Source organism: Oreochromis aureus, linkage group 3 (assembly GCF_013358895.1).
Source record: "Oreochromis aureus strain Israel breed Guangdong linkage group 3, ZZ_aureus, whole genome shotgun sequence".
Classification (NCBI taxonomy): domain Eukaryota; kingdom Metazoa; phylum Chordata; class Actinopteri; order Cichliformes; family Cichlidae; genus Oreochromis; species Oreochromis aureus.
Genome location: NC_052944.1, coordinates 51,142,315 through 51,286,493, shown reverse-complemented (window position 1 = coordinate 51,286,493; position 144,179 = coordinate 51,142,315). Strand labels below are relative to the sequence as shown.

Sequence of the window (144,179 nt, the reverse complement as noted above, 5' to 3'; positions counted from 1 at the left end):
TAGTATTTCTGTCAAATTATAGCATTTTGCTATGTTGTACTGTTTCTCTAAATCATAGTATTTCTGTAATGTTTAAGAATGTTTGGCTAAATATATTCTTTCTGTTATCTTATACTATTTCTCCTAAATTCTTGTATTTTTGAGAAGTTATCGTGTTTCTGGTAAGTTACAATATTTTTGCTAAGTTCTGCTATGCTATTGTATTTCTGCCAAGTATTATGTTTCCTCTAAGATATTGCAGTTCTGCTAAGTTACTACATTTGAGCAAAGTTCCTTTGCTTCTGCAAAGTTTTTACAATTTCTGCAACTTTTCAGCTTTTTCAGCTAGTTTCAGCAGAAAGCTTCAGCTTTAAAGCATCCACACTGCATTTTCGCAGGAAATGCAAATTTTCTAGTTATTCTTCAAGTTGCTTCTTTATTATTATTATTATTCGACGTTTTTCAGCGTAGAACTACTTCCACAATTTTTGTGCTATTTTCACCGTTCAAATTTTAAACTATTCTGCTATTTTTGCTCTTTCCGGCAATGACTTTTGGTATTTTCTGCTGTTATACTTTTTAAAATATTAAGCTTTTTTCCTTTAATTTGTCCCATTGAAATGAATGGGAAACTTCTGCAATTCTGCTAAAACTTGCTCGTTTTTGAAACTTAACTACTTTTTCATACTTTCACATAGAAACTCCATTTAAACTTTAAAATGTTCACAAATTATTGGGCTATTCATGAATGATTCAGCTTTTTCATATCTGTTACCATTTTCATCTTATCCCTCTTAAAGTTTTGAGTTGCAAAATTGTGATTTTTCACAAAATACATGCGTTGTTATGGTTGCTATGCAGTTGGTTCTAAGTGAGCCACTGTACCTTTGGCAATTTTCTCTTCATGTCCGAACAACTTCTTGCTACTCGCTCAATTTTCACTCAACCCACACAAATTATACATCAAAACGTAGGTATTTTTGCTGGCTTTCAGAAAATGTCACTATCATTGTTGTGGGAGTTATAGAATTTTGGCAAATCTCCTCAGACCAACACAAAGTCTCAAAAATCCCCATAGAAAGTCAATGGAGAGTTCGTTTAAAATCACCCTTGATTTCTGTAATGAGAGGCATTTTCGAATCGTCATATCTCCCCAACGAAGCGAAGTTAAGACATGAGGCTTGTGCCAATATATCTTCAGACACTCCTGATGCTCACAATTCAAGAATTGTTTTCTCATCTATTACCATTTGGCCATGAATTGGGTTTGTTTGAGGGTAGGAAATTCGTCCCTCGCTCAGATTTCTTCAGATTTCAAACTCTGGAAATGAGACACTTTTTCTCTCGTCATATCTTTTTGATAGATTTCCACAGAGACCTGAAAATTTCCATGATTGTTCACCAAAGCCTGCTGTCTCTTACGGTGAAAGAATGATATCGATACTCCAAATAGATTTAGAGTTAGAAAGCGTTGTTTGAGGACTAGTCAAGGCAGATTTTGCTTGCCTCTACTCAGTTATGGTGCATTAGAAGTCAAATATCGTCAATAATTCATATTTTAATGATAAATTGTCAACATTTTAAGATTCCCCATCTCTTCTGAACAAAACGGTGTAAGAATGACTGTTCTAGCCCCTACGGTTAGGAAATTATGGCCATTTGTTTGAGAGGAATCCTCACTATGAGAAATTCACTGCAGAAATCCTGTCTCTGTGCTCTGTGTGTGTAAAAACGTCTGCACCTGTTTTGGCGGGAAAAAGTACACAGCCTCTCTGATTGGTGGATTCAAATTTAGCAGCTCCCAGGCTGCTTGACTGAGCTAGAAACTTGATTTTCTCTGTGTGTGTGTGTGTGTGTGTGTGTGTGTGTGTGTGTGTGAGACAGAGAGAGAGAGAGAGAGGAGGGAGAGAGAGTTTTTATGGGAGCATCTTATTGTATGATTTAAATTCAATATATTTAGACTGGTTGACTGAATTTGATCCTGTGTGTGTCTCTCTGTGCTTGTGGGACTTTTTGCAGCTGTCCATTTTGCTTTTCCAATTTTTCTATTTAAGTTATTACTATTGTGCTAAGTCATAGCATTTGTGCTGCTTTTCAGTATTTGTGCTAAATACAGCATTTCTGCTAAATCATACTATTTCTGCTATTTTATAAGATTTGTGCTAAATACAGCATTTGTGCTAAATCATACTATTTCTGCTATTTTATAGGATTTGTACTTAATATAATATTTCTGCTTAATTATAGTATTTGTGCTAAAACATAGTATTTCTACTAAACGCAGTATTTCTGGGTAATCATAGTATTTCTATGTATTCCTGCCAGCTCCTCAGGAAGCCAATCCTCTGTGAGGACTGTAATTTTCAAATTGACATATCAAGTCATGCACGGCTTCCCAGCCAGCCAATCATATCTGAGTCCTGGCACATTCAAATTTGCATATTGGGACCTTCATGGTTTCCCAGCCAGCCAATCATATCTGAGTCCTGGCACATTTAAATTTGCATATTGTTGCCTTCATGGCTTCCCAGCCAGCCAATCATATCTGAGTCCTGGCACATTTAAATTTGCATATTGGGACCTTCATGGCTTCTAAGCCCACCAATCATCTATGTCATATATCTCTAATATTTCATATTTTTATTTTAAATGGTCAGCATTTCAAGATTCCCCTATGTCTTCTGAATAAAATGGTCTAAGAATGACTGTTTTAGCCCCTACGGTTAGAAATTTATGGCTGTTTGTTTGAGGGGAATTCTCACTATGAGAAATAGACTGCAAAAATCCTGTCTCTCTCTGTGCTGCATGTGTAAAGGCCTGAACTTAGTGCACCAGTTTTGGCGGGAAAAAGTACACAGCCTCTCTGATTGGTGGATTCAAATTTAGCAGCTCCCAGGCTGCTTGACTGACCTAGAAACTTGCTTGTCTCTCCCTATGTTGTGTGTGTGTGTGTGTGTGTGTGTGTGTGTGTGTGTGTGTGTGTGACAGAGAGAGAGAGAAAGGAGGGAGAGAGAGAGTTTTATGGGAGCATCTTATTATATGATTTAAATTCAATATATTTAGACTGGTTGACTGAATTTGATCCTGTGTGTGTCTCTCTGTGCATGTGTGTTTCCATATGTGTCCATATTTGTGATTGTGTCACTGTTATACTTTTTTTTGCTGATTTTTTTCATTTAACAATTACATTTGAGGGACCCTTAGCATGTTCAGGATTCTTTCAGCTGTCCATTTTGCTTTTCCAATTTTTCTATTTAAGTTATTACTATTGTGTTGAGTCATAGCATTTCTGCTGCTTTTCAGTATTTGTGCTAAATACAGCATTTCTGCAAAATCATACTATGTCTGCTATTTTATGAGATTTGTGCTAAATACAGCATTTCTGCTAAATCATACTCTTTCTGCTATTTCATAAGATTTGTGCTAAATATAGTGTTTCTGCTATTTCTGCCAAATTTAGTATTTTTGATTAATTAGGGTTTTTCACCAAATCATAGTATAGTTTTACTGCTTTTATAGGATTTTTAGAGGATATTTATATTGCTTAATATAGTATTTCTGCTTTTATAGGATTTGTGCTTAATATAGTTTTTCTAAAAATGTAGTATTTATGCTTAATCATACTATTTCTATATATTTCTGCCAGGTCCCCAGGCAGCTAATCCTCTGTGAGGACTGATACATACAAATACATATCAGGGCCTGCACGGCTTCCCAGCCAGCCAATCATATCTGGGGTCTGCCCTTTCTTCTCTTGTCATATCTCAGCGACAGATGTACAAAAGACAATGCAAATCACAGTCAAAGTACACGAAAGTACGCTGATTCACCCAGTACAAGAATTATGCTTCTAGTCCACCTAGTTTTTGAGTTACACGACGTTTTGTAACTGCAAAAACGGCGTTTTTCGCCTCTCACCATAATCTGATTCTGACTGCTCATCACCCTGTTTTCCAGGCACTCGCTCTCTTTCCCAGTGGCGCAGTTGGTAATGACACAGGTCTGCAACCCAAAGGTCATGGGTTCAATTACACCTTGGGCAACATGTGTTTTTTCCCTACAAATTATACACTATCACAGACCACTAATTCATATTCATCATTTATTACAATTCTGCAACCTTTTATGATTTTAGCAGCTTTTGTAATATGGACCTCAGATTCTTGTTAACACTCCATGGCACAAATACTGTTCCCTTTAGGCTCTGTGTGTGTGTGTGTGTGTGTGTGTGTGTGTGTGAGAGAGAGAGAGAGAGAGAGAGAGAGCGAGAGAGAGCCTTTTGATGGGAGCATCTTATTGTATGATTTAAATTCAATATATTTAGACTGGTTGACTCAATTTGGTCCTGTGTGTGTCTCTCTGTGCATGTGTGTTTCCATATGTGCCCATATTTGTGATTGTGTGACTGTTATATTTTTTGCTGATTTTTTTTTTTTTTCAATTAACAATTAGATTTGAGGGACCCTTAGCATGTTCAGGATTTTTCCAGCTGTCCATTTTGCTTTTCCAATTTTTCTATAAGTTATTACTGTTGTGCTAAGTCATAGCATTTCTGCTGCTTTTCAGTATTTGTGCTAAATACAGCATTTCTGCTAAATCATACTATTTCTGCTATTTTATGAGATTTGTGCCAAATACAGCATTTCTGCTAAATCATACTATTTGTGCTATTTCATAAGATTTGTACTAAATATAGTGTTTTTGCCAAATATAGTATTTCTGCTTAATTATAGTATTTCTGCCATTTTATAGTATTTGTGCTAAAACATAGTATTTCTACTAAATGTAGTATTTATGCTTAATCATACTATTTGTATATATTTCTGCCAGGTCCCCAGGCAGCTAATCTTCTGTGAGGACTGATACATATAAAATTTACATATCAGGGCCTGCACGGCTTCCCAGCCAGCCAATCATATCTGAGGTCTGCCCTTTCTTCTCTCGTCATATCTCAGCGACAGATGAACAAAGAGCAATGCAAATCACAGTCAAAGTACACGAAAGTACGCTGATTCACCGAGTACAAGAATTATGCTTCTAGTCCACCTAGTTTTTGAGTTACACGACGTTTTGTAACTGCAAAAACGGCGTTTATCGCCCTCACCGCAATCTAATTCTGACTGCTCATCACCCTGTTTTCCAGGCGCTCGCTCTCTTTCCCAGTGGCGCAGTTGGTAATGACACAGGTCTGCAACCCAAAGGTCGTGGGTTCAATTACACCTTGGGCAACATTGTTTTTTTTCCCTACAAATTAATACACTATCACAGACCACTAATTCATATTCATCATTTATTACAATTCTGCAAACTTTTATGATTTTAGCAGCTTTTGTAATATGGACCTCAGATTCTTGTTAACACTCCATGGCACAAATACTGTTCCCTTTAGGCTCTGTGTGTATGTGTGTGTGTATCAATATTTCTCCCATTTTAAAGTATTACTCCTCCATAATTGTATTTCTCTTAAATCAAAGTACTTTTACTACATCTTGGTACTTCTGCTCAATCATAGTATTTCTGCTAAATCATAGTATTTTGCCAAATTATGGTTTTTGTGCCAAATCATAACATTTGTTTTATGTTATAGTATTACTACTAAGTGGAGGAATTTCTGTCATGTTACAGTATATGTGCTGATTACAGTATTTCTGCTAAATCATAGTATTTCTACTATATTATATTTTTCTTTCTAAATATAGCATTTCTGCTATATAATTGTATTACTGCTATGTTATAATATTTGTGCTAAACCAGAGTATTTCTGCTGAAACATAGTATTTCTGCCGAATGATAGTATTTCTGTCAAATTACAGTATTTGTGCTAAAACATAGTATTTTTTTTTTAAAAATTTCAATATTAATAGTAAATTACAGTGTCTCTGGTAAATCGCAGCATTTCTGCTATGTTGTACTGTTTTTCTATATCATAGTATTTCTGTAATGTTTAAGAATGTTTGGCTAAATATATTCTTTCTGTTATCTTATACTATTTCTCCTAAATTCTTGTATTTTTGAGAAGTTATCGTGTTTCTGGTAAGTTACAATATTTCTGCTAAGTTCTGCTATGCTATTGTATTTCTGCCAAGTATTATGTTTCCTCTAAGATATTGCAGTTCTGCTAAGTTACTACATTTTAGCAAAGTTCCTTTGCTTCTGCAAAGTTTTTACAAATTCTGCAACTTTTCAGCTTTTTCTGCTAGTTTCAGCAGACAGCTTCAGCATTACAGCATCCACACTGCATTTTCGCAGGAAATGCAAATTTTTTTCTAGTTGTGTGGATGCTTTATGCATCCACACACTATTGAGTTCCTGTTTCTCTTTATTCTTTATTATTATTCTACTTTATTATTATTCTTCAAGTTGCTTCCGACGCGTTTTTTTTGCTGTTTAACTACTTCCACAATTTTCAGCCGATTTTCACCGTTCAAATTTTAAACTATTCTGCTATTTCTGCTAATTCCGGCAATGACTTTTGGTACTTTTTGCTCTTATACTTTTTAAAATATTAAGCTTTTTTCCTTTAATTTGTCCCATTGAAATGAATGGGAAACTTCCGCAATTCTGCTAAAACTTGCTTGTTTTTGAAACTTAACTACTTTTTTCCTACTTTCACGTAGAACAACCATTCAAACTTTAAAATGTTCACAAATTATTGGGCTATTCATTAATGATTCAGCTTTTTCATATCTGTTACCATTTTCATCTTATCCCTCTTTAAGTTTTGAGTTGCAAAATTGTGATTTTTCAGAAAATACATGTGTTGTTATGGTTGCTATGCACTTGGCTTCCAGTGTGCCACTGTAGGTTTCGCAGTCTTCTCTTCATGTCCGAACAACTTCTTGCTACTTGCTCAATTTTCACTCAACTTCCACAAATTATACATCAAAACGTAGGTATTTTTGCTGGCTTTCAGAAACTGTCACTATCATTGTTGTGAGATTTATAGAATTTTGTCAAATCTCCTCAGACCAACACAAAGTCTCAAAACTCCCCATAGAAAGTCAATGGAGAGTTCGTTTAAAATCACCGCTTGATTTCTGTAATGAGAGGCATTTTGAATCGTCATATCTCCCCAACGAAACAAAGTTAAGACATGAGGCTTGTGCCAATATATCTTCAGACACTCCTGACGCTCACAATTCAAGAATTTCTTTCTCACCTATTACCATTTGGCCATGAATTGGGTTTGTTTGAGGGTAGGAAATTTGTCCCTCGCACAGATTTCTTCAGATTTCAAACTCTGGAAATGAACCACTTTTTTCTCTCGTCATATCTTTTTAATGGATTTCCACAGAGACCTGAAAATTTCCAAGATTGTTCACCAAAGCCTGCTGTCTCTTACGGTGAAAAAATGATATTGATACTCCAAATAGATTTAGAGTTAGAAAGCGTTGTTTGAGGGCAAGTCAAGGCAGTTTTTGCTTTGCTCTACTCAGTTATGGTGCATTAGAAGTCGAATATCTTTAATAACTCATATTTTAATGATAAATTGTCAACACTTTAAGATTCCCCCATCTCTTCTGAACAAAACGGTGTAAGAATGACCGTTCTAGCCCCTACGGTTAGGAAATTATGGTCATTTGTTTGAGAGGAATCCTCACTATGAGAAATTCACTGCAGAAATCCTGTCTCTGTGCTCTGTGTGTGTAAAAACGGCTGCACCTGTTTTGGCGGGAAAAAGTACACAGCCTCTCTGATTGGTGGATTCAAATTTAGCAGCTCCCAGGCTGCTTGACTGACCTAGAAACTTGATTTTCTCTCCCTGTGTGTGTGTGTGTGTGTGTGTGTGTGTGTGTGTGTGTGTGTGTGTGTGTGTGTGTGTGTGTGTGTGTGTGTGCGTGAGACAGAGAGAGAGAGAGAGAGAGGGCGAGAGAGAGTTTTTATGGGAGCATCTTATTGTATGATTTAAATTCAATATATTTAGACTGGTTGACTGAATTTGATCCTGTGTGTGTCTCTCTGTGCTTGTGGGACTTTTGCAGCTGTCCATTTTGCTTTTCCAATTTTTCTATTTAAGTTATTACTATTGTGCTAAGTCATAGCATTTGTGCTGCTTTTCAGTATTTGTGCTAAATACAGCATTTCTGCTAAATCATACTATTTCTGCTATTTTATAAGATTTGTGCTAAATACAGCATTTCTGCTAAATCATACTATTTCTGCTATTTTATAGGATTTGTACTTAATATAATATTTCTGCTTAATTATAGTATTTGTGCTAAAACATAGTATTTCTACTAAACGCAGTATTTCTGGGTAGTCATAGTATTTCTATATATTCCTGCCAGCTCCTCAGGAAGCCACCTCTGTGAGGACTGTAATTTTCAAATTGACATATCAAGTCATGCACGGCTTCCCAGCCAGCCAATCATATCTGAGTCCTGGCACATTCAAATTTGCATATTGGGACCTTCATGGCTTCCCAGCCAGCCAATCATATCTGAGTCCTGGCACATTTAAATTTGCATATTGTTGCCTTCATGGCTTCCCAGCCAGCCAATCATATCTGAGTCCTGGCACATTTAAATTTGCATATTGGGACCTTCATGGCTTCTAAGCCCACCAATCATCTATGTCATATATCTCTAATATTTCATATTTTTATTTTAAATGGTCAGCATTTCAAGATTCCCCTATGTCTTCTGAATAAAATGGTCTAAGAATGACTGTTTTAGCCCCTACGGTTAAAAATTTATGGCTGTTTGTTTGAGGGGAATTCTCACTATGAGAAATAGACTGCAAAATCCTGTCTCTCTCTGTGCTGCATGTGTAAAGGCCTGAACTTAGTGCGCCAGTTTTGGGGGAAAAAGTACACAGCCTCTCTGATTGGTGGATTCAAATTTAGCAGCTCCCAGGCTGCTTGACTGACCTAGAAACTTGCTTGTCTCTCCTATGTGTGTGTGTGTGTGTGTGTGTGTGTGTGTGTGTGTGTGTGTGACAGAGAGAGAGAGAGAAAGAGGGCGAGACAGAGTTTTATGGGAGCATCTTATTGTATGATTTAAATTCAATATATTTAGACTGGTTGACTGAATTTGATCCTGTGTGTCTCTCTGTGCATGTGTGTTTCCATATGTTTCCATATTTCTGATTGTGTGACTGTTACACTTTTTTTTTGCTGAGCTGAGTTTTTTTTTCATTTAACAAGTACATTTGAAGGACCCTTAGCATGTTCAGCATTTTTTCAGCTGTCCATTTTGCTTTTCCAGTTTTTCTGTTTAAGTTATTACTATTGTGCTGAATCATACTATTTCTGCTATTTTATAAGATTTGTGCTAAATATAGTATTTCTACCCAGTATAGTATTTCTGATTAATTATAGTTTTTCTACCAAATCATATTACAGTATTTTTGCTTTTTATACCATTTTTATAGCATTTTATATTGCTTAATATAGTATTTCTGCTTTTTATAGGATTTGTGCTTAATACAGTATTTCTGCTAAATGTAGTATTTATTCTTAATCACACTATTACTATATATTTCTGCCAGCTTCCCAGCCAGCCAATCATATCTGAGGTCTGCAGTTTCTTCTCTCGTCATATCTCAGCGACGGATGTACAAAGAGTAATGAAAATCGCAGTCAAAGTACACCAAAGTCCGCTGATTCACCCAGTATAAGAATTATGCTCCTAGTCCACCTAGTTTTGGAGTTACACGACGTTTTGTAACTCCAAAAACGGCGCTCTTTGCCTCACACCGCGATCTAATTCTGACTGCTCATCACCCTGTTTCCCAAGTGCTCACTGTCTTTCCCAGTGGGGCAGCTGGTAATGACACAGGTCTGCAACCCAAAGGTCGTGGGTTCAACTCCACCTTGGACAACATGTTTTTTGCCCTACAAATTAATACACTATCACAGACCACTAATTCATATTCATCATTTATTACAATTCTCAAAACTTTTTACCAGCTTTTCTAATATGGACCTCACATTCTTCTTAACACTCCATGGCACAAATACTCTTCCCTTTAGGCTCTGTGAATGTGTGTGTGTATCAATATTTCTCCCATTTTAAAGTATTACTCCTCCATAATTGATTTCTCTTAAATCAAAGTACTTTTACTACATCTTAGTACTTCTGCTCAATCATAGTATTTCTGCTAAATCATGGTTTTTGTGCCAAGTCATCAGAATCATGTTTATTGGCCAAGTATATGTGCATACAAATACAAGGAATTTGGTTCCGGTAGATGGTGGCTCTCGAGCACAGCAATGTAAATCTCACACACACACACACACACACACACACACACACCACACACACACACGTATCTATATATACATTCCACATGCATACACATACATATACACAAAGCTGTGTAAACCAACTATAAATAACTAATCTAAACTTATATACATAAAATACAGAAATGAAATGAGGTGGAATGAATACTACAGAATGTACATAAGGTGCAGTTGCAGTCTGGCAGTGGGAGCAGTGTGACAGTTCAACTGTTTAGAAGGGAGATGGCGAGGGGAAAGAAACTGTTCCTGTGTCGGGTGGTCCTGGTCTGCAGGCTTCTGTACCGTCTGCCAGAGGGCAGCAGATCAAAAAGTCTGTGTCCAGGGTGTGAGGGGGTCTGTGATGATTTTCCCTGCCCGTTTCCTGGTTCTTGAGAGGTACAGATCCTGGATGGAGGGCAGGGGGCGCCGATGATCCTTTCTGCTGCCCGTACAGTCCGCTGCAGTCTGCACCTGTCCTGTTTAGTGGCTGCACCATACCAGACTGTGATGGAGGAGCACAGGACAGACTCAATGACTGCAGTGTAGAACTGGATCAGCAGCTCCTGAGGAAGACTGTACTTCCCCAGTTGTCTCAGGAAGTACATCCTCTGCTGGGTCTTTTTGAGGATGGAGTTGATGTTGGTCTCCCACTTCAGGTCCTGGGAGATGGTGGTACCCAGCAACTTGAAGATCTCCACAGTCGACACAGGGCTGTCTGATATGATGAGGGGGGCAGAGTTGAGGATGTCTCCTGAAGTCCACTGTCATCTCTACAGTTTTAAGAGTGTTCAGCTCCAGATTGTGCTGACTGCACCAGAGTACCAGCCGCTCAACTCATCATAACATTTGTGTTATGTTATAGTATTACTACTAAGTGGAGGAATTTCTGTCATGTTACAGTATATGTGCTGATTACAGTATTTCTGCCAAATATAGTATTTCTGATTAATTATAGTTTTCTACCAAATCATATTACAGTATTTTTGCTTTTATACCATTTTATAGGATTTTTATATTGCTTAATATAGTATTTCTGCTTTTTATAGGATTTGTGCTTAATACAGTATTTCTGCTAAATGTAGTATTTATGCTTAATCACACTATTACTATATATTTCTGCCAGCTTCCCAGCCAGCCAATCATATCTGAGGTCTGCCGTTTCTTCTCTCGTCATATCTCAGCGACGGATGTACAAAGAGTAATGAAAATCACAGTCAAAGTACACCAAAGTCCGCTGATTCACCCAGTATAAGAATTATGCTTCTAGTCCACCTAGTTTTGGAGTTACACGACGTTTTGTAACTCCAAAAAACAGCGCTCTTTGCCTCTCACCGCGATCTAATTCTGACTGCTCATCACCCCGTTTCCCAAGAGCTCACTGTCTTTCCCAGTGGGGCAGCTGGTAAGCAAATTATAGCCATTTGTTTGAGAGGAGTCCTCACTATGAAAAATAGACTGCACAAATCCTGTCTCTGTGTTGCGTGTGTGTAAAACAGGTGCACCTGTTTTGGCGGGAAAAAGTACATAGCCTTTCTGATTGGTGGATTCAAATTAAGCAGCTCCAGGCTTTTTGACCCACCTAGAAACATACAGGAAACACTGTATGTACAGCCCCTGTTTGTTCACTTGCTTCTGCTGTGTGTGTGTGTGTGTGTGTGTGTGTGTGTGTGTGTGTGTGTGTGTGTGTGTCTGTATGACAGAGAGAGAGAGAGAGAGAGAGCCTTTTTATGGGTGTATCTTATTGTGTGATTTAAAATCAATATATTTACACTGGTTGATTGAATTGGATCCTGTGTGTGTCTCTGTGCATGTTTGTTTCCATATATGGGGGCGATCGTGGCTCAAAAGTTGGGAGTTCGCCTTGTAATCGGGAGGTTACCGGTTCGAGGCCCGGCTCGGACAGTCTCGGTCGTTGTGTCTTTGGTGGTCAGAGGGCCCGGTGGCGCCAGTGTCCAGCAGCCTCGCCTCTGTCAGTGCGCCCCAGGGTGGCTGTGGCTACAACGTAGCTTGCCATCACCAGTGTGTGAATGGGTGAATGACTGGATATGTAAAGAGCTTTGGGGTCCTTAGGGACCATAAAAGCGCTATATAAATACAGGCCATTTACCATGTCCATATTTGTAATTGTGCAAGTTATTACTATTATGCTAATTTACAGTATTTCTGCTACTTTTCGGTGTTTGTGCTAAATACAGTATTTCTACTAAATCTTAGTATTATTGCTTAATCATATTATTTGAGCAAAATCATAGTATTTGAGCATATTCTTTCTATTTGTGCCATAGCATAATATATTTGCTGAATTACAGCATTTCTGCTATGTTGTAGTATTTGTCCTAAATCACAGTATTTGTGCAATGTTTAGGTATTTTTGTTTAAATAAAGTATCTATGTAATCTTGTACCATGTTTGCTAAAATCCTGTATTTCTGAAAAGTTATCTTGTTTCTGCTAAGTTACAATATTTATTCTAATTTCTGCTGCTAAGTTCTGCTATGTTATTGTATTTCTGCCAAGTATTATGTTTTCTTTACGTTATTGCAGTTCTGCTAAGTAATTACATTTTGCTAAGTTCTTATGCTTCTGCAAAGTTATTACAATTTTTGCAAAGGTTTTACAACTTCTGCAACTTTTCAGCTTTTTCAGCTAGTTTCAGCTGACAGCTTCAGCTTTACAGCATCCACACTGCATTTTCGCAGGAAATGCAAATTTTTCTAGTTGTGTGGATGCTGGAGGCATCCACACTATTGAGTTCCTGTTTCTCTTTATTCTTTATACTTTATTGTGTGGATGCTTTAAGCATCCACACTATTGAGTTCCTGTTTCTCTTTATTCTTTATTGTGTGGATGCTTTAAGCATCCACACTATTGAGTTCCTGTTTCTCTTTATTCTTTATTATTATTATTATTCTTCAAGTTGCTTCCGTACGTTTTTCGCCGTAGAACTACTTCCACAATTTTTGTGCTATTTTCACCGTTCAAATTTTAAACTATTCTGCTATTTTTGCTCTTTCCGGCAATGATTTTTGGTATTTTCTGCTGTTATACTTCTTAAAATATTAAGTTTTTTTCCTTTAATTTGTCCCATTGAAATGAATGGAAAACTTTCACAATTCTGCTAAAACTTGCTTGTTTTTGAAACTTAACTACTTTCTCATACTTTCGCCTAGAACAACCATTCAAACTTTAAAATGTTCAGAAATTATTGGGCTATGCATTAATGATTCAGCTTTTTCATATCTGTTACCATTTTCATCTTATCCCTCTTTAAGTTTTGAGTTGCAAAATTGTGATTTTTCACAAAATACATGCGTTGTTATGGTTGCTATGCAGTTGGTTCTAAGTGAGCCACTGTACCTTTTGGCAATTTTCTCTTCATGTCCGAACAACTTCTTGCTACTTGCTCAATTTTCACTCAACTTCCACAAATTATACATCAAAACGTAGGTATTTTTGCTGGCTTTCAGAAAATGTCGCCATCATGGTTGTGAGATTTATAGAATTTTGGCAAATCTCCTCAGACCAACACAAACTCTGAAAACTCTCCATAGAAAGTCAATGGAGAGTTTGTTCAAAATCATCGCGTGATTTCTGTAATGAGAGGCATTTTTGAATCGCCATATCTCCTTAACGAAGCAAAGTTAAGACATAAGGCTTGTCCCAGTATATCTTCAGACACTCCTGACGCCCACAATTCAAGAATTTCTTTCTCACCTATTACCGTTCTGAAATGAGTTAGACTTGTTTGAGGGTAGGAAATTCGTCCTTCGCTCAGATTTCTTCAGATTTCAAACTCTGGAAATGAGACACTTTTTTCTCTCGTCATATCTTTTTGATAGATTTCCACAGAGACCTGAAAATTTCCATGACTGTTCACCAAAGCCTGCTGTCTCTTACGGTGAAAGAATGATATCGATACTCCAAATAGATTTAGAGTTAGAAAGCGTTGTTTGAGGGCAAGTCAAGGCAGATTTTGCTTGCCTCTACTCAGTTATGGTGCATTAGAAGTCAAATATCGTCAATAATTCATATTTTAATGATAAATTGTCAACACTTTAAGATTCCCCATCTCTTCTGAACAAAACCGGTGTAAGAATGACTGTTCTAGCCCCTACGGTTAGGATATTATGGCCATTTGTTTGAGAGGAATCCTCACTATGAGAAATTCACTGCAGAAATCCTGTCTCTGTGCTCTGTGTAAAAACGGCTGCACCTGTTTTGGCGGGAAAAAGTACACAGCCTCTCTGATTGGTGGATTCAAATTCAGCAGCTCCCAGGCTGCTTGACTGAGCTAGAAACTTACTTCTCTCTCCCTGTGTGTGTGTGTGTGTGTGTGTGTGTGTGTGTGTGTGTGTGTGAGACAGAGAGAGAGAGAGAGAGAGGGCGAGAGAGAGTTTTTATTGGAGCATCTTATTGTATGATTTAAATTCAATATATTTAGACTGGTTGACTGAATTTGATCCTGTGTGTGTCTCTCTGTGCTTGTGGGACTTTTTGCAGCTGTTCATTTTGCTTTTCCAATTTTTCTATTTAAGTTATTACTATTGTGCTAAGTCATAGCATTTGTGCTGCTTTTCAGTATTTGTGCTAAATACAGCATTTCTGCTAAATCATACTATTTCTGCTATTTTATAAGATTTGTGCTAAATACAGCATTTGTGCTAAATCATACTATTTCTGCTATTTTATAGGATTTGTACTTAATATAATATTTCTGCTTAATTATAGTATTTGTGGTAAAACATAGTATTTCTACTAAACGCAGTATTTCTGGGTAATCATAGTATTTCTATGTATTCCTGCCAGCTCCTCAGGAAGCCAATCCTCTGTGAGGACTGTAATTTTCAAATTGACATATCAAGTCATGCACGGCTTCCCAGCCAGCCAATCATATCTGAGTCCTGGCACATTCAAATTTGCATATTGGGACCTTCATGGCTTCCCAGCCAGCCAATCATATCTGAGTCCTGGCACATTTAAATTTGCATATTGTTCCCTTCATGGCTTCCCAGCCAGCCAATCATATCTGAGTCGTGGCACATTTAAATTTGCATATTGGGACCTTCATGGCTTCTAAGCCCACCAATCATCTATATGTCATATCTCTCTAATATTTCATATTTTTATTTTCAATGGTCAGCATTTCAAGATTCCCCTATGTCTTCTGAATAAAATGGTCTAAGAATGACTGTTTTAGCCCCTACGGTTAGGAAATTATGGTCATTTGTTTGAGGGGAGTCGTCATTATGAGAAATAGACTGCAAAAGTACTGTGTCTCTCTGTGCTGCGTGCACCTGTTTTGGCGGGACAAAGTGCACAGGCTCTCTGATTGGTGGATTCAAATTCAGCAGCTCCCAGGCTGCTTGACTGAGCTAGAAACTTACTTCTCTCTCCCTGTGTGTGTGTGTGTGTGTGTGTGTGTGTGTGTGTGTGTGTGTGTGTGTGTGTGTGAGAGAGAGAGAGAGAGAGAGAGAGAGAGAGAAAGCCTTTTTATGGGATGATCTCATTGTAAGATTCAAATTCAATATATTTAGACTGGTTGACTGAATTGGATCTGGTGTGTGTGTGTGTGTGTGAGAGAGAGAGAGAGAGAGAGAGAGAAAGGGAGGGCGAGAGAGAGTTTTTATGGGAGCATCTTATTGTATGATTTTAATTCAATATATTTAGACTGGTTGACTGAATTTGGTCCTGTGTGTGTCTCTCTGTGCATGTGTTTCAATGTGTGTCCATATTTGTGATTGTGTGACTGTTATACTTTTTTTTGCTGATTTTCTTTTCATTTAACAATTACATTTGAGGGACCCTTAGCATGTTCAGGATTTTTTCAGCTGTCCATTTTGCTTTTCCAATTTTTCTATTTAAGTTATTACTATTGTGCTAAGTCATAGCATTTCTGCTGCTTTTCAGTGTTTGTGCTAAATACAGCATTTCTGCTATTTTATAAGATTTGTGCTAAATATAGTATTTCTGCCAAATATAGTATTTCTGTCAAATTACAGCATTTCTGCTATGTTGTACTGTTTCTCTAAATCATAGTATTTCTGTAATGTTTTAGAATGTTTGGCTAAATATATTCTTTCTGTTATCTTATACTATTTCTCCTAAATTCTTGTATTTTGAGAAGTTATCGTGTTTCTGGTAAGTTACAATATTTCTGCTAAGTTCTGCTATGCTATTGTATTTCTGCCAAGTATTATGTTTCCTCTAAGATATTGCAGTTCTGCTAAGTCACTACATTTTAGCAAAGTTCCTTTGCTTCTGCAAAGTTTTTACAATTTCTGCAACTTTTCAGCTTTTTCAGCTAGTTTCAGCAGAAAGCTTCAGCTTTAAAGCATCCACACTGCATTTTCGCAGGAAATGCAAATTTTCTAGTTATTATTATTATTCTTCAAGTTGCTTCCGTGACGCTTTTTAGCCGTGGATCTACTTCCACAATTTTCAGCCGATTTTCACCGTTCAAATTTTAAACTATTCTGCTATTTCTGCTAATTCCGGCAATGACTTTTGCTATTTTTGCTCTTATACTTTTTAAAATATTAAGCTTTTATGCTTTTTTTGTCCCATTGAAATGAATGGAAAACTTCCAAAATTCTGCTAAAACTTGCTTGTTTTTGAAACTTAACTACTTTCTCATACTTTCGCCTAGAACAACCATTCAAATTTTAAAATGTTCACAAATTATTGGGCTATTCATTAATGATTCAGCTTTTTCATATCTGTTACCGTTTTCATCTTATCCTCTTTAAGTTTTGAGTTGCAAAATTGTGATTTTTCACAAAATACATGCGTTGTTATGGTTGCTATGCAGTTGGTTCTAAGTGAGCCACTGTACCTTTGGCAATTTTCTCTTCATGTCCGAACAACTTCTTGCTACTTGCTCAATTTTCACTCAACTTCCACAAATTATACATCAAAACGTAGGTATTTTTGCTGGCTTTCAGAAAATGTCACTATCATGGTTGTGAGATTTATAGAATTTTGGCAAATCTCCTCAGACCAACACTAAGTCACAAAACTCTCCATAGAAAGTCAATGGAGAGTTTGTTCAAAATCACCGCTTGATTTCTGTAATGAGAGGCATTTTCGAATCGCCATATCTCCTTAACGAAGCTAAGTTAAGACATAAGGCTTGTCCCAGTATATCTTCAGACACTCCTGACGCTCACAATTCAAGAATTTCTTTCTCACCTATTACCGTTCTGAAATGAGTTAGACTTGTTTGAGGGTAGGAAATTCGTCCTTCGCTCAGATTTCTTCAGATTTCAAACTCTGAAATGAACCACTTTTTTCTCTCGTCATATCTTTTTAATGGATTTCCACAGAGACCTGAAAATTTCCATGATTGTTCACCAAAGCCTGCTGTCTCTTACGGTGAAAGAATGATATTGATACTCCAAATAGATTTAGAGTTAGAAAGCGTTGTTTGAGGGCAAGTCAAGGCAGTTTTTGCTTTGCTCTACTCAGTTATGGTGCATTAGAAGTCAAATATCTTTAATAATTCATATTTTAATGATAAATTGTCAACACTTTGAGATTCCCCATCTCTTCTGAACAAAACGGTGTAAGAATGACTGTTCTAGCCCCTACGGTTAGGAAATTATGGCCATTTGTTTGAGAGGAATCCTCACTATGAGAAATACACTGCAGAAATCCTGTCTCTGTGCTCTGTGTGTGTAAAACGGCTGCACCTGTTTTGGCGGGAAAAAGTACACAGCCTCTCTGATTGGTGGATTCAAATTTAGCAGCTCCCAGGCTGCTTGACTGACCTAGAAACTTGCTTGTCTCTCCTATATGTGTGTGTGTGTGTGTGTGTGTGTGTGTGTGTGTGTGTGTGTGACAGAGAGAGAGAAGGAGGGAGGCGAGAGAGTTTTTATGTGAGCATCTTATTATATGATTTAAATTCAATATATTTAGACTGGTTGACTGAATTTCATCCTGTGTGTGTCTCTCTGTGCATGTGTGTTTCCATATGTGTCCATATTTGTGATTGTGTCACTGTTATACTTTTTTTGCTGATTTTTTTTTCATTTAACAATTACATTTGAGGGACCCTTAGCATGTTCAGGATTCTTTCAGCTGTCCATTTTGCTTTTCCAATTTTTCTATTTAAGTTATTACTATTGTGTTGAGTCATAGCATTTCTGCTGCTTTTCAGTATTTGTGCTAAATACAGCATTTCTGCAAAATCATACTATGTCTGCTATTTTATGAGATTTGTGCTAAATACAGCATTTCTGCTAAATCATGCTCTTTCTGCTATTTCATAAGATTTGTGCTAAATATAGTGTTTCTGCTATTTCTGCCAAATTTAGTATTTTTGATTAATTAGGGTTTTTCTACCAAATCATAGTACAGTTTTACTGCTTTTTATAGGATTTTTAGAGGATATTTATATTGCTTAATATAGTATTTCTGCTTTTTATAGGATTTGTGCTTAATATAGTTTTCTAAAAAATGTAGTATTTATGCTTAATCATACTATTTGTATATATTTCTGCCAGGTCCCCAGGCAGCTAATCCTCTGTGAGGACTGATACATACAAATACATATCAGGGCCTGCACGGCTTCCCAGCCAGCCAATCATATCTGGGGTCTGCCCTTTCTTCTCTCTCGTCATATCTCAGCGACAGATGTACAAAGAGCAATGCAAATCACAGTCAAAGTACACGAAAGTACGCTGATTCACCCAGTACAAGAATTATGCTTCTAGTCCACCTAGTTTTTGAGTTACACGACATTTTGTAACTGCAAAAAACGGCGTTTTTCGCCTCTCACCGCAATCTGATTCTGACTGCTCATCACCCTGTTTTCCGGGTGCTCGCTCTCTTTCCCAGTGGCGCAGTTGGTAATGACACAGGTCTGCAACCCAAAGGTCATGGGTTCAATTACACCTTGGGCAACATGTGTTTTTTCCCTACAAATTAATACACTATCACAGACCACTAATTCATATTCATCATTTATTACAATTCTGCAACCTTTTATGATTTTAGCAGCTTTTGTAATATGGACCTCAGATTCTTGTTAACACTCCATGGCACAAATACTGTTCCGTTTAGGCTCTGTGTGTGTGTGTGTGTGTGTGTGTGTGTGTGTGTGTGTGAGAGAGAGAGAGAGAGAGAGAGCGAGCGAGAGAGAGCCTTTTGATGGGAGCATCTAATTATATCACTTAAATTCAACATATTTAGACTGGTTGACTGAATTTGGTCCTGTGTGTGTCTCTCTGTGCATGTGTGTTTCCATATGTGCCCATATTTGTGATTGTGTGACTGTTATACTTTTTTTGCTGATTTTTTTTTCAATTAACAATTAGATTTGAGGGACCCTTAGCATGTTCAGGATTTTTCCAGCTGTCCATTTTGCTTTTCCAATTTTTCTATAAGTTATTACTGTTGTGCTAAGTCATAGCATTTCTGCTGCTTTTCAGTATTTCTGCTAAATACAGCATTTCTGCTAAATCATACTATTTCTGCTATTTTATGAGATTTGTGCCAAATACAGCATTTCTGCTAAATCATACTATTTCTGCTATTTCATAAGATTTGTACTAAATATAGTGTTTCTGCCAAATATAGTATTTCTGCTTAATTATAGTATTTCTGCCATTTTATAGTATTTGTGCTAAAACATAGTATTTCTACTAAATGTAGTATTTATGCTTAATCATACTATTTGTATATATTTCTGCCAGGTCCCCAGGCAGCTAATCCTCTGTGAGGACTGATACATATAAAATTTACATATCAGGGCCTGCACGGCTTCCCAGCCAGCCAATAATATCTGAGGTCTGCCCTTTCTTCTCTCGTCATATCTCAGCGACAGATGTACAAAGAGCAATGAAAATCACAGTCAAAGTACACGAAAGTACGCTGATTCACCCAGTACAAGAATTATGCTTCTAGTCCACCTAGTTTTTGAGTTAAACGACGTTTTGTAACTGCAAAAACGGCGTTTTCACCTCTCACCGCAATCTGATTCTGACTGCTCATCACCCTGTTTTCCAGGCTCTCACTCTCTTTCCCAGTGGCGCAGTTGGTAATGACACAGGTCTGCAACCCAAAGGTCATGGGTTCAATTACACCTTGGGCAACGTGTTTTTTCCCTACAAATTAATACACTATCACAGACCACTAATTCATATTCATCATTTATTACAATTCTGCAAACTTTTATGATTTTAGCAGCTTTTGTAATATGGACCTCAGATTCTTGTTAACACTCCATGGCACAAATACTGTTCCCTTTAGGCTCTGTGTATGTGTGTGTGTATCAATATTTCTCCCATTTTAAAGTATTACTCCTCCATAATTGTATTTCTGTTAAATCAAAGTATTTTTACTACATCTTAGTACTTCTGCTCAATCATAGTATTTCTGCTAAATCATAGTATTTTGCCAAATTATGGCTTTTGTGCCAAATCATAACATTTGTTTTATGTTATAGTATTACTACTAAGTGGAGGAATTTCTGTCATGTTACAGTATATGTGCTGATTACAGTATTTCTGCTAAATCAGAATCAGAATCAGAATTGTGTTTATTGGCCAAGTATATGTGCAGACAAATACAAGGAATTTGGTTCCGGCAGATGGTGGCTATCAAGCACAGCAAATAAAACAAACACACACACACACACACACACACACACACACACACACACACACACACACACACACACACACACACACACACGCCTATATATACATTACACATGCATACACATACATACACAAAGCTGTGTAAACCAACTATAAATAACTAAACTTATGTACATAAAATACAGAAATGAAATGAGGTGGAATGAATACTACAGAATGTACATAAGGTGCAGTTGCAGTCTGGCAGTGGGGAGCAGTGTGACAGGTCAACTGTTTAGGAGGGAGATGACGAGGGAAAGAAACTGTTCCTGTGTCGGGTGGTCTTGCTTTGCAGGCTTCTGTATCGTCTGCCAGAGGGTAGCAGGTCAAAAAGTCTGTGTCCAGGGTGTGAGGGGTCTGTGATGATTTTCCCTGCCCGTTTCCTGGTTCTTGAGAGGTACAGATGCTGGATGGAGGGCAGGGGGCACCAATGATCCTTTCTGCTGCCCGTACAGTCCGCTGCAGTCTGCTCCTGTCCTGTTTAGTGGCTGTTTAGTATTTCTACTATATTATATTTTTCTTTCTAAATATAGCATTTCTACTATATAACTGTATTACTGCTATGCTATAATATTTGTGCTAAACCAGAGTATTTCTGCTGAAACATAGTATTTCTGCCGAATGATAGTATTTCTGTCAAATTACAGTATTTGTGCTAAAACATAGTATTTTTTAAAAAAATTCAATATTAATAGTAAATTACAGTGTCTCTGGTAAATCGCAGCATTTCTGCTATGTTGTACTGTTTTTCTAAATCATAGTATTTCTGTAATGTTTAAGAATGTTTGGCTAAATATATTCTTTCTGTTATCTTATACTATTTCTCCTAAATTCTTGTATTTTTGAGAAGTTATCATGTTTCTGGTAAGTTACAATATTTCTGCTAAGTTCTGCAATGCTATTGTATTTCTGCCAAGTATTATGTTTCCTCTGAGATATCGCAGTTCTGCTAAGTTATTACATTTTAGCAAAGTTCCTTGCTTCTGCAAAGTTTTTACAAATTCTGCAACTTTTCAGCTTTTTCTGCTAGTTTCAGCAGACAGCTTCAGCATTACAGCATCCACACTGCATTTTCGCAGGAAATGCAAATTTTTCTAGTTATTCTTCAAGTTGCTTCCGTACGTTTTTCGCCGTGGATCTACTTCCACAATTTTCAGCCGATTTTCACCGTTCAAATTTTAAACTATTCTGCTATTTCTGCTAATTCCGGCAATGACTTTTGGTATTTTATGCTATTATACTTTTTAAAATATTAAGCTTTTATGCAATTTTTGTCCCATTGAAATGAATGGAAAACTTCCAAAATTCTGCTAAAACATGCTTGTTTTTGAAACTTAACTACTTTTTCATACTTTCACATAGAAACTCCATTTAAACTTTAAAATGTTCACAAATTATTGGGCTATTCATGAATGATTCAGCTTTTTCATATCTGTTACCGTTTTCATCTTATCCCTCTTCAAGTTTTGAGTTTCATTTTGTGATTTTTCACAAAATACATGCGTTGTTATGGTTGCTATGCAGTTGGTTCTAAGTGAGCCACTGTACCTTTGGCAATTTTCTCTTCATGTCCGAACAACTTCTTGCTACTCGATCAATTTTCACTCAACCCACACAAATTATACATCAAAACGTAGGTATTTTTGCTGGCTTTCAGAAAATATCACTATCATGGTTGTGGGATTTATAGAACTTTGGCAAATCTCCTCAGACCAACACAAAGTCTCAAAAATCCCCATAGAAAGTCAATGGAGAGTTCGTTTAAAGTCACCGCTTGATTTCTCTAATGAGAGGCATATTCGAATCGTCATATCTCCTTAACGAAGCGAAGTTACGACATGAGGCTTGTCCCCGTATATCTTCAGACACTCCTGACGCTCACAATTCAAGAATTTTTTTTCTCACCTATTACCGTTCTGAAATGAGTTAGACTTGTTTGAGGGTAGGAAATTCGTCCTTCTCTCAGATTTCTTCAGATTTCAAACTCTGGAAATGAACCACTTTTTTTCTCTCGTCATAACTTTTAATGGATTTCCACAGAGACCTGAAAATTTCCATGATTGTTCACCAAAGCCTGCTGTCTCTTACGGTGAAAGAATGATATTGATACTCCAAATAGATTTAGAGTTAGAAAGCGTTGTTTGAGGGCAAGTCAAGGCAGTTTTTGCTTTGCTCTACTCAGTTATGGTGCATTAGAAGTCAAATATCTTTAATAATTCATATTTTAATGATAAATTGTCAACACTTTAAGATTCCCCATCTCTTCTGAACAAAGCGGTGTAAGAATGACTGTTCTAGCCCCTACGGTTAGGAAATTATGGCCATTTGTTTGAGAGGAATCCTCACTATGAGAAATTCACTGCAGAAATCCTGTCTCTGTGCTCTGTGTGTGTAAAAACGGCTGCACCAGTTTTGGCGGGAAAAAGTACACAGCCTCTCTGATTGGTGGATTCAAATTTAGCAGCTCCCAGGCTGCTTGACTGACCTAGAAACTTGATTTTCTCTCCTGTGTGTGTGTGTGTGTGTGTGTGTGTGTGTGTGTGAGAGAGAGAGAGAGAGAGAGAGAGAGAGAGAGAGAGAGAGAGAGTTTTATGGGAGCATCTTATTGTATGATTTAAATTCAATATATTTAGACTGGTTGACTGAATTTGATCCTGTGTGTGTCTCTCTGTGCTTGTGGGACTTTTGCAGCTGTCCATTTTGCTTTTCCAATTTTTCTATTTAAGTTATTACTATTGTGCTAAGTCATAGCATTTGTGCTGCTTTTCAGTATTTGTGCTAAATACAGCATTTCTGCTAAATCATACTATTTCTGCTATTTTATAAGATTTGTGCTAAATACAGCATTTGTGCTAAATCATACTATTTCTGCTATTTTATAGGATTTGTACTTAATATAATATTTCTGCTTAATTATAGTATTTCTGCCATTTTATAGTATTTGTGCTAAAACATAGTATTTCTACTAAATGCAGTATTTCTGGGTAATCATTGTATTTCTGTATATTTCTGCCAGCTCCCCAGGGAGTCAGTCCTAATATTCAAATTTACATATCAGGACCTGGACGGCTTCCCAGCCAGCCAATCATATCTGAGTCCTGGCACATTCAAATTTGCATATTGGGACCTTCATGGCTTCTCAGCCAGCCAATCATATCTGAGTCCTGGCACATTTAAATTTGCATATTGGGGCATTCATGGCTTCCCAGCCAGCCAATCATATCTGAGTCCTGGCACATTTAAATTTGCATATTGGGGCATTCATGGCTTCCCAGCCAGCCAATCATATCTGAGTCCTGGCACATTCAAATTTGCATATTGTTGCCTTCATGGCTTCCCAGCCAGCCAATCATATCTGAGTCCTGGCACATTCAAATTTGCATATTGGGACCTTCATGGCTTCTCAGCCAGCCAATCATATCTGAGTCCTGGCACATTCAAATTTGCATGTTGGGACCTTCGTGGCTTCTAAGCCCACCAATCATCTATGTCATATATCTCTAATATTTCATATTTTTATTTTAAATGGTCAGCATTTCAAGATTCCCCTATGTCTTCTGAATACAACGGTCTAAGAGTGACTGTTCTAGCCCCTACGGTTAGAAATTTATGGCTGTTTGTTTGAGGTGAATTCTCACTATGAGAAATAGACTGCAAAAATCCTGTCTCTCTCTGTGTTGCATGTGTAAAAGCCTGCACTTGGTGCACCAGTTTTGGCGGGAAAAAGCACACAGCCTCTCTGAATGGTGGATTCAAATTTAGCAGCTCCCAGGCTTGCAAGACTGACCTAGAAACATGCTGTTAACAGCCCCTGTTCACTTTGCTGCTGCTGCTGCTGCTGCTGCTGTGTGTGTGTGTGTGTGTGTGTGTGTGTGTGTGTGTGTGTGTGTGTGTGAGACAGAGAAAGAGAGAAAGAGAGGGAGAGAGAGTTTTTATGGGAGCATCTTATTGTATGATTTAAATTCAATATATTTAGACTGGTTGACTGAATTTGATCCTGTGTGTGTCTCTCTGTGCTTGTGGGACTTTTGCAGCTGTCCATTTTGCTTTTCCAATTTTTCTATTTAAGTTATTACTATTGTGCTAAGTCATAGCATTTGTGCTGCTTTTCAGTATTTGTGCTAAATACAGCATTTCTGCTAAATCATACTATTTCTGCTATTTTATAGGATTTGTACTTAATATAATATTTCTGCTTAATTATAGTATTTCTGCCATTTTATAGTATTTGTGCTAAAACATAGTATTTCTACTAAATGCAGTATTTCTGGGTAATCATTGTATTTCTATATATTTCTGCCAGCTCCCAGGAGTCAGTCCTAATATTCAAATTTACATATCAGGACCTGACGGCTTCCCAGCCAGCCAATCATATCTGAGTCCTGGCACATTCAAATTTGCATATTGGGACCTTCATGGCTTCTCAGCCAGCCAATCATATCTGAGTCCTGGCACATTTAAATTTGCATATTGTTGCCTTCATGGCTTCCCAGCCAGCCAATCATATCTGAGTCCTGGCACATTCAAATTGGTGCGAGAGAAGTAAGTTTCTAGCTCAGTCAAGCAGCCTGGGAGCTGCTAAATTTGAATCCACCAATCAGAGAGCCTGTGCACTTTTTCCCGCCAAAACAGGTGCACGCAGCACAGAGAGACACAGGATTTTTCCAGTCTATTTCTCATAATGACGACTCCCCTCAAACAAATGACCATAATTTCCTAACCGTAGGGGCTAGAACGGTCATTCTTACAACCGTTTTGTTCAGAAGAGATGGGGAATCTTAAAGTGTTGACAATTTATCATTAAAATATGAATTATTAAAGATATTTGACTTCTAATGCACCATTTTGGCGGGAAAAAGCACACAGCCCTCTGATTGGTGGATTCAAATTGAGAATCTCACAGCTGTTTGACTGACCTAGAAACATGCTGTTAACAGCCCCTGTTCACTTGCTGATGCTATGTGTGTGTGTGTGTGTGTGTGTGTGTGTGAGCCTGAGTGTGTGTGTGTGTGTGTGTGTGTGTGTGTGTGTGTGTGTGTGTGTGTGAGAGAGAGAGAGAGAGAGAAAGACACACACAAAGCCCTTTTTAGGGCAGCATCTCATTGTTGGATAAAAATATAATATATTCAGACTGGTTGACTGGCATTGACCCTGTGTGTGTGTCTCTCTCTGTACATTTGTGTATCCATATTTAATTTTGTGTGTATCTGTTGGCTGTTCTTATTTGTATTTCTAAATGTATTTTTATTTTATTTTTTCACAGGTGAACAAAAATTAGTTTTGAGCAAAATTAACCATGTTCCTTTTATTCAGCTTGTCATTTTACCTTCCAATATTTTCACTTAAGTTATTACTACTCTGCTCAATCATAGTATCTGTTCTAAATCATTGTTATTGAGCTATATTGTAAGATTTCTGGTAAATCATAGTATTTCTACTATATTATATTTTTCTTTCTAAATATATCATTTCTGCTATAGAGTAGTATTTCTGTAATGTTTAAGAATGTTTGGCTAAATATATTCTTTCTGTTATCTTATACTATTTCTCCGAAATTCTTGTATTTTTGGGAAGTTATCGTGTTTCTGGTAAGTTACAATATTTCTGCTAAGTTCTGCTATGCTATTGTATTTCTGCCAAGTATTATGTTTCCTCTAAGATATTGCAGTTCTGCTAAGTTACTACATTTTAGCAAAGTTCCTTTGCTTCTGCAAAGTTTTTACAATTTCTGCAACTTTTCAGCTTTTTCTGCTAGTTTCAGCAGACAGCTTCAGCATTACAGCATCCACACTGCATTTTCGCAGGAAATGCAAATTTTTCTAGTTATTGTGTGGATGCTTTATGCATCCACACTATTGAGTTCCTGTTTCTCTTTATTCTTTATTATTATTATTATTATTCTTCAAGTTGCTTCCAGACGTTTTTTTCGCCGTAGAACTACTTCCACAATTTTTGTGCTATTTTCACCGTTCAAATTTTAAACTATTCTGCTATTTTTGCTCTTTCCGCAATGACTTTTGGTATTTTCTGCTGTTATACTTTTTAAAATATTAAGCTTTTTCCTTTAATTTGTCCCATTGAAATGAATGGGAAACTTCCATAATTCTGCTAAATTTTGCTTGTTTTGAAACTTAACTACTTTTTTACTACTTTCACGTAGAACAACCATTCAAACTTCAAAATGTTCTCAAATTATTGGGCTATTCATGGATGATTCAGCTTTTTCATACCTGTTACCATTTTCATCTTATCCCTCTTCAAGTTTTGAGTTTCATCTTTGTGATTTTTCACAAAATACATGCGTTGTTATGGTTGCTATGCAGTTGGTTCTAAGTGAGCCACTGTACCTTTGGCAATTTTCTCTTCATGTCCGAACAACTTCTTGCTACTCGCTCAATTTCCACTCAACTTCCACAAATTATACATCAAAACGTAGGTATTTTTGCTGGCTTTCAGAAAATGTCACTATCATTGTTGTGGGATTTATAGAATTTTGGCAAATCTCCTCAGACCAACACAAAGTCTCAAAATCCCCATAGAAAGTCAATGGAGAGTTCGTTTAAAATCACCGCTTGATTTCTGTAATGAGAGGCATTTTCGAATCGTCATATCTCCCCAACGAAGCGAAGTTAAGACATGAGGCTTGTGCCAATATATCTTCAGACACTCCTGATGCTCACAATTCAAGAATTGTTTTCTCATCTATTACCATTTGGCCATGAATTGGGTTTGTTTGAGGGTAGGAAATTCGTCCCTCGCTCAGATTTCTTCAGATTTCAAACTCTGGAAATGGGACACTTTTTTCTCTCGTCATATCTTTTGATAGATTTCCACAGAGACCTGAAAATTTCCATGACTGTTCACCAAAGCCTGCTGTCTCTTACGGTGAAAGAATGATATCGATACTCCAAATAGATTTAGAGTTAGAAAGCGTTGTTTGAGGGCAAGTCAAGGCAGATTTTGCTTGCCTCTACTCAGTTATGGTGCATTAGAAGTCAAATATTGTCAATAATTCATATTTTAATGATAAATCGTTAACACTGGAAGATTCCCCATCTCTTCTGAACAAAACGGTGTAAGAATGACTGTTCTAGCCCCTACGGTTAGGAAATTATAGCCATTTGTTTGAGAGGAATCCTCACTATGAGAAATTCACTGCAGAAATCCTGTCTCTGTGCTCTGTGTGTGTAAAACGGCTGCACCTGTTTTGGCGGGAAAAACTACACAGCCTCTCTGATTGGTGGATTCAAATTTAGCAGCTCCCAGGCTGCTTGACTGACCTAGAAACTTGATTTTCTCTCCTGTGTGTGTGTGTGTGTGTGTGTATGTGTGTGTGTGTGTGTGTGTGTGTGTGTGAGAGAGAGAGAGAGATAGAGAGGGCGAGAGAGAGAGTTTTATGGGAGCATCTTATTGTATGATTTAAATTCAATATATTTGGACTGGTTGACTGAATTTGATCCTGTGTGTGTCCCTCTGTGCTTGTGGGACTTTTGCAGCTGTCCATTTTGCTTTTCCAATTTTTCTATTTAAGTTATTACTATTGTGCTAAGTCATAGCATTTGTGCTGCTTTTCAGTACTTGTGCTAAATACAGCATTTCTGCTAAATCATACTATTTCTGCTATTTTATAAGATTTGTGCTAAATACAGCATTTGTGCTAAATCATACTATTTCTGCTATTTTATAGGATTTGTACTTAATATAATATTTCTGCTTAATTATAGTATTTGTGCTAAAACATAGTATTTCTACTAAACGCAGTATTTCTGGGTAATCATAGTATTTCTATGTATTCCTGCCAGCTCCTCAGGAAGCCAATCCTCTGTGAGGACTGTAATTTTCAAATTGACATATCAAGTCATGCACGGCTTCCCAGCCAGCCAATCATATCTGAGTCCTGGCACATTCAAATTTGCATATTGGGACCTTCATGGCTTCCCAGCCAGCCAATCATATCTGAGTCCTGGCACATTTAAATTTGCATATTGTTGCCTTCATGGCTTCCCAGCCAGCCAATCATATCTGAGTCCTGGCACATTTAAATTTGCATATTGGGACCTTCATGGCTTCTAAGCCCACCAATCATCTATGTCATATATCTCTAATATTTCATATTTTTATTTTAAATGGTCAGCATTTCAAGATTCCCTATGTCTTCTGAATAAAATGGTCTAAGAATGACTGTTTTAGCCCCTACGGTTAGAAATTTATGGCTGTTTGTTTGAGGGGAATTCTCACTATGAGAAATAGACTGCAAAATCCTGTCTCTCTCTGTGCTGCATGTGTAAAGGCCTGCACTTAGTGCACCAGTTTTGGCGGAAAAAGTACACAGCCTCTCTGATTGGTGGATTCAAATTTAGCAGCTCCCAGGCTGCTTGACTGACCTAGAAACTTGATTTTCTCTCCTGTGTGTGTGTGTGTGTGTGTGTGTGTGTGTGTGTGTGAGACAGAGAGAGAGAGAGGCGAGAGAGAGTTTGTATGGGAGCATCTTATTGTATGATTTAAATTCAATATATTTAGACTGGTTGACTGAATTTGATCCTGTGTGTGTCTCTCTGTGCTTGTGGGACTTTTTTCAGCTGTCCATTCTGCTTTTCCAATTTTTCTATTTAAGTTATTACTATTGTGCTAAGTCATAGCATTTGTGCTGCTTTTCAATATTTGTGCTAAATACAGCATTTCTGCTAAATCATACTATTTCTGCTATTTTATAGGATTTGTACTTAATATAATATTTCTGCTTAATTATAGTATTTCTGCCATTTTATAGTATTTGTGCTAAAACATAGTATTTCTACTAAATGCAGTATTTCTGGGTAATCATTGTATTTCTATATATTTCTGCCAGGTCCCCAGGGAGTCAGTCCTCTGTAAGGAGTGTAATATTCAAATTTACCTATCAGGACCTGGGACGGCTTCCCAGCCAGCCAATCATATCTGAGTCCTGGCACATTCAAATTTGCATATTGGGACCTTCATGGCTTCCCAGCCAGCCAATCATATCTGGGTCCTGGCACATTTAAATTTGCATATTGGGACCTTCATTGCTTCTTAGCCCACCAATCATCTATGTCATATATCTCTAATATTTCATATTTTTATTTTAAATGGTCAACATTTCAAGATTCCCCATGTCTTCTGAACAAAACGGTCTCAGAATGACTGTTTTAGCCCCTATGGTTAGGTATTTATGGCTGTTTGTTTGAGGGGAGTCCTGACTATGAGAAATAGACTGCAAAAATCCTGTCTCTCTCTGTGCTGCATGTGTAAAAGCCTGCACTTGGTGCACCAGTTTTGGTGGGAAAAAGCACACAACCTCTCTGATTGGTGGATTCAAATTGAGAAGCTCACAGCTGTTTGACTGACCTAGAAACATGCTGTTAACAGCCCCTGTTCACTTGCTGCTGCTGCTGCTGCTGCTGTGTGTGTGTGTGTGTGTGTGTGTGTGTGTGTGTGTGTGAGAGAGAGAGAGAGAGAGAGAGAGAGAAAGAAAAGACACACACAAAGACCTTTTTAGGGCAGCATCTCATTGGTGGATAAAAATATAATATATTCAGACTGGTTGACTGGCATAGACCCTGTTTGTGTGTGTCTCTCACTGTACATTTGTGTATCCATATTTGATTTTCTGTGTATTTGGTGATTTGTGTATCCATATTTGATTTTGTGTATCTGTTGGCTTTTCTTATTTATTTTTTTTCTAAATGAATTTTTATTTTATTTTTTCACAGGTGAACAAAAATTAGTTTTGAGCGAACTTAACCATGTTTCTTTTTATTCAGCTTATCATTTTACCTTTCCAATATTTTCACTTAAGTTATTACTATTCTGCTCAATCATATTATCTGTTCTAAATCATTGTTATTAAGCTATATTGTAGGATTTCAGCTAAATCATAGTATTTCTACTATATTATATTTTCTTTCTAAATATAGCATTTCTGCTATAGAATAGTGTTTCTGCTATATTATAATATTTGTGCTAAACTGGAGTATTTTTGCTAAAACATAGTATTTATATAAAATTACAATATTCATAGTATATTACAGTGTCTCTGGTAAATCACAGCATTTCTGCTATGTTGTACTGTTTTTCTAAATCATAGTATTTCTGTAATGTTTAAGAATGTTTGGCTAAATATATTCTTTCTGTTATCTTATACTATTTCTCCGAAATTCTTGTATTTTTGAGAAGTTATCGTGTTTCTGGTAAGTTACAATATTTCTGCTAAGTTCTGCTATGCTATTGTATTTCTGCCAAGTATTATGTTTCCTCTAAGATATTGCAGTTCTGCTAAGTTACTACATTTTAGCAAAGTTCCTTTGCTTCTGCAAAGTTTTTACAATTTCTGCAACTTTTCAGCTTTTCAGCTAGTTTCAGCAGAAAGCTTCAGCTTTAAAGCATCCACACTGCATTTTCGCAGGAAATGCAAATTTTCTAGTTATTATTATTCTTCAAGTTGCTTCCGACGTTTTTTAGCCGTAGAACTACTTCCACAATTTTTGTGCTATTTTCACCGTTCAAATTTTAAACTATTCTGCTATTTTTGCTCTTTCCGGCAATGACTTTTGGTATTTTCTGCTCTTATACTTTTTAAAATATTACGTTTTTTTCCTTTAATTTGTCCCATTGAAATGAATGGGAAACTTCCATAATTCTGCTAAATTTTGCTTGTTTTTGAAACTTAACTACTTTTTACTACTTTCACGTAGAACAACCATTCAAACTTTAAAATGTTCTCAAATTATTGGGCTATGCATAGATGATTCAGCTTTTTCATATCTGTTACCGTTTTCATCTTATCCCTCTTCAAGTTTTGAGTTTCATCTTTGTGATTTTCACAAAATACATGCGTTGTTATGGTTGCTATGCAGTTGGTTCTAAGTGAGCCACTGTACCTTTGGCAATTTTCTCTGCATGTCCGAACAACTTCTTGCTACTCGCTCAATTTCCACTCAACCCACACAAATTATACATCAAAACGTAGGTATTTTTGCTGGCTTTCAGAAAATGTCACTATCATTGTTGTGGGATTTATAGAATTTTGGCAAATCTCCTCAGACCAACACAAAGTCTCAAAATCCCCATAGAAAGTCAATGGAGAGTTCGTTTAAAATCACCGCTTGATTTCTGTAATGAGAGGCATTTTCGAATCGTCATATCTCCCCAACGAAGCGAAGTTAAGACATGAGGCTTGTGCCAATATATCTTCAGACACTCCTGATGCTCACAATTCAAGAATTGTTTTCTCATCTATTACCATTTGGCCATGAATTGGGTTTGTTTGAGGGTAGGAAATTCGTCCCTCGCTCAGATTTCTTCAGATTTCAAACTCTGGAAATGAGACACGTTTTTCTCTCGTCATATCTTTTGATAGATTTCCACAGAGACCTGAAAATTTCCATGACTGTTCACCAAAGCCTGCTGTCTCTTACGGTGAAAGAATGATATCGATACTCCAAATAGATTTAGAGTTAGAAAGCGTTGTTTGAGGACTAGTCAAGGCAGATTTTGCTTGCCTCTACTCAGTTATGGTGCATTAGAAGTCAAATATCGTCAATAATTCATATTTTAATGATAAATTGTCAACATTTTAAGATTCCCCATCTCTTCTGAACAAAATGGTGTAAGAATGACTGTTCTAGCCCCTACGGTTAGGAAATTATGGCCATTTGTTTGAGAGGAATCCTCACTATGAGAAATTCACTGCAGAAATCCTGTCTCTGTGCTCTGTGTGTGTAAAAACGGCTGCACCTGTTTTGGCGGGAAAAAGTACACAGCCTCTCTGATTGGTGGATTCAAATTTAGCAGCTCCCAGGCTGCTTGACTGAGCTAGAAACTTGATTTTCTCTCCTGTGTGTGTGTGTGTGTGTGTGTGTGTGTGTGTGTGTGTGTGAGAGAGAGAGAGAGAGAGAGGAGGAGAGAGAGTTTTTATGGGAGCATCTTATTGTATGATTTAAATTCAATATATTTAGACTGGTTGACTGAATTTGATCCTGTGTGTGTCTCTCTGTGCTTGTGGGACTTTTGCAGCTGTCCATTTTGCTTTTCCAATTTTTCTATTTAAGTTATTACTATTGTGCTAAGTCATAGCATTTGTGCTGCTTTTCAGTATTTGTGCTAAATACAGCATTTCTGCTAAATCATACTATTTCTGCTATTTTATAAGATTTGTGCTAAATACAGCATTTGTGCTAAATCATACTATTTCTGCTATTTTATAGGATTTGTACTTAATATAATATTTCTGCTTAATTATAGTATTTGTGCTAAAACATAGTATTTCTACTAAACGCAGTATTTCTGGGTAATCATAGTATTTCTATGTATTCCTGCCAGCTCCTCAGGAAGCCAATCCTCTGTGAGGACTGTAATTTTCAAATTGACATATCAAGTCATGCACGGCTTCCCAGCCAGCCAATCATATCTGAGTCCTGGCACATTCAAATTTGCATATTGGGACCTTCATGGCTTCCCAGCCAGCCAATCATATCTGAGTCCTGGCACATTTAAATTTGCATATTGGGACATTCATGGCTTCTAAGCCCACCAATCATCTATGTCATATATCTCTAATATTTCATATTTTTATTTTAAATGGTCAGCATTTCAAGATTCCCCTATGTCTTCTGAATAAAATGGTCTAAGAATGACTGTTTTAGCCCCTATGGTTAGAAATTTATGGCTGTTTGTTTGAGGGGAATTCTCACTATGAGAAATAGACTGCAAAAATCCTGTCTCTCTCTGTGCTGCATGTGTAAAGGCCTGAACTTAGTGCACCAGTTTTGGCGGAAAAAGTACACAGCCTCTCTGATTGGTGGATTCAAATTTAGCAGCTCCCAGGCTGCTTGAATGACCTAGAGTTGTCCTCTCTCCTCTCTGTGTGTGTGTGTGTGTGTGTGTGTGTGTGTGTGTGTGTGTGAGAGAGAGAGAGAGAGAGAGAGGCGAGAGAGAGAGTTTTATGGGAGCATCTTATTGTATGATTTAAATTCAATATATTTAGACTGGTTGACTGAATTTGATCCTGTGTGTGTCTCTCTGTGCTTGTGGGACTTTTTGCAGCTGTCCATTTTGCTTTTCCAATTTTTCTATTTAAGTTATTACTATTGTGCTAAGTCATAGCATTTGTGCTGCTTTTCAGTATTTGTGCTAAATACAGCATTTCTGCTAAATCATACTATTTCTGCTATTTTATAAGATTTGTGCTAAATACAGCATTTGTGCTAAATCATACTATTTCTGCTATTTTATAGGATTTGTACTTAATATAATATTTCTGCTTAATTATAGTATTTGTGCTAAAACATAGTATTTCTACTAAATGCAGTATTTCTGGGTAATCATTGTGTTTCTAAATATTTCTGCCAGGTCTCCAGCAAGTCAATCCTCTGTGAGGACTGTAATTTTCAAATTTACATATCAGGGCATGCACGGCTTCCCAACCAACCAATCATATCTGAGGGCTGAGACATACAAATTTGTATATTGAGGCTTCCGTGGCTTCCCAGCCAGCTGAGGGCAAGTCAAAGTAGTTCATGCCTCACCTCTACTCAGTTATGGTGCATTACAAGTCAAATATCTTCGGTAATTCACATTTTAATGATAAATTGTCAACAGTTGAAGATTCCCCCATCTCTTTTGAACAAAACGGTGTAAGAATGACAGTTCTAGCCCTCATGGTTAGGAAATTATGGCCATTTGTTTGAGGGGAATCGTCACTATGAGAAATAAACTGCAAAAAGCCGGTCTCTCTTTGTGCTGCGTGTGTGCCTGTGTGTGTGTGTGTGTGTGTGTGTGTGTGTGTGTGTGTGTGGAGAGCATGTTTGCTGGTGGGAAAAAGTAAACAGACTCTCTGATTGGTGGATTCAAATTGAGCAGCAGATCCAGGCCGTTTGCCTGTCATAGATACAGCTGAAAATATAAAGATGAAAATAGATGAAGAAGCTGAGGTGCCACATTTAGCACTTCTCCTAAATATAGTATTTTTGCTAAATCATAGGATTTGTGTTATCTTATCCCCAGGGCAGCTGTGGCTACAACTGTAGCTTGCCTCCACCAATGTGTGAATGTGAGAGTGAATGAATAGTGGCATTGTAAAGCGCTTTGGGTGCTTTGGATTTATATAGCGCTTTTCAATCTATTATTATCTATGCAGAGTGACCAGCACCATGTTATAGGTCTGGTGAACTCCATCATCAGCTCATTGTGTTCAAGAGGAGACACTTCCTATGACTTCAGTCATTTTCACTTTTACCTAATTTTTGTGCTGTGTTTTCTTATGTGCTGGCTGAAACGTGTATCTCTCTCTCTCTGTTACTGTGTGTGTGTGTGTGTGTGTGTGTGTGTGTGTGTGTGTGTGTGTGTGTAAAAGCCACCCCTGCACTAATTACTGATAGTTGAGAACAAGTCTTTGTGTATTAACAGGTTTACACTCTATGAAACTGATTTTTCTTACAAATATGATTTTTACATTAACATGTGTAACTCTGTAACACAAAGTGTAGCTGTTAAGGCTATAGTTTAGATGGTTGTCTTTAAAACCTTCACTGAAGAGTCTTGTTGGAGACAGCCACAGCTTTACCTCACTGTAGCAGGGGTGAACAAGTGGTTGCAAGTCCATTTAGGTCAGAATTCATATGATTACAACCAATATGTATTAGAATAAAAGAAACAAATGTGCAATGAACATGTCAGGAGTCACTGTTAAAAAGTCTCATGGCAGTGGGGTTAAAGGACCTCCTGAACCTCTGATTCCTGCAGTGCAGTGAGGTGAGCCTCTGCAGCTCCTACTGTCCTGTGAGGATGATTAGGCAATCACCAACACCAGCTCCTTGGTGTTGGTTTTCAGAAGAAAACTGTTCTTATTTCTGCAGTCAGTTAAATAAATCTATCATAATACAGTACATTTTAACATAATGACCTTCTGTTTATTTATGTCTTTTAACCATTATTTCAAATTCAAAGAATCCTGTTTGAAACATTTATTAAACTTATAGAATTAAATTTCTGCTAGTTGTTTTTGTTGCAATAAAATCTAGCATATTAATATTTAAATGTACATATATTTTCACGTTTTCAATGCCAATTTTGTGTAATGGCAAAGTTTCCCACTACCCGTGAATGCCTCTTTTTTTACGTCTACGGCTGACTACTGAATCTCCGCCCACTCTCTGCCTGATCGCTGCCGGTAAGCGCTGCTTCTCTGGCTCTCTTCTCTGAAATAAATGTGTATAAGCTGTTTGAGTGATTTACCGAGTTGTTGTTAGTGACTTATAAAGCCAGTCGACGTATAAGTCATGTTAAAGTAACACAATGGCTGCTTTTTGAGTGAAACGTTGTAATTTTAGTATTTAAAAGGAGTGTTTGGTATGCTAGCCCTAACAACCTAAGCGCTAACGCCTAGCCTAGCTCCTGTAGGCCTAGTGTGAAATTCATATGGTTCATTTAATTGTTTAATACAGTTATTGTGTTGTATTTGGTTCATTCGGTGTGTTAGTGTTTCTGAGTCTCTTAGGGAATCTGAAGTTAGTTCTCCTCTTCACAAATCAGTCAGTTAAAACGGCCTCATTCTTTAGGTTATAAGGTAATGAGCCGCCATTTTAGAACCACTGATTAGCTGCTGAAGCAGCAGGGTCGACTTCAAAGGAGCCATTTTACGGCCTCTGACTGAAGGCCGGGAGAAAAAGAGTCACGTGCCTGTGCGGGTGTGTCTGTGTTGTGGGTTAATTAACAGAAGGAAGAGAGAGAATGAGGATAAAACACATAATATAAGAATAATAAAATTTCTTAACAAGAAGTTTTTTTTAATTAATCAATTTTAGTTTTTTAGTTAAATTTTAAGAAGTATTTAACAAACACTTGTTTGTGCAGGTTGGTTGGTTTTTAAGTAAAACCTACCTACACCTGCAGCTCTGTTTAACTTCTCACTTTGTGAAAAATTGATAACATATAAAAAAGGCCACCTTCAAATAAATAAAATGCAGCAGTGCACCATTAATATTAATATGATATGTAGATATTTAAAACAACAGCATATTAAATAAAACTAAATGACACTGTGTGCAGGTGATAATATTTTGGGGAAGAATTTGAATGCAGACCAACTCAAATGTTGAAGCCTACAAATATATCACCCAAGCTTTCATTTATGATTGTTCATGCTTTTAAATTGTGATGTCACAATTTGTATTTTTGTGCTTTGTCTTTTGTTACACAGAGTGAAAGAGATCTTTGGTTTTGCCTTTGCTGGTAAGTAAACAGTGATTGTAACTGAAGCAGTATGAACCTGGCATTGCGTAGCACGTTTGACGACTTGCATACAGTAGTTTGACTTTTTGTGATATGTTTCCATTTACTGATTGGCAAAAACACAGGATTTGTGACCTGTAGCAGCAAAGCCCCCACACAGGGCCTCTGACTGTCCCTGAAAATGTCCCTGAAGTTTAATAGCCCATTTATGTATGATTTAAATTTCTTATGGCTTATCAAATCCAAACATAGTTAAATGTCAGATGTCTTTATACGGTGGTTCATTTTCTCCTTATGTTTGTGGATTTAAGTAGCAGACAAAACAATTAAAGTGTTTTAGGAGAGTCAGTATAAGTGGTTGCTCAAACACTTAAGAGCTGCACAGGTATTGATTTATATTGTCTCTCAAATTCTGCTGATGTATTACATTAAAGTCAGAACACTGTAGAAGTATTTTGCCTCACTCGGTATAAGTAATAGCTTTAACAGTTAAGCAATAATAAAAACGAAGAGAACCAGAGGTGTGAGTGGACATTGTTAGGTACATTACAGCCAGTGTGTCCAATTGGTTTATTACTTATTTAGTGAATATAATGTGTTTTAAAATTAATTAGAAAGGTTGCCAGAAAGGTACACTGCAAAATTCATAAATATTCCTAGCAACGGGTACAATGAAAGGACTTTGTAGTGTAATATTTTAAGACATTTAATTTTAATTACAAAACATGGTGCACCTCTGCTATTGTAACATGTTAATATTTACATGTATTTTAAGATTTACATATTCATGTCAGACATGAGGTTTTCTGTTGCTTCTGATTTATATAATTACTTTGTATCTTACAAGTTTTGGTTTTCACACTTTATTAGCACTGACTTGTGGTAGAAAATGTTGAAGCCACAAAGCTTCTGTGTAGGAAATATTTGGTATATCCTGCACTTGTGCCAACAAATATTGGTGGATATTCTTTGCATTTCTGTAGTAATGAATGCTTTTATTACACATGCCATTTGAGACGCTGCAGTTCATTTATCTCCTCTTTACACTACAGTAAGCTCATAAAGCCTTAATTTATGTCTTAGTAAATTGGATTGTGTGTGAAGAGGCTCAACAGTCTGAATCATCAAACAGTGATCTGATGTATTGTTTCCTTTCTCTAGACTGCTGATCTGATCGTCTCAAGTCTGGTAAGTAAAGGTTTGTCTGAGGTGCAGTGCTGGGAAATGTTTCTCATTATAGGAGATTCAGTTTAGTGCTGTGAGTCAGCACAGCTCTTGGCAATCATCAAATCCTAGAAAAGTCTATGTAAACATTTCCAGACTTACAGATTCTCTCTCATCATCATACTACATTTTTAATTAGGCCCTAATGTCGGCCATGCTGATTTATTGTAGATTGAGGGGAGTGTGTATTAAACATGCCCCATATAATTTTGCATTTTGCCAAAAGTCATACTGAGTAAATTATTTTTTACTTTTATGTTAACGGCTCCCCAGACATTATGATATACTGTTGTACCAGGTAAGTACACACAGAAATGGGAATTTGAGACCTTTGGGCATTTAGGAACATGTGATGTGTCATAAGTTTGAGTTGAGTGCATGTGAAGTGTTTAAAGCAGGTGGTCTGAAACTGTCTGCTCTAACTTCATTGTGTGGGTTTAGCTTGACCATATTATGTTTACAGTAAGTTACTATAGCACCACATCTTGGTTTACAGACTCTGTTTGTTTTTATTGTGTTAATAGAATGAAAAAATGTCCTTAGAAATGTTCCATCATTATGTTAAACATTTTCATTCAGTTGAATCTAATAATGTACTGTACAACTCTTCAGTGTGTAATGATATACATGTTCTGTATTTTTCGGACTGTAAGGCGCACTAAATTATAAGGCACATTAAGTCAAACAAAACAGATAAGTCAAACTTTATTCAACTCATTTACAATAACTCTCAACATTGTTCAGTTGTAAGACATAAAATACAGAACAATTCACTCACTTTTCAGGATTTTGTATTGATGAATGTGGATTGATCAGTTTGAACTCTGCTTCATAAGCATGGCTCTCAACAGGTGCCAGGCCCTTATACACACACACACACACACACCATATTATGTTGAAGCACAGTACGAATTACTCTACGAGGGTGCTGACTATGGTAGCCATGCTCCGACAATACATCAAGCGGCACAGCTTTGTAGCTTACCAAAGTCTTACTAAAATATTTGACAGAATTTGGATCGCTGTGTACCACAGAAATCCAGTTTGAGGTCAGTAAGCATAACCAGAATCAATACACTAGGCACATTGTATATTTTTGAGAAAATGACAGGATTTTAGGTGTGCCATATACTCTGAAGAATATGGTAAATCCAAGCATATTGGAAACATGACTAATTCCAGTCCTTTTGTGTCTTACAGGTGACCTGCTGCAGAAAACCCTCTCCCTCTATCATTATCAAGCAATTCTGTCTATCCTATCACTCTCCCAACTCTATCTAATTTGACAGCCATTCTATCTTGTATCAATCTATCCCAACTGCTCTATCTAATTTGACAGCCATTCTATCTTGTATCAATCTATCCCAACTGCTCTATCTAATTTGACAGCCATTCTATCTTGTATCAATCTATCCCAAGCACTCTATCTCGTTTTCAGAAATCCCAGTTTTCAGAAATCCCAGTTTTCAGAAATCCCAGTCTTCAGAAATCCCAGTCTTCAGAAATCCCAGTTTTCAGAAATCCCAGTTTTGAAAAATCCAAGTTTTTGAAAATCCAAGTTTTGAAAAATCCAAGTTTTGAAAAATCCAAGTTTTGGCAATTGAAGTTACCAGAACTTTGTCAATCTGTATTCAGAATTCTGAGAGATCTCTGCTCTCACTGCTCCTCCTTTCCTGTCATTAAACTCTCTCTCCATTCATTTTGCTGGAAAATAACAATTAGAAAGTTGAATATACAGTAGTAGAATTGCAGTACAGTAGAACTTATAGTAGAAACTACTTATACAGCCCTACATTTGTAGTTTTAACTTGGCATTACACTTTGAAATAAACACTGATAGTTTGGCTTACAAGTGCAATTTGATAAATTATATAAACTTATATACACACTTTTTTGAGATATATTTGTAGTAAGATAATCTGGTTATTTTGTAATTCAGACTGTTATATTCACATAAATATTAAATTTGATTCAAATACATTTTTCAAGTCTGTTTCATTGGTTATAACATTTGACTACAAGTTTATACTAGTATTATTTAAGGACAAACCCTTTTTGTCACTCAGTGTAAGTGTTCAGTTACAGTTGTCATCTAGAGGCTGCCCTGAGGACCCAGACTTCCTGTTTCCTGACTGCTGCAGAACATCCAGCTGAAGAATCCCCATCGCCTGTCATCTGATCACCACACCATCACAGCTCATATTTGCTTTAAATTTTAAATATCTGAAAGATTTACACAGTCTACTTAAAAGTTAAGAGTTTTATTATAGCCTGTTGATTGATTGTTGAGATTTATTCTGCATATTACATTACAGAAGTATAGACCTATTTGTTATCCAGTCTGGTTAAAGAAAAATAGAAGTAATAATATACAGTTTTGAAAAAAGTTACAATAAAACAGACCAAAGTGTTTTCAAAGAACTTTAAATAACTTTTATATTGAGTTTGTATTTAAGTCAGCTTTTATATTAATTCTGATAAATCTCTGATTTTAATAGTCATTAAAGTCATTAGTTTTTCAGTGTTTACAAGTTGACTTTTGTTTACATTTGTGTATACATATAAGTTCCAGTTTGTACTTCAACAAAATGCCAAGAAAAGGTCAAAGGTCACAGTCCCAGAAGCTTAGATGGCAAAAGCAGCGAGAACAGGTAAATGTTTCTCAGACCGGTGAGCAGGTAAAGGTGTCCGTTACAACTATTCCCAGTCCAGAAGTGCAGAGCAGTGCTCAGACAGCCGCAGTGTCTTATGCAGATGTGGTAAAGAGAGGTGTTCGCTCAGCATGTGTGCCAGATGCTAAAGTACAGCAGGTAATCCAGACTGAAACCCAGGTAACTGTGCAAACGCAGTATGATGAGAAGCTCCAGGACCGTCTCATGTACAGGTTACAAACAGTGAAAGTCGTCCACGAGTGAGTAGCATCTGTGCGTCCCGAAGCCAGGCCTCTGCTAAGTATGGAAAGTACCGGAATCAGCAATGCATGGCGAACAGTTTGGTTTTCCTGTCATTCTTACACGAGGATGAATTCATTACGAGAGCAGATCTTAACCGTGTGTTGGACAAAGGCCATGCCATGCATTCAGATGCCAGAAAGAGGTTTGTGAACAGCGTGTTTCTAGCCTGCGATGAGCTTCCCTCAGTGGTCACCAGCCGCACACACAAGTATCAAGTGGACATGTCTCAGTTTGCTCTTTACGGCGCATTTGATGGTACAGATCATCTTCCGAGCCTTGAACAGGGACTACAGTGTTTGGTTTCAGCGGTTCGCTATGCTTTGCTAGTCATGGGAGGAAACGTCATTGCAGTTTGCAGGCTGACTTCAGGTGAATACGCATATTTTGACCCTCACTCACGTAAGTCTACAGGAATGCCATTGTCGCTAGCTGTAAGTGGTGGAACTGCAGTTATGTTAAAATTCACACGTCTTAACGACATGACTGACAGGATCAAACGCTTGTACCGAATGTTTAGCATCGCACCAACCTGCACTTATGAGCTACAACCTGTCGAGTTTCACAGTGAAAACGCTGCTGACCAAAGAGATGCTAATCAAACCACCGAATACAGACAAACCGCTGCAAGTGTTCCAGCTGTAGCTTTAAATGAACCTGTCCAAGAATTAAATTCCCAAACAACCACTGAGCAGACACGGAAAACTGTTACGGAGACTGTAATCACTGAAGTGACATCATCCAGAGTGGATTATTCAGATGAGACAGCTGCTACTGAAAACAACAATCATCCGTCTGATTATTTACAGAAAGAAACCTCTGCATCTTCTGTGAGAGAAACTCAGGTAATATCAGATGCTGTTCCTCAGAATGATTCAAACACTGTCTCCTGTTCAACTAAGACAATACAGGAACTGCCACATAAAATTTTGAAACGTAATAAACAGGAAGCACAAAAAATGAGGAGAAGGTCACTGGCCCAACAGAAATTACCACAAAGAAAGGAAAATCAGAAAAGGAAGGAAAGGAGATGTACAGTTGTGATGAAAGCTTTTAGGGCAAAGAAAAGAAATTCCAGTACAAAGTCTAATGATCCAGATCACAGACAGAAGAAGAGAGTGTACAAAAATAATCTGTATAAACTAAATGCTACATATAGAGAGAAACAGACAGAACATTTGAGAAAGATCTATAAAGAAAGAGATGATTTTAAGGAAAAACAGAAGGAGCAAATGAAAAGGCTGTATAGAGAAAGTGCTAAAATTAGAGAGAAAAAGGGGAACGTGTCATAAGGACATACAAAGACAATCCTATAATCCGAGAAAAGCAGAAAGAACATATAAGGAGAACATATAAAGAGTCTTCTATATTCGAGAAAAGCAGAAAGAACGTTTAAGGAGAACATATAGAGAGTCTTCTATATTCGAGAAAAGCAGAAAGAGCGTATAAGAAGAACATATAGAGAGTCTTCTATATTCGAGAAAAGCAGAAAGAACGTTTAAGAAGAACATATAGAGAGTCTTCTATATTCCGAGAAAAGCAGAAAGAACGTATAAGAAGAACATATGGAAGTTCTGTTGAATTCAGAGAGAAACATAAAGCCTGCATGAGGTCCTATGTATATAAACTATATCAAGAAAGTGAAGAATTTAAAAAGAAAAACTATCTTACAGCACTAAACGTTATGGAGAAGAGAGACAATTTCAGCAACAACACAAAGAGAATATGAGAGAACGAATGAGAGTAAAATATTGGAACGTTTTTTCTTTTAGACAGATGCATAATATCAGATGTGCAATGAATATAAAAAGAAAATATCGTCAGATGCATCGACCAGCTGAAAGTTTACAGTCTAATCCAGATAACAGTTTAATGAATGAGGCCATATCTCGTTTCAGATCAAACATTAAGTCAGCACCATCTTATGTTTGTACTGTTTGTCTAAAAGCTTCTTTTTCTAATCAGGTGAAAATCTGCAAAAGAAAATTACTCAAAACACCCAACTGTAGCTCAGCAGTGTCTAACTGGTAAATTTGTTCATATGTGTGATGAAGCATGTAATAATAACTGCAGCTTTCCTGTTGAGAGAAAAAGGAGTATATCTGTCACACGTGTCACAGTTCCCTCAAAAGTGGACGCATGCCAAGGCTTGCTGCTGTCAATGGTTTAGAACTGCAGGATATTCCAGCTGAACTGTGTGATCTCAACATTCTGGAGAGACATCTGATTGCCAAATGCATACCATTTGCTAAGATTATTCCTCTTCCAAAGGGCAGACAGAGACTCATACGTGGTAATGTGGTGTGTGTACCATCTGAGGTCCAACAAACAGTTGACTGTTTACCTAGGCTCAGGAACCAATCACAGATAATGAGGATCAAGCTGAAAAGACGACTGTGCTACAAAGGCCATCAGCTGTTCCAGACTGTCACCTGGTCTAAACTGATCCAAGCCCTGCGTAGCTCAAACAGATTCATCCACAGTACACAGATATTGTTATCAGAGATGATGCATTGCTTTGTGATCCCACGTTACCTGATGATGACAGCAGTGATGAAGCCAGCATGGCAAGTGATGATTATGATGAAGCAGATTTAATGGAAATTGACAACTATGAAAAGATGCCCTTTTGTGTGAAAGTGAGTCTGAAAGTGAACAAGATATTAATATGCAATCCTGTGATGAACAACCAGAAGAACAAAATCCAGAGGAACCAGAAAGTGATTTGAACAATGGAGGTTTTGCTCTAGAAAGTTGCCTGCAGCCTGTAGACATTTCAGAAGAGATTCTCTCTTTCACTGATAACACATATTGTGTGGCTCCTGCAGAAAGAAACAATCCTGTTAGCTTCTTCAGAACTCCTCATTTGGAAGCCATGGCATTTCCTGTGCAGTTTCCTACTGGTCAGAATACACTGGATGAAAAGAGACGTCTTAAACTCACACCAAGTGCTTACTTCAAGTCAAGGCTTTTCAACATTGATGCAAGATTTGCTAAAGATACAAATTACCTGTTTTCTCACAGTTTGTCACTGAAATACACCTGGCTAATTCCAGCATGACAATACAGCTAAGGAAAGGTAAAACTATGACCAAAGATGGACGCAAAATCACATCAGGAATGCTACAAAGTAAGACAGAAGTAGAGAAGCTGGTAAGAAATAAAGATGCAATCAGATTTATGCAGCCACTCAGAGGAACTCCAGCTTACTGGCAGAAAACTACCAAAGATCTATTCAGTATGGTCCGTCAAATAGGAACACCTCAGTTCTTTGTCACTTTCTCTGCTGCTGAGATGAGATGGCCTGAAGTGATTCAAGCAATAAAGAGACAGCAAGGTGAAGAGGTTGATTTGAAGCCCTGGACTGGTCAGAAAAGTGTGAAATTCTAAGATCAAATCCAGTAACCACCATGCGAATGTTTGATAAGCGTGTTGAGGCTTTGTTCAGAGATTTGCTTTTTCTCCTGCACAGCCCCTTGGTGAAATCATTGATTACTTTTACAGAGTTGAGTTCCAGCACAGAGGTAGTCCGCATATACACATGTTGCTGTGGATTCGAGAAAAGGTAGAAGTAGATGTGGATGATGACCAAACTGTCTGTGACTTTGTGGACAGATACATCTCAGCTCAACTCCTGATCCAGAAAAACAGCCTGAACTGCACAAAAAAAGTCGCTGAACTGCAAAAGCACAGCAAAAACCACACAAAGACATGCTTTAAGAGTGTGAACTCTGGTTGTAGATTTGGGTTTCCAAAACCACCAGCCACAAGAACAATGATTGTGAGACAGGATGAGGATTCAGACACTGAAGCTGCAAAAGCCAAGCTCAGACCTTTGTTGAACCTGCTGAAGGAACCTGAAGCTGCTTCCCTCACCATAGACCAGATTCTGTCACGATGCAACTTGACATTGAATGAGTATGAACAATGCCTCCAAGACATAAACAAGAAAACAGCTCTTATTCTGAAACGTGACCCAAATGAGTGTTGGATCAACAATTACAACCCAGACCTGCTTGAAGCCTGGAACTCTAATTTAGATGTCTCATTAATTTTGAATGCCTATTCATGTATAGAATACCTCTGTAAATATATAACGAAGAAAGAATCTGGCCTTTCTGAATACCTGAAGACAGTTATTGACAACTCTGATAAGAACACGGTCAATGAATGTGATGAAATGAGAGCTGTGATGCAGGCTTATTCAAAAAAGAGAGAAATCAGCGCACAGGAGTGTGTGACTCGTGTCTGTGGCCTAAAAATGAAAAAAAAATGTTCCCGCAGTGTTGTATTTGTACCAACAGATGATAACCGGTAAAATGAGTCGCCCAATGAGCTACCTGGAAACCACAACACATGACAGTTGTAATATTTGGATGACAAGTTTGGCTGATAAATACAAATGCAGACCTGAGACACCAGAATATGAGGAAATGTCGCTGGCTGATTTTGCTGCCTTGTGCCGGTTGGTGAGTGGTCCAAATGAAGGAAAAGATGTGCTTCCTCTTCTAAACCAGCTTGGATTTGTACAAAGGCGAAAGAATGATAAACCAGCTATAATCAGGTATTACCACTGTTCACAGGAAAAAGATCCTGAGCAATATTATGGACGACTGTTGAGACTTTACCTTCCACACAGATCAGAGCAGGAACTGAAACCACAAGGATTCCAAACCTATCAGTCCTTCTACAACTCAGGTTTTGTACGACTTCCATGTTCAGACCACAGTGAGTCTGTGAAAAGGGTTGTGAAGAGAAATAAAGACAAGTATGAGAAGAACTCTGAGGATATTGAGAGTGCACTGGAAGAGTTTGAACAAAATAGGGATGTTGTGATTGATGAATGGTGTAATCTTGCTCCTGAATCTGAAGTTGTGAGGCTGCAATGTGATGAGAATCTTCCTGAGAGACATTCTGATGATGAGAACGAACAGGAGAATGTTCCCGACTACAGTCGTCAGTCTGATGCTGTAACAGAGATCAGAGCCATCAGAGAACAACCTGCAGTCGATCCAGCTGTGGTGCGTGTAATGTATCAGAATCTGAACCAGAAGCAGGCCTGCGTGTTCTATGCTATAAGAGACTGGTGTATTCAGCGAGTTTGTGGTTTGAACCCAGATCCATTTTCTTCTATATCAACGGTGGTGCAGGAACTGGAAAGTCACATCTGATTAAATGTATTCACTCTGAAGCATCAAAGATCCTGAGCAGACTGCCTTCTAATGCAGAAGAAGCTGACATATCAAATCCAACTGTTTTACTGACGTCATTTACCGGGACAGCAGCTTTTTCTATCAATGGCTCTACGTTACATTCCCTACTCAAACTACCCAGGAGTCTGAAACCACCCATTCAAGGACTTGGTAACCAACTGGATGAAGTCAGATGTGAGCTTATAAATGCTGAAATTATTGTTATTGATGAGATTTCAATGGTTTCAAAACCCTTTTTGCTTATGTGGATGCAAGACTGAAACAAATCAAAGGCACTCAGAGACCTTTTGGTGGAATGTCAGTTTTAGCTGTTGGAGATTTTTACCAGCTGCCACCAGTGCGACAGTCTAAACCTCTCTGTGTTTATGATCCAGAACAGATTGACCTATGGCAGGAACATTTTCAGATGATAACTCTAACCGAGATCATGCGTCAGAAAGATGATGTGGCCTTTGCAGAGATGCTGAACAGGATTAGAGTCAAAGAAAAGACAGATGAGCTTTCTCAGTGCGACAGAGATTTGTTGTCACAGGCTGTGACTGCACCAGAAGAATGTCCAATCGAGGTCTTACACATCTATGCCACCAACAAGAATGTTGAATCCCACAACACAGATACGCTCAAGAAGCTTCATTCAAACATTATAATCATCAATGCAGACGATTTCCAGAAGGATAAATGTACAGGCAGAATGGCACGAAGAGACAAACCATTTACAGGTGGGCGAAATGATTTACCCGACACCCTGAGCGTTGCTGAAGGAGCCCGAGTGATGCTGACCAGAAACTTGGACACACTAAACGGTTTGGTCAACGGTGCTTTTGGTATACTGATAAAGGTGGTGAGATCTGAAAATGATGGACACATAATTAAACTGGGGCTCAGAATGGACAACCGGCAGCCTATGAGACACAACCGCAGTGCTAATGCAGCATCTGATGATCTGGTTTACATTGAGAGAGCAGAGGAGAGTCTGAAGTTTAAAGGATGCGACGCAGACAGTTTCCTGTAAAGCTAGCATTCGCCTGCACAATTCACAAAACCCAGGGTCTTACAACACAGACAGCTGTAGTTTCAATGAAGAACATTTTTGAACCAGGTATGGCTTATGTTGCTCTCAGCAGGGTGACGTCTCTCAGTGGACTCTATTTGCAGGACTTGGATGAGAAAAGGATTTATGCCAATCCTGAGGTAACTGCAGCGCTCCAAACCATGAGACAAGCCAGCGTTGAGGAAATGATGCCTCTTCTTCAGGTCAGAGAAACAGCCAGCAGACCTGACACTCTTACACTGATCCATCACAATACAGAGGGTTTGCCATCTCACATCAGTGACATCAAGAGTCATCATGAAATGTGTTTAGCAGATGTTTTGTGTCTCACAGAGTCTCACCTCCAAGGCTCCTTTGTTGCAGACAGTCTTCATTTGGACGGCTACACCATGTTCAAACGCAACAGACATGTGTCCTACACAAACTTTCCTCACATGGCCAGCAGAAGTGGTGGTGGAGTTGTTGTGTATTTGAGGAATCATTTTCAGGTTCAGGTAAAACAGTATCTGCATAATGTCACTGATCTTGAGTTCTTAGTGTTGAAGGTTCAGGCTCCATTCCCCGCGCTCATTGCGGTTGTGTACAGACCTCCTGACTACAGTTTGGCACCGTTCATGCAAAACCTGGTAAGTCTTTTAGATTCACTTGAAATAATGGACTGTCACCCAATAATTGTGTGTGGAGATTTTAATGAGAACCAGTTACAGAGTGGAAGAAAACAGATTCTGGAGCAGTTTCAGTCGAGAGGGTATTCACAGCTGATCACTTCTGCCACGACAGACAAGAACACCCTGCTTGACCTCATTTTTATTTCTCAGCCACAGCAAAGTCTCTATTCAGGTGTCCTGAGAACATATTACAGTTACCACAACCCTGTATTTTGTGTCCTGTCCTCCAGCCAATCATGAAGTCATCTGGTGAGTTTTGAAACAATTACAGATCATGTTTGTTACAGAGTTTATTGTTTGTAGAGCATGAAAAAGATTTTTCATTGAAAAACGTGTCTTCCCTACTCTGTCTGTAAGAAGACCCTTTCTTATTGCAATGTTATTAATCATTTCACCAAATCATGGCTGTACTTCATGCAGAGCCGGAGATCTGCTTTCTGTTATCATGAACCTCAGATCTGAAAAATGCTGCAAAAAGTATTAAACGGACATAACTTATTTTTATTCTCATGTTTTAAATGACTAAATCTACTAATGCATTTTTTCATGGATGTTAATTGTCATCTCCTTTTTGGATACTTTTTACTCTGACGTATGTATCTCAACAAACGAGAGCTTCCCCTCAAGGGCTTTCAAATATGAAATAGTAAATAAATAAATCCCAGATAAATGCAGGTATTTATTATGGGTCACATGAATAAATACAGACAATTATATTTTCTTGATTATAGTAAATTTTGTAGAATCAAATGTTTTTGGGATGAATGAGTTTTTGCTAATCATGTTTTACAGGTAAAAAAATATTAAAAGTTTTAAACTATCTTTAGGCTACCAGAGATGTCTATAATGATACATTATGTAGAGAAAAACATTTTTACAGCTTACAGAATATATATTAAATCTGATTTAGAAGTACATGGAAAGTTTCTGCATCCATTTTCTGACTTGGCCTTTATCCGGGTGGGTTTGGGTTTGGGTGGATAAAGGCCAAGTCAGAATTCTCTGAGCAGCTGGAAAAAGCTGCTAATAAACAAAGACATCAGAAAGCGGGGGCTTTAGGTGTAGCCCCCGCTTTCTGACGCACTAATTAGATTTAGTAACTGACACCCCATACCAGCATTACATACACACTTGGGGGCTGAGATGGGTGGGTGGTGTTAAAAGCACTTTATGTTTTGTAGATGTATTGTTTCAGACAGGGCACACAGTCCTGTTTCCTTTGTGGGAAAACCTTCAAGCTTCACCATCCTCAGCTGAAACAACAACATCTTAACACCATCTTCATGAACTGCTGAGCCAAACCTGATCCATCAGTGCTGGACTGCACAGATAACTACATGCCACAAGGAGACTGCTGTTTCATGAACTGCCTTACCAGTGTGTCTTCAATGGAGAAGATGACACACCCATCACCTGACCTCCTGCCTGATCTGGAGACCATCATCATGCTGCCACACTACACACCTCTGAGACCATCAATGATGACTCATACTGAGGAAACTGTATTTCCTGTCAGAGATGCTCAGTGATCCTCAGAGCAGAGAGAGGTACAATTCTTTATCTTTGATAAAAATGTCATTGCTTTTAATTCATTTAATTAATTTAAATCCTGTTTATTGCATAAAGAATTACACACAAATGATTATACTTGTTGACACTTTTGAGTTTTAATTCACATTATGGATTAAAAATCTATGCTTTTTCTACTCTGTCTCTCTGTGCAGGTACTGCTGTCTTCTGAGTTCTTCAGTGTCCCAACTGAGACATTCAAACCTCATTGCAGAGCTCAAGTCTTTCCTCACCATCATGTGAGTGTGAGATTGCTCTGGATTCTGGTTATGTGGCCTGCAGCACCTAAGGTATTTCAAAATTGTCCATTTTATAACTTATTTGTAGTTTTAGGCCTTAACACAAATAAAATGTTCCTTTTTCTGTATTTTTTAGAACAAGCTCGTACAGTGTGGCTGCATTCCAGCTTCTTAGACTCTCACGCAAGTGGACAGAGTATCAGTGTTTGACCACTGTTACAGACACCGACTTCTGTCAACTCACTGCTACTGAGCAGGCACCTCACTCCAGGAAGACAGAGGGCTGCAAGCCTGTCATCGTTTCCAGTGTGGCTTTGAATTCTTGGGGTAGTATCAGATTTTTCCCACAAATATTCAAAGGTAACACTTATTTTAAGCTTAGTTATTAAATCAAAAGTCTTCCCTTTTGTTAATTTTTTTTTTTTTTTTTTTTGTTTGTTTGTTTTCTTTTAGATTTATATGCAGTGATCGGATGTGGTGGAACTTTGTTAGCTGTGTGTAAAACATCTGTTTGTGATGACATTTACAATGAGGCTTTAAGGTGACAGTTTCCATGTAATTTCAGTCCTTTTACTAAGCAAAAACATGTTTGCAATTAACATATTTTTTTCAGTTTTGTCTTTTGGATTTATGGTTAACATTCCTCTGTGACAGCAAATACTAAACTGGTCCAAGTAACCAGCATATCATTGGTCAAAGGCAAAAAGGACCACATGTCACACTAGCAAGGAATTTTTGACTGTGTTTGTGTCACCAGATTTAACAAACAATATCAGACATATGAAACTGAACTCTGGATTAATGTGCAGATGTTTTTTGTGTTTTTTTTTATTGTTGAATAATTATTTTGTAGGACAAACCGAATCTATTTACCCAAACAATGTAATTTGTTTGGGTAAATAGTGGATTAATATATCTAAGTCTATAAGTATAGCAAGCTGAATTCATACAAACACACAGCTCTAAATCTTGAATTGTAGGATGTACAAAAATGATCATGTGATTATTATGGACATTTAAATAACTATATCTATTGAACCATTACACATATTCTTTATAGAAATTACACAATCTCAAAATGTGAAAAAAGAAAATGTTTAAGAGAATAAATAATGTGTGTTTGTATGAATCCTGCCTTAGTATGGGGTGTCAGTAACTACATTAGTATAGACTAGGTCTAACAGTGGTTTTCCACATCTGCTCTAATATATATAGATAATGGGTCAGACATATAAAGTCATTTTGAAAAGTTCATAAAGGTCACATCCATTTATATGTGTTCCTCTTTATCATTTTATATCAGGTCACACAGCTGACTTTTGTTTTGATCAGAGTAGAACCATAACATTCATGCTAATGGTTCTACTGTTTACAGTTACTTTATGATGGATTTCATCCTGGTCACAGCACTATGTGAAAAGCTGTTAGAGGTAAAGTTAACCCAATTAATACCTCATCATAAGTCACTCTCTAACGCAGGGCAGTGATTATTTTTCACTGTAATATATTTCACAACAATGTTCTTTATTTGATCCCTGTTTCTTTAAATATGCACATCGATTGTTCAGCTGTGTGACTCTCTACACCTCAAATATATCACAATGTGGACTTCATTTCGACAGTATTTTCTAGATTGGTACCATATTTATCATAAAATCAGGAAACTGTAAACTAATTGAAAAAATGAAGCTTGTGAAAATTTTAACGTGGCATTGGAACATGTTGTTTATCCTTGCCAAATGGTATTTACACAAAATTCCAGCAAATCAGAGGATATATTTTTGTCTCTCACTTGCTGTTTATATGTGTATATTTTTATAGTTAATAGCCTATCATGTGTTTGCGCATCTTAGGGCCATAAACATAAACATGGCAAACAAGGATATGTTCACAATTCTAACATATGCTTCAATTGTTTGTATAGATGTTAGATCCATTTGATTTGCATTTTCTATTAATATTTTTCTGTTTATCCCAAATGGGATTTTTATTTCTGTATGCCATTATTGTAATCATTGAAACAACTGAGTAAATATTTTGTATCATATGTTTCTAAAAATATTTGAATGTTCTACTTTTCTACTACTGGTTTTCTACTTTCTAAACTTTCTTCCACTCTTTGGCATTTCAATAACATTATTTTTGGGTGTTTTTATCTCTGACCGCAGCATCTTGTGCATTTATTACCTAAATGTTGTTTGTGTGGGTCTTGTTTTTTTTTGTTTGTTTGTTTTTTGTTGCCATTTTAGATTTCACCAGCTGTGTAAACTCTGTTATTTTACCTTGGTTTTGTTCCACATCAGTTTATCTGCTGGCTGATTTTCTTCCTTTTCTAATGTATCTGGTAATTTTTAACAGTTAAACAAGTAACTTTGAAGTTACTTCAGCCTTTTCAGCTGTTATCTGTTGACAGTTTTGCCTCATTATTACATTTCTGCAAAATTATAGCAGTTCTGATAACTTGTAATATTTCTGCCAAGTTTTTAATTTTCTACTAAATTATATTATTTTTGCTAGGTTACACTACTTTTGTTTATTATGTTATGTTATGTTAATTTATGTTATTCTTAATTATTTTATTTCTGCTAAGTTGTAGCTTCTGGTAAACTACAACATTTCTGCTAAATTGTTATGTTTCTTCTAAGTTATTGCATTTCTGCTAAGTTATTACATTTTTGTTAACCTAATGTTGTCCTGCAACGTAATTAAATTTCAACAACTTTTTAAACACTGACTTTGATTTCTTCAGCTTCTTCAGCTATTTTCAACTATTTTCAGGAGACAGCTTTAGCTTTACAGCATCCACACTGCATTTTCGCAGGAAATGCAAATTTTTCTAGTTATGGATTTATTTTTGTGCTTATCAAACTTGGCCATTTGATATCCCACCTCAGGTTGTTAATTTCCTCAATCTCTCTCGCCCTTTTTTTCATAAAGGTGTTTCTTTTCCATAAATCCTGAGAGAGGCACCAAGGTTGAATCCAAGAAGAAAAAAGTGTTCTCAGTCAATCCCAGAGTCCTCACTCTCATCTCAGACATTGCTGACCATGAGTGGATCTAGTCCTACCCCTCTTGTTTGAGACAAAGTGATAAAGGTATACTATGTTACATACTCTACAGATGTTCTGTTTTTGAAACAATTGTTACATTTCTGACTGTGAGTGGGAAGTTTTTAACAATGTGAAGTTTTACTAGACACAATTTGTAAAAGTACATCTTCTACTTTTGATTCACTGTTTTATATCTGAAAAATGTATATGGTAAAAATGTGGTAAACCTGCTATTTTGTTTCTTGGATTTTAATTTTCCCAGTTTTAAAGATATTTGTATTCCAATAGTGTAAAAGTATGCTGCATGTACATTGCTGGCATTTTGTAGTTATCCAAAAATTTGCAGTTGAAGTTCTCAAAACAAGTGTAAAGTTTTTGTTTGTTACCTGATGCAGTTTGAAGATGTACATTTCAGCTTTACTGCTCAGTTCTGTGTGCAAAATATGTGGGTTAAACTTGTTCCTGTAATTTCTTCAATTCAGATTTTCTTTCAATTATAGAAAAAATGTTTCATTCTCTATATTTGTATTCGGATCATTTGAAAAGTCAAGATTCTATGTGTACTGACATTTATGTAGTGAGAACAGCACCAAAAACACTTGAAGGTGTCTGAATTGTCCGCTAAAGGTAATGTGAAATGTAATGTGTGCTCAACTTACAGCACTGGTTTTGCACAGTTTGAACAGAACTTGTGAGAATTCTGTGATTCCATACTGTTACTGTCATGGAGATAACTAGTAACTATTTCTGATTTGTTTAGTAAAAATGTAAACGTTTGATGTTCAAAACATCAAAGATGTTAAATAAAATACTTTTTTGGAAATTTAAGGTGGACATTTTTGTGTTACATTTAGTAATTTGAATAAAATCATGGTTTGTGTATTAAGCGTACAGAGTAGAACACTTAAAAGCACTGTAGTCTAAAAAAGGTTTTGTATCATCTGATAACAGCAAATGAACTGCTAAGCTATCTGAATATTTTACTTATACTCACAAAATATTTTTTTGCATTAAATAAAGTAGTTGATAATTGATACTATCAATTGAACAGTGAAAGGTGATCATATTTCATGAGGTAAACACTCATGATAGTTTGTCATGTCATATTAAATTATGAAGTAAAATGGTGTTAATAGCAAAATTATTTATTCAAACAGTAAATTATTTCATAAAACATTAACTCTCAAAGAACAGAACAGAACTAGCACCCTTTTAGTCATACTAGTTAAAAGTGTTTCACTATAATATTTACAGGGAAGTTTTCTAATCTTTTTTTATAACCATTAAAAAGGGAAACTGCAATGCATTTTTAAAGTAAATTCTGGCAATTTTTACAGAATAAAATTGTATTTTATTATTTTTTGATAATTTTACAGGGAAAAAATGTTGTGTTTTGTGGCACAAACTTTATTTTATATGTTATTTTCATGTTAATTTTAGGGAAAAACATTATTTTTTCTTCAAGTTAAAACATTTTCTTCTACGGTAAAATATTGACCCTAGCACTATTTTTAACCGTAAAATCAACAATAACAATACCTTCTTACCGTTAAAGAAGAAAATGTTTCACCCGTAATTTTACGGTACATTTCTGGCAACCACAGCTGCCAGCGTTTTACCGTAAAATCTACAGTTTTTTTTTTTTTTTTACAGTGTAAGTGATAAAACTGAAGGTTTAAATCATTTTTTCCCGTTTTCTTCTTTTTCTCTCTTTCACCTTCAGCCCTCTCAGCATTCATCCCTCTTCCTGTTGTCTCCTCTTCTTCATCTGTTTCTTGTTCTGTTGTAGACTGAGACACTTTTTCAGTCATAATAATCTGATTTATCCTGTCATCACCTGTGCTCCTAGTTTTTATATCATCTTTATTTCTGTTCTCCTCTGATGTCCACATTATGTGTTTCATGTCTTCCTCTCCTGCTCTGTTCTTCATGTGTTCCTTGTTTAATTTCAAACTGAGGCTCTTTTTAAGTAATGACACACCACCTCCCGCTCTCCTCTTTTGGCCTTTCGTTGTCAGTTGTTTGCTCTGTTTTTGTCTCATGATCATCTTGTTGTGTTTCTCCTTCCTCGTTAAAGTTTTTCTCTCCACTGTTGTCCACATCATCCTCTTCCTGTTGTTCCTGTGTTTCTTTTGCTATTGCAAACAAAGTGTCACGGTCTGCGGAGACAGACCGTGCGGTGGTGTGTGTGATGCGTACACAAGTGAGTAGACGGGAGTGAACTTAACAGAAAGCGAGCCTTTATTATGGCTGAAGACAAAGTGTACAAACAAAGCAGAGATAGCGTGATTAAACTAGACTATAACTAAACTGGGAAAACTAATACTGTGACAAACTAAGAAGACTCAGAGACTATGATGATCACTGCATAGACTGACCGTGAAACCATGGAGGTGAGAACACAGATGACGTGACACTAAACACAGCAAGACTGAGGACTAAATACACACATGAGGTGATCAGGGGAAGTGGAGACACATGAGGACACAGCTGACTAGAATGAAACATAATTACAGCACAGGGGAGAGTAAACCTAAATGCAGTGAACAAAGAACACCAGACTCTTTCAAAATAAAACAGGAAACACAGAGACATGAAGATAAATCATGACATGAACTTAACATAACCACACAGACATGAAACATGACAGGTAGACGCACGAATCAGGGAGACTGAGTATTGGGGGAGATGACAGAAACAACTAAGAAATAAAGGACCAAATAGCCACCTAGAAATTAACTAGATCAAAAATGGATACAAAATACATAAAACTCAAACACCGGGTCAAACGACCCAGCCCATGACACAAAGACTCTTTTTTCAGTAGCAGTAGATAGATTCATTCTCTTTTCTTGTGGACTGTCGGTGTTGCTTCTTTGCTCTGTTTCTAAAGCAAACTCATTTAGTTTAGTTTCTCTTTCATCTTCATGTCTCTGTTCTTCTCTGCTGTCTACATCGTCCCCTTCCTCTCTTCCTGTCATGAGTGCTTCACTTTCTCCTTCCACCTCCTTCAACTGTTATCATCATTAGAGTTGATCTTCTTCTTCTTCCCGTCCTCTTCAGCTCCATCCTCCTCACTCTTCTTATTGTTTTCTGTACATATAAAGAAGCAGGAGAAACTGATGAAGAACAATATGAAAAAGTGTTTTTGTTGCTTTGTATATTAGCATAAAAGCAATGAAATTTAAATTACACCCATTTTTTTTTAGTTGCCTGACTAAATTAGCAAAGGATTGGATGTAATGTCATCTAATGGTGAGTTTACAGATTACAGCAAAGTGCTAGGCTTGCACCGATAGATACCGCATATGAGTAGTCATCCCCATTGCCCTTCTTTCCCTTTTTCAATCTTCCACTTGAATGATGTATTCTTAGTTATTGTAACATCTCATACGCAAGATGGTGCAATTACAAATAAGGTGACATTTGACATTTGACTGGCCTTGAGCTCAGTCTATGATGTTAAAAGTTTTGTTTCTTGGAACAAGTGGACCCCCTCAGGCACATTTCAGGTGCAAAGGACAGCCTAAAAGTCATATAAAGATAAAAACCCCAAACACCCTGTGTAGAGTACAGAGCCAGTGTTTGGTTTGTTCATTCTGGGATCTTTTAGAAACATGTTGTGTTTTGATTTTCATTGTTTTGTAGTTTTTACTGCTCTTTTTCACACATCATAGCTTCACAGTAAAAAGACTTTTGGCTACTTTCTTATTAACAAGGGAAAACCACTACATCACATGTTGATTTAGCAGAGTTTTCTACTAAATGCCATTCCTGATGCTTTCCCAGGATCAAGAAACGGATCTTTTATTTATTACATGAAATTATGTATCTTTTTTAAAAGTATTCTTTTACCACAAGTAGGCAAAACAACACTTTGTATCTACACTATAGCACCACTCGTTCCTTTTATTAAGCAATAATGGGACACATTCAAACTGAAAATGATGTTTCATATTAACTTGGGAAACCATTGCACATCATTTTCAGATTGAATGTGCCCCATTTTTCCTCTGCAAGGAAGCTAATTTAAAAAGTGAAAAAAAGCAAAAATGTTACACTATGAAAAAAAAATACTATATACTACAGATGTTGGTGGAGTACAGAAACATGACAACGCAGCACAGAGGAATCTGTGGAAGTGGAGCCATTCAAGGATTAAGAAAACACAGTTCAGGTGATTCAGCTATGCATGAATGAAACCATAATTAAGAAAATTATTTTCCATTTGTGCCAGTAGATCCCTTTAAATCCTACACACTGGACCTTAAAAACCTTTTAGATGTAAGAGAAAATCAGCACAAAAATAACAAAATATAAACTCTGATTATTTCATTCATTGTATAAGAAAAAGAAGAAAAAAATAGGGCATTAAACCCGTAAATATTCATTATTCAAAAAGTAGAAAAAGAAGAAATTTACTGTAATTGGCTCGTTTCTTCTTCCACACAACAAAGACAACAGTAGGAATCAAAATGAGCACAACAAGAGCATGAAGAAATCATATGAAATGACAACAGCATGTAGAGTAGTTAAAATATCATTTGACCAAAACTGCCCAGCTATTGAAGGGAATTCACATCATTACCTCATTTATGAGCTTTACCTGGAACACGTATGTGTGTCTCTCTGCTCTGGTTGGTGTTCCTCTGTTGGACTCTGCAGGTGATGTTGTTGCTGTGTCTCTTCTCCACAGTCACTCTGCTGCTGACAGTATAGAGGTCATCAGGACCTCTGAGGGTCTCTGTAGGTCCAGCAGAGAGGAGGTTTCCCTCACCGTCCAACCACAGCAGCTCAGGCTCTGGATACCAGCCTGCAGACTCACACTGTAACACCACCCTGCTGCTGACATTTGACATCACCTCTATGGCAGGTGTAGATGCTGACCCTGAGGAAGAAAAATGTATTCACCCACTGCATGTGTGACACCAGTCAAACATTCAGATACACTGAAGCAAGAACATCAAAAGTATGAAATATTGTATTTTAGAAAAGTGCAGTAAAAATATTTTAATTGGATGTAAACATTTGATAGATGTAGTGCACTCCACTCATGGCTTTATCAAGGCCTATTAAGCTAATAACAGGTAACACCTGAAAAATAGAAATTTGTCTCACAAAAAAACAAATTTTTGTTTCACATTACAGCTTTTACATTTTGATCAAGTTCAGATATCAGCTTTTTCCTAATTGATAATGAGTGGTACATATTTGTATATGTATGTTACCATGAAACTTGACTTTGACTGAAATTCTGTCATGATCCTGGGCCATGTTGGCCCAGCATTCTTAGTTTTCATGTATTTTTGTATTTTGTTCTTTATTTAGGCCATGGTTCCTGGGTTGCTCTGTTAAGTTGTTTCTTATTTGATTTCCCCTTGTGACTTTTACCCCCTGTGTGCCCCTCTGTGTATCTGTGAGCCCTCGTTTCCCCTCCTTGTGTTTCATTCCATGTCTCCCCAGCCCGCTATGCCTGTGCTTTCCCCGTGCTCTCCTGTCTCTCTCTCCTCCTGTCTGAACCTCTGTACTTCCTGTTTTACTTTGTCAGTCTCCCGTCAGTGTTGCGTTCACTCCTGCCGTGTCTTGTTATGATTATCAGTGTCACCTGTGTTCCCCGTGTGCTCCCACTTCCCTCGTTAACCCTCTGTGTATTTATGTCTGTCTCCCTATTTATGTTATTCCTTAGCCTTTGTCACTGCTAGCAGACTCACACCTGCATCACTGACACCTACAATGCTGTAGTTTGTAGAGTCTTGACACGAGAAAACCTGTTTGAATATATTTCAAGGATAAAACATGTCACTTAACCTTTTAAACCCCAGAGGGTTTCTGAGGGTCCTGCTTGAAAATGACCTGTCCAAAATGAATTGCTTATTTCTTACAAATGCAAACCATGTGTAAACCATCTTGACTTCAAAAAAAAAAAAAAGCTGAGAATTATTAGGCCATAGTTGTATCATACTAGATGCTACAATGTCAAAGTAAGTGAGGACAAAACACGCAAAAATATCAAGGATTTTTATGAAAATATGCGTATTTGAAAATATGCTTCAGGACACCAAAAACTGAAGAAAACCATGAATAAAAACATAGATATAACCTGTGTAAAGATCAGTGTTGGGACTAACGCGTTATTAAGTAACGCGTTACAGTAACTACGTTATTATTGTGGTAACGAGCACGGTAACTAGTTATTGTGCCAAAACCAGGAACGCGTTACTCGTTACTGGGATTTAGATAGGCTCGTTACTCGTTACTTCGTGTGGTGGATATCGCGGAGCTTCCACAGATTCAATAACATTAGCAAGTGGTGGAGGCCAGCAGGTGGATGAAGGAAAAGGGAGGCAAGAGGAGAGACCCGAAGCGGCCGCCAGTCCGCGTGTCAGGTGAACTGAACTTCAGGTAAGAAGTTATGACCTGCAGTCTATCTGGGTCAGATATAAACCAAGTTTAGGTGGAGTTTATTTTCGGCATGCTGACATTTTCGTACTGCGTGCTAGCTAGCATGACGGAGTTTCTATACAGCTGGGTGGGTGCTATGTTACTGATGTTGAACTTTATTTTGTTCATAAGGTTAATTATTAGAGTTGCCAACCGTCCCGTAAAAAACAGAATCGTCTGGTATTCAGAGAAAATATTACGCGTTTCGTACTGAGGTGAAAAAGAACACAGTTTGTCCCGGACTTCAGCTACAATGAAAAAGACACAAAGGTGGAGTTATTCTGTGTCTTTGCTGCACAGCTGCCTCTTCTTCTCTCATTCTCTCCTCTCCTGTTTCTACTTCAATCACGAAACTGATCAATGATCAGCTGATCGCTTTTTCTCTGTTTGTTTTTATCGCTCACTTTGCGCCAGAAAGAGGAAACCAGCGGATGTCGCGTTAAACAACAGCAGCACGTTTAAGCTTGATCAGCTGTTGTTAGAATTTATTTAATATTAATTTCTAGTATCAGCTGATGTTTGCTGGAGCCACAGCTGTAAAGCTGCTGGTCATGATATCGGTTTGGTTATCTGGTGAGAGGGAAACATGCAGATGAAACCAGGAGATGTCCTTACTGAATCATCAGAGCTGAACAGGTGATGGAGAAACAGGTTTACCTTTTAGGTGACATGAATGAGTTGAAGGGAAGTTATGAACTGTTTCTGAGAGACAAATAACACCAGCATCCTTTTCTAAGTAGCTGACAGCTGGTAACTGTGCAGGGGCGGGTCTAGCAAAGTGTTGCCAGGGGTCCGTGTAGAGCATTAACAGGGAAAGGGGGGACAAGGAAATACTTTTCTTATTATTCTCATTTAAAATGTCTCGCTTTTAAAAAATAATTATCTGAGTCTTACAACAAACAATTGATAGATTGATACATACATACCATCAGAACAGTGTACACTGTAAAAAAGAAAATGTTGAGAAAACGTAAAATTTCAAGGCAACATGATGCAAGAGATTTTTGAGTTTTCTCAACTTTTGCCAACTGTTGTTGACTCAACTAAGATTTACAAGTTCTGCCAACTTGGATCTTCTTGTTCACCTAATTAGGATAATCCTGGAAGTCTAACGAAGAAATTCTGGTTTCAATGCCATGTATTTCTGCCTTCACCAAACACAGATATTCTTGTTGAGTAATCATACAATTCTTACTCCAGTGAGTTGAAAATTTACCTATATAAACAAAGGAAAATGTATGTTGTTATTATACTTGAAAAACACTTAATAAATAGATATAGAATAAAACAAAGCACAATTCAATGTTATCTAAAAGCTTATTTATTTTGTTCAACAGTCTTTTCAGTACATTTCAGAATGTCATGGGTAGTAGGGTGAATTTCTGTTAAAAAAAACAAAAAGAAAGAAAGAAAAGAAATAACAAACAAACAAAAACGTGTTGCCAGTTTCTTTTGAGAGACGTTAAAATTCCAGAGTCCAGAACCAAAAAGAAAAGTGTCCAGCAACTTAATAATTCATGCACACACACCCTGACCGTCTTGTAAAAGCTGAACATAACTATTGCACATTAAATAGGGTAGTGCTACAAACGATTGCCTATGCACCCAGACATTGACATTTTACACAGGCTTACTATGATGAACTATGGAAGTCAAGTTCTTAGAAATGTTACCATCAATGAAGAGGAAACTAACACTATAACAAATCTTTTAAAATACTACAAGACAAATTTTCACCATATATTCTCAACAATACAGATTCATCTGACTAAAATTTACATTTCGAATAATGATTTATCCACTTCACCTTCATATTGTCCGACCAGGCCAAAATAAGATGGCCTGAATTGCTTCAAAGGTAAAACTCATCTGCTTTGGATAATCAATGTTGAGGGCATACAGAAGGCCAAAGAGGTGTGCCAGGGCAGTAGAGAGATCTGGAATGTTATGTAGCACAATGTCCCCTTCCAACACAACTGCATGTTCTCGCACAGACGTATCAGCATCGTCATCTTGTAGGATGGTGAGGATGGCAACTGATGCACCGTTCAACACTGGTTCCAAAATGTCAGTGTCCTGAAGAAAAGTAAAATATGAATTATTGAAAGCTAAGAAAAACTAAAGACAAAACAAATTTCTAAAGATTTTAACTTTAACCTCTATACCATGCTGGTCGTTTGACCCATGGAGGTTTTAAGAAGAAAAAGCTTATTTTCTTTTAATTAATGCCACCTTGTGAGTTTTGTACAAAAATATTTTCTGCTATGGAACAACCACTAACAATGCCCAGCTGCTGCTCAGCAGAAAAAAAAAGGAGTGAGAGTTATGACAGCTGCAATCCCCACTATAAAATTATCTGGACTGCACTGAGAAAGTGTACATTTCCATTTTGGATAAACTCATCCTTTAAAAAATCTCATAGCAATTAGTTTTACTTGCATTACTTCTTTGTACTTACTAAGCACTTCAGGAAAACCTCTGTTGCATCTTCTCTTGAGGAAAATGGGCAGGCCTCTCAGTGCCCGTTGGACACAGTGTTGGATGTCTAAAGAGTATTCAGTGGAAAACAAGAATTTCAATTAGTGAAGTAACATGGTGTACTATACACAATGCAAAATCAGAACTCTCATAGTAATGAAAGTAAAGCACAGGTCAGACCCAGCAACACGCAAAACGCACACCCCCCAAAAACAACAACACCACCATGTTAACAATTTTACTTTCGTTTTAGAAATTAAATAAAATACTGCCAAATAAGAACAAAGCAATGACTCATGACATTCATTTTACTGACATATCCACTGATGTGTTTTGTTTGAAGCCAACATCTTTTTCAGTTTATGTTAAGAGAAAAGTATACTCTCTTCTAAAAATGTCAGATAAAGGAGCACTTCACTCACCTGTTCATCAAGTTTATCCAGGAGGTCTTCCATCTCCTCACCAAGAGCTCCCTTCTTAGACCAGTACAGTTTCAGCAGGCCAGGCACAACTTTGTCAAGGGATGCATTGAAGGTCCCCAGGAGGTCTTTGCTTGTGATCCGATGAAATTTTCAGATATCTAAACAATACATTCACCAAAATATTGTCATTTATTCAGCACAGAAAATTCCTGGGTAGCTGTCTTGGACAGTCTGCACCATGTTATATGCCTGACTGTGTTATCAACAGCAAAGCCTACTTCAAAAATCTCTCATGAATACGTCTTTTGCACAGGAATAGAAACACCCCCCACAAAACCCAGTATCAATATGAAAATACATATTATGTTCTAAGTTGCACCAAAATATGTGACCAATCAGATTCTGTGACCTGCCTTAGTATTCTTTCCCTAACAATCTCAGACTATAGAAGTCCTATTTCTAGCACAAAAAAAAAAAAAAATACATGCTAAGTCAAAATTATGAGATTGCCTTTCTGTTTCACAATTTCGATTTAGCATGGGGACTCTTGTACTGGCAGAAATGTTCAGGGTAAGGATTTCAATATAACACTGGCAAGGGCCTTGACTGGAGTGGTAGCACAAGATAATAAAGTTGGCCAATGCATTACCCCAGCAAATACCGTACTGCTTCAATATAAGTATAAATCATGCCCAATTTGAATAATAATTAAATTATAAATAAATTAGGACAGTCTTACCTCCTCAGAGGAAAACAGCGCAGGTCATCTCTCCTGGACCTCAGAAACCATAGGCTGACACTCCACGACCTCTCTCCGCCTGAGAGAAAATGTTTGCAATAATGAAACATTTCAATATAATGTAGAGAAAAAAAAACGAGAAAAAGTTACGGATCGGACTCCCGATCCTTACTGCGCATGTGCAAAGTCGGACCATACAGATCGCGTTACCCGTGGAATTGTACATAAAATCAATACTCCACCAACAAAAAGGCTCTCAAAACAATACAATACTTTCCACAGCTTTGAAGGATAGGTCAGGTGTATCCTTCGTGGCCCACCCTATGCCAGAATTCATAGCCCAGCCGATTCTAGTTTCAAACAATGGCGGCAGCCACTTAGTTTTAATATTACTCTTATTACTCTTTCTGGGTCACAAAGTAAACTTTTAAGGTATTTTCAGGCGAGAATGTAGCTGTGTAAATTTCAAATATCTGCTCAGTTTATTAAGACAACACATTTTTGCAAAAATGCTTCTACGTTTTCGGAGACGTCTGTTACCACCAGCTTCGATAGCTAGCTGGGATTCAAGGCTCGCTAGAGCAGCGAGAACAGCGAACTCCTGGCATATCATTTTCAACCCCCGCGCGGTCCTTCGCTAGCTTAAACATGATATATAAGTCCCTTAGATGACTTAAATATGTTATTGTTTGGCTTTTTTTTCAGTGCAGTGTTACTCGTTCCACCCTCCTGGGTCCTCAGGAGGATGCAGCCTAGCGCTTGTAGAAAATCCTAATAACAGATGTCGTTAGCTTACCTGCTAGGGCAAATGGCGGCAGCTCCGCACCTGTCCAAAAAATGGTCAAATAATACACTCCAACTTCAGACCAGGTAAAATCCGTAATGGTCGAAAAATTGTAATTTTCATCCAACTTTGGCCACGTTTGTTCAAAGTTTCTTAGCAGGTTTTCAGTTCAGAACACATCGACAAACCACTATCACACAGTCTGCTCAGGCTCGTTTGGTCTAGTTCAAACTTATTCAGACCACGACGTGTGCCAGTCACCCACGGGTTTCCCACCGTTCCCAACTCGACTCAAAAATCTACTCAAAAGTTGATAATCTTTGTTATGCTCGCTAGAAAATCTTAGTTAGGACAACAATGGAAGAAATTTGTTGGGCAGACATGCTATTTTAGGTTGTAAATGGAAAGTTTTATTTCTAAGTCAGTTTAATTTGAAAACTTTACTCAAATCAACAATTACTACTTATCGTTTTTACAGTGTCACAACAGTGTTTATTTTCATTCAAAGGCTTTATGATTTTTCCTATAATGGCAGGCCGGTCTCTAGTCAAAATGCCCGGGACGATTTTTTGTCCCAGTCCAGCTCTGTATGCAGCTCATCTGCAGTCTGGTGTTACCTACATCTTCCTATTCAGAAGGCAGAATTTCCAAGTTCTGAGTACAATCAAAAGCACCACGACTGCAGTTTTTGTGTTGGATGTAAAAAGCAGGCTAGAATCATGGCGGCGGTCAACGATGGTCCAGGTGTGGGATTTCTCTCGTGGAAATGTGCACATTATTTTTTCCTTTCTGTTGGTAGGTGGCACAGTGCACTTGTGGCAAGTAAGCAAGCTAGAAGACTGGCAGTGTGGCTGGGTATCCAGTTACGGAAGCAACACATTAACAAGAGAATTCTGAGTAAAACCAAAGTTACTTTCCCTAGTAACTAGTTACTTTGAAAGTAACGAGTAACTTGAAGTAACTGAGTTACTTTTTTAGAGAAGTAACTAGTAATGTAACTAAGTTACTAATTTAAAGTAACTTACCCAACACTGGTAAAGATAGATGCTGCTAAAGTGAAACAGGTGTTTTATTAGTAACACAGCTGTGCAATTTGCAATTTGCCACAGCTTGACACCATCTGTGGAACCTGACATTTCTTAGGTACTGGACAGCAGAAATTAGGCTTTCTTGTCATAGATCATTTTTGCAAAACAAAAAATAAAAAATGGCACGGCCACACTCTACACAACTGTAGGCTGGTAGATAATGTGTCGGTGTGTAAACAAGCGAATAAGGCAGAGAATAACAATTTATAACGGGAAACTGATCTAAAACCACATTGTTTCTCCATTGACATGCCATCGGGTGAATGGGGGAATCCACAGTTTGTGTTTACATCTTTTAACAGAATTTTTTCACCTGCTCTGTAATTGTTTGTTGTTTTAGCTGTGTTTGGTGGTCATGGAAATAGTTTTGTGAGCTTTTAGCTGTGTTACAGGTATTTCTGTGGATACCACACATGTCAATATTTAAATAACAGACGCCATGAAACCAGGTAGTGAAATTGGAAACCCGATGCAGAGAACCAAAGCTTTAATGAAGAATGGACTGATAAGTATGTTTTTATAGTGTCAGTTTTTAGAAATGCTGTTTCTGGGTGCCTCATTTGCAACAAGTGTCGCTGTTGTTTAAGAATATAATCTGAGGTGTCACCATAACACAAAGCATGCAAGCTTCCAAGACTCATATCCTGAAAATTCAGAGGTCCATCCGTCCATCAATCTATCTTCTTCCACTTATCCGGGGCCTGGTCACGAGGGCAGCAACCCAGACCCGAACCCAAAATTCAGAGGCCCATCAGAGGAAAATTGCTCTGAAAAAAAAAGTTGCTTTGCAATGTCTATACCCCCAGTGTTCTCAGTCATCCAGGTCATCGTAGACTAAGGAGCTTCTTACCTATTACCTATAAATTACCTATAAACAAGGTCAATGAATGTGGCAATTCTAAATTTAATGATATTCTAGAAAGACAGTACAAAACTGTAAAATATACAGTAAGATTACTATTTTGTGGAACAGTGTACTGAAGCGCCTGACAGGAGAGCATAGACGAACACTTCTGAGTGATCCTTGTTCATCATCCATGGATAACACCGCGGCAACTCCTGCTAAGCAGGCAAAACTTGATTTTACTTCAGCAGCACAGAAAGCGTCTGAAGGTGAGCTTAAAAAATGATTGCAGGCAACACTGTGGAAGAGATGCTACCGCTGCGTACTGTAGAGTCTCCGTCTTTTAAAAAAATTATTTATTATTTAAAGAGTTTAGATTCTATTGTTTGCCCACTCAAGGTTTATAGGGATTTTTAAGAAGTATTTTGTTAAATTACTTATTTAGTAATTAAGTTACTTTTCTGACACAGTAATTAGATAAGTATTTTAAATACAATATTGACTAAGTAATTAGTAATTAGTAATTAATTACTTTTTTAAAGTAACTTACCCAACACTGGTCTCAATGAACTTACATTAGATTTACCTGAACTGTGTTTGTGTCTCTCTGCTCTCACTGATGTTATTTGTTTGGAGCCTAAAGGTGAAACTTTTGATGTGTCTCTTGTCCACAGTCACTCCTGTGATACTTATTCACTCCTGAGTGAGACAAATCCCCCTCCATCATCACTATCTAATATTAGCATAGAAATTAAGTCCATCAAGTTCTTTTTTTTAACCTGTAGCTATGCTGTGTATAAAAACTGTAGTGTATTGCATTTGTGAAATCAATGAACTGCTACAGAGAAAGCAAAATTGTATTTTAATTTTGAAAAAAAGACCATTGGGTTGAAGATTACTTTCAACTAAGATGCTCAAATTCTGTTTGTGTCCTTTATTTATGAAAAAAAAAAGCCAAACTTAAATGTTTTACCTGCAGCTAACCAAAAACACTGTCTGTTTTTGTTTGCTGTCATCATTTCATCACATGAAAAGCTCATGTCGGTGTAACCAAGTCATAAATGATCTATTCTTATAATTACACAAAATGTGTTCTAAACCTCAAACTGTTCCTGGTATACCTGACTTTTAGGACCTCCAAGCCTGTAGTTATCATCATTATCAGTTAGAGCCCCTCCTCACCCTTTTCTTCTTTTTTGGTGCAACCCTATAAATTTGGGGTACCCATTTGGCCTCTCCCCTTTTCTACAATTAACTAGCAATAACAGATAAGTCTTATAGCCTTAAAGTTGCAGTGGGTTGAGCTAACTCTTGTCCCAGCTGTTTATATTTGGTTATAGGAGCTGGAGCGGGCAAGTTGTTTACTTGGAGGTCTTTCTTTTTGCCTTTCATTGTCAGACACAACGCAAGAACACAATGGTTACATTAGCAAGTTGTCACACATCTGAGGTTATGAATTTTGAATTACATTTTAAAAACTAACGAAGTACAATAAAAATTCATTTAAATTAAGTTATTTATTTTTCATGCTCATAGGGAGCTGCAGCAGGGGGTTGAAAAAGCCACATGCATTTCTGAAGCCGTGGGGTGCCAAAACCTACTCTAGTGCATTAGGGTCAAAGTCAGATGGAAAAAAAAAAAAAGTTCATCTAGAATAAACCTTGTGTTCACCTGTAATCGTGTAGTGCCACCATGCGGACAAAGATGAAGCACGCCAAGTGATGAACTATGACCGATGAAAAATGTCTTATTATTTACTCATTTATTTATTCAAGTCTAGCTATCATTTCTTGAAGCTGATTAAAGTCTGCATTTAGCAAAATAAACATAACAAGCAAACATAGATCATACGGCATATATTACAGCTTAAGGCAACGGTGACGTTAAACCTAAAAAAAAAAAAAAAAAAAAAAAAAGACAACTCCAAGCAGGAAACACTCCGTATTCTGCAGGTGACCCGAAGGAGCTTTTTCCTTCCCTTTTTCTTGACATCACGCAGAGGACGTTCAGAAACAGGTATGAAGATGCTTCAACAGATGTTTTATCTATATTGGGTATTTTGCTCTTAAAACAGAAATCTTCTGTGTTCACATAAATTAAATTTGTGGAGTTTGTCCCGTGGGAATGGCGTAATCTCCTTCGCTTTCGAAATGATCGTACAAGTGCGCCATCGAGTTTTAATATTTGTATGAATGGTGACTTAACAAACCTTTAAACCTGCTTTTCAAATGATATAATATTTGAAATAAACGTGTCGGTATAAATCTGTTCTCCACCGTTCTCCGCTCTTTTATTATAAATGAAAGTGAAACTAAACTCAGTTCAGACTGCAGCAGAAAGGACACGGATATCACACAGGAAAGAAGTGTCTTTTTTTTTTTCTAAGAGTTAGTGTAATGTTTGATATCTGAACAAAAAACAATCGAAATTTCCGCTTCGATTCATACTCCCTCTGAATGAATTATTTCGCTGCAGGTTAACTTGGAACTGTGTCATCACATCCAGCAGGGGACGCTAACGCTCATTCTCTCAAAATCCTAAAATAATTTTTTGAATGAGTCTTTCCTGGGCAAAACCTTAAAAAGTCTTCATCTTGGTGGTGAAAGCTTCGTGTTTCTTTTTCTGACAGATTTTTTATAACTGCTTGGATTCTTGAAACCTAACATTTTATCAAAACTAAAACATGCAAAACATAAAACTCTTCTGGAAAAAAACATGTTGTGTGTGTGCGTGTTAGCAGCTGCAAAAACCTTGTTAACATTAAAATGAAATTTTATGTCAAATCACCACAGGCCTTGTCCTGTTTGTGATGAATGTAAAAAAAATACAAAACCTGACATGAAGTATGATATGATTTTGTCAGAAATCCACATTTAATTTTTTTATATGTCAGATTATGAATTAGCAGACCTAACACACATTATACAGCATTATACTGTGTATTGATCCATGTTACTTCCGATCTCACTTTGAAACTCAGACTCCAAGTTACACCTCTGATGATGATTACGCTGATAAAATGATGTTCTCTGCATCTGTTAAACAGGTTTTTAGTTCTGGAAACATTTTCCTCACAATGCTTTTTCATTTCTATTTTCAGAATTGCACCATGCTCCATGTGAGAGCCGGACAATCCTTTATGGTTCTGTGTGACCAATGCAGCGTCCTGGTTTTCCAAATAGCTGTTGTCTTTGCCCTGACACACTCATGTAGTGGTAGGTGAAACACATGAGAGTAATTGTGTAACACATAAACCTTAACAGAGGTAGGTCTGTGAAGGTTCTCAGTCATCCAAGTCATTGTAGTCTAAGGAGCTTGGAAAGAAAAACATCTGAACTTCTTTAAGTTGCTTGAAGATGTTTCACCTCTATCCAAGAAGCTTCTTCACTTCTAGGGTCAAATGGTGGAGAGTCCCAGATTTAAACCCTGTGGCAGTGTCCCCCCCAGAGAGACAATGGACCCCCTAATGATCCTCCACCTAATCACATGAGCCAAGGTGTGAAAACGGGTGTAGGTCACAATCAGCCAGGGTTTCGGGTGAGCTCATTGTGAAACCTAGCCCCACCCTATCATGTGAGTTCCTGAGGTCAGATGGCCCAGGCTGTGAGTGGGCGTTAAGGCGTCTGGGAAGGGAACTCAAAACTGGATTATACAGTCATGGCCAAAAGTCTTGAGAATGACACAAATATTAGGGCTCACTCACAATTCTGCCCCCAAACACAGCCATGGATAAAGAATGGTACCAAAACAACCTCCAACAGAAACTTCTTCCAACAATCCAACAACAGTTTGGTGAAGAACAATGCCTTTTCCAGCACGATGGAGCACCGTACCATAAGGCAAAAGTGATAACTAAGTGGGTCAGGGACCAAAACGTTGAAATTTTGGGTCCATGGCCTGGAAACTCCCCAGATCTTAATCCCATTGAGAACTTGTGGTCAATCTTTAAGAGGCGGGTGGACAAACAAAAACCCACTAATTCTGACAAGTGATGATGACAGAATGGGTTGCTATCAGTCAGGATTTGGCCCAGAAGTTGATTGAGAGCATGCCCAGTAGAATTGCAGAGGTCCTGAAAAAGAAGGGCCAACACTGCAAATACTGACTCTTTGCATAAATGTCATGTAATGCATGTAAAGCAGTTTGGCAGCAAACTTTGTGAAAACTAATATTTGTGTCATTCTCAAAACTTTTGGCCATGACTGTAGATGGCAGACAGTTGGTGTCGTAAACCACTGCTTCTGTTCAAAGATGGTCGCTCACAGTGGACATAAATGGCCTCTTTCACTCCTCTTTCAAACCATCTGTCCTCTCTGTCCAAAATGTGAACATTGGCATCCTCAAAAGAGTGTCTTTTGTCCTTTAGATGCAGATGGACTGCTGAGTCTTGTCCTGTGGAGGTGGCTCTTCTATGTTGTGCCATGCGCTTGTGAAGTGGCTGTTTGGTCTCTCCGATGTAGAGGTCTGGGCATTCCTCGCTGCACTGTACAGCATACACCACATTGCTAAGTTTGTGTTTAGAAGTTTTGTCTTTGGGATGAACCGGTTTCTGTCTGAGTGTGTTGCTGGGTCTGAAATGCACTGGGATGTCGTGTTTGGAGAAGACTCTCGTTTATCTGATACACCGGGATCAGAAGGGGATGACGATGTTGTTGCATTTGTCTTTCTTATCCTCCCTCGCTGGTGTCTGATCTTCTTTTCTGTGCCTCTTTGCTGACTTTATAAACGCCCAATTAGGATAACTGCATGTTTTAAGTGCTCCCTTTACATGTGTGTGTTCCTTCTTTTTCCCTTCAGGCTTAGAGGGAACATGTTCTGCCCGGTGGTGTAGGGTCCTGATTACTCCAAGTTTGTGTTATAGAGGGTGATGAGAGTCAAAAAGGAGGTACTGGTCCGTGTGTGTGGGCTTCCAGTAAACTTCAGTGTTGAGGTTTCCAGTCTCTTCAATGTGCACAGCGCAGACCAGGAATGCCAAACAGTTATCCTTTGTGTCTTCCCTGGTGAACTTGATGTTTTTTATCCACGGCGTTAATGTGCGCAGTGAAGGATTCCACTTCTTGGGTTTTGATTTTGACCCAGGTGTCGTCTACATATCTGTACCAATGGCTGGGTACTCTCCCTTTAAAAGAGCCAAGAGCTTTTATTTCTCCTTAGACCTTAACAGAGGTAGAATTAATCTCTATTGTGAACTTCTACAACAGTGTTTTACTCACACAAAGTTTTAGGTCAACCTACTGGGCTAATAATGAAACTGTGTCCGGTCTGAATGTGGATGCACATCAGTAATACTGAAATTCATTTTAGAACATTAGTCATCAGCACACTTTTACATAAAAAAAATGACTCAAAAAATTGAAGATCAACTGCAGTATGATAATGTTGTAACTAGGGCTGCAACAATTGATTGAGTAATTTGAATATTTTGATTATAGAAAAATCCTAAAAGCTAATGGTTTGCTTTGATGCTTTGTTACCAAACAGCTCTGTAGCGCTCAGTCACCACCAGGTAAACACAACCGTTTCACCCACATTTGTGACTAAAAAGAGACCTGCAGTAGAAATGTATTTAGGAGCAGCGCGTGAATAAAACGTATGACAACACTTGGCCTGCACAGCTCATTTTTTTAACAAAAAGATTGCTTATTTATCTTGAATGCAGCAGTGACAATGATGGTGTCATAGTTTAATGTGGAATCTATCTTCATTTGCACCACAAAGAACAAAGAAACCATCAGAGTGCTGATTTCCCCCACTGCATCTACTACATGCTCCTTTAACCCTTTAATGCAAAGTGCATCAAATCTATCTATCTATCTATCTATCTATTAGGGGTGCAACAATACTGAACCGTTTGATAAACTGCTTTCGGTTCAGTACGCATCTGTATCGAACAATACAAATTTTTTAATTTATTTTATCAACTTTTCTTCTGACGATGCTGTCTGTGTTGAGCGCTCAGTGGATCTGCATTCGACTACTCCGCCTAGGCTGCACTGTCGAGCGCAGATCCACTGAGCACAGCGCAAGCTAGCCAGACAGAAGCTAAGCTCGTTGCAACATGGCAACTGCCTCAATGCTAGCCCAAACTGAACCTCCCCCACCCTCATTCAGATCTGGCGTTTGGAACTATTTTGGTTTTCATGTGAAGCATGACCCTGATGGTAAGCACGTGATGGACAAAAGTAAAACAGTATGTCGGATGTGCCACGCAATGCTCAATTACATTGGTGGGAACTAGTGCGTTAGCGCAGTTAGCTTGTTAACGTGTTGACGCTGTCCAGCCTCACGCACGGGGCGATCCGCGGTAAGTCGTTAACGGAGATTTGCGGCGTTATGGCGTTAATGTCATTTTAACGAGATTAACGCTGACAGCACTAGTGGGAACACAATGAATATGACTGCACATTTGCACCGACATCATCCTAGTGCAAAGACAAGTGGAAGCAGACAAAAACAACAAGCACGCATGCTACAAATTTTACCCGAGTCATTTAGACAGCCGTTAGCACATGATTCTCCTTATGGGGACCTGATATGTTTAATATGCTGCTGAGAGTATACCCCAGAAGAAGCACATAGTATAGCTTTTATTTTGGAAAGAGCCATTTCTCCGTAATAAACTCTCTTTTCCAAAGATGAGTGATTTCTTGATCAGATAATTTTTTTTCAATTATTTTGTTGTTTCAGCAACATTACATTTAAAAACTGTACTTTTGAGTTAAAATATATATTTATAATTTTAATAAATGGCAAATTAAAAAGGCATGAACATTTTTTGTATCGAAAAATATTGAACCCTGACACCAAAGTATCGAACCGAACTGTGAATTTTGTGTATCGTTGCACCCCTACTATCTATCTATCTATCTATCTATCTAGAGAGAGATAGATACATATATATATATATATGTATATATATATATATATAGTTTTATTTATATATATATATATATAGTTTTATTATATATATATATATATATAGTTTTATTTATTTATATATATATATATATATATATATATATATATATATATATATATATATATATATATATATATATAAAACACCCAGCACGCCCTCACGGGCGGTTTATCCTTCAAGCTCGGGTCCTCTACCAGAGGCCTGGGAGCTTGAGGGTCCCTCTTGCAGTATCTTAGCTGTTCCCAGGACTGCGCTCTTCTGGACAGAGATCTCGATGTTGTTCCCGGGATCTGCTGGAGCCACTCGCCTAGCTTGGGAGTCACCGCACCTAGTGCTCCGATTACCACGGGGACCACCGTTACCTTCACCCTCCACATCCTCTCGAGCTCTTCTCTGAGCCCTTGGTATTTCTCCAGCTTCGTGTTCCTTCTTCCTGATATTGCTGTCATTCGAACCGCTACATCGATCACTACAGCCGTCTTCTTCTGTTTGTCTACCACCACTATGTCCGGTTGGTTAGCCACCACCATTTTGTCCGTCTGCATCTGGAAGTCCCACAGGATCTTAGCTCGGTCATTCTCCATCACCCTTGGGGCATCTCCCATTTTGACCTTGGGACTTCCAGGTTATACTCGGCACAGATGTTCCTGTACACTATGCCGGCCACTTGGTTATGGCGTTCCATGTATGCCTTGCCTGCTAGCATCTTGCACCCTGCTGTTATGTGCTGGATTGTCTCTGGGGCATCTTTACACAGCCTGCACCTGGGGTCTTGCCTGGTGTGATTGACCCCAGCCTCTATGGATCTTGTACTCAGAGCTTGTTCTTGTGCTGCCATGATTAGTGCCTCTGTGCTGTCTTTCAGTCCAGCTTTGTCCAGCCACTGGTAGGATTTCTGGATATCAGCCACCTCCTCTATCTGCCGGTGGTACATACCATGCAGGGGCCTGTCCTTCCATGATGGTTCCTTGTCTCCCTCCTCTTTCTTGGGTTTCTGCTGCCTGAGGTATTCACTGAGCACGCTGTCAGTTGGGGCCATCTTCGTGATGTATTTGTGGATGTTTGTTGCCTCATCCTGGACTGTGGTGCTGACACTCTCCGGTCCCCGGCCTCCTTCTTTCCGCTTAGCGTACAGCCTCAGGGTGCTGGACTTGGGGTGAAACCCTCCATGCATGGTCAGGAGCTTTCTTGTCTTTATGTCAGTGGTTTCTATCTCCTCCTTTGGCCAGCCTATTACCCCAGCAGGGTAGCTGATCACGGGCAGGGCGTAGGTGTTGATGGCCCGGATCTTGTTCTTACTTGTTGCCTTCTGGTAGTTCGATCACCTCAGTTCTGCTGACTGCTACCTTCCCTCTCTTTGTTATCATCCGACTACACTTCTCCAGCCCGAATGACATCCCAATGTCATTGCTGTATATCCTGGTAGTGTGGATCAGTGAATCGATGTCTCGTTCACTCTTGGCATACAGCTTGATGTCATCCATGTACAGGAGGTGGCTGACAACCGCTCCGTTCCGTAGTCGGTATCCGTAGCCAGTCTTGTTAATGATCTCACTGAGGGCGTTCAGGCCTATGCAGAACAGCAGTGGGGACAGAGCATCTCCTTGGTAGATATATCTTGGTAGATATATATACATATATGTATGTATATATATATATATATATATATATATATATATATATATATATATATATATACGTATATATATATGTATGTCCTACAAGCTTGAGGGTCCTGTCCAGTATCTTAGCTGTTCCTAGGACTGCTCTCCTCTGGAGGGTCCGATTACCACTGGGACCACTGTTACCCTCACCTTCCACATCTTCTACAGCTCTTCTCTGAGCCCTTGGTACTTCTCAAGTTTCTCGTGTTCCTCCCTCCTGATGTTGCTGTCATTTGGAACTGCTACATCTATCACTACCGCCATCTTCTTTTGTTTGTCTACCACTACTGTGTCTTGTTTCTGTATGCTATGCCAACCAGTTGGTTATGACGTTCCATGTATGCCCTGCCAGCTAGCATCTTGCACCCTCTAGAAAACTGGCTATGTTCAATTTTAATATACAATAAAAGTTTTTTCTTTTTTTCCCACAGATGTATGCAGTTAAACAGTTTCTAAAATGAAAAGCAATTAGCAGTTTATTTTGAAAAATCTGTTTTTTTCTCCTTCGGATAGTTATAAGGTCTAGTAGTAGTCTTTTAATTTAAGATAATAGTCAATTAATTTTTAGTCACTTTTTTAGTCACTCAAAATGGGGCGTCTGCTCATTTGGTCATGATTCTTCAAAAAAACACTAAATAAATGATTCAAATCTGAACATAAACCAGTCACACAATTCATTCTCTCTCCATTATTATAATTTAATTTCTTATTCTTTAATGAAATATAATAAAATACAGAGCATGTATGAATAACCTTGGTCTTTAAAAGAGAATCATTGGTTTTTCACACAGTTGTTACCAGCACTTAGTAAGCAGGATGTAAATTAAGTCTTTAAATATGTCTCTTCTGGAAATATCCTGAAAATTACTTATTGAAAATTGTAGAAACCCTGGTCTAAATTTATTGACGACCTGGTCCAGATACAATTCAGCTGTTTCAGGCACATGTATTTAGTCTTTACTCCTGTCTTTTACTTCATTTACTAAATGAAACCTTCTTCTCTTCAGGTCAGTCAGAGGTTATCGGTCCTCTTCAGCCAGTAGTGGCTTTGATTGGTCATGACATCCTTTTGCCGTGTAACCTGGACCCTGTAATGGATGCTACTGAAATGACTGTGGAGTGGGCGAGACCTGACTTAGACCCCAGATTTGTCCTTGTGTGGCGTGACAGTGTCGACATGGAGTCTAAAAAACATCCATCCTACACCAGCAGAACGTCTCTGTTCAAAAATGAACTGAAGAATGGAAACATTTCACTGAAAATCTCCAAAGTCAAACTGTCTGATGAGGGAACGTACAGATGTTTTGTTCCAGAGTTGGACAGATACACTACAGTTCAGCTTGTTGTTGGTAAGTGAAAATATTATCAGTTCAAATGTTTTAGTTTTTTTTAAAATAGTTTAATTAAAGTAAAATAGAACCTGCTTTAAGCTGACTCACAAACCTCTACAGTATCAGTCTACAGTTTTGGCTCATAGTCCTTTTAGGGGATTCTTCTTGTGCACCTCCAGACCATATTCAAAGTGTTTTTTTAACAACCACTAAACCAACATTACCATTCATTGAGCAAAAAGTTGATGTAAGAAGTATGATCAGCTGTCACACCTGTAATCTGACACTTAATGAACTTAAAATGAAAAAATAAATAAATCTTCAAGTCATTGTTTTGTCACTGTTCTGTTTTCCAGGTGCTGCCTCTTCATCTGCTGCATGGATTAACAGCACCATCAGCAGCAGGGTGGTGTTACAGTGTGAGTCTGCAGGCTGGTATCCAGAGCCTGAGCTGCTGTGGTTGGACGGTGAGGGAAAGCTCCTCTCTGCTGGACCTACAGAGACCCTCAGAGGTCCTGATGACCTCTATACTGTCAGCAGCAGAGTGACTGTGGAGAAGAGACACAGCAACAACATCACCTGCAGAGTCCAACAGAGGAACACCAACCAGAGCAGAGAGACACACATACATGTTCCAGGTAAAGCTCATATGTGAAGTAATGATGTGAATTCCCTTCAATAGCTGGATATTTTTGGTCAAATGATATATGAACTACTCTACATGCTGTTGCTTTTTCAGATGATTTCTTCATTGTCATCAGTCCTCCCAGTAATCAGACTAATGACCCAAATATCATTGCTGTGGTCATCGGTGCTCTCGTTGTGCTCATTCTGATTCTTGCCGTTTCCTTTGTTGTCTGGAAGAAGAGACGAGCCAAATGCAGTAAGTTTCCCCATCATTTGTTAAAATAATAATTAATGAGCCTCATAAATTATTTATTTGATTGTTTTCTCAACAATCAATTCAAATCCCCTTAATCATTTTAAGGTCTAGTGTGTTGGATTTAAAGGGCACAAATTGAAAATAATATTTCTAATTATGGTTTCATTAGTGTAGAATCACCTGAACAGTGGGAATATTTTCTTAACCCTTGAATGGCTTCACTTCCACACAGTCATCTGTTGCGTTGACATGTTTCTGTAGTAGAGGAAGTCAAACTCCACCAACATGTATTTTGATATACTAATACATTATAGTATTTATTTTCATATAGTGACATATTTTTGCTCATTACCATCAGCACTAAATAAATGAGATTCCTCGCCTAACGTGAAACTCTGCACAACATTTTCAGATTCCATGTGCCCATTTCTGCTCTCTAAAGTCAATATATATCACTATATAGTCTCGGTATGAAGTCTTCTTCTTCCCATGAAATATGCCTACTTGTTGTAGTAAAAGAATACTTTTGAAGCAGATGCATAAAATGTTTGCCTAGTGAGTGAAAGATCCCTGATGTGATCCTGGGAAGAGACAAAAATCCCATTGGGATTGCATCAGGAAGAACATCAGGTGGACTCTACTACCTGTATGAAATCAAACATGTGGTGCTATGAACAGCATGCATGGGTTGAAAATAAATAAAGGGCACAATAAACAGTGCAAAACACTGAAAACCAAAAACCACATGTTTCTAAATGATCCCAGATTGAACAAACCAAATATTGGCTTTTATGGGTGTTTGATTGATTGTTATTCTAACTGATTTTTTTTTTTTTTTTTGCATGTGTGTTGTTGCTGCCTGTGTTTAATTGAGTACTTTCAGTAACTGTGAGACACTCGCTGCTGCCTATCTTGGCCAGGTCTCCCCTGAAAAAAAGGTTTAATCTCAATGGGATCTTCCTGGTTAAATGAAGGTTAAAATAAATAAGTTTGTGTTTTCTTAGCCATGACTTTCAGGATGTCCTATGAACCTGAAACAGAAGTCAGTATTTTCCACATCATTTAGTCTGAGAGGTTTCTCTTGATCCAAGAAGCATAGGTTTGGTCGTCACAGACAGAGCTGGAGGCTGTGAACAAATGTCTGCACGCGCTCATTTTTTGTTAGTGTACCATCATGTCCATGAGATTTACAATAAGAATGCAAATTAGTTGAAATGTTCACATGTGGTGTCTGTTGCTGTATCTGTGCACTTGTAAGCACTTGGTTGTAATCTGTAAACTCACCACTAGATGCCACTAAACCCTACACACTGCTCATTTATTCAGGTAATTCAAGATTCAAGATTCAAGGTGTTTATTGTCATGTGTCACAAGAGAAAAAAGCCATTTCACTGTGCAATGAAATTCTTTCTTTGCTGTCCTCCCACAGATGCTGATTAATATATACAATAGAAATAGAACATATAAATACAAATAGTGCAAATAAATAAATGAAGACAGAAAGGAGACAAAATATGGAGGTGTGAAAGAGATGTGTGCAAAAGAGCTGTAGCTTAATATAAATTTATAAAAATTCTGAGATTGTAATATAAGTTTCTTCAGTTTTATCCTTTTACAAACAGCAAGAAGAACTGTGTTTCATATTGTTCATCAGTTTCTCCTGCTTCTTTATACATACAGAAAAGAAGAAGAGTGAGGAGGACGGAGCTGAAATTGGGTTAAAAGGAGAAAGTGAACCACTCATGAGTGGAAAAGAAGAAGATGATGATGTGGACAGAAGAGAAGCGCAAATACATGAAGATAAAAGAGAAATCAAACAAGATCAGCTTGTTTTAGAAACAGAGCGAATGAAGGACATCAAGAGTCCACAAGAAGAAAGAATAAATCCATCTAATGACAGAGAGTCTTTGATTACAATAGAACAAGAAACACATGAAGAACAGGAAGTGACAGGAAGAGAAGAAGAGCATGATGTGGACAACAGTGGAGAAAAAGTTAAATGAGGAAAGAGAAATACAAAAAGGTGATTATGAGAAAGAAACGGAGCACAGGCAGGACACCAAGAGTCCAGAAGAGGAGAGGATGAGTTTGTCTGTCATCACTAAAAAAGAGCCTGAATTGGAAATGAAAGAAAAAACACCTGAAGAACAGAGCAGGAGAGGACGAGAAGAAGAGCAAAATATGAACATGAGAGGAGAGCAGAGAAATAAAGATGAAATACATTTGAGAAGCACAGATGATGACAGGATAAATCAGGATGTTATGGCTGAAAAAGTGTCTCAGTCTACAACAGAACAACAAACAAATGAAGTACAAGGAAGAGACGAAGAGGGCGATGTGGACAACAGTGGAGAGAAAAAGAGGAAAAAGAAACAGAAGAAAATGATCAAGAAAAAAACCAAAAAGAAACAGAGCAAAGAACTGGATGCCGACAGTTCAGGAACAAAAACATCTGCTGTGGCTGAAACTGGGCCTCAGTTTGAAATGAAACAAGAAACACGTGAAGAACAGAGCAGGAGAGGAAGATATGAAATACATAATGTGGACATCAGAGGAGAACAGAGAAATGAAGATGAAATACAAACAGGCAGCACAGGTGATGACAGGATAAATCAGTCTGCTATGGCTGAAAATGTGTCTCAGTCTACAACAGAACAACAAACAAATGAAGTAACAGGAAGAGAAGAACAGGGTGATGTGGACAGCAGTGGAGAGAAAATCTTTAAAGCAGAAAACGAAACTCAACAAGATGATCATGTGACAGAAACAGAGCTAAGAAGCAAAACCAACAGTTCACACGAAACGAGAATAAATCCATCTACTGTTAATGACAGAGAGTCTTTGATTACAATAGAACCAGAAACTAAGGAAGAGACAGGAAGAGAAGAAGAGCATGATGTGGACATGACAGAAGAGCAGAGAAATAAAAATGAAATGAAAATAAGCAGCACAGGTGATGACAGGATAAATCAGTTTATTATGACTGAAAATGTGTCTCAGTCTACAGCAGAACAAGAAACAAATGAAGAGGAGATGACAGGAAGAGGAATAAAAGCCGAGGGAGCTGAAGGTGAAAGAGAGAAAAAGAAGGAAGCAGAAAAAGATTGTATAGAACTTTGTTTAGTACCACTTAGAGAAAAACTCAAAAAGTCGATAGTGTTAGTAAAGGAAGGAAAGTCCTTACAGCTTAGTTCCTTTACGTCCTTGATTTCAGATGTAAAGTTTTTAACTTCACATCTGAGCAGTGATCAGGAACCACAGAGAGAAAAAGAGACACAACAAGAGCAGCTTGTAGAAAAAAGACAGATGGAGAGAAATGTGGACATGAAAAAGTCAGACACTGAGAAAAAGAGAGCAGAGGAAAACAGAGATGATGGAAATAATCTATATTCTGTGTTTATGGCACAGAAGGAGACACAGAGAGAAAAACTGGAGCCAGAACAACAGAGAGAGGAAAACCAGAGGGACAACATGGGAATGACAGAGAGGAAAACAGAGGAACAGAGGGGTCAGACAGAGAGCAGGATTTCATCAGTCAGCAGCAAAGTTCCACTGAATACAGATCTGAAAATACAAGACAAAACACGAGGACAAAACCACGAGAAACAACCAGACGAAACATCTCAACAGAGCCGAGAAGACATCAGAGAGCAGCCAGAGAAACTGAGAGGAGCAGAGAGGAAAGAAAGAGCTCAGGGAAAGGAGCTGGAGGTTAATGAAGGGCTCAGATATGAGGAAACAAACAGGAAGGACAAGAAGAGACAAAAACTACAACTCCCACATGAAGGAGAGCTGCAGGCAGAGCGACAAGTGAACGTAAATGAAAAAGAGCAGCTGGAGGAATCTGTCAGTCTCACAGAGAGAGGAGTCGTCTGTCTGCAAGAAAAACAGGAGGAGGAGCTGATGGAGACTGATCAACCATGTGATGTTGATCGACTCAACATCCAGAGTAGAAAACACACACAAGAAATAAAACCACAGGAGGTCTGCACATTACCAGTCAAGAAAGAGGAAATTCAAGAAGGGCATCATCAAAATTTGCAAAAGGTACAAAAGTATGAGAACAAACAAAATGATGAGTTTATGGAGGTTGATGATTTTGCTCACAATCAAAATGCAGCAACAGCACAACTGAATAAAAACACTGAATGGGCCAACCATCAGCAGAGGCTGCCAGTTCAAACAGAACCACAAGAATTTCTGAAAGAAAATGATGAAGATCTCGAGGATCAGATGGAGGTTGAAGAACATTCCCACCCTAAAGAACCCAAAGAGGAGCCCATGTTATTAGGTTAAGAAAAGTCCCCTAATTTCCCCTTACCTTTGTACACTGATCAGGAACCTTGGAGAAAAAAAGAGACACAAGGGCAGCTTGTAGAAAAAACACAGGGATTGGAGAGTGGGGAGCTGGGGGTTAACCAATGGGTCCAAGCTGATGAAACAAACAGGAAGGACAAGGAGAGAGAAAAACTGCAACCCCCACATGAATGAGAGCTGCAGGCAGAGCAACAAGTGAATGTAAATCAAAGAGAGCTGCTGGAGGAATCTGTCAGTCTCACAGAGAGAGGAGGCCACTGTCTGGAAGAAAAACAGGAGGAGGAGGAGCCAATGGAGACTGATCAAACAAGGCAATCAAAGGCCCTTTGATTTCTCTTTCCTTTTGTACTCTGATCAGGAGCCATAGAGAGGAAGAAGACACACAAGGAAAGCAGCTCAAGTAAAAAAGAGACAGTGACTGAAGAAAAACAGTGAGCATGCGGTGGAGGAACTGGAAAATGACAGTTATACCTCACAAAAGCAGGATGGAGTTTCAGCCTATTCAAGCACCTCTGTTAGCAAACCACATGAGTACCACAGAAAGTTCAGGAGCTATCTAACTTTAAATAACTTTAATTTCCTGAGGTGAAATTAGAGATATAAACTCTATGATTAAAATTTAAACACATCTTTCAGTTTATTTTTGTGACCACAGTGATTACAGCTTGAACTAAGAATGGATGACTCAAAATTTCTTCGAGTGTCCTGCTGTCCTGAATGTCCATCATGATTAAAAATAATTATGTTGTTGTATTTTTGTGTAGTTTTATGTCAGAATTTGTTTGCTGTCTTTTTAGCAGCATGGCCATGCACATGCACATAGACAGTGCTGGTCTGCTCACCTGTCTTTGCTCCAAAATCAAATATTTTAGTGACCATGTGGTGAAATGTATTGGAAATACTTTTGTATACAATGTATTACTAAATATTGAAGATTAAACTTTTTTAATGATTAATTTAGTTTTATGTCGGAGTCCTGGTCTTTGCTTTTCAGCTTTTTGTGACACAGTCACTGTGCTTTTGTATCTACTTGGATAATGGACAGGAGCTTGCATGAATAATTCAATAATAATAAGAGTGAGAGCAACAACAAAAACAATAATAATAACAGAATGTAAAAACATTTTTATCTTTAGGTTTGGAAAAATTTTAACCCCTCACCTTCTCATTTCATCAAGCATTTAGTAAAAACTCAATTACAGTGATGGTTAAAAAAGAGAAAATGCAAATGACCCTTTCTAGAGCCATTTGCATAAGCATGACCTAGGTTATAAACTAAAATTCAACTTCATGTTCAAAAACATTTTAGTGAACTGAAATCAAATTAAACAACTTTATGAACTTTGCATACTTAAAAATAAGTCAGTTTAATTAATTTATTAAAGCTAATATTATGTGAAAAGTACTGTGTATTTCTACTTCAGCTTTTAGGCCGCTCAGACCTTATATTACCATATCACCCCGTTAGGGCTCATCACTCTCAGACTGCAGACTTGTTGTTCCTTGAGTATTAGACAGTAGAATGGGATGGATAGCCTTTAGTTTTCAGGCCCCTCTTCTGTGGAACCAGCTTCCAGTATTATATTTTTTAGGTTAGAATGATACCGAAAGAAACAATCAGTGCAATTTAAATTCTTCTTGTGTTTTTAAGCAACAGGAATAAAAGCTTAAGAAAAAAGATAAAACTAAAAATGTTGATGAGGTATTCATGTGGTTAGAATATGCCAACAGTACTTAGTTCAATTTTTAAACTTTACCAGTCCTGGCCTCATTCACTGCACCATAAAAGCTCCTTTGAAACTGTTTGCTTGTATTTTGGTCTTTAGTATTGTGACCTTGTGCACCATCTGAGGGAAGAAAAAGAAAGTGACTGTCCGATGTTCTTAATAACTGAGTGATAAATCGGTTTGTTTGGTCAGCCTATAAGTGTCAGTGTGAGAGAGTGTAAGAAGTGTGTGTGAGAATCTGGCTCAGTGTCTCCGAGATGACAGCATCAGTGTGTAACAATATACACTTTAGACGCATTAAGAGTCTCTGATTCAAGTTTGTGTCTGAACCAGTGCTCATCTCTGTCTATTGCAGTAACAGGAAGCTCTTCACCGCCTCCTCTCTCCTCACCTGTGTCTTCATTATTTCCTTTCAAACAGGTTGCATATACCACTTGTTGAAACGTTTAGCTAGGTAACCATTTCCAGATCAACCGGCTTTTCAGCACAGCTACGAGTGTCCCACTGTTACGCCCAGGTCTAGGGGTACAGGAATGTGACAAATATTTGGCTTCTGGGTATGGTTTTGGGGACCAGACCACGGTTCCCGAAACCATACCCAGAAGCCAAATTTTTTTAGTGAACGGTGGTTTATTTGTGACTACGCTGAAAACTTAACTCCCGGGTGAACAATGGACAAATAACAAATAAAACAAGCTAAGTCAGGAAAGGAGGTGCTATCTAAAACCCTAGGTGAAACAAAAACCTAACGAAAGAAAGTGCTACACCTAACTACCTAACTGAAATAAACAGGAGAGAACGATACAGGAAATAATAAGGCCGCTCACCCCTTCTGTTTCAGTGTCTATTTACAAGTGAACTGATTTACACACTATATACACAACTCTGTTATCCTCAGGAACCACACACACAAGTAACACAGGATTTGGAAGCCTGAGTCAGGTCTGCTGCCGCCAACAACTGCTGGTGGCATGCTAGCCACATGATCAGGGGACCAGTCAGCCGCTGCCAGCTCTCCAATCAGGAAGGACCTGTAGATTCTTAAAGACACAGCACAGATCAAATATCCAGCCGGCCAGGGCTGTAACACCCACGCACGGTCTGTTGGACCAATCAGCACAGCACTGATGTTGGGTCAGACCTGCAGGAGGAATGCTCAGCTTTGAATGATTCTCACGACTAAGGTAGTTTGGTCAGACAGAGACCAAAGTGTTTGAGGTGTTACTTCACCCGTGAAAGTCATGGCAACCCAATGTATGATTAGAGCTGCCCTTTAATAAACAATTAAATCAAAAACCATAAAGGTTTCTAGCTTGAGCTTAAACTTTCCTTTAAAAAGCATGTAGTTATGGCTTCCCTTGATGCAGTATTGGAGTATTTCTACTCACATTTGTTCACTCACTCACAAATCTGCATATAAACATTAGTTGCATGACAGATGACTGTCCCTCACTGAGCCTGGTTCTGCTGGACGTTTTGCCCTGTTAAAAGGGAGTTTTTCCTTCCCACAGTCACAAGGTGCTTGCTCAAAGGGCTCCTAGTTATCTGACTGTTTCCCTGTATTATTGTAGTGTCTTTGCCCACAAGATAAAGCACTATGATGCTATTTTTGTTGTGATTTGACACACTAGAAAAAAAAAATCTAATTGTAAACTTAAAGTTTTCAAGCTTAAATACATAAGCTATCAAAATAATGCAACACACTAATGAAAATCAACTAAAATTTGTAAATCAACTCTGAAACCAACTGAAACGAGCCTCTCTAAAAGAAAAAAAAAGAAGCTATTTATGTTTGGTAATTAAGGCTGCTGAAACAATGTGCTATCACTACAGAATTAAAGGTCTTTTTCTAGAAAACACAATTATTTCCAGGTGACTGCAGTGACAACGTGAGCATTTTAAGACATTTTCAATCACTGAATTTACCTCGCACAGAAATGGAGTTCACTAAGCTCAACATTAATTATGCCCAAACCCAGAAAGCAGGTTGAGTCTAACCATTGAACTCAGTTGAATTCATTCATACTTACACAGCACCTCATCACAATAAGAGTATTATCAAGGTGCTTTATATAGGAAGGCAAAATAATAGTGATAGAATCCCAACAATCACATGACCTCCGTTGAGCAAGTGCTTGGGGCCAGTGGGAAGAAAGAAAGAAAAACTCTCTTTCAACAGCAAAACCAGCGAGCAACTGCAATCTTATAGTGCCACCATGTGGACAATTATGAAACATGCAACCTATGACAGAAAGAAACGTCTGTCATAGGAAACGTCTTCAAAAAAAAAAAAAGATTTTTAGAGCTGTTTAAAGTCTTAATTTTGCAAATTAAATGCAACAAATTTAAAAACATGAACATATTACAGTTTAAAGTAACAGTGAGTCTCATCCGGATGTTCATCGTTCTAAGAAACGACACCTGCAGACAGGAAACATGCCTTATTATCTAGGTGACCGGAAGTTGTCATCTTTTCTCCACCTTCTCTTGACTTCGATGTTATATATCAGGTTGGGGATTTTCAGAAACAGGCGGCAGGTATGTGTATATGAAAAGATACTGCTTCTGACAGTGTGTATGAATAATATATAAATAACAGCGGTGGAATTTTTGTCCTGTGGGAGTGGCGTTGTCTCCTCTACTTGAATAGTTTCAAAATTATAGCTAGTTTTGAATTTCTATCGAAAATCATTAATGGTGCTTTCATTAGTTTACATATTAACAGGATTACAACCAGGTTACTTTCGGAGAATTTCTCATATTGGTGTAGTTTGTGATCATTTGGGTCCTTTTTTAAATGCCCTCTAATGTCAGTGACGTCATATAATCACGAATGATGATTTAACAAAGCTTTATTCCGCTTTTCAGATTGTTATATATTAAAAACAAACATGTTTTAGTCTAGATCTGTTGTCGACCACGTCGTTCTTTTATTGCACATGAAAGTGAAACTAAACTTATGTAAGATTGCAGTACAGTCACAGGGAAGACGTGTATTTTTATTCTTATTTATTTATTTTGCATTTATTCTGTTGATGTCTGAACTCAAACCAGTCGCAAGTTCCGCTTCGATTTACCTTCTCACCGTGATTACGGTTTAATTGTCCCTGAAATTTTAATTGTATCTTAGCTTCCAGTAGGGGGCACCCATTCTCTCAAATCTTTAGATTATAAATTGAATCAGTCATATTTTTGCAAAATTCCATCTTGTTGAAAACAGTTTTGAGATCTCACTGAGGGCCTAACGTTTTGCAAAAATCTAGACCTTGAGTCTTTAATAATACTTAAAAAAAAAAATGATAGTCTTAAATAAGACACTGAAACAAGGCAATGTTTTTTAACAACTGCTTGGACAAATTTTTGAAAGCTAATTTTTTCTGACAACAACAACAACAAAAAACAAAAACCTGACAACAGTGTGTGTGTTCAAAAGTGAAAAACTATTTGACATTAAAATAAAATGTTTTTATGTCATTATGTGTAATTGTTCTGCCATGCATTGCTGAGGCCCGGTCAACCTAGGTGATAAATTAGTTTTTTTAACATAAACAAATAAAACTTAATGCAAACTATTTAGCTGACTCTGTTGATCGGTAAGCCCAAAAAATCGCTATAGAGGAAAGTGATTTTGGCTCTCTGGTAACAAAGTCTTCTCTGATCCTATGAGTCTCACCCAGTAGATAATGCAGGTCTCTGTGAATCTGAGATGATTTTAGAAGCCTGGAAGTCTCCAAGCAAAGATGTTACTTGGAAAGGCTAGAGCAAACTATTTGACCTATTTGGACTAATATAGATTAATACTCAGATTTATACCTTTATTGTTTCACAATGGGTTCAAAGGGGAACTCCACAGTTTAGAGTTTAATCACAAAAGAGTTTATTAAAACAGCTTGGTAGGAGCAAAGCAAAAACAAAAAATAAAAAGAATATACTTATTTAATTAACCCACCCACTCAGCTGATGTTGATTTTGTTCTTATCTTTGAGGGGAGAAAGAATGGTGGCACTTCCAGCACTGAAGATGTGTTCCACTTAAATACTCAGTATTGATGGAAATAATCTGAAGAGCAGAATTTCTTGATACCCACATCTACTCAAATTTATAATCCACAGGGAAAACCTTGGAAATCGTGAGAATCTGCAGTCCACCTGGAAAATGATAGAACTCCAAATGCTTCTCATAATTATAATCTAACACGGTGATGATGAGCAGAAATAGAGTCAGATCCAAGTCAAACTGTACGTTCACTGTGGCCAAACACCCCTTGGCACCTCTGCTGGTGTTTCCACCACTGACCCAGACATCTCCAGGTATCCCAATTAATGCTTTGTCACGTCTGCACTCAAATCACTCTTTTTTTTTAACTTTTAATCTTATTAAACATTTCACCAAACTGAAACATTTATATTTTTGCATTATGTTCTCATCAGTATTCAGCATAATTAACTATCAGCAAAATCACACATGATTCATGATTCTGTGTGACGACACAGTTCTTATCTTCTCAAACTCAGACATGAATAACAAGGTTGATAATGGATCTCATCTACACACAAAAATCTAGACATTAGAATAGACATTTTCACTACTCCGACTACATTTCTGCTAACATATTGATCAGGCTTATACATTTGATTAAGAATAAAGATGATCTACTTATTAGCAGACAGCGAAAAGCTCTGTTTTAACACTCTAACCATTTTTAACACATAAGACTGTGAGTCAAGTCCTTTTATCCCCTCAGCTGTGATAGAAAAGTGCAGCCTGGGGGACTTCTGTCTTTCCACGTTTCACGACAACACATTATACAGCATTATAATATATACTGATCAACATTACTTATGATAATGTCAGTTTAAACTCCAACTTAGAAGTCTTATGATGATTAAGCTGATAAAATGATGTTTTCTCCATCTGTTAAACAGGTTTTGCCTGTTTAAACAATGTTGTTTCATTTTTACTTTCAGAATCGCACCATGCTCTGTGTGAGAGCTGGACGAGCCTTTATGGTTCTGTTTGATCGATGCATCATCCAGGTTTTCCACGCAGCTGCTCTTTTTGCTCTGATACACTCATGCAGAGGTAAGTGAAACACTTTCGTGTAACAGAGGTAGAAATCATCAGTGTTATTAAAATTCTACAACAGTGATTTATATACACAAACTTTGAGGTCCTCCTGGTGTGCTAATAGCTCCACTCCTCCTCTTTGAGAGCTACTTTTACTTGTGTCCAGTATGAAATTGGATGCACGTGAGCAATACCGAAATTAATATTTTGTAACAGCAGTCATCAGCAAGGGATTCTAAAATTTAGTAATCTGTTGCAATATTATACTGTTGTTACAATTTTGTGATTTATGTTTCACCTTGACCGTCAAAGTGAAAAAACAAAAAAAGAAGCAATTTGTGTCATGATAATATGTACTCAGGGGTTCCACCGGGACCTATTTTGGGCCTCATGGGAAAAAAAATCTTGCCTCCACCACTTACACCACAAAAATGAAAAATAGAACACTGTGGAGAAATCCATCAATATTCTGCATCAGGAACAGGTTACGGGCTCACGTACACTGCACACCCATGCCCAGTATCCTGCTAGCTAATGTTGAATCCACCGAGAACAAGCTTGATGACCTCAGAGCCAGAATTAAGTTCCAGAGAGACTTTCGGGACTGCAACCTCCTCTACTTCACCGAGAATTGGCGGAACCCAGCGATACCGCACCACGCCGTGCAGCCAGCGGGATTCCTTTTGGTTTACCGCATGGACAGGACAACGGAGTCGGAGAAGAAAAGAGGTGGCGGAGTGTGTTTGATGGTGATCAACAGATGGTGCGACAGTGCGAGCATCTCCCCACTCACACGCTCCTGCTCGCCCAATCTGGATCTTTTGATTGTTAAATGTCGCCCTTTCTATCTCCCTCGGGAATTCACTGCGGTCATTGCCTGCACTGTTTATATTCCGCCTCACGCGGACTCGGACACTGCCTTATGTGAGCTACATGAGGCTCTCACACATCAACAAGCACTTCACCAAGATGCCGCATTCATTGTTATGGGAGATTTTAACAGAGTAAATCTCAAACTGACATTTCACAACCTTCACCAGCACATCAACTGCCCCACCAGGGGCACTAGGGCATTAGACCACTGCTACACCCCTTTCAAGAACTGCTACAAGGCTCAGCCTCTGCCGGCATTTGGAAAATCGGACCATGCCACCATCTTCCTCATGCCTGCTTACAAACAAAGGCTAAAGCAGCAAGCACCAATCAGGAGGGAGGTCGTTTGCTGGACGTACCAATCAGTGACCGCGCTGCAGGACACACTGGATGATGCAGACTGGGACATGTTTCAGCGCAGCTCTGATGACATCAACATGTTCACAGAAGCGGTTGTAGGATTTATCGGGAAACTAGCGGACGACACAGCAGAAAGAACTATCATATATAAATACAGGCCATTTACCATATCATCCGAACGTTTCCCAACCAGAGGCCGTAGGTGGTTAAAAACATCAGTAACGCTCTGAGATCACGCACTGCTGCCTACAATGAAGGGCTTGTTTCTGGTAATATGGACCTAAACAAGGCTGCGTCTTAGAATGTGCACAGAAAGACAAAGCAGAGCTACGGGGAAAAACTAGATTCACAGCTATGACAGTGTGACTCTAGGAGCCTGTGGAAGGGACTGTGGACAATAACGGACTATAAACAACCAGCTTCATCAATGATGAATGCCGACGCTTCACTAGCTGATGAGCTGAACAGGTTTTATGGCAGCACTTAAAACAACAAACGGTTGGGCGCGCCCGGAGTGCACCAGTGAAGACAACGTCTTCATCATCACAGAGCATGCCATGAGGAACACCTTCAGGAGGGTGAACACCAGGAAGCCAGCAGGACCAGATGCAGTCCCTGGTTGGGTCCTGAGAGCCTGCGCTGACCAGCTAGCACCGGTATTCACTGAGATCTTCAACCTCTCCCTGGCCCAATCAGTGGTTCCCACGTGCTTCAAACAGTCCATCATTTTCCCTGTCCCAAAGAAACAACAGCCCGCTTGCCACAGTGACTACCGTCCAGTAGCACTGACTTTAATTGTAATGATGTGTTTTGAAAGACTGATGAGAGATCACATCACTTCTTCTCTTCGTACCACCATCGACTCACTTCAGTTTGCTCACCGGACTAATCGTTCCACAGACTATGCCATATCTCACCTGCTCCACACATCCCTGAGTCATTCCACACAATAATTCCCTCTAAGCTTTTCACCAGGTTGACAGATCTAGGACTCAGCTCATCACTATGTCAGTGGATCCTCAACTTCCTCACAGACAGACCTCAATCAGTGAGGGTGGGAAAACAAGTCTTCCCCTCCATCTCACTCAGCACTGGAGTGCCTCAGAGCTGTGTTTTAAGCTCCCTGCTGTACTCACTGTACACTTATGACTGTGTAGCCACATCAGACACCACCTCCATTGTCAAGTTTGCTGACGACACTGTTGTTGTGGGCCTGATCTCCGACAACATCGAGACGGCCTACCTGGAGGAGATTAGGAACCTGGAGAACTGGTGCCAGGAGAATAACCTCCTCCTAAACGTCAGCAAGAGTAAAGACCTGATCGTGGACTTCACTACAAACCAGGCGAAGAATTACAAGCCCCTCATCATCAGTGGCACGCCAGTGGAGAGAGTGGACAGTTTCCGGTATCTAGGTGTCCACATCACTCAGGACCTGTCATGGTCCTGTCACATCAACACCCTGGTCAAGAAAGCCCGTCAGCGTCTCTTCTTCCTCAGAAGACTCAGAGACTTCCATCTGCCACTGAGGGCGCTCAAGAACTTTTACTCCTGCACCATCGAGAGCGTCCTGAAGGCAAACATCTGCACCTGGTTTGGGAACAGCACCAAGCAGAACAGACGAGATCTGCAAAGAGTGGTGCGCTCGGTCGAACGCATCATTCAATCAGAGCTTCCTGACCTGCTGTCCATCTACACACCAAATGGTGCAAGACCAAAGCTAGGACGATTATGATGGACCTCTCCCATCCCAACAATGGACTCTTCTCACTGTTGAGGTCTGGGATGCGCTTCTGCTCCCTCAAGGCCAAAATAGAAAGAATGAGGAGGAGTTTCTTCCCCCAGGTTATTCGGGCCCTGAACCAGGTGTAGGACTGGACTCTCTGACACACATCACATCACCACACGCACTCTGGTTTTTCTTCTTGCACACTTCCTATAATTTATAATCTCTTTTGACCAATAATCTCTTATGTAAACTGTTATTTGCACATTTTTTAGTGTAAATTTCTAAGTTAAATCTGTAAATTTTGTAATAACCTGTAAATTTGTATATCTTACTGTAAAAATACTGTCATTTAATGGTCAACTATAAGCATTTCATCTCATGCCATACTGTGTATGGTTGTGTGTGTGACAAATAAAATTTGAATTAGAATTACGGCCATCTTCTTCTGTTTGTTTACCACCACTTTGTCCGGTTGGTTAGCCACCACCATTTTGTCTGTCTGTATCTGGAAGTCCCACAGGATCTTAACTCGGTCACTCTCCCATTTTGACCTCAGGACTTACCTGGGGTCTTGCCTGGTGTGATAGACCACAGCCTCTCTCTCTCTCTCTCTCCATATATATATATATATATATATATATATGTACACACACACACACACACACACACACATATATATATGTATTTCAAGTGGAAATCACACTTTCACACTTTCCCAATAATGATAATTATTGGGGAAAATAATTTGGCCAATATGCGTTAATGAGTTAACGCATATTGGCCCTTGTAAGGGGTTAGGACTGGAAACATTTTAATTTCTTAAACTGTGAAAAATCTAATCTTAATCTGGTGTGAATACAATTCAGCTGTTTCAGGCACATGTATTTAGTCTTTACTCCTGTCGTTTACTTCATTTACTAAATGAAACCTTCTTCTCTTCAGGTCAGTCAGAGGTTATCGGTCCTCTTCAGCCAGTAGTGGCTTTGATTGGTGATGACATCATTTTGCCGTGTAACCTGGACCCTGTAATGGATGCTTTTGGTTTGGCTGTGGAGTGGGCGAGACCTGACTTAGATCCCCGATTTGTCCTCCTGTCGCGGCATGGTGTGGACCTGGAGTCTAAAAAACATCCATCCTACACCAGCAGAACGTCTCTGTTCACAGATGAACTGAAGAATGGAAACATTTCACTGAAAATCTCCAAAGTCAAACTGTCTGATGAGGGAACATACAGGTGTTTTGTTCCAGAGTTGGACAGATACACTACAGTTCAGCTTGTTGTTGGTAAGTGAAAATATTATCAGTTCAATTGTTTTAGTTTTTTTAAAAATAGTTCAATTAAAGTAAAATAGAACCTGCTTTAAGCTGACTCACAAACCTCTACAGTATCAGTCTACAGTTTTGGCTCATAGTCCTTTTAGGGGATTCTTCTTGTGCACCTCCAGACCATATTCAAAGTGTTTTTTTAACAACCACTAAACCAACATTACCATTCATTGAGCAAAAAGTTGATGTAAGAAGTATGATCAGCTGTCACACCTGTAATCTGACACTTAATGAACTAAAATGAAAAAAAAAAGTCAAGTCATTGTTTTGTCACTGTTCTGTTTTCCAGGTGCTGCCTCTTCATCTGCTGCATGGATTAACAGCACCATCAGCAGCAGCAGGGTGGTGTTACAGTGTGAGTCTGCAGGCTGGTATCCAGAGCCCGAGCTGCTGTGGTTGGACGGTGAGGGAAACCTCCTCTCTGCTGGACCTACAGAGACCCTCAGAGGTCCTGATGACCTCTATACTGTCAGCAGCAGAGTGACTGTGGAGAAGAGACACAGCAACAACATCACCTGCAGAGTCCAACAGAGGAACACCAACCAGAGCAGAGAGACACACATACATGTTCCAGGTAAAGCTCATATGTGAAGTAATGATGTGAATTCCCTTCAATAGCTGGATATTTTTGGTCAAATGATATATGAACTACTCTACATGCTGTTGCTTTTTCAGATGATTTCTTCATTGTCATCAGTCCTCCCAGTAATCAGACTAATGACCCAAATATCATTGCTGTGGTCATCGGTGCTCTCGTTGTGCTCATTCTGATTCTTGCCGTTTCCTTTGTTGTCTGGAAGAAGAGACGAGCCAAATGCAGTAAGTTTCCCCATCATTTGTTAAAATAATAATTAATGAGCCTCATAAATTATTTATTTGATTGTTTTTCTCAACAATCAATTCAAATCCCCCTTAATCATTTTAAGGTCTAGTGTGTTGGATTTAAAGGGCACAAATTGAAAATAATATTTCTAATTATGGTTTCATTAGTGTAGAATCACCTGAACAGTGCGAATATTTTCTTAACCCTTGAATGGCTTCACTTCCACACAGTCATCTGTGTTGCGTTGACATGTTTCTGTAGTAGAGGAAGTCAAACTCCACCAACATGTATTTTGATATACTAATACATTATAGTATTTATTTTCATATAGTGACATATTTTTGCTCATTACCATCAGCACTAAATAAATGAGATTCCTCGCCTAACGTGAAACTCTGCACAACATTTTCAGATTCCATGTGCCCATTTCTGCTCTCTAAAGTCAATATATATCACTGTATAGTCTCGGTATGAAGTCTTCTTCTTCCCATGAAATATGCCTACTTGTTGTAGTAAAAGAATACTTTTGAAGCAGATGCATAAAATGTTTGCCTAGTGAGTGAAAGATCCCTGATGTGATCCTGGGAAGAGACAAAAATCCCATTGGGATTGCATCAGGAAGAACATCAGGTGGACTCTACTACCTGTATGAAATCAAACATGTGGTGCTATGAACAGCATGCATGGGTTGAAAATAAATAAAAGGGCACAATAAACAGTGCAAAACACTGAAAAACCAAAAACCACATGTTTCTAAATGATCCCAGATTGAACAAACCAAATATTGGCTCTTTGCGGGGTGTTTGATTGATTGTTATTCTAACTGATTTTTTTTTTTTTTTGCATGTGTGTTGTTGCTGCCTGTGTTTAATTGAGTACTTTCGGTAACTGTGAGACACTCGCTGCTGCCTATCTTGGCCGGGTCTCCCCTGAAAAAAAGGTTTAATCTCAATGGGATCTTCCTGGTTAAATGAAGGTTAAAAAAAATAAGTTTGTGTTTTCTTAGCCATGACTTTCAGGATGTCCTATGAACCTGAAACAGAAGTCAGTATTTTCCACATCATTTAGTCTGAGAGGTTTCTCTTGATCCAAGAAGCATAGGTTTGGTTGTCACAGACAGAGCTGGAGGCTGTGAACAAATGTCTGCACGCCCTCATTTTTTGTTAGTGTACCATCATGTCCATGAGATTTACAATAAGAATGTAAATTAGTTCAAATGTTCACATGTGGTGTCTGTTGCTGTATCTGTGCAATTGTAAGCACTTGGTTGTAATCTGTAAACTCACCACTAGATGCCACTAAACCCTACACACTGCTCATTTATTCAGGTAATTCAAGATTCAAGATTCAAGGTGTTTATTGTCATGTGTCACAAGAGAAAAAAGCCATTTCACTGTGCAATGAAATTCTTTCTTTGCTGTCCTCCCACAGATGCTGATTAATATATACAATAGAAATAGAACATATAAATACAAATAGTGCAAATAAATAAATGAAGACAGAAAGGAGACAAAATACGGAGGTGTGAAAGAGATGTGTGCAAAAGAGCTGTAGCTTAATATAAATTTCTAAAAATTCTGAGATTGTAAGTTTCTTCAGTTTTATCCTTTTACAAACAGCAAGAAGAACTGTGTTTCATATTGTTCATCAGTTTCTCCTGCTTCTTTATACATACAGAAAAGAAGAAGAGTGAGGAGGACGGAGCTGAAATTGGGTTAAAAGGAGAAAGTGAACCACTCATGAGTGGAAAAGAAGATGATGATGATGTGGACAGAAGAGAAGCGCAAATACATGAAGATAAAAGAGAAATCAAACAAGATCAGTTTGTTTTAGAAACAGAGCGAATAAAGGACATCAAGAGTCCACAAGAAGAAAGAATAAATCCATCTAATGACAGAGAGTCTTTGATTACAATAGAACAAGAAACACATGAAGAACAGGAAGTGACAGGAAGAGAAGAAGAGCATGATGTGGACAACAGTGGAGAGAAAAAGTTAAATGAGGAAAGAGAAATACAAAAAGGTGATTATGAGAAAGAAACGGAGCACAGGCAGGACACCAAGAGTCCAGAAGAGGAGAGGATGAGTTTGTCTGTCATCACTAAAAAAGAGCCTGAATTGGAAATGAAAGAAAAAACACATGAAGAACAGAGCAGGAGAGGACGAGAAGAAGAGCAAAATATGAACATGAGAGGAGAGCAGAGAAATAAAGATGAAATACATTTGAGAAGCACAGATGATGACAGGATAAATCAGGATGTTATGGCTGAAAAAGTGTCTCAGTCTACAACAGAACAACAAACAAATGAAGTACAAGGAAGAGACGAAGAGGGCGATGTGGACAACAGTGGAGAGAAAAAGAGGAAAAAGAAACAGAAGAAAATGATCAAAAAAAACCCAAAAGAAACAGAGCAAAGAACTGGATGCCGACAGTTCAGGAACAAAACATCTGCTGTGGCTGAAACTGGGCCTCAGTTTGAAATGAAACAAGAAACACATGAAGAACAGAGCAGGAGAGGAAGATATGAAATACATAATGTGGACATCAGAGGAGAACAGAGAAATGAAGATGAAATACAAACAGGCAGCACAGGTGATGACAGGATAAATCAGTCTGCTATGGCTGAAAATGTGTCTCAGTCTACAACAGAACAACAAACAAATGAAGTAACAGGAAGAGAAGAAGAGGGTGATGTGGACAGCAGTGGAGAGAAAATCTTTAAAGCAGAAAACGAAACTCAACAAGATGATCATGAGACAGCTAAGAAGCAAAACCAACAATTCACAAGAAACGAGAATAAATCCATCTACTGTTAATGACAGAGAGTCTTTGATTACAATAGAACCAGAAACTAAGGAAGAGACAGGAAGAGAAGAAGAGCATGATGTGGACATGACAGAAGAGCAGAGAAATAAAAATGAAATGAAAATAAGCAGCACAGGTTATGACAGGATAAATCAGTTTATTATGACTGAAAATGTGTCTCAGTCTACAGCAGAACAAGAAACAAATGAAGAGGAGATGACAGGAAGAGGAATAAAAGCCGAGGGAGCTGAAGGTGAAAGAGAGAAAAAGAAGGAAGCAGAAAAAGATTGTATAGAACTTTGTTTAGTACCACTTAGAGAAAAACTCAAAAAGTCGATAGTGTTAGTAAAGGAAGGAAAGTCCTTACAGCTTAGTTCCTTTACGTCCTTGATTTCAGATGTAAAGTTTTTAACTTCACATCTGAGCAGTGATCAGGAACCACAGAGAGAAAAAGAGACACAACAAGAGCAGCTTGTAGAAAAAAGACAGATGGAGAGAAATGTGGACATGAAAAAGTCAGACACTGAGAAAAAGAGAGCAGAGGAAAACAGAGATGAAGGAAATAATCTATATTCTGTGTTTATGGCACAGAAGGAGACACAGAGAGAAAAATTGGAGGCAGAACAACAGAGAGAGGAAAACCAGAGGGACAACATGGGAATGACAGAGAGGAAAACAGAGGAACAGAGGGGTCAGACAGAGAGCAGGATTTCATCAGTCAGCAGCAAAGTTCCACTGAATACAGATCTGAAAATACAAGACAAAACACGAGGACAAAACCACGAGAAACAACCAGACGAAACATCTCAACAGAGCCGAGAAGACATCAGAGAGCAGCCAGAGAAACTGAGAGGAGCAGAGAGGAAAGAAAGAGCTCAGGGAAAGGAGCTGGAGGTTAATGAAGGGCTCAGATATGAGGAAACAAACAGGAAGGACAAGAAGAGAGAAAAACCACAACTCCGACATGAAGGAGAGCTGCAGGCAGAGCGACAAGTGAACGTAAATGAAAAAGAGCAGCTGGAGGAATCTGTCAGTCTCACAGAGAGAGGAGTCGTCTGTCTGCAAGAAAAACAGGAGGAGGAGCTGATGGAAGAAGCATCTGATGTTGATCAAGAGAATAACAAGTGTAGAAATCGTCCTAATGAACTAAGTCTGCAGGAGGTCTGCACTCTGCCAGTCAAGAAAGGGAAGGTTCAGGAAGAAAGAAGAGCAAGCAAGCATAAGAGAAAAAAAAGCAGAAAAAGTATGTGAAAAAACAAAATGATGATCATATGGAGGTCAATGATGCAGCTCAGTGCAGCAACATCACAACTGTATGAAACCATTCAATGGACCAAAGATCAGCAGAAGCTGCCAGTTCAAACAGAACCACAAGAACGTCTGAAAGAAAATGATTAAGATCTGGAGGATATGATGGAGGTCGATTAACATTTAGTAGCAAAAAGATCAGCTCATGTTAAATAAATGTATTATTTATTTAGTATGTGTCTTGTGTTCACACAGTGTTCTTCTATTCTGCATATGCTCTGTGACTTTGTTAAGTGATATAATAATAACAAAACATCAATTAATGTTTTTGAATCTTTGTTTAACCTGCATTAAAAATGAATGTACAAAAAATCACTCAAAAATGTTTTAACAGAACATAAACTGTTCTTTTACTGAAAGAGGGATCCACTTTTTTGTTTTTCCTCAGTTCTTGTTAGTTGTCAGAGTCGATTTACTTTTTTCAGTTTGGTTTCTAACTCTGATCAGTTTATGACATCACTGGCTGATGTCCCACTCAGCAGTTTTTCTCTCATTACAGTTTAAAGAGTGTAAATAATGCACATGAACTACATCAGGGATGAATAAGACTGAGACCAGACAGAAGCTGTTTTTATAACTTTTCTAATCTGCTAATAATAAGCTAATAATGTAGAGAATGCAGTCATGTAACACAGAGTCTTGTAGTTTTGATGGGTACACTGTCTGATTGTTTCTTTGTTTCAGAGTGGCAGCCTGAACCTCTGAGTTAAAACCCTCAGATGTTGGCTTCATCAGTGCTCACACAGAAAATTATTCCTGCAGATAAATAATGTACTCTGAAGGCTTCTCTCTGGGTTCATCAGCACTGACAGTAGCTCAGTGGAATGAGATATGGTTTAAGAAATAATAACGTTTTATAGTAATAAAGTTTAGGTCTTGAAAAGCAAGCAACTGGATTATTTTTGGTTCTTTCCAGCTGCCTACTTTTTAAGCCCTGATCACTGCCACAATCTGGGTGACTGAGAACCTACAGACTGCAAATACAAAAGTGAACATTTACAATTAAAAGTAAAAATAAATAAGTAAAAAGTAACTCCAAACCCAGCGATACCCATCACCCATTTCTGCTGTCTGACTTCAGTCAGAGATCAGTTTGGGGTCTTGGGGTCTGTTCCTGGATCTTTTGTTAACTCACAGTCACCATTTGAATTCAGTAGAGCAGATAAACATTGATCAGTGAACACTATTATATTTAATTCAGCGTTGTCCAATCACTAGCCATTTACCAAGTTGAATTTTCCATCACGGAGAATAAAGCTGGAAACATGCAGGATAGTATGGCGAAGACATTATGAATTTCTTTAAGTTAGATTTAAGAGTGACTTCCATGTTTGAGCAGTGAAGGAGCCTCTCCATTATCACTCCCTTTGGTCCAAACATTCACTTCAGGTGGTCACATTTTTTCCCCAACTGCAGTTTCCTGCTGTCCTACATCCACAATCAGTCTTTAGTCTTTCAATTTCCACCACAATGAAACTTGATAGCAAATCTTGTATAACAGTTGAGAGGACTTGCACATTGATGAGCATTATCACCAAATTCAAGAGACAATTACAGGAATAACTAACAAAACACACAGACATGGATCAGAGGTGCTGACTGCCAGCAGGTAAACTATCTTAATAACAGCTCTGACTTTAGTGAAAGAAACTTTCTGTGATGCTCTGTGAGTTTTCTTTCAACACTTAAAAACAACATTTGCACACCACAAAAAATGACTCCATTGATTCTGAACTGCAATGATAGGAGAACTGCTCTCAAATCAGCCTTCAGGCTGTAAAACTGTAAAATTATGATATCCATAAAATCATCCTGACAGATTTTATAACACAAAAAAGATGAATTTGGACAAAAAAATATAAAACATTATATCTAGAGACTCATATATTCAAAAACTAATAAAATGCTTTAATATTCCTTTAAAACAAAACCGAAGGTTTGAACCCTTACATATGAGATTGTGCCAAATTAATAAAACTAACCTGACTTAATCTTTTTATCATTTACTGCAGCTCATATTCATCATATTCATATTGCATCATCTCCACAAAGATGCTGACTGTGTTTATGCCCTGATAGTGTTCAAGCTATTTAAGAACATTATAAGCATGGATACAGTAGTAAGTGCTTCTAATAGTTTGGATTCAGGAGACAGACACTATCTCTACTTTCAAGATTAGGCTTAAAACTTTCCTTTTTGCTAAAGCATATAGTTAGGGCTGGACCAGGTGACCCTGAATCCTCCCTTAGTTATGCTGCAATAGACGTAGGCTGCCGGGGATTCCCATGATGCATTGAGTTTTTCCTTTCCAGTCACCTTTCTCACTCACTATGTGTTAATAGACCTCTCTGCATCGAATCATATCTGTTATTAATCTCTGTCTCTCTTCCACAGCATGTCTTTATCCTGTCTTCCTTCTTTCACCCCAACCAGTCGCAGCAGATGGCCGCCCCTCCCTGAGCCTGGTTCTGCTGGAGGTTTCTTCCTGTTAAAAGGGAGTTTTTCCTTCCCACTGTCGCCAAAGTGCTTGCTCATAGGGGATCATATGATTGTTGGGTTTTTCTCTGTATCTATTATTGTGCTATCTACTGTACAATATAAAGCGCCTTGAGGCGACTTTTGTTGTGATTTGGCGCTATATAAATAAAATTGAATTGAATTGAATTAATAATAACTCAAATCGGCTGTTCTCCTTGCAGGCAAACAAACTGAAAGAGTAAAACACTTCACACACAGGCTGATGTGACCAGAGTCAATGTAAATATGCAGAGAGAAGTGAGGATGGGGGCCTTACGATGACACATCATCATAACATTACTAATATTTCTCAGCTTTCATTGTTTTCACTTTTCCACCTTGCTGCTGTTTCTTGTCCTGAAAACTGAGGAGAGTTCAAAGGTCATTGTTTCCACCCTGCCGCACTCAAAAAATGTTGACACTGCTTTCATTCTGTGGCCTTTCACACACCAGGCTAACAGATAAAAGTCTTTTTTTTGTTTTACGTTTTAGTAGCTTCAGGCAGTCGACTCGTGCCTGTGCACGTCCTGCTAGATGCACATTCCGTTCTGTTGATCAGATTTTAAAACAGAAAGTAGAAACACACCTTTGGTTTTAGATTTCAGTCTGTGTGGGAAATTTTTGAGCTTTTTACATGCTTGATGCAATAAAAATGAAGTAGGGACAACATTTGATCCATGCTTACGGCTGTATCAGGTGACCTGATCCATTCATTAGTTATACTGGTCTAGGTTCAGGCTTCCCATGAAGCACTGAGCACTTCTCCTTCCCTCCCCTCTTTTCATTCATAGTGTCTTTATAAGCCACACTGCATGTTATTGTGTATCTGAGCTAACACTGAGGATACACCCTGAGCAGGCTGCCAGCCTATCACAGCTTTGTTTAAAACATGTTTCAGGACATAACTAAAAGCTTTGACCTGCTGGTGGCACTACAAGTAGTTACCACCAATGAACTGCTCAACAAAGCTCCAAACATTACAAATGTGAAGAATGACCTCCACGTTCAAGCTATCAGGTAGCTGTGTCTTTACTCCTGTCTTTCTTTATTTGTCTTTGTGTCCATCTCTGTTGTAGAGAAACTTTATGTCCATGAAAACAAACCTTGCATCATAAACAAAGCTGCAGATTATGAACACATTCAGAACATCATGTGAGCTCTGCAGAGGAAAATTCACAAACATGGGTTGGAGGCACTGACTCCCAGCAGGTAATTTATCTAAATAAAAGCTCTGATCTTACTGAGATAAGGACACTTTAGCTTGTATAAATTTACTGTGATTTTTTATTTCTTCTGTAGAAGTACTGACTGGATTGATGGAGAATTAGTGGAGTGATGGCTTTTTCTTTAATGTGGACTTGAGGGCAGCCAGACAATCACAATGAGACAGAGCCTTGTATGATTCCTCGAGGTAAACCACAAAGCTTTATTTACTTAGACATCTGAACAGCTCAAATGAAAACATTTAAATGAGGCAAGTTATAAATAATAACTTTAGTTTTTGACATTTTAAAGGGACTCTCAGCTGCTTTTACTTAATATAATCAGTGTCCACTGACACTGAGAGACTCAAAAACAGAAGTGCATTTAAAGACAGATTAGAAATGCAGGACGCCATATTTCTGGAGGGGGCTTGAGAGAGTCCAAGGAAACATTCATTTGTGTTTGTATGAGCACCAAAACTTTGAAGTTAATCTTTGCATTGACACGAGGTAGATGTGAGCACAGACAGCTGTCTATAGCTGCTAGGCTTCACTGCTACTTAACTGAGATACTTTTGGAGCATTTTTTAATGGATTGATCTGACAAATAACATGATTGGCTGTTGTTAATCATACTGACAGTCTGTGCTCCTCGTTACATTCACATTACTTTCTTTGAAGTCCTGAATCATTTATGTGACAGGTTCAGGTTTGTTTTTACTCTGACTGAAAGCATTTCTTCTCTTCATAGAGGAAGAAAAATGGATGATGTATCTTGTTCTGTCTGCTGCCAATCATTCTGAGCCCTCACTCTGTAAAAGATGCTGAGACGAGGCAAAGACCAGCTGTACCCACTAAAGTATACAGGCACTCCTACTGGTGGTGACTACTAAATTTAAAAAAAAATATGTAAGACTTTGCAGGAAATGCATCTAATCAGTCTGACATTCATTGACTCGGTGTGTTGATGCTACTGCTACATACATGTGTAGATGTAACTAGAACTGAGCTTTCATTGGTCATTGTTGATGCTGCATTGACAAACAATGTTCAGGTTTGAGGAAGAGTGACAGAAGTACATTCACTTCACAAACAGACTCACAGATGAAACCAACCTGTTTAACCTTTAGCCCCTAGCTATCTTGCCGATCTCCTTAGTCCATATGTCCCTGGGCGAACCCTCAGGTCTTGAGCCCAATTACTCTTGGCTCAGCCTAGATCTAGACTTAAATCTATGGGTGACCGTGCTTTTGCCGTGGTTGCACCTAACCTGTGGAACAACCTTCCCATCGCTATCCATGCATCAGACTCCATTTTATCTTCTAAACCCCGTTTAAAAACTCATTTATTTAACCTAGCTTTTCCGTCTAGTAAGTGTCCCTATTTTTATATTTGCCTCAATTTTGTATCTATGTACTTTATCCTTTAGCTATATCTGTTCTTAGTAACTTTGTTCTTATATTCCCTTTTATTCCTGTATAATTAGTGCCCTCAACCTGCTGACATATGTGGTACTTTGTTAATAGTCTTTTATTTAATCATGTCTTAATTTTCCTGTTTCTATTGTAAAGCACTTGTATTGTAACCTGCACAAAAAGATCAACTATAAATAATAATAACTTTAGACCTTCCTACTATCACACACACTTCTCCCAGTAATGATGACGATATTTTCTGGGTTAGAACAGATTGAGAAACACAAGTTAGAAAGTATAACAAGTGAAACATCTTTATAGTTTTGAAGACCGAAGACTACCTCTAAAGTTACCTCGATAAGACAAAATCCTGCTGTGTAGAAGTGTAGAAGCATCAGGACTCTAGGATTTGTGATTTGTGTTTGTTTAAGGATCGTAGTGTTTTCAGTGGGGTTTATGTTTGATGTTTCACTACGATCCAGCTGTTACTTCCTGTTGCACCCTGTACCTGAAATAAAGGTGGTGACAAATGTATACTGTATTTTTATAATTAAAGACCAATCAAAGTCTTACTGCTTGTTTATCTGTTAACATAATAAAAACAGTAAGATTATGAGTAAAAAAAGCAACATTAAACTACCTATGATAACGTAACAATGTTTTACTTTTCATATTTGCACATCCTCTCCAGATAAAATAACAAAGTTTATCAGTGTGATAAGAGGGGAACCTCAGTGTCAACCACATATATTTAATTTGTTTAACATTCTGGGATGTATATAACTAGAGCTACTTTGTTATATATTGTATTATTTCATTTAGTTCAGTTAGTTAATTTTCTTACTGTCTTGGATCAACTGTGATCACATAATTTCCTCATGGATTAATAAAGAATTATGATTTTTTTTTTTTAATATACCTGCAGCAGAAGAAGTTAACACAGAACATAAAGCTTTTATTACTGGAGATTTTATAAGTAACATTTGTTTCAAAAAGAACATTGAGGCTGTTGTTTCCAGCTGAGCTAATGAAGCAAGAATTTCAGCCACATAACACAGAACAGCTGACAGTTAGGCTCTGTGATGGGGTGTGCTCTCAGATACAGTGGACGCTTGTGCATGAATGCCACGGTCTGACATCAGAGGCTGTACTTCCTGTGTAAATTCAGCAAGTTCAACCTGCCACAGGAGCTTTTGGTCATCTTCTACACCTCACACATGTAGGGATTGGCTGTGGCTCAGCGGGTCACCTTCTAATTTAAGGGTTGGTTGCGTGATCCCCGGCCTGGCCTCTCCTATCAGCATGCCCAGGGCTGGCATGCCAACATGTCTTTGAACAAGATACTGAAACTGGAGTTACTCTGGGTGGGTAAATGTTAGAAAGCACTTGGATTTAGATAAATGTACTTGTATGAATGCGTGTGTGAATGAAGACATGTTTTATTGAACACTTTGAGTGCAGTCAAGAAGAAAAGCAGAATATATAAGAAATAACCAATTTACCATAATGAATTGTATTAATAAAATAAATGATGGCTAAGGAAGGTCAGTTACCTGATGTGAACTGAATCAGCAAGTGATACAAACAGAAACTAGACTTCCTCTTTAGTATTTGATAAAATGAGACTGAAGAATGACTAAGAAAAAAAACAATTTTATTTTGGAAAGACAAAAAATCCTGTCTGTACAATAAAAATCCATCATTATTCAAATATGTGTCACGGTCAGATTTTTTTTCCCCGCATCATCATCGTAAGACCACAAATTGTATACCTACAATATCGTCGGGATGTTACGCCTCGGGAGTGAGAACGGGCTCGATTTCATACACATTTAAGACATTATATATTACATGCCGCTGTCACAGAAAGAAAGGCATCACCAAACCCACGCGTGTCAAATATATTTGTGCCATGTCTTTCAAGCATAATGTACTCTAACAGTCCCCCAATGTGGACAAACACTAAACAGAAGAGTCTTTTGGCAGAACAATAATAGAGCGTCTTCTTCTCACCTCTTAGTTTGAAACGACCTTCTGATTACTTTTATTAAATTACAGACAGCCCTACGGTTATTTTAATGACCCGTTTTTTTGTTTTTGTTTTTTTCAAGAAGACGGAAACGTGACCACACCCTTTTACATTCCAGGCAACCGTGAGAAGTTGACGTTTCCGTGATCTTGTACAGATTCTGAGGCTTTTAGCATCCGGCCAGTTTCTTCCTTTGACTTCGACCGCTGTGCGCATCTGGGAGCATTCCAGAAACAAACCTCAGGTATGCGGATGATTTTACAGATGTTGTATTTCACGTGTTCTCCAACTTTATTTAAAGTGAGAGACGTCGAGTTTTTCCCCCGTTGGAGTGACTTACATTACTGCTACTGTACGCTTTTCAGAGTTATAGATAACCGCGAAAATAAACATCACATTTATCAAAATCGTATCATGAATTTATTTCAACCCCATCACGACATGCGGTTTGGTAGAAAATTTTAGTAGCAGTATTTATCACTTCGAGATCTGAAGCGCCGAGGTCTGTGAGGAACAAAGGGGGCGTGTCCACATGAAGCCCGTGTCGAAACCCATATGGTTTTTTAAGAATACCACGTGACCAAGGATAAATCAGGGGCCCGTTCTTCGTACCTCGCTAAGTAAGTTAGCCGGATTTGATTGTTGACGATTTCGCGTGATCTTGGATCATACAGATACATACAGGTCATTTCCGAAAAAAAGGGAAATGTACTATTAATCATTCTATTTCATGTATTTGATTATTTCAGATGTAATTCATATTTTAGAGTAGTAATAGTAAATTACTTCGTGTAATCAAGATGAGAGACCACGGCTATAAAAGCGAAGGTGGATTTGGGAAGTCTGTCGCAGCCATGTCCTGTCCGTTTGTACGCGAGCAAGGAAGGTGCAAGATTGATAAGGAGAGTTTTCAGAATTCAGCGTATATTGCGGGATAGACAGGATCCTTTAGCTCAGCGCGACAGTGTGCTCATAGAGAGATATCGATTTTTTTGTTATTTACTTACCACACACACACACTCTCTCTCTCTCTCTCTCTCGATGGATAGATAGATAGATAGATAGATAGATCTATATATATATATCTATATAGATAGATAGATAGATATATCTCCGAACTTACTGTGCATGCTTCAGTCACCCCTTGCATGGGAACAGGTAAAAGTGATGGAGTGTTATGTAAAAGTAGCCTACACACAAAAAAACCCACAATGTCAATAAATGTCACGGTACAGAAAGCCGGGGTGTGACGAGGGGGTGCAGGACCACCACCTGTCTTATTGCAGGGTGTCTTTTCAAGAGACTAAAAGCAATATAAGTGATAAATATTACCATTCTGTAGAATATTCTTATATTTCACTTTTACTTGTTCCCATGTTTTAGTGGGTCCTGTTGTGGCTCTAATGTGAAAGAGGATATGATGTAATATAATATAATGTGGTATACTATAATATCACATGATATAATGTAATATCATGGATCACTTACGAGTTTAATTTGTCAGCAACTTTCTGCCAGCCCTCTCTCCTTGCTTTTGCAGCCTTTGCAGTGTTCCCTTGCGTTTTGATTAAACTCTGAAACTCCTGATATCCCTCAATCAAGAGTTCTTGCTCTGCTGCCGTAAAATACTGGCGCGCTCCTTGACATCTTCGCCGACCAATCACAGGGTTGCCGATCAATGTTTCTACTATCGATCGTAGCCTTTTAAGCCACCCAGTGATCTCGCATTACTTCATCCAGCTATACTAATCGTCAACAACAGGTGTGTTAGGAGAACCGGATTAGCGAGCTCAAAGTTGGCGCGATGATTTGATCTTGGATGTAGTAAGCGAGGTGCGAAGAACGGACCCCAGGGGCCCGTGACACATCCAAGATCAAATCATCGCGCTAACCTTGAGCTCGCTAATCCGGTTCTCCGAACACACCTGTTGTTGACGATTAGTATAGCTGGATGAAGTAATCTGAGATCACTGGGTGGCTTAAAAGGGGCTACGCATCGATAGTAGAAACATTGATCGGCAACCCTTTGATTGGTCAGCGAAGATGTCGAAGGAGCGCGCTCAGTATTTTACGGCAGCAGAGCAAGAACTCTTGATTGAGGGATATCAGGAGTTTCAGAGTTTAATTAAAACGCAAGGGAACACTGCAAAGGCTGCAAAAGCAAGGAGAGAGGGCTGGCAGAAAGTTGCTGACAAATTAAACTCGTAAATAATTTATTATATTATATTACATTATATCCTCTTTCACATTAGAGCCACAACAGGACCCACTAGAACATGGGAACAAGTAAAAGTGAAATATAAGAATATTCTACAGAATGGTAATATTTATCACTTATATTGCTTTTAGTCTCTTGAAAAGAGACCCTGGAATAATCTGTTTGTTTGTTTATAACAGCAACCAAGAAAAGGGCAGAGCAAATAAAGACAGGTGGTGGTCCTGCACCCCCTCGTCACACCCCGGCTTTTTGTACTGTGACATTTATTGACATTGTGGGTTTTTGTGTGTGTAGTTTTACATAACACTCCATCACTTTTACCTGTTCCCATGCAAGGGGTGACTGAAGCATGCACAGTAAGTTGGGAGATATATATATATCCATATATATATAGAGAGAGAGGGAGAGAGAGAGAGTGTGTGTGAGAGAGAGAGTGTGTTAAGTAAATAATACCCTCACGGGAAAATCGATATCTCTCTATGAGCACACTGTCGCGCTGAGCTAAAGGATCCTGTCTATCCCGCAATATCCGCTGAATTCTGAAAACTCTCCTTATCAATCTTGCACCTTCCTTGCTCGCGTACAAACGGACAGGACATGGCTGCGACAGACTTCCCAAATCCACCTTCGCTTTTATAGCCGTGGTCTCTCATCTTGATTACACGAAGTAATTTACTATTACTACTCTAAAATATGAATTACATCTGAAATAATCAAATACATGTAATAGAATGATTAATAGTACATTTCCCTTTTTTTCGGAAATGACCTGTATGTATCTGTATGAAATCAATAAAAGCATCAAATGCTGCATTATATTTAGTTACATCGATGATATTTATTTATGGACAAACAGTGGCGAAATATTGCTGTTGCTTTCATATAACTGCAGCGGACATACCTGAGTGGCCGCGATCTAATCCTGTTTACATAAAGTAAACCTGCTCCCGAGCAGGTTTACGCCTACGGATCTGTTGCTATGACAGCAAGTCCCAGATGAGCTTCGGAGAACCGAACGATCCAAGATCACGCGAAATCGTCAACATTCAAATCCGGCTAACTTACTTAGCGAGGTACGAAGAACGGGCCCCTGGGCTGTTGAAATCACGCAGGATGCTTTGTTTTGGGTTTGTTGGGGTTTTTTTGTTTCTTTTTGCGTGAACTGGATCTGAGATGATTCTGAAGATAATCAGGAGCTTGCAGGGAGATTTTAAGCACATTATGGAGCCACCAAAAAACAATATATAGTGCCTCATCATGTGATTATATGCACGTATACGTATGTATGTATAGATAGATAGATAGATGGAGTATTTTAATATAATCTATCTATGTATCAATATGTTATACACAGATTATGTGTAACATAATGACAGAGAGAGAGACTCTTATGGTTATGGGTCATTATGTTTACATAGCCCACTGGTATGTAACCCACATGTATTATCACAGCAGGGTTGTTGTATATCTAATGACCAGAAGATATCAGTACTTCCAAAGAGCTGTTAAATGGGGGCGTGATCTGCTTTTTGGCAAAGCAATTGGCCAGAAAGATTCAACACATTCACTGTGCTTCATTTCAGCATCACTATGTTACAGACAGGTTGCAGATTCAAATGCAGGACTTGGAGAGACAGGACCTAACCTCAGGAAGCAGCTTTACTGCTGATGTCTCTACAAAAAAAACAAAAAAACCCAAAAACATCTTGATACAAAAACAAAGACAAAATAGGAGCCAGGAACTAACTAATCTAAGAATTAAGGAAGAAACACAGAACACACAGGAAAAACACAACAACAAACCAAGGGAGACCCGGACAATAAATACACATGAAACAATGAGGGGAGATCAAACAGGTGTGAAACACAGCTGGGACTAATCACTAAGGATGAGACAAGGGAAGTGCAAGTTAATACAAAACACAACAGAGCAGGAAAGGTCCTTACAAATTTGACACAAGGAAAAAGGGGGGGGGGGCAACAACACGAAAATTAATTCACACGAAAATTACTTCACACAGGCGAGACATAACATGGTTTGAGTAAAGGAACAGAAAAGGAACAAAACATGGATTCATTAACAGATGAAGACTAGACAAGAGGACATTGGGGAACATAATGGAAGCATAACCAAAACAAGAGAGAGATTACCAACTATACAAGAAATAATCAAACCAATAAAAGTAAGAATCTGAATATTAAACACAGAGAAACCAATATGGGATTATTTTAATGTCATAAGTCGCACATAAAAACCCCAACATAATTTGGGCAAATAATTTCATTTCACAGGCGTAAATAAATTCTGTGTGCATAGAACTCAGTAGCTACACGCACAAATACGCCATCAGACACGTGCGAGTATCTGCTTTTACTGGTGCTGCTGCTCTTCTCACAGCTCTGTGTGCTCAGAGAAATCCTGGGGTCCGTTCTTCATACCTCGCTTACTACATCCAAGATCAAATCATCGCGCCAACTTTGAGCTCGCTAATCCGGTTCTCCGAACACACCTGTTGTTGACGATTAGTATAGCTGGATGAAGTAATGTGAGATCACTGGATGGCTTAAAAGGGGCTACGCATCGATAGTAGAAACATTGATCGGCAACCCTTTGATTGGTCGGCGAAGATGTCGAAGGAGCGCGCTCAGTATTTTACGGCAGCAGAGCAAGAACTCTTGATTGAGGGATATCAGGAGTTTCAGAGTTTAATTAAAACGCAAGGGAACACTGCAAAGGCTGCAAAAGCAAGGAGAGAGGGCTGGCAGAAAGTTGCTGACAAATTGAACTCGTAAATAATTTATTATATCATGTGATATTATATCCTCTTTCACATTAGAGCCACAACAGGACCCACTAGAACATGGGGACAAGTAAAAGTGAAATATAAGAATATTCCACAGAATGGTAGTATTTATCACTTATATTGCTTTTAGTCTCTTGAAAAGAGACCCTGAAATAATCTGTTTGTTTGTTTATAACAGCAACCAAGAAAAGGGCCGAGCAAATAAAGACAGGTGGTGGTCCTGCACCCCCTCGTGTGTGTGTGTATACATATATATATATAAGGAGGAGGAAGGACAGGAAGGATCCTGTCTATCCCATCTATCCCGCAATATACGCTGAATTCTGAAAACTCTCCTTATCAATCTTGCACCTTCCTTGCTCGCGTACAAACGGACAGGACATGGCTGCGACAGACTTCCCAAATCCACCTTCGCTTTTATAGCCGTGGTCTCTCATCTTGATTACACGAAGTAATTTACTGTTACTACTCTAAAATATGAATTACATCTGAAATAATCAAATACATGTAATAGAATGATTACTAGTACATTTCCCTTTTTTTAGGAAATGACCTGTATGTATCTGTATGCAATCAATAAAAGCATCAAATGCTGCATTATCTTTAGTTACACTGATAATATTTATTTATGGAGAAACAGTGGAGAAATATCGCTGTTGCTTTCGTATAAATGCAGCGGACATACCTGAGTGGCCGCGATCTAATCCTGTTTACATAAAGTAAACCTGCTCCCGAGCAGGTTTACGCTTACGGATCTGTTGCTATGACAGCAAGTCCCGGATGGGCTTCGGAGAACCGAATGATCCAAGATCACGCGAAATCGTCAACATTCAAATCCGGCTAACTTACTTAGCGAGGTACGAAGAACGGGCCCCAGCTCACACAAACCATCTTACTTATGACTGTTTGGAGGTGGAGCCCAAAGGAGGAGGGGTCCTAATGTGATTGGTCACTTTGATGGACACTTCAGTTGCTGCTTTAAACAGAGTTGCAGTGTGGCAGCAACCAAACCACTGTCTTAAACTGTATTTGTTTACAATTTGAAAAATAAAGTTTACCGAATAAATTTTCAACAGTTATTGTTTGCTGTGGAATTACTGACAGCTGTCACTGGATTAGTTTAATGCTGAAGAAATATTTAAAACCAGAGGATTCTGGGGCCAGTTCTGAACCCTCTGCACTGCTGTCTTATTAATCTGTTGTCCAGTATTACATATTACAAACTCATGAAGAAGATCATAAAAAGAAGTGTGCATTGGGATCAAGCAATTAACTTTGACTATATTACAAACCCTTAAATCTGATACCAAAAAGCTGCTGAGTCTGCAACAAAGATAACTCCACATCTGAGAACCAAAACCTGGAGCTAGAGTGAGAATATTAAAAGGTCCAAAACAGAGAAACGCTGGCTCAAGAATCCAGATTATTTTTTTTTCTGACCTTGTTGACACACTGTGGTCCTTGAGACTATACGTCCTTGTAAAAGGTTTTTAAATACAGTTTCATATTCTATGAGAGCGATATATTAAATAAGTCCTCTTTTTGTTCTTTTCAGGACTGCAAGATGCTTTGTGGTTTCCACACTGCTGGCCTCCTTATTCTGATACTCTCATTTCAAAGTAAATTACAGCATTCCTGATCTTTACACATTCAATCACTTCCATGAACACCTCTGCATTGATTGTTTGATTCCTGTACAAGGTGTCACTGATGCTGATGTCATTTCCTGACATTTGATTTTAACCAGTTACTGAGAGCCTTACCTTTGATGATATTCTCACTCCAAAAGACTTTATTAGCCAAGTTTAGTCTAGTGGATCCACTGCACCCACTGTGAATATACTACATCATGGCGTAGTCATTGTAGTCATGATGTATGCTGTTCTTTTCTGTGTGAAATAGAAGTTAAACCTTTATCTTCTCAGGTCAGTCAGAGGTCATTAGTCCATTTCAGATAGTAGAAGCAGAGATTGGTGATGACGTCATTTTGCGCTGTTACCTGGGCCCAGTCAGTAATGTTTCAAACGTGACTATGGAGTGGACAAGAGCTGACCTGGACCCCAGATTCATCCATGTATGGCCTGAGAGACCCGACTTACAAAATCCAGCCTACAAGGGCAGGACATCTCTGAACACTGATGGGATGAAAGATGGATACATGTGGCTGAAGATCTCCCCTGTAAAGTGGTCTGACGAGGGAATGTACACATGCTTTTCTCCAGAACTGGATGAAAAATCTACTGTTCAACTCATTGTCTATGGTATGTGTGATTTATTTATGTACCTTTTAATTGGCCTACTTGCCTTTTTTTGTAATGTTTGTATTGAACATTGTCAGTAGAAAAAAAAACTCATTCAGATTCGATTAAAAAAAACAAAAACAAAATGATTCCTCCATCAATTGAAGGCTCTGCTGTTGTTGTCTATAGGTTTCCCTTTACAGCCAACTTCCTGTAAAGACCAGTGGTCAGCAACCATTACTTTTATCTGTTATTTTTTTTGTTTGTTTTTTTGAAGTTTAAAACTCTCTTTCTAGAGCTGTAAACCATATCGGGACCTTATATCAATGATGACACACCCTATTATGTATAAACTAGCTTATCTACATTACTGACTAGTTTAAATAGCAAAAAAAATAACAAGATAATGAACGCAACAATTTTAAAACAGAGGAAGAAAATATCTGTTAGCATGTTTAGGCTTTAAAGCTTCAATATTATGAAGATTCGTTTGAGTCCTACCAATGTTTTTGCAAATTAATTATATAAAGTCAACTTCTTCTTTTTTTAATAGAAATAAACAGAAATTTAAAGAATAACATACGGTAGCTCTTGGGGAAAAAAGAGGAAAATTTTAACTTTTTTTAATGGTGGTAAGCTAGAAAGAATTAATGTGATGTTTAGAATTTCTCTAATCCTCACACGGTCAAAATGTATAAATTGAAAATATGGTCAAAATTAATGATTTTTTTTGGGAAATGAACAAAAACCCCAATGATAACATTTATACCCTCGATGAGTGTCTGTAAAAATCTGATCACATTTGGAAGAGTAATTTCTATATAAATCGCATGTTGTCCTATGTTTTGTGGTTTCAGGCAAAGGTGTCAAACTGATGGGTCGCTTTGAATCAACTGTAAATGTCAGTGTTATTGGCCCTGTCATTGGCTCTGTTGCCCTCTGTCTGAGTCTTGCTGCCGCCTTCATTGTGTGGAAACGAACACAAGGCAAATTCAGTAAGTCCCAAACTGAGTTCAGTTTGTGAAACTGTTCAGTGTAGTGTTATAATAACAAAAGTAGTAGTTGTTCTTAACTCTTCAGGAAGGGTATATGCACACAGTGTAGTTTAGAACATCTGTACAACATCCTGTTACATTTTGTTTCACTTTTTTAACTGTCATTGTAGGTAAATGTCCTAAATGCTTAAGTTGAGGTTAGTGGTAATTTGCAACCTCGACACTAGATGGCACCAAGTCTTGCACATGAGTCATTTTAGTTTTTGTTTAATATTTTTAAATGTGTAATTCAGTAAGTTTTTTTCTTCATTTGTGCCTTATACAAGAGGTAAGAAAACATCACTTATTACCTAATGGGTTTCACCTGATTTTATATCGAAACAGACAAAAAGGAGAAAAGCTTGGAGGATGGACCTGATCAGAACAGAAAACTAAAGGTAATTTACTCAAAAAGGGACAACAGTGAATTCAAGGTTGCAGTCAAAAAAGGAGAAAGTGAGATTCTCTTGACAGGAAGAGAAGAAGAAGAAACACAAGATGAGCATGTGATAGAAACAGAGCTAATAGGGGATATGGAGAGGCCAGAAGGAGAGAGAATAATTCCATCTATAAATATTGAAAAAGATTCTCAGACTACAACAAATCAAGAAACAGATGAAGAAAATGAAATGACAGGAAGAAGAATGAAAGCTGAAGGAGGTGAAGATGAAGGAGATAAGATGATGGAATCAGTAAAATATTATTTAGGAGTTCAGTTTTTACCACTATCAGAAAAACACAAAGAGGAGCTCATGTCAGGAAAATCAAGTTCTATGGAATGGGGAACATGTTTTAACCTTGATCAGAAGGAACAGAGTGAACAAGAAGAGCAGTTTGTGGAAGAAAGAGAAACAGAGAGTGATGTGGACATGAAGCAGCTAAACAACAAGAAAAAGAGGTCAAAGAAAAAGAAGGCACAAGTTAATAACCCATGTTCAGGGTTTCCACCACAGAAGACAAAACAACTTGAAACAAACCAACAGAAAGAAGCAAACCAGAGGACACTTCAATCAGAGAAAAGAATGAAAGGAGAGGACAATGAAACAGAGATCCAAACACAGAAACACAAAGACAACCAACATCACACAAAAGAAAAACAGCAAGACAGAAATGAACCTGAGGAGGAAGAAAGACAAGATGAAAAGGGGAAACCAGAGTGATGGTAAGAAGATATGAAAGCAGAACCAGGGAGTGATAAGGAGTTTCACCACAGTGCTTATCAACTTTATTTGTTAACTTAGGCTTTCAGCTTCAAGCTCCATGCACGCTGACATAAAAGGGAGCATTAACCATGTCATTTGATACTTCTGACATTCAAATCATCAAAGAAATGGGTGCTACAGATGTACAAGAATCATAAAAAATGTGATTTTGCTGCAGTTAAAGCAAATTTTAGTTTGTTGTCAGATCAAAATAGAATTTATTCTATTGATTAAATAGGTGCTTTTGATGATCAATAGCCTACAGATGTGATTTATTAGTTCATAGTCTATAAAAATAAAAACAAAAACTTTCCCCTCTCGCCCCTGCGGGCGGTCTATCCTTCAAGTTCGGGTCCTCTACCAGAGGCCTGGGAGCTTGAGGGTCCTGTGCAGTATCTTAGCTGTTCCCAGGACTGCGCTCTTCTGCACAGAGATCTCTGATGCTGCTCCTGGGATCTGCTGGAGCCACTCGCCTAACTTGGGAGTCACTGCACCTAGTGCTCTGATTACCACTGGGACCACCGTTACCTTCATCCTCCACATCGATCACTACAGCCATCTTCTTCTGTTTGTCTACCACCTCTGTGTCCGGTTGGTTAGCACCACCATTTTGATTGATTGATTGATTGATTGATCATACTTTATTCATCCCGAGGGAAATTGGGTTAAGGCTTCCAGCTGTGCCAGTGCCGTCTTACCCTTCCGATCATACATACATTACACAAACATCACATGGGGAAGACAAGTCAGAGGGGAATAACATGGAAAAAGCACAACATGAGGAAAGATAAGGAGAAAAAAATAACTCCCCCCAGACTGAGCTCCAACAGGGAGATCAGTTTGAGAACAGAAAAAAAACACCTCTGCACATAGCACATGAAAAGACTCATAATACACCAAAGAAACACATGACAAGCAACAGGGATGGGTAAAGGGTGAGAGACAGCCAATGTAGACAGTACATCCGGGCCTGCAGCATAAGCGCTGGTCTCCTTGATCCACCTTCAGCATCGGAAGGGAATAAGCATCGAAGGCGTTTGGAGGGGGGAGGGGGGATGAGTGTATATCTGCATGTGTATATATATGTCTGTGTGTGTGTGTGTGTGTGTGTGTGTGTGTGTGTGTGTGTGTGTGTGTGTGTGTCCAGAGTTCAGCTGAGACAGTGTCCTTTGCCCTGCCAGGCTAAGTAAACAGTCTTCCAGCCAACCCAGGTGGCCTTGCATAGAATGGGAAGAACAGTCTAAACACAGTCGTAGAGCAGGGCGATCTGACCAAAAATATTTATCACGATATACATTTTAAAATTTGCGATAACGATATAACTGACGATATAATTGACACTAGACAAAATACTTTACAACTCCTCAACTTTATTAGTGCAAAAAACCCCATCAATGTATTTTCACTTAAACAAGCAGCTGTTTTTTATGTGCATTAAAGTTATATAAAAATTTAACAGTGTAAATTCCTTGCTGACAGTTTCACCAAAAGGCATTTCCAGTGGAAATTGGCCGACATATCCTCAGCATAACCATGTATAATATCCACAAAACTTAAAAAGAGGTCATACACACACAATACTGTAATATTATGTTGAAGCACAGTACGTATCACTCCGCCTGGCTGCTGCCTACGATAGCCGCAATGCTCCAACAATCCATCAAGCAGTGCAGGTTCATAGCTTAGCAAAGTCATACTAAAACATTTGACAGATTGTCGAGCGCCGTGTACATAAAATCATTTCGAGGTCAGTAAACACAACCAGAATTCATACATAAGGCACACGGGATTATAAGGGACACTGTCGATTTTCAGACAAATCAAAGGATTGATTTTAAGTGTGCCGTATTTTCCAAACAACACAGTAATAACAACGACCCACTAGCATGCTCTACCAAAAATAGTGTTTTGTTGTGTATCTGACGAACGCAAGCTAAACCAGTTCCACACCACTGAAGTTGCAGCATTTTTACAAACCAATTCTGGTTCATCCGTTTCATTTAACGATCCACTTTCGCTCTTCTCATTCTGCGTCGCTGCCATGTGCGTATGTAAACATAGGCACTGCGCATGCGCGTTTTACCCATATTCTATCACGATATTTCATTTTCCTATTGTTGCCCAACATTACACCGGTATTACCGTGAACGGTATGATGTAGCCCAGCCCTACACAGTCGTTATCAGGGTGTTGTTGTTCAGCTCCAGCCTTGAGACCGCAGCAGGCGCCGAAGGGATAGCCGCATGAAGTGATGGTGTTTTTTACTTTAGTGCGAAAAACTCATATGAATTCTAACAGTCCGACACTGGTCTCTCAATCTCCCGTTGGAGAGCCGTGAGCTTCTCCATGATGTTATCAACCTTACGCTCCGTGATTTTGTCATTCTTGTGCTCAAAGAGCCGATTCTGAGAACTCACAACCGCAGTGAGCTTCTCCAAGATGTAATCCAGTTTGCACTCAGAGATCTTGTTCTGAGTATTCACGGCAGCCGTGCGGTTCTCCAAGATCCTATCCGTGCTGCAGTCAATGAGCCCATTTTGAGAAACTCACGCCTCGTCCCATCGTTTCAATCCCAGCGGGCAGCCTTGTGGGAGTTTAAACAGCCGATTCTGCTTCCTTAATTCTTCGATAAGCCAGGGCCAAGCCAGCTCCGATCAGCAAGAACCCTGTTATCATGGTTCCGAATAGGTAGATATCTTCAGCACTCAGGCTCACCCAAGCCCAGACTTCTAATTGAGAAAAGGGTGTCAATTGCATTTAGGGACCAGTTGATCAAATCCATAATTCCTCTTTTAGGCTTTAGAGAACAGACTGTGAGAAAGCGTTCCAGGGAAAAGTAATACAAAAAACACGAGACTAGACAAAGAGACAAGAGGCTAAGCAGGGAAGCTAAGGGAGAGGAGAGGAGGAGAAAAGCGCGACCGCCTTCGTCGAGAGCAAGAGAGAAAAAGCTGTCTGTCCGTCTGTATCTGGAAGTCCCACAGGATCTTAGCCCGGTCATTCTCCATCACCCTTGGGGGCATCTCCCATTTTGACCTCGGGACTTCCAGGTTATACTCGGCACAGATGTTCCTGTACACTATGCCGGCCACTTGGTTATGGCGTTCCATGTATGCCTTGCCTGCTAGCATCTTGCACCCTGCTGTTATGTGCTGGATTGTCTCTGGGGCATCTTTACACAGCCTGCACCTGGGGTCTTGCCTGGTGTGATAGACCCCAGCCTCTATGGATCTTGTGCTCAGAGCTTGTTCTTGTGCTGCCATGATTAGTGCCTCTGTGCTGTCTTTCAGTCCAGCTTTGTCGAGCCACTGGTAGGATTTCTGGATTTCAGCCACTTCCTGTATCTGCTGGTGGTACATGCCATGCAGGGGCCTGTCCTTCCATGATGGTTCCTCCTCTTTCTTGGTTTTCTGCTGCCTGAGGTATTCACTGAGCACGCTGTCAGTTGGGGCCATCTTCCTGATGTATTTGTGGATGTTAGTTGTCTCATCCTGGATTGTGGTACTGATACTCACTAGTTCCCCGCCTCCTTTCTTCCGCTTAGCATACAGCCTCAGGGTGCTGCACTTGGGGTGAAACCCTCCATGCACGGTCAGGAGCTTCCTTGTCTTGATGTCAGTGGCTTCTATCTACTCTTTTGGCTAGCTTATTAATCAAAACAAATAGCGCATGTATTAACTTAAATTGTTTGAGAGTAGGACTGAAAGGTGAAGTGAAATGATGTGCTAAAATGACAGTCAACAGAAAAGTTTGCAAAAAAATCCACTTACCCTACCTCCCTGTTGAGTACTCTAGTGTCAGGTAAATAACATGTGACCGTATCCCCATGCAATCACCTGAGGTGCAGTAAAATCTGAATACCTGTGCCACCATAACAAATAAACAAAACATAAACATTCACTTACACTTCCCATTTGCCTGTGGGATCCCCAGGTACTTGTAGCTGTCCTCTGTGTCTGCAATGTTGCCTTCTGGTAGTTTGATCCCCTCAGTTCTGACTACCTTCCCTCTCTTTGTTGCCATCCGACTGCACTTCTCAGTCCGAACGACATCCGATGTCATTGCTGTATATCCTGGTGCTGTGGATATATATATATGTATATATGTATGTATGAATCATTGAAAACCTTAGACTATATTTAAAACCAATACTCTGAATATAACCTGTGTTAGACCAGGTTATGCATTCAGCTTTCAGTGATTTAGCGAAAAACACGACCACTTTCATGACACAGAAAACTCTGAAAAACACTCCTGGATAACCCATTACATTTCACATGATTCCCCTGATGTTGATCATGAGAATATCAGGAAAAGAGAAAGTCATTAAATGTAACAAAGACCAGCTGAAACTCCCGGTGCTAAAAGACCCACACCGAGGAAAATCAGACCTCTTAATATAAATATCTTAATCAATATTAACCATGGCTCTAGTTCAGCTATATTGACTTATTTTTTTTATAATAATTCCATTTATTAAATAAATGCAGTATCTTTCTGGACACCACTGACAGTATAAAAGTTAGATATAGCCACTCTGACATCATCTATGGTTCTATTTTGAAACGCAACATTAGTGTTTTCACTCACTGTCAAAAATTGGATGGGATGAGGAGGGACTAATGACTTGTCACTTACAAGTTGTTAGCTAATGAATAAAGGATGGATAATCCTCCTTTTTGAAACATATAATGAACAAGACTTATGAAAAAAATTTAAATAAGTGACAGTATACCTTGAAATCTGTAAATGAGCCCATGAACTCAGCATTAAAAGCGTTTACAAAGGTCGTATCAAAGAGCCATTTTCCACTGACCTCTATAGAAGTGTTTTCATAGTTACAGCTGCTGCCATCTGGTGGCCTTTAGACAGAGTGCAGGTTTAAGGCATTTCCACACTGGCTTCATTTTTTGAGCCAGAAACTGCATCATTCTTTTATACCATCAGTGCTGTAGAGACATCACTCAAGGCTTTAATTCAGCAGTTTTTTGTCAAATCAAATGGCAGCTCCACAGTAAAATATATGAATTAAACCAAAATGTGATTTGCTTTGATGGAAGTTTTGAGCTACTGATGGTATCTTATCATGAGGTCATCCCTTGAAATTAATTTGAATGAACAAACTTGTTCAATAGGCGTTTTTTGGAATTATTTGCAGGTTTTAATAATTGAAACATTGGCTCTACATGTGTATTAACAACTAGGTTTGTTTGTTTCCAATGTATCCAGTATCTCCGTTGTTTATTTTATTTTTATCTTATTTTTTTTATATGTGACTACCAAAGTATGTGCCGTTACTCTTCTAATAAAAATCTGTTTCTGACTAAATCCCGCAAATGTTTCACATTAAAAGCCTTGTTACATTTTGATTTGAAACTGATGAAATACAATGTTAATATGAAAGAAAGGGAAAACAGCCACATTGTTCCCATCTTTTTTTAGCTTTTAACATTTTAGCTGATTCAAAAAATGAGAGAAGATGTGACTGCCTTTACTGTACAGCAGAAAGGCAAACAAAAAAAATTACTTTGCTGTTTCATAGGAACTGGGAACATGTAAGCTAGAATGTTTTCTGACATGTTAATCTCTAGATGTTAATGGATTATGCATATTTGTTATACGTTATGTTCTTATTATTTTTTTTGTATGTGTCTTTGCTAACATATCAAAAAATAAAGATTTCATAAATTTGCCACCAGTGTTCTTGTATTCCTCAGATGCCCTGTTACACTAGTAGAGAAAGTTGTTGTTCACTTGTTTAAATAAATAAAGCCATTACTGGAGTCACTGTGAAAAAACTAATTTCTTAGATGTTGATTTTTATTTCTACCTTTTAATGATAATATTTGATATTGAGTGCAGAAAGTAGGAAATGATGTTGATGATTCATTCACAGTCCCGACAGTGCAGCTTAAAGAGTCTTGAGCTTTCTTCTAATGTAATTATTTCCAGGTTGTCCACATGGTGGCACTGTAACACAAATGTTCAAAATACTTTTTCACATTAGGTAAAGTTTGTGTTTTGTGATATGTGCAGTGTTGGATAAGCTACTTTAAATTAGTAACTTAGTTACATTACTAGTTACTTCTCTAAAAAAGTAACTCAGTTACTTCAAGTTACTCGTTACTTTCAAAGTAACTAGTTACTAGGGAAAGTAACTTTGGTTTTACTCAGAATTCTCTTGTTAATGTGTTGCTTCCGTAACTGGATACCCAGCAAGATTGCCAGTCTTCTAGCTTGCTTACTTGCCACAAGTGCACTGTGCCACCTACCAATAGAAAGGAAAAAATAATGTGCACATTTCCACGAGAGAAATCCCACGCCTGGACCGTCGTTGACCGCCGCCATGATTCTAGCCTGCTTTTTACATCCAACACAAAAACTGCAGTTGTGGTGCTTTTGATTGTACTCAGAACTTGGAAATTCTGCCTTCTGAATAGGAAGATGTAGGTAACACCAGACTGCAGATGAGCTGCATACAGAGCTGGACTGGGACAAAACAATCGTCCCGGCATTTTGACTAGAGACCGCCCACCATTATAGGAAAAATCATAAAGCCTTTGAATGAAAATAAACACTGTTGTGACAGTGATGTACACTGTTCTGATGGTATATATGTATCAATCTATCAATTGTTTGTTGTAAGACTCAGATAATTATTTTTTTTTAAAAGCGAGACATTTTAAATGAGAATAATAAAGAAAAGTATTTCCTTGTCCCCCCCTTTCCCTGTTAATGCCCTACCTGGCCCCCTGGCAAAACTTTGCTAGACCCGCCCCTGCACAGTTGCCAGCTGTCAGCTACGTAGAAAAGGATGCTGGTGTTATTTGTCTCTCAGAAACAGCTCATAACTTCCCTTCAACTTCAACTTCCTGTCACCTAAAAGGTAAACCTGTTTCTCCATCACCTGTTCAGCTCTGATGATTCAGTAAGGACATCTCCTGATTTCATCTTCATGTTTCCCTCTCACCAGGTAACCAAATCGATATCATGACCAGCAGCTTTACAGCTGTGGCTCCAGCAAACATCAGCTGATACTAGAAATTAATATTAAATAAATTCTAACAACAGCTGATCAAGCTTAAACGTGCTGCTGTTGTTTAACGCGACATCCGCTGGTTTCCTCTTTCTGGCGCAAAGTGAGCGATAAATAAACAAGAGAGAAAAGCCGATCAGCTGATCATTGATCAGTTTCGTGATTGAAGTAGAAACGGGAGAGGAGAGAATGAGAGAAGAAGAGGCAGCTGTGCAGATTCAGCTTTGTGTCTTTTTCATTGTAGCTGAAGTCCGGGACAAACTGTTCCTTTTCACCTCAGTACGAAACGCGTAATATTTTCTCTGAATACGAGACGATTCTGTTTTTTACGGGACGGTTGGCAACTCTAATAATTAACCGTATGAACAAAATAAAGTTCAACATCAGTAACATAGCACCCACCCAGCTGTATAGAAACTCCGTCATGCTAGCTAGCACGCAGTACGAAAATGTCAGCATACCGAAAATAAACTCCACCTAAACTTGGTTTATATCTGACTGATAGACTGCAGGTCATAACTTCTTACCTGAAGTTCAGTTCACCTGACACGCGGACCGGCGGCCGCTTCGGTCTCTCCTCTTGCCTCCTTTTCCTTCATCCACCTGCCGGCTTCCACCACTTGCTAATGTTATTGAATCTGTGGAAGCTCGCGATATCCACCACCACAAGTAACGAATAACGAGCCTATCTAAATCCCAGTAACGAGTAACGCGTTCCTGGTTTTGGCATAATAACTAGTTACCGTGCTCGTTACCACAATAATAACGTAGTTACTGTAACGCGTTACTTAATAACGTGTTAGTCCCAACACTGGATATGTGCTACATTCTTAAGTATAACATGTTTGGCAGTTATTGTGTAAAAATACGTTTCAAGATATCAAACTCAAACATGAAGCTTTCCAATCTTTTCTTTTTTAACTTTTGTTTTAACACCAGAAAACAAAAAAGCTAAATAACAAATATCATTATGTAGTAAGATTAATGCAACTTGAACCACATGCCACTGCAGAAATGGGGGCATGGAAACAAATACAAGCAGTGTACCCCGCTAGAAAATGGCCTCCCTGCTACAGGTTGAGGGCAGTGTACCAGGGCCCTAAGTGCTGAGGAAACACCCAGCAGCCTTCCAGGCTAAATTCTATCAGTCCCACCTTTTAACAGTACCTCCCTTATTGATCGTGGCATTTGTTATTTCTGGGATTTTTTTAGTAGCATGGACAGTAGTAGCCTGTAATTTCAACTTTAATAAGTCAAACTTACTGGAGTTTAGACTGTCACCATTCTGATACTTTACTTCATTGCTCACAAATACTGAGCCATGGTCTGAGTAACTCCCAGATCATGGCTCATACTGGTGAGATGAGTAGGCAGAGGTTGGGTGTGGGAGGATAGTGTTTGTTAACAGTCCGAATGGACCAGCTGTTTGTGAGTCTAGAGTTGTGGGGCCTGAGGCACCGACCAGAAGGCAGCGTGTCAAACATGTGGTGGCCAAGGTGCAAGGGGTGCAGGTGACCCCTTGCACCTTGTCACGGATGGTGGATCATGTAAATCTAGACCAAGGATGATGTATCTTGTTCTATCGGCTGCCTGTCAGTCTGTGCCTTCACTCTTGGAAAGATGCTGAGATGCTGAGACGATGCAAAGACCAGCTGTACCCACTAAACTAAGTTTCATCTAATCAGTCTGACATTCATTGACTCAGTGTGTTGATGCTACTGCTACATACATGTGTAGATGTAACTAGAACGGAGTTTTCATTGGTCATTGTTAGAGATGGACCGATCCGATATTAGGTATCGGTATCGGTCTGATACTGACGTAAATTACTGGATCGGATATCGGCGAGAAATAAAAAATGTAATCCGATCCATTAAATATCAAAAAAGCACCTCACAAAACTTGCGACACGGCGTAACTCGGCTCATAACCATAGCACGTCGGAGCAGTGTGCCTCAAGTGATAGAGCGGCTGTGTTTATTTGTAGCCTCACTAGCAATCCAGCAATTCATCTCGAGGAAGTTATCCCAGAGAGAAGTAAAGCAAGTGTGTAAGTTCATCTCTGAATGTTTGTAAAGCGTACCTACGTTAAGCTTAACCACCGATATATGGAGCGACTGCCTCTTCTCTCTCTCCCTCTCCTGCCGCTACTTCATGAAACTGCTTAACGATCAGCTGATCGGCTTTTCTGTCGCGAGTCCGTCTCTCTTGTTTGTTTTTGGCCCACTTTGCACCACAAGGAGGAAAACAGCAGCTGAACAACAGCAGCGCGTTTAAGCTTGATAAGCTGTTGTTAGAATTTTTTTTTTTTTTTTTTTTTTGTTGTTTTTTTTTAATAATTTTCCCTTTATACAAAACAAAACAAAGATCAAAACAGAAACAATAAAAGAAAGAAAAAAAACCCCCCAAAACAAACAAAACAAAACAAACAAACCAAAAAAAAAAAAAAAAACAACCTCAAAGCAGATCAAAGAAAAACCCCACAATGAGCAATCTGAGACATGTAGACGGGAAACTGATACAATATATATAATTCGGTCTACCAATCATTTACATATATCTCCTGACAAACTCAACCCGCCAGTGAAGTGGGGTTGTGCCTATCAGTATGGTTTTCTTCAGATCATCAGGTAAGTAATCCAATAGCGGGCGCCATATATCCCAAAAAATATCATCATTGCCACTTAATTTTGCACTCAGTCTTTCCATTGGTAATACTCTAAAAATTTCTTTATACCACTGAGTTATTGTTGGTGGTTTTTCATTAATCCAATTAAAAAGAATACATTTTCTTGCCAAAAACAGTAGTTTGCATAGAAGTATATGCTTGTTTTTATCTGGAAATTTGTTCGAAATTGGCAGCCCCAATAGATACTGAGCTGGATCTCTTTGTATTCTGCTTTTAAATATCCCTTTTAGTTCTTTAGTTACACAGAGCCAGAATTTTGAGATTTTGAGCAAGTCCAAAGACAGTGCACGTAGGACCCCGGCGCAGATTTACATTTAATACATTGTGCAGACCTGCTCGGATCAATTTTATTCAGAAAATAGGTGTTCTATGCTGTCTATGTAAAATTTTATATTGAATTTCTTTAAATCTGTTACTAAGAAATAAAGAATGCACAGATTGTATGGACTCACTCCAGGCATGATCATCACACTGACACTGGAGGTCACCCTCCCAGCTCCTAATCAGTTTTCCAATATTGTGTTTATTATAACCTTGTAGTACATTATAAAACTGTCTTATAGTACTATTATCTGCACTTAAATGTAGGAAGAAATTTTCCATGGGTCCTAGTTGCATTGTATTATGCAAAGCATCATGACATGAAGTAATTAGGTGGCGAGCCTGTAAAAATGCAAAAAAATCCGTTTGATGTATAGTGTATTTCTTTTGGACCTGCTCAAAAGACATACAAACATTCCCATCAAACAGATCACCCACCACACGTATTCCTGCACCAAACCATCTCTGAAATACTGCACTTTCCATTCCCGGTGTGAAGTGCTGATTATTTAAAAAAGGTGTTATATAACTAAGTATAGGATTACTTTCAGTGTATTTACTCATATCACGCCATGTTTTTAAATAAGTATCAATCATTACTTTATTATGTTTTTATTATATTTACTCACTAGTTCACTTAGAAGATTAAATGGCTGACATGTCCAGGCTTCAAGGGGATCATCTGTGTCTTTTAGATATGTGTGGATCCATTCATGTATAACTCTACTATGACATGACCAGTTATACAGCAAGATGTTGGGAAAGGCAAGACCCCTTTATCTTTGGGCAGCTGTAACGTTTTCATACTTAATCTGGGTTTCTTACCCCTCCAAATAAACCTTGACATATCTTTTTCAATTTCTTTTACAGTTTTTTTAGTAAGAGTTATTGGGAGCATTTGTAGAGGATATAAAAGCCGGGGCAACACATTCATTTTAATTAAATTTATTCTTCCCATCCAAGAGACCGGGAGATCCATCCATCTGGAAAGGTCTTTTTTAATACTGTTACGAACTATGTCTATGTTCTGTTTCAATATACCTCTTATATTAGGTAAAATGTGTATCCCCAAGTACTTAAATCCCGAACCCGACCAGGTAAATGGGATATTACATGTCCTGGGCAAATTTCCTAGTGGCAAAGCAATAGTTTTATTCATATTAACCTTATACCCGGAGAGATATCCAAAAGTTTCTATAATAGATAATACAGAGGGTATAGCATCCTGGGGATTAGTGACAAACAGCAGAACATCGTCTGCGTATAGTAGAATTTTAAATTCAACTCCTTGTATTTGGTATCCAGATATACTTTGATTATTTCTAATGGCCTCTGCCAGTGGTTCAATAACTAAAGCAAAAATTAATGGGGAAATCGGGTCCCCCTGTCTTGTTGATCTCTGTAAACCGAATTCTGAGGATTTAATACCATTTACTATAACAGATGCTCTTGGGGTGACATATAACAGTCTGATCATGTCTATAAACCCCTGCCCAGGCCAAATTTCTCCATCACAGCAAACATATAAGTCCACTCAACGCGGTCAAAAGCTTTTTCCGCATCTAGTGATACAACAAGTCCTTGTGTTTTGGTTACCTCAGAGTGTTCTATAATATTCAATAATTTTCTTATGTTTGTAATTGATTGTCTATTCTTGATAAAGCCCGTCTGAGCTGCCTTAATAAGTTTAGGTATATAATTTTCTAGTCTATTAGACAATATTTTAGACAAAATTTTGCTGTCAACATTTATTAAACTAATTGGGCGATAGGAAGCACATTGATCAACTGGTTTATCCTTCTTATGGAATAGCGATATATTTGCAGAGTACAATGTATTGGGAAGACTTCCCCTTTTAATAGAATGCAGATACATATTTAAAAGAGGTATAGCTACTTGATCCTGGAAAACTTTATAGAAGTCTGGACCAAAACCATCTGGGGCCGGGCTTTCCCTCGTTGCAGAGATTTAATTGCTGTCAGCACCTCTTCTTGTGTTATTTGTTCCCCAAGACGAGCTCGATCACCTTCAGACAAAGTTGGTAGATTGAGTTTATGTAAAAAATTTTGGGTGTCACTTAATGTGGCTGTATTTTCAGATATATATAATTGTTTATAAAAATTTTCCATTAATTTAACCAATTTATTATTTTCGTATTGATTCTGTCCTCTTTCATCTTTCAGAGATGATATAACATGAGATTCTAGTTTCCCAGCAGCCAAACGCGCCAATAACCGCCCTGGTTTATCTGCCAACTCAAACAGCCTGTGCTTAGCATAGAATACGCTGGCCTCTGCTTTTTCAGTCAGTAACTGATTCAGAGCTGATCTAGTGACTTCTATTTTTTTCAGTACTTCAGGTGAGAAATGTATTTTGAGGAGTGTTCTAGATCTGCTAATTTTTTTCCAGGTCCATTTGATGTGTTAAAGATTCTTTCTTTTTCGCTATGCTGTATGAGATTATAGCGCCACGTAGGTAAGCCTTCATTGTCTCCCAAAGATTAGAAGGATTTGTGTTTTCATTATCATTTGTCTGTAAAAAAAGATCAACTTGTTCTTTTATATAACTCCAAACGCAGAGTTATCTAAAAGTGATGGATTTAATCGCCAACACGTAGTGTTGGGTGAGCTTCAGGGGGTGAGATATTTAAATGAACATCTGAATGATCGGAGAGTATACGCGTGCCAATATCACAGATAGTAACTCTGTTAAGGACCTCCCTCGAGACAAGGAAATAATCAATACGGGAATAACTCTTATGTGGATTAGAATAAAAGGTATAATCTTTTTCCCCTGGATGAAGGGTTCTCCAAGCGTCTATCAGCTGCAAGTCAGAACACAGTCCCTTGATAGCTTCTCGCTTTTTGGAGACTGAATTTTTGGATGGTGGATTTTGATCCAATTCTGGGTCCATACTACAATTAAAATCTCCTACCAGAACAGTAAATGTTGTCAGGTTGACAGATATTTCTTTTATAAGTTCTGAGTAAAAATTTTCCTGATATACATTCGGCGCATAAATACAGCCTATCAAAACAGATTCACCATATAAACGTCCTATTATAATAACAAATCTACCCTGATCATCTTTAATACACTTTGTAAGAACAAATGGAGTATTTTTATGAATTAAGATTGCAACCCCTCTCTTACTTGATGAAAAGAGGAAAAGTACACCTGCCCCACCCATTCTCTCTTTAATTTTAGGTGTTCCACATCTGACAGGTGAGTTTCTTGTAGGAGTGCAATGTTAGTTTTCTCCTTCTTAAACCAGGTCAGAATTTTCTTACGTTTAATAACATTATTTATCCCTTTAACATTTAGGGAAACAAACTTTAGATCACTCATTGCAAGATCAGTTTACTTGGTTTATGTATTGTGGTAGCGAAAACATAAGTATCAGCCTTGTAGTTTAACATATAGAACAAATTATGCTCAGATCTGCTCAGACACCAACAAAATATAAACAAAAACAAAAGTCTGGGTACTGAAAAATAAAATTCCTGCAATAAACAGTTATATCGTCCCAAAAACAGGGTTAAACCAGTCCCAGAAAATATTTCATGCTCCCGAAGATTGGGAGGACACCTCACCCGCTGCGGGCGCACCTTGTACAGAGATGATACACCTCGCATCAACGTATGCGCCTAGCAAACCCCCAACAAGACTTCCCATGCAGCAATAGGTGTTGCCGCATTTCTTCTACTTCTTTTCTTGCCATAGTATCATAATACAACATAGTCACTTAGTGTAATAGTCAGCTGTTCGTCAAACCACTTGAGTCAGAGAACAGTTTTTTTTTGTTGTTGTTGGTTTTTTTTTGGTTTTTTTTGTTTTTTTTACTCACGTAATGCTCCAATTGCTGATACCACTTTCAATGCCTCTTCTGCCGAGTCAAAGGAAAATCTTCTGTTTTCATATGTGAAACGCAGGGTTGCAGGAAACAGCATCCTAAATCGTATTCCTTTGGTAATCAGCAACTGGCAGGCCTCGTTGAAGTTTCTCCTCTGCTGTCGCACATTCTGTGGTACATCCTGACGAATGGTTATCAGTGCTCCATCAAAGAAAATCTGTTTGTTCTTGCCACTTAAGGCTAACACTTCCCTTTTATCGGTCGGGTAATGGAGTTTCATTATAACCGCTCTTGGTGAGCCTGATATTGGTTCCCCTAAGCTTCTGTGGCAGCGGTCCAGTCGGATCCTCCCGTTCTTCGTCTTCATATTAAGAAGAGAGGGAAGCCACTTTTCAAAATATGCAATAGCATTCGCCCCTTCCACGCCTTCCTTGACACCAAATATGCGGAGATTATCTCTTCTACTCCGAGCTTCTTGGTCATCTAGCCGGTTCGTGAACGTGCATATCTTACTTTCTACACGTGTTAACCTGGTTTCCATGTCGGCGATTATATCCTCTACCTTCGATATGCGTGTCTCGGCTTCGTCAAGGCGTCTTGTATTGCCATCAAGGGTTGCCTGGACAACGTCGAGTTTGTTGTTAATGACATCCATCTTCCCTTCTACAATCGCACCAACCACATCTGTTATTTTTGCAGTTAAAATATCATAGTCGATGGGAAAGCTTGGATTAGCTTCAGCCATATTTCCGTCATTGGCTTCAGGGTTAGCCTCGGGACTGACCTGACTTCGTAGTTGCAAATTAGACTTCAGAGGTCTCTTATCGACGTTCTCTGTTTTATCTTTTTTATTTGGCATACTTTCCGTTAGTCAGTCACCTATTTTGTGCAGAGTGGCAGCACAAGTTATAGGCAAAATATTGAAGTTTTGAAAAGTCTTATCGGGAGCTCACGAGCCTCTGATCCTCTCAGTGTGCCGTCATCCCGGAAGTCGTCAGAATTTTTATTTAATATTACTTTCTACACCAGGATCCTTTTCTACGTAGCTGACGGCTGGTAACTGTGCAGGGGCGGATCTAGCAACGTTTAGCCAGGGGGGCCGATAGGGCATGAACAGGGAAAAGGGGGCACAAAGACATACTTTTCTTTCTTATTCTCATTTAAAATGTCTAGCTTTTAATAAATAATTGTCTGAATCTTACACCCAAAGTTTTAATCTGATGTAAAATGTATAGAAGTCCATTACTGTATATAGTAACTGTTAAGTCTAATATACCCTAGTAAGCTATAGTACTTTTTCCTTTGGGAAGATACCATCTGTCAATTCTGCAATTCTGTAGTAGAAAGATGTTGAATCTATTTAATTATTCTTGAAAAATAATTTATTTCTGTGCATTTTTTTTCACCCTGCATCAAATTAAAGTTGATTATGTCGATTAAGCATCATGAGATGGAGAGTGGGCGGTGGTTCCCTATTTTCTTTTGCTGGGAGTTTGCAACCCTGTTAGTTAGGTTGCTTAATATTTCTGCTAAGTACTCTTTAAAATACCAGAATAGGGAGGATGGAGCAGGTTTAAGTTTATTAGATTGATCAGTATTGATGAACTATGAAATATTTTGGGTGCAGTGTATTTTTTACATACAGGTATAACAGAATAGCTTTAGTGTTGTTGTTTATTTAAACTTTTATTGATTAAAAAACACACTATATCGGATTAATATCGGTATCGGCAGATATCCAAATTTATGATATCGGTATCGGTATCGGACATAAAAAAGTGGTATCGTGCCATCTCTAGTCATTGTTGATGCTGCACTGACAAACAATGTTTAGGTTTGAGGAAGAGTGACAGAAGTACATTCACTTCACAAACAGACTTAATATTAAAACCAACTTGTTTAACCCTCAGCAAAAAGACAAACCATAAATAATAATAACTTTAGACCCTCCTACTATCACACACACCTCTTCCAGGAATGATGACAATATTTTCTGGGTTAGAACAGATTGAGAAACACAAGTTAAAAAGTATAACAAGTGAAACATCTTTTTAGTTTTGAAGACCCAAGATTACCTCTAAAGTTACCTCGATAAGACAAAATCCTGCTGTGTAGTAGAAGCATCAGGACTCTAGGATTTGTGATTTGTGTTTGGTGAGAGAGCGTAGTGTTTTCAGTGGGGTTTATGTTTGATGTTTCGATACGATCCAGCTGTTACTTCCTGTTGCACCCTATACCTGAAATAAAGGTGGTGACAAATTTATACTGCGTTTGTGTAACCAAAGCCTAATCAAAGTCTCACTGCTTGTTCATCTGTTAACATACTACAGACAGTAAGATTATAACTAAACACAGCGACATTAATACTACCTGTTACAATGTAACAGTATTTCATATTTGCACATTGTCTACAGAGAAAATAAAGTTTATAATATAAGAGGAGAACCTCAGTGTCAACCATATATATTTAATTTGTGTAATATTCTGGGAAATTTATAATTAGAACTACTTTGTATTAGTTTGTATTATTTAACTTAGTCTGTTACTGTTTTGCTAAATAAAAGGATCTGGCTTGCATCAGTCACATGACTACCATTAACCAATGATCGCCCTTGACAGCAGAGCACGCTGGTTACAAGCCAGGAACGAGCTCGCAAGAGCACGTGCATTTCTTGCAACCTGACCTGTGTGGTGCGGAGCTGTAGGAAAGGCACAAATTATTTGCGAGACGCAGACTGGTGCACAAAAACCAGTAAATAGGTTGCACAGCATACTCTATAGTCTATAGCACACAGGAGTATTAGCTTATTATGTACACACTGGTAAGTTGTCTTGTGGTAACTGACGAATTGAAACATGAGCGTGCTGTGTGTGCAACAGCGCAACAAAACTGGTTCTTGATCAGCACCATGATGAAAACCTGTGGCCATAGTACATACAGTATTCTGGAGAAGGTATAAACTGTATGTACATGTGTGCATGTGTGTTTTATTGGTACAGATTTATATAAATATCAGGCCAAAATGGATGTGGATATCTTTGATTTGATGGGATTGAAAAAAACCCAAACAAAACAATTTAAAGCAACTGACTGTTCAACAAGTACAAACACTTCAAAACGTGTCAGAAAAATTGATCAGTTCCATGTGTGTTTGTTGTAATTTTCTTGTTTGATTTTTGTATCATGCATCTGAAACATGAGGTCAAAACTTTGATTTTGAAGATAAGTCAAACAGCATTTTAAGGTGTAGATTCCTCAAACTGCATTAGTAGTAATGGATTGAGGTTTTAAAAATTACAGCCTCAAAGCCCACATTCATTGGAATAGGAGAAACCATTATTTTCTGTAATAATTAACTTTGTGTTAACAAGGTCAATAATAAGCCTAACGGGATGTCATTTCCCCAAGATTCTGTGGAAAATGGAGGACAAACAATGTTGAGTAAGCGCCAGATCTTCACAGAAGACACAGTTTTTAAATTCAAAGTCATTCTAGCCCTTTCATGCATGAATTATGACAACCTCAATCAGGATTTTTTTCTTAAGTATGTTTTATTCATCTTTAGGCATGAAAAAAAGATTTTTGAACTTCATTTTTTAAACATGTACTTTTCAAAGAGTTTTTTTTTTTTTTTTTTTTTTAAACAGTATCCTGCCTGAATGACTACCGTCCCATCGCCCTGACCCCCATCATCATGAAGTGCTTTGAGAGACTTGTCATGGCACATGTGAAGAGCAACCTCCCCTGCTCACTGGATCCGCTGCAGTTTGCATACCGGCCGAACAGGTCGACTGAGGATGCCATTTCCACTGCACCTCACCTCTCCCTTTCCCACCTGGACAAGAAAGACGCCTATGTCAGAATGCTGTTCATAGACATTAGCTCAGCATTCAACAGCATTATCCAGCAAGTTGGGACTGAGCACCTCTCTCTGCAATTGGATACTAGACTTCTTGTCAGAGAGGCCTCAGTCCGTCCAAATCGGCGACAACATCTCCAGCACCATCAGACTGAGCACAGCAGCTCCTCAGGGTTATGTCCTCAGCCCACTGTTGTTCACTCTCCTGACACGCGACTGGACCATCCTACACAGCCCTAACCAGATCATCAAGTTCGGAACTGACAACACAACCGTGGTTGGACTCATCAGCAGCAATGACGAGTCAGCGTACAGAGATGAGGTTCAGCAGCTGGCGTTCTGGTGCAGTGAAAACAACCTGTCACTAAATGTGGACAAAACCAAGGAGATGATCGCCGAGTTTTGGAAGATTCGCTCCACTCACACACCACTCAGCATCCAGGGTTCCACGGTAGAGACTGTTAACAGCATCAAGTTCCTGGGAGTTCACATCTCAGACGACCTCACCTGGACCACCAACACCACCTCCATCACCAAAAAGGCCCAGCAACGCCTCCACTTCCTGAGACGCCTGAAGCAAGCCAACCTTCCTCCTCCCATCCTCACCATGTTCCACAGAGGCACCACAGAGAGCGTTCTGACCAGCTGCATCTCCATGTGGTTTGGAAATTGCAAAGTTGGCGACCTCAGCCAGCTACATCGGATCGTCAAAGCAGCTGCCAAGATCATCGGAACATCTCTCCCTGTGCTACAGGACATCTTTCACAGGCGCTGCATCAGCAAGGCCTCCTGCATCAGGCTTGACCCCTCACATGGACTCTTTTCTCTCCTTCCATCCGGCAGACGCTATCGCAGCATTGGGTCCTGATCCTCTAGACTGTGAGACAGCTTTTTCCTGCAAGCCATCAGACTCCTGAACTCACTACCGGCTCTCCCACTCCCCCCCACACAAACCATTAACTGCCTCTATTCTACTCCACATACCACTGCCTTTGTAAATGCAGATACTGCTCTATCGACAATCCTACTTTCAAGAATCCTGCTAATGTAGGTCACTTTAAATCACTCATACTGTAAAGTGTAAAGCTGCTACGCTGGTCATCTTAAACCACTTCAAGGTCACTTTAAATCTCAACTGTAAATTGTAAATTTAGACTGTTATTGATCCTTTTAACCTTGAAGTGTATATTTATTCCTTTTACCTTTAACTTAGTCTTAGAGTGTATATTTATTTCTTACTCCTATATTTATTGTTGTTTTTTTTGCACTGTATATAGCAGAGATGACAATAAGGTTTACTTTGACTTGACAAGATTAAATTTTTTGATATGTCTGACAAAAGGTAATTTAGAAAGCTGTACACATCTGAATAAATGACAGGTGCCTAGGAGGAGAAAAGATTTGTTAAAAAAAAATGATTATGGCCTTTGGACACTGTCTCACTATTATTTTTATGGAATTACAGTGGCCATTGTCAGGTATAAATAAACAATGTTCACACAGTCACATATTTACTCCCATCCACCAAGGAATAATACAATCTGCCATTTGGGAAATACTAATGTTACACCCCTCTAGTTGGCAGGAGGAGTAACACAACTCCAATAAGTCGGTACAAGTGTTGTAGCAGATAACAGTTTTAATGGGTAATTTCTCTTTCAAAAAAGAACGTCTCCAAGCCATACAACAATGTGGGGGGAGAAATGGACCGTTGGGTTCTGGTTTGATCCTTGATCCTTTTTTTTTTTTTTTTTCTCACAACCTATTTGAGCTTTACTACAGGAGGAAAACAAAGAAGAAGAAAAAAGGTCCCAATCCTCAACTCACAAAATAAGGTCAAACAATACATGGGTGGCCCCAACCTTCTTACCTAGTGTATTTAACAGAAAACATCATACGTGTGGAAATGTACAGGGTCCTCCAGACTTACCTAGTCCTCTTTCTCCCACCACAAACTTTGCACAAACAAATCAAATGCTCCAGGACAGCACAACATATGTACCAAATGATCTTTAGCAAGCAAGGAGGAAAGGGCCACCTATAGCCACAAGTGAGTTTTCTTTTATAAGGGTGTCCTCACTCCTGGTTGGTCCATTCAAAGCCTCCTCCCTCCAATTAGCTGGAGATTCCCAAATTGGCACGAGCCTGCAGTCTGTGTACCTAGGGAAAATGGCAAGCAAAAAGAGGAAAGACAAAAAACAAAAAAAGCAGACAGCCTGCAGACATGTAACACCCCCACCCTTACAAGTCCAAACAAAATGTTTGGAGCTTTCAAAGACAAAAAAAACTGATTACAGGGCATGGGACAGTGCATCAACTAAGACATTTTCTGTCCCTTTTTTATGGCAGATTTGAAAGTTATAATCCCAGATGATTAAAGACCATCTCATAATTCGTAACTGGTGGTTGTGATTGCAGCCTGCAGACACGTAACAACTAAGTATTAGATACATCACCAATGTGTACTATTAGTCAAATAATTTAAAGAAAATTATCTTTAAATTCGTAGCAGACCCTTTGTAGAGTGTCTTCTTTTATTTCTTTTCATTATCAGCCAATAGTTTTAACCTTCCAGTGAGAAAGTTATGAACAGCTCTAAGATCAGTGTATATATATATACACACACTGAAACCAGTAATAAAACATGCACTTGTATATCCTGCAGTCAGTGGATGCTCTCCAGAGCCTATACAAGTTGACTAAAGCTACACTTCAGGGTACTAATAGGTGGATGACACCCAATGGAATGTTTGGCACATTACAATTACTGTGTCAACACTGTTTTAATGCTGTGTTAACAACATCTGCTTGATTTTAAAAAATCATTGCCCAGAACCTGGATAAAGAGTGTGGAGAGAAACCAAACTAACTGACATCTGGACACCGAATGAGTGAATAGTCCTGTTTGCATAACCAGCTGGTGATAAAGTGCTAACTGAATGAAAGAGAAGTGTCTATATTTAAATGTATGCGATTATAATAACAAAAATATGATTGACTGAACAGAATGTCAATTGCAGAATTTAATTCCACCAGTTCCACAATATTTAGTTTAGTCTTGTATCTGTGTTTCCAATACCTGCAAACCTGGATCCAATTTTGACCTGCCCTACACCCACAACAAGACATTAACTTCAGAGGTTTTTAGGTCTGGTTGGGTATAACAGGTGTGTTTAACGGCAATTTCTTAATGGTGGTAACGCCAACCGTTTGCGTAGTCCAGCTCTGCCTTTTGCGTGAACCCTGTTCTAAAAATCCACAAGTTAACCAAGCCCTTCAAGCTGGATGTTGATGCCAGTTCCACTGGAGGCAGAGGACTATTGCTATAAAATAGAGTAGATGGTATAAGACAACCCATGTCTTACTTCTCAGGCAAGTTTAAACAATGCTAATTGCCCATTGATGGTTATGTTGGTTCCAGTGCCGACCCAGTAGAAGTACACTGATCATAATCATAATTGTTCTAGGTCTCCCACACCTGACTGCTAAAACTCAACAGCATTCTGATCATTTGAGGAACCTCGTATCTGTCTCCAGCAGCAGGTACTCCTTGCCAATTGGCCACATGACTCTGAGAAGTGCATAGCTGCTGCATTAGTGCTGTTTTTGCTAGATGAATTTAAGAAAGATAAGCTAAAAGTGACAAATTTGTTAGACCTGTTTGATATTGTAAAATAAATTCCTTTGACTGCAATGCTAATTTAACTGGAGGCTTAGTCAATGGTTTTCTCTCCTGACACTTTGTGTTACACTCCACTTGGGCAAATGTAATAAAAATCCCTCAGTGGATTATTGCTTTAACAAAGCATTAAATCTCTGAGTCTTTGTGAATAAATGAATGAATGATGGCACTTTAAGTGTGAAACCACCTTGACTATGTACTTTATAGTATCTTTACATGAATAATCTATAAAACAAATTGATCCATTTGTTTTCTGTTTTTTGGTGAGACTCAGAATATATCGCAGACAGGTCACAGGCAAAAGAGTCATCCATTTACTCTCACATTGGCATCCCGGTTTAGAAAGTAATTTTGAAAATAACAGACATCACCTAAACAGCATATAGGATAAAGGAAAAAAATGGGCACAGTATAGGGCAAGTCAGTAACATGTTGTCTTCTTGAAAGCAATGGAAAAGTGCACAGACATGCTAGTGACAGTAGGCCTAATCTCCATAATATCCAAAGAGTCAAAATTTTATAGTTCTGGGATGTCCTAACTTAAAATAAAGAGCCAAGAAATTGGTCCAGACATGCATCACAGGCAAATGACAAGCATAATTCACAAAAAGCAGCAGGTGAAATGGATAAACAATCACAGCAGTGTCGCAGAAATGTGTCAAAACTGCAACAGATGCAACAATTTGTACAGTCTGTGTCCTGGCTTGAAGTTGTACCTGCACACACAGACAGATACACACAAACATGTCAGTGCCATCCAAAATGACTTTTTCCATAATTTAATCATTGTAGTTAATGTATCTATTTATGTAATAATAACAACTGAAATACAGACTTATGACAAATGGGAGAATAATGTAACTGTTAGTGTGAATCATTCAAATCAAATGTATGCATAATCAGCATCATTAATAATCACACATTCATCTAAAAAACAGTCAAAGTTAGCCAGAGATGAAAATTGCTTCATATGAGTGAAATGTAGTAGTTTTCAGAAATGTTTACCAGCCTGTTCATGGTCATCCATTCCAACCAAGGGAAAGACAATGTGATTACAATGTCAGAGTAAAGGTCATCTTGAGGACCTGAAAAGAAATATGACAGGAGCAGTTAAAACAAAGCAAGCCAAAAAAACCAAGAAAAACCAACAACAAACAAACAAGTAAAACCTTTACTTAACTGCTACAACTGTCAAAATGATAAGAAATATATATAAATTGAAAGTTCTCATCATTGTAAATCATATGTATAATCTATTATCATATGTATACCTGTGCAGAAAAGAGTTTAGTTTTTTAGCACCATGTTACTTTCTTTGTTGAATGATATCATTGTTAGAGTACAACCACATTAAATTACTACATGTTCTCTTGTAGTTACATTTAAATAAAAAACAACTGATTAGATGCCTAAACTGTTCTTTGATTGTGAAAAATGACAACAGAGAAACAAGAAAGAGAAATACGTGTAAAAGTGTGAATATGTTTAATTCTATTTATTTAGTTGTTTTCTGTTTCCTTTTATTAAAGTATTTTCGTACCTACATTCTCAGATGGCGCTGAAACAATGTTCACTGGAGCTGTTGGAACATTGACAGAAATAAAATATGATGATCCACAGTCAATTTTTTTTTATCTTATTGAATTACTTGTAATGTGACATTCAGTTTAGAATTTAAAAGGCTATCAAATGTGTGGCAAAAATTATGATAAAAACTTGAAACAAACCAAAAACAAACAATAGTTTAGTCAGGTATCAGAAACATCAAAATTATTAATTTAAGTTAAAGAGAGGGTGAAACCTGAGCAATACATCGGTATGACCTGTGTATTAGTATATAGCAAAGACACAAAACATACCTTTTGATGCAACATAAATGTGAAGTTAAATGATGAATTCCATCACTGACATCATTATGCTTGGTAAAATCAAGGTGCTGGCAGTGCTCCACTGTCTGTCAAAAGGAAGTGATTTAAACAGAAAAGCTACAAGAGAAACTGCAATGTGACCGGTTTAAAGGAATCTGGTGAAACAGCTATTGGTTGAGACCAGAGCTGTTGAAATTATGTTGAAATTATGGTGCAATACTGGAAGAGGATGTGAGAGAAGGACAGAACACATAACAACAATCCTCAGTGAATCTTGGAGCAGACCACAGCAACCTTCTGAACAGAATCCTATGACCACCACTAGCAGACATCCAAGAAAGGGTCCCCAGGATATAGAGTTAGACAGCACCAGGGCCTGAACTGATTCACACTTACTGGCTAAAGAAGCTGACTGCACTGGGTGAGTGTCTATCAGCACAAATGAACCAGCTGCTATTAGGCCAGAATCAGAACTGTGATCTCAATAAATAATAATAATAATACATTTTATTTGAAAGCGCCTTTCAAAACACTCAAGGTCACTGTACACAGTAGAGTAAAAAGCAAGATAAAAGCAAGGAGTTTACACAATCATAAAAGCATAAGACATAAACAAATTTAAAATAGTCGAATGGAGAGGTTATGTGGGATAAGCTATTTTGAACAAGTGGGTTTTGAGTTGGGACTTAAAGAGAGAGAAGGTAGAGATATTTCTTAAATCAGGAGGTAGGGAATTCCAGAGTCGAGGAGCAGAGCAGCTGAAAGCCCTGCTCCCCCCATGGTGGCAAGACGGGGAGGGGACGGAGAGTGAAAGGGAAGAAGAAGATCTGAGACAACGAGATGGGCGGTGATGTTAACCAGATCAGAGAGATATGGAGAGAGAGATGATGAATAGCTTTAAATGTGTACAAGAGTATTTTGAAATTGATACGATATTTGACCGGGAGCCAATGAAGCTGCTGCAGGACAGGAGTGATGTGGTGGACAGAAGGGGTCCTGGTGATGACACGGGCAGCAGAATTCTGGATGCGTTGAAGCTTGTGGATGGATTTTTGAGTAAGACCAAAAAGAAGTGAATTACAATAATCAATCCGGGAAGTAACAAGGCTATGGACAAGAATGGCAGTGGCATGTGAGGTGAGAAAAGGACGGAGACGATTAATGTTGCGCAATTGAAAATATGCAGACCGAGTAACATTATTAATGTGTGAATTGAAAGAGAGTACTGTCGAGGATGACACCCAAACTTTTCACAGAGGAAGAAACGAAGACCGGCAAGTTATTGATAGTAATAGAGAAACTGTTGGTTCTGGATAATGTTGATTTAGTGCCTACCAAGAGGAGCTCGGATTTATTACTATTGAGTTTGAGAAAATTAGAAGAGAACCATGAATTTAGTTCAGCTAAGCAGAGGGTGAGGGAGGATGGGGGAAGAGCAGAATCAGGTTTAGTGGACAGATAAAGCTGGGTGTCATCAGCAAAACAGTGAAAATGGATATTATATTTACGGAGAATGTGTCCAAGTGGTAGAAGGTAGATAATGAAAAGAAGGGGCCCCAGGACAGATCCCTGGGGCACGCCAGTGGTCAGAGGAAAGGGCTGAGAAGTAAAGGATTTGAGTTGAATGAACTGAGTGCGATCAGACAGGTATGATTTAAACCAGGCTAGTGGAGTATGGGAGAGACCGATGGAGGCTAGCCTACTGAGAAGAATGGAGTGAGAAATAGTGTCGAAGGCAGCGCTCAGATTGAGGAGAATAAGAATGGAAAGTAAGCCGGAGTCAGCTGCCATAAGAAGATCATTGGTTATTTTTATAAGTGCTGTTTCAGTGCTATGGGAGGGGCGAAAACCAGACTGGAACTGTTCATACAGATTATTATTAGTTAAATGTGAGTGGAGTTGTGTGGCAACTATTTTCTCAAGAATGCACTGTGATGCGTATTCACATGAACAAGATATGCACTGTGGTGCATATCTTGTACGTAAAATCTTTTATGTATTTCCATATGTATGGGCATAATATTAAATGGAAAGAGCAGGGCACATTTAATCAACATCATTTCAATGATGCTGAAATTCTCAGTGTTTTGCAAGTTTCTGTCTTAGCACAGAAACTCCAACAGATCTCTTGTAACTTTAGATTTGTGTAATACTACATTTAATGCAAGACAAGTGGTGACTGATTTTCCTAATGTGTTTTCTGTTTTGCCTGGTTTTTAGCATATATACTTAAAACGCTTTGGTCTTTATGCTCAGTAAAACACTATCTATGAATTCCTTTGTTTATATTTATATGACATATTCCTCCTAGATTAAAGGTGCAGAAGAGCACAAATTCTCCTCTACTTCTAAATAACAATGACCACTATGATTGCTCATAGATAACAGAACTGTTAGATAAAAATTTGATTATTGAGGCTTCAAGATGGCGGATTTTGACCGCTCCTGATCATAAGTGAGGAAAACTCCACAAAACTCCACAAACTCGATATAATAGTTGTTTTCATACTGTCAATGATATAAAATGCATGGAGGCAGATGTAAATCGACACAGAGGGGGTTACAAAAGTTACGGAGAAGCAAAAGACACCATACAGGATAACAACAACGAAGCTAGCATGAGAAAGAGCATGGAGCAAAACAAGGAAAACAAGCTAACAATGGTTACAGCAATCCAAAACTTAAGTGATCATTTCCGAGAAATGAGAAAAGAAATTAAAGAAGATCTGAATAACCTAAAGGCCAAGATGAACCAGAAACTACAAGATGTCATCGTGGATATCCGTAATCATGGCACAAGGTTGACCGAGGCAGAACAGTGTGTGAACAAACTCGACAGTGAACGTAGATCTGAGAGATGCGTTAATTCACAGCCTGGACCAGCAGAAAACTCTCCAGACCAAAGTCAGGAACCTGGAAGGAAGATCGTGCCGCACTAATGTGCGTATATGGAATTAAAGAGGGCTGGTGAGGAAGAGGGTATGATTGCATTTATTAACAGCTTCAAGAAGAAAGAACTTGGTCTTCCGGAAAACGAGGAGTTACAGATTGAGTGTGCTTGATTACTGAGACCAAAGCCGCAAGATACAGACAAGATCTACTCTGGTCAATTTTCAGAGGTATGACATAAAAGACAACATTCTGAGAGCAGCTTGGACTAAGAAAATTTCTTGTAGGGTAAAACTATCGCATTTACACACGATTTGCCGACTGAGATTAACACAAAGCTCAAAGAACTGAAGGACATAAGAAGACCCTCAAAAAACAAAAAATATGTTTTCAGACACCACACCCAGCTAAAATGAGAATTCATTGGGACAGTGACCCACACCTGTACAAGAGTGTATCAGAAGTGGTAAAGGATATGAAGAGGCAGAGATGCCATACCGTATGGACATCAACTGGGAACAAGTCCTCACCATATGCGCACACTGGTATAAGGACTCTGAACGTGTCCATGAAAGGGTTCATGGATTTCACAGACAATATGTATAAACCATCTTGTGTTAAGTTTCAGTGGACAAAGTGGCCAAAATGCTTTTTATTTTTTTATTTTTTTATTTTTTTTACTCTACAAGTACTGTTTTCTAATCTTAGTTTATTATAATAGAGGACGATGTGTGTAACCTCTCTACTACAGCTTACTTAAGATTTATAAGGAAATGCCTATATCACATGCTGGCACTGAATGCAACGCCCCCATAACATATTTCCTGTTTACTTTATATCAGCTTTTTGTTTTTGCAAAAAGAAAACACACTGTTCTGATCAGGACTGAGAGGGATGCTTAAAACGCTCAAAGGAGAATGGAATGTAAATTGACTTAACAACACTGTTAAGAGGAGTAGGGTCATGTCTAAGATAAAGTGGGAAAAATACAGGTTATATTCCTCCAAGAAACTCATCTATCTCAAACAGAGCGTGAGAAATTAAAGAAATTTGGATTCACAAATACAAGTTTCTCCCAAGTCTCCGAGTCTACTACCTTGCTGCTCAATTCATAATAGCCAAAATGGTCTGATGATGCTTGTGAGGCTTGATGGAAAGAAATGGAGAATATGTGTGGGGATATTCCAATACAGGCCCTGATGGGAGATCAGAAACTGACAACAGCTTGTCAGAAAGAATTGGGCCCCCAGGCATTAACACAACTGATTTAAATGGCTAAATTACCTCCTCAACATGTCCTGCAGTTCTCCAGAGGCCTGGTAATGAACTAATTATTTGATTCAGGTGTGTTGACCCAGTGTGATATCTAAAACCTGCAGGACACTGGCCCTTGAGGCCTGGAGTTGGACACCCCTGCTCTGTGGGATATAAGTCAATTATTTCTAAACTCTACCAGGGTATGTTAAAAAGTAGAAGAACCTCAACAGATTATACAAAGAAAGAGAGAGATTGTCTGCTGTTATATCTTCTGGGCAATGGGACAATATGTGTAAGACTGCCACTTCACCTCTTCTTCTGCCTACTGGGGAGAATAGGTTGAAAAACCTTGGTACAATTTTTCATAACGCCAAAAGAACAAGTAGGTGGAAATTCCTCATACTGGAGGAGCTGTGGGGAAACTGTTGCAAAGCACACATACATATTCTGGTCCTGTCAAAAACTTTCAAATGTTTGGGAAGATGTTATATGAAAGATAGAACAGACTATAGGCTTTAAATCAAAACAACGGTCCGTCATAACATTTTATTTAGGAGACTTACCTGAGGAATTAACAAAGAACGATAAATATCTACTGTAGTGCTGTCAGCGTTAATGCGGACTGATCTGTGTTAATGTGCTAAAACAAGCTAATCCACATTAACCAGTTAATGCAGACTGGCCCATGTAAGGGGTTACTTGGCATTAACGCGTTAATGCAACTTAAATGCGTTAAAGCTGTCATCACAACTAACGCAATTAACAATTAACCCATCAGGAGCGCAGACCGACTCAAAAACCTTGAAATGTCTCTGTCAACGTATTTTGGGCAGTTTGTCCAAAGTTTGTGCATTCTGCATTCCAGATGGGTCGAGTGCGCTAAAATCAGTGATTTTCAGACTGCTTGATATTTTTTTTTAATTATTGTTTGTTTGTTTTCTTCTTTTTCCTAAAAAAAATATGTAAAACCTTCATTAAAAACTAGCTAATAAAAAAAATGATTGTTAAAAAAGCTATTTCCTTGTATGATTTTTAAAAGAGAGAGGGATTACTAACAGAAGTAAAGACTGAGGTTTTACCTTTTCACCTTTTTTAAATCTTTTATTTTTAGCTACCTGTAAACTAAAGCTAGTGTTCGGTCAGTTCTTTCACTTGTTTGATTTTGTATTCAAGTGTTCCCCGCACTCTCCGATACACTTTTTATGTTGTTGATGCAACTTAAAGATGCATTTATGTTGCATCAACAGGTATGTTATGTGTCTTTGCTATACACTAATACAAAAGTCATTCCAATCTTAACCATAGTAGATATTTTAATGTATTGCTCATGTTTCACCCTCTCTTTTACTTTAAATAATAATTTTGATGTTTCTGATACCTGACTAAACTATTGTTTATTTTTTGTTTGTTTGTTTTTGTTTTGTTTCAAATTTTTGTCATATTTTTTGCCACACATTTGATAGCCTAATAAAATCTAAACTAAATGTTTAAATTTAGTAAATTGTGTTTACAATTTTAATAATATGTCTGTTTTATTAAGACAAACAAAAATGTTTAAGCACTAAGTACAGTTAGTAATATTTAAGTCCTTTTTAAACCATTTAATGTCATTATCCTCATCTGTGTTTCCACCTGTTGCCTGTTTCGTCATTAGCCATAGTGTATATTTTGTCTCAGGCTTTCCTTGCCCTTTGTTGCATTCTCCCTCTTGCTGTGTGTTTTCATTTTGAAAGAATGTGAAGAAATGACTTCAGCATGCTGGATAACAGGGCAGATCTGCCAAGCAAAAGCCATATCTCAGACTGGCCAATAAAGAGAAAATACTGAGATGGGCAAAAAAAAAAGCACAGCTATTGGACCCAGAAAGATAGGAAAGAGGTGCTGTGTCCAAGTTTGAGGTCTTCAGTTCAAACAGAAGAACAGTTGCGAGATGCAAAACAAATGAAACGATGCAAGAGCAGTGGTTAATGCCATCACTCAAATGTAGTGGAGGCAGTATAATGGTCTGGGGGTGCTTTTGAGGCGGCCAAATAGGAGATGTGTTTAGAGTAAAAGGGGCTGTGAGAAAGGAAAGCTATCAAAAGATATTGCTACACCATGCCATATCCTGTTGACAGAACTATTTAGCTGTTGTGGGAGCAGCTTGACCGTATTGTACGAAGGAAGACTCCATCAAGCTAATCCATCCAACTGAGAACGTCACATTCTGGTCATCTCTTTTATATCTTTGTTGCCTTCTCAACAAAATCCAAGGTGTTCTGAATGTGGTGTTCAGAGCTGCCTACTAACCGCCTGAGGATCGAAGCCAGAAACTTTGAGATGTTATAGTTGATCAAGTTGATCATACAGACAATCGGTCTTAAAGGTGCATCCTGTTTATGTATCTTCGGTAACTCATACAGACTTGGTGTAGCTTCCCCTAGGTATTGCCTGCGGTATGAGGTCCGGTCAATAGCATTGTCTTGTTATAACTGCTTCAGACAATCTATCACCCTCTTCCTTAAACCACTTCCTGGAGCTCATAAGTATTTTTGTCACTGAGCAGTGATGAAATGCTTTGTACCTACTACATTTCTCTTACCATGAAGCAGTATTACTTCATAGTAATGCAATGTCATGTGTTTTGACATGTAGATAAGTTGACTTAAGGAACTTTGTTGTCTTCTAAGATGACTTGCAGAAGTGTCAGAAAGCTCACAAACATTCTCCAACAACATCATCATCATCATCATCATCATCATCATCATCATCATCATCATCATCATCATCATCATCATCACCTTTATTTATAAAGCACTTTAAAACAACCACAGCTGACACAAAGTGCTGTACAATACTGAAGCCTCTGTCTTTCTACAGATTGAAGAGGATGATCAAAGTGCTATTAGTTGTCCACACACCAGACGAAGATGAACAATACAGAAAAACCCATATAGATGGATTTTTGTTTGTTTTTTCATTCAGATCATTACTCTAAGATTGAATATAAAAATCTGGTAAACCATTTACAGTTCATGTTTGCGATATAACCTCTATGTTGTTGCTCCAACACATCTGTTGTAGTTTCATTTTAATTAATTT

The 144,179-nt window shown here is 38.4% G+C and overlaps 5 protein-coding genes and 3 long non-coding RNA genes across 10 annotated transcripts; 4 read left to right on the top strand and 4 right to left on the bottom strand.

The window, feature by feature from the left end:
• Window positions 1-37,055: 37,055 nt before the first annotated feature.
• On the top strand, window positions 37,056-39,851 carry LOC120435460. Its single transcript, XR_005609748.1, has 3 exons — window positions 37,056-37,088; window positions 38,250-38,276; window positions 39,513-39,851. It is a non-coding gene; the product is annotated as an uncharacterized LOC120435460 (long non-coding RNA).
• Window positions 39,852-57,641: 17,790 nt separating this feature from the next.
• Window positions 57,642-58,342, bottom strand: LOC120439289 (butyrophilin subfamily 2 member A2-like). Its single transcript, XM_039610113.1, has 2 exons — window positions 58,282-58,342; window positions 57,642-57,941 (listed from the first exon to the last, which is right to left on the bottom strand). Exons 1-2 carry the CDS (start codon window positions 58,325-58,327, stop codon window positions 57,643-57,645), a joined length of 345 nt encoding a protein of 114 aa, XP_039466047.1. The 5' UTR covers window positions 58,328-58,342; the 3' UTR covers window position 57,642.
• Window positions 58,343-61,154: 2,812 nt separating this feature from the next.
• Window positions 61,155-62,458, bottom strand: LOC116333259. Its single transcript, XR_005612244.1, has 3 exons — window positions 62,395-62,458; window positions 61,953-62,039; window positions 61,155-61,570 (listed from the first exon to the last, which is right to left on the bottom strand). It is a non-coding gene; the product is annotated as an uncharacterized LOC116333259 (long non-coding RNA).
• A 9,509-nt stretch (window positions 62,459-71,967) lies between these two features.
• LOC120433902 (butyrophilin-like protein 1) lies at window positions 71,968-78,649 on the top strand (the record flags this gene model as incomplete). Its single annotated transcript, XM_039600921.1, has 5 exons — window positions 71,968-72,010; window positions 75,440-75,781; window positions 76,120-76,401; window positions 76,503-76,646; window positions 78,327-78,649. Coding segments are annotated over 5 exons (1,134 nt in total), but the record flags the coding sequence as incomplete, so codon positions are not given.
• Window positions 78,650-85,147: 6,498 nt separating this feature from the next.
• LOC116323437 (butyrophilin subfamily 3 member A3-like) lies at window positions 85,148-95,684 on the top strand. Its single transcript, XM_039600915.1, has 7 exons — window positions 85,148-85,228; window positions 86,803-87,000; window positions 87,658-87,772; window positions 91,662-92,003; window positions 92,335-92,619; window positions 92,721-92,864; window positions 94,546-95,684. Exons 3-7 carry the CDS (start codon window positions 87,667-87,669, stop codon window positions 95,682-95,684), a joined length of 2,016 nt encoding a protein of 671 aa, XP_039456849.1. The 5' UTR covers window positions 85,148-85,228; window positions 86,803-87,000; window positions 87,658-87,666.
• Window positions 95,685-104,264: 8,580 nt separating this feature from the next.
• Window positions 104,265-131,581, top strand: LOC120433171 (myelin-oligodendrocyte glycoprotein-like). Of its 2 annotated transcripts, XM_039599002.1 has the most exons (6): window positions 104,265-104,389; window positions 110,723-110,786; window positions 111,093-111,428; window positions 112,265-112,402; window positions 112,787-112,839; window positions 131,191-131,581. In XM_039599002.1, exons 2-6 carry the CDS (start codon window positions 110,732-110,734, stop codon window positions 131,200-131,202), a joined length of 594 nt encoding a protein of 197 aa, XP_039454936.1. In that variant the 5' UTR covers window positions 104,265-104,389; window positions 110,723-110,731; the 3' UTR covers window positions 131,203-131,581. The 2 variants fall into 2 exon arrangements, with proteins under 2 accessions (XP_039454936.1, XP_039454934.1); XM_039599000.1 differs by lacking the exon at window positions 131,191-131,581 and having other exon boundaries at window positions 112,787-113,898.
• LOC120433173 lies at window positions 117,021-128,512 on the bottom strand. The gene is made up of 2 exons (XM_039599011.1): window positions 127,537-128,512; window positions 117,021-117,722 (listed from the first exon to the last, which is right to left on the bottom strand). Exons 1-2 carry the CDS (start codon window positions 128,399-128,401, stop codon window positions 117,541-117,543), a joined length of 1,047 nt encoding a protein of 348 aa, XP_039454945.1. The 5' UTR covers window positions 128,402-128,512; the 3' UTR covers window positions 117,021-117,540.
• Window positions 131,582-133,026: 1,445 nt separating the features above from the next.
• LOC116335129 lies at window positions 133,027-137,030 on the bottom strand. Of its 2 annotated transcripts, none has more exons than XR_004200617.2 (4): window positions 136,944-137,030; window positions 136,625-136,663; window positions 136,090-136,169; window positions 133,027-135,800 (listed from the first exon to the last, which is right to left on the bottom strand). It is a non-coding gene; the product is annotated as an uncharacterized LOC116335129 (long non-coding RNA). The 2 variants fall into 2 exon arrangements; XR_004200616.2 differs by having other exon boundaries at window positions 136,629-136,663.
• Between the last annotated feature and the right edge of the window lie 7,149 nt (window positions 137,031-144,179).

Excerpts from the sequence above, each read along its gene's own strand:
- LOC120439289 (XM_039610113.1), bottom strand. The coding sequence starts at position 58,327 with ATGGCCCAGGATCATGACAGAATTTCAGTCAAAGTCAAGTTTCATG. Across the intron at positions 57,942-58,281 it reads AGTCAAAGTCAAGTTTCATG|GGTCAGCATCTACACCTGCC; the intron begins GTAACATACATA and ends TTTCTTCCTCAG.
- LOC116323437 (XM_039600915.1), top strand. The coding sequence starts at position 87,667 with ATGCTCTGTGTGAGAGCTGGACGAGCCTTTATGGTTCTGTTTGATCGA. Across the intron at positions 92,620-92,720 it reads GACACACATACATGTTCCAG|ATGATTTCTTCATTGTCATC; the intron begins GTAAAGCTCATA and ends TTGCTTTTTCAG. Across the intron at positions 92,865-94,545 it reads GAAGAGACGAGCCAAATGCA|AAAAGAAGAAGAGTGAGGAG; the intron begins GTAAGTTTCCCC and ends TTATACATACAG.
- LOC120433171 (XM_039599000.1), top strand. The coding sequence starts at position 110,732 with ATGCTTTGTGGTTTCCACACTGCTGGCCTCCTTATTCTGATACTCTCA. Across the intron at positions 111,429-112,264 it reads TGTTCAACTCATTGTCTATG|GCAAAGGTGTCAAACTGATG; the intron begins GTATGTGTGATT and ends TTGTGGTTTCAG. Across the intron at positions 112,403-112,786 it reads ACGAACACAAGGCAAATTCA|ACAAAAAGGAGAAAAGCTTG; the intron begins GTAAGTCCCAAA and ends ATATCGAAACAG.
- LOC120433173 (XM_039599011.1), bottom strand. The coding sequence starts at position 128,401 with ATGCCAAATAAAAAAGATAAAACAGAGAACGTCGATAAGAGACCTCTG. Across the intron at positions 117,723-127,536 it reads ATCAGCAATTGGAGCATTAC|CACCAGGATATACAGCAATG; the intron begins GTGAGTAAAAAA and ends ATATATCCACAG.